Consider the following 144,179-nt stretch of genomic DNA (forward strand, 5'->3'; position numbering starts at 1 on the left):
CTTTTATACGACAGAATTTAAACTGAAAATACTGTCCATATCTTTATTATTACATTAATGGCTAAAAATGAAACAGTCCGGTTTAATCACAAAACTGGTAGTTTGCTATTTTACCAAAAAAGGCATTTTAAAGAACCATCCCCACACCGAGCGTCTCCTGCCAGAGACTAAATGGACCTTGCATAAAGTATAGTTATATGTTAAGCAACAAAGAACTTTCTAAAAAAAAAAATCTTCAATTTCTATAAAAACAGCCTATCAGTACCTGTTCTTTGTGTCACGTAACAATTAAGCATTTCCTGTAAAATTATAAATATGGCAAAATGTGTGAAGATTAAATAATTATTTATGGGTTTGGAAATTCAGTAGCACTAGGAATTGTGTTTCTAATCAAACGTGATTTCAATTCTAAAAGTAACATGGGATGTTGTTTTCTTTATTTATCTCGCTAATCTAACTCTGCACTATATGGGCCCCGGTCACCTAAATGAGGATGGCTCTTCCTAATACATAGTAACGTTAGTTAGCAGACTCCAACTTTTGTGAATAAACTTCAAAGAATTGTCTGCATGAGCTTGGAAACAGAACAATGTTGATGCAAGACAGATATGAAAGCATTCACGCCTTTATATTAACACCTTGGTGGAATAATTTAATGTCATTCATCATGCGCTTAAAAAACAAAGCCATTTAATAACATGCAAGTGGTTAAAAAAATAATAAAAAAATATAAGGTGCCTTGAGATGCTGGCAGTATTAAGTTTTAAGCATACAGTCTTTACATAATTTTACAGCATGTCTTTTCAATTGTACTTTGATAGGTTTTCGAATGTATCAAAATATACAGTACGTTTGCATATTAGATATCCATTTTGCCCCTGAGTCAAGTAAAGTGGATTTTCATTACAAAGAGGAAAACAGCCATTAAAAGCACTTACATTTTATTTGACGTGAAAATATAAAATTAACCCTTTTAGGATTATTTCCCAGGAAGACCAGGATCAGACTCATGCCTGTGGAGGCCCACATTTCCTATGCTGTTTGTGGAAGAGTCGGGCAAAGACGTGTGTCTAACTGGATGGAGGTTAGACGAACACTGTCCAGGAGGACCTTCAAGCGGACCTTGTTGACGTCGGTCTAACAATGTGGGCAGGCTGTTGTCGGAAGCTGCGTTTAAATGGATTCCGCTTGACGTGGGTTCTTTGGATTTCAGTCTTGACTTCTCAAGTTCTGCACACTTTGGGCTCTGTGAATTGGTTGAATAATACATAAAAAAAATAATTTATTCATGTGAACTATCTACATGCTGATCAGGCATTTTTTCAATTGAATCAGAGGACCGGGGAGGGGGGGGGGGCATCACCGGAAGCACCTCCATAATGCCCTGAGTTAAACTTAGGGCAAAATGACATAGTTTACGGTGATGTCATCTGCCCACATTGGAAAATCAGGGAGAGGACGTTATCACTGCAAGCGCCGCTATTTTGGCGGAAAAAAGAGGAAAAAAATTTTTTCCCGTGGGACTTAAATTCATTTAATTTGTGTAAAGTAATGTGTATTTCCATGGCACACTAACCTGTGATTGACAGAAAGTTCTGTCAGTTTTGATGGACCCTTCAGAATGCGATGGTCTCACATCAGACTCTTGATTGTCCACGTTGGCTGTCACCATGCTGTATGCTGGAGGAACAACAGACGTCTGTTTTTGCAGGAGCTGAAGAATTGCTTGAATATCTGTTGTCATTTGTGATTCTAACCTGCACATAAAAATAATATGATGGTATACAGTGAGTTTGTTAATCTTCAAATCGAATGAAACCAACTCATCTTGGAGGGTTATTCACTAAAGTGGGAGTCATAGTTTTCTCTGTCCACTTCACAATTTATCATAAAGGGCCAACCTTTCCAAGAAGGGCTAAGCTAGCTCTGTATAATGCAAAAGTTCAATACTCTTTATGCAAGGAACTGGCTTCAGGAAATAATAATAATAATAATAATAATAATGAATAATGAAGAGAGAGTCACAGAATAAGAGAAGCGTTTCTGCACATCTCGTTCTCCGCGAATCTGTCTGCATTTGTCTGGACTCTCGTAGTACTTTCACAAAAAAGGCAAGGCCACATGGAGTCTCTCTCCGGTTCCTCCAATCAAGGAAAAGGTATGCCCGGAGGCTCCGCCATTTTGCGGAAGTGCTCCATGAGTTCTGGTTTATAGAGAAACGTACGAAGGAAAAAAGATGGAAGAACAAGAAGAGGCAAGAGAAGAAGCAGAGCTGCAGGAAAGGACACAGGTACAAGGACGCCGTGTACCTGTGTCCTTTCGCCGAGAAGGTAGGGAGACATTGAGAGGGAAGGAATTTCCAGGAGACTTGGGGCCTCTGGCACCCCCCTGATGAATGTCACCCGGGGCAGACTTGCCGATGTTGTCACCCGGGGCGGACTTGCCGATGTTGTCATGTTAAATGCACTCCATTGGTAAAAGTAGAATTCTAAATATTTTTAAAATTAATTTTTTGTAATTATTTTATCATTAATCTAATTGTATCAATAGGCACCTGTGTTTTAAGTATTTAAGCACTATCTATAAGTATATAGTATATAATATAAATTAAAATGGGCAAATTGTGACATTTTTGCATTTCTGTACAGAAAAGGACAGTATCCAGAATAGCCACTAGAGGGGGGGCATGCACTGCAGTTTGTTTTATTAAGGTTTATTACTAGTGATTAAACATAGGGCATGTTTTCACATTTTTCCACTTAACTTAAGAAACTTGGACGAAAAATAGGTATTTCGAAAAATAAGAGAAATAATAAAAAAAATATATTATGTTCTATATTTAAGTTTACAATATACAATACAGTGTTTTTTGAAGATGCCGTAAATGTACCAATTTTCAAAAGGAAAACCATTCCTCAAAAATAAATCATGTCTGAGTTCTAGAATATTCTACAAAATGTAAATGGAATATTTCATAATAGCATCCCTGTGTATTTGTTTTGATTAGAGGTAATACATGTATTTCTGGGAAAGAACATCCCAAAATTCCAATGATAAATGTATGAACATATATCCATTACATTAAATTCCAGTTTCATACACATTTAGACATGTCCACCTGCTAATGACCTATTTTAATGGTCTTCTCGAGTTCCTGAAAACATCAACGAATAACAAAACTCTGGAGCTGAGGTCTTTATACATAAATATGTAAATCAGATGATCATAAAACACTTTAAATATCATTCATTATTAATTTGAGATTATTCTGTAGCAACTAACTAAAGGTGGGTTATCAAAACAATTGCTTGTCCGAAAGGTAAAGCTATTGTTAAGTCATCCGTATTCAAGTAACAGAGACACACCAGTAAGTATATTACCAGTTGGCCCCTCCATTACAATAAGAGCAGCTTCAGACTGTGTGACCCTGTGTCAATCAAAAACTTTTTTTTTAACTCAACACCATTAAGAATTGGACCAGGTTGCTGCCCGGATTGGCCCACCACAAGCAGATACAAGTTCTCTAGAAGTGGAACCATTTACGTTAGAAGCTTTATTCCATCTCAACAATGGACAGGATGACTAGATTCCTTTTTGCCTTTGCATTAGAAGGTTGGAACGGTGTTAAACCCACTGCTGCCTTAAAAAATTAAAAAAGTGATTGAGCTAGCTACAAAATACAATGGATAAAATCCCTGGAGCCCAGAAGGTTTCAGAGATAATGTTTAAATCAGACATACGTAGCTCAATATGCACATGTAGGCTGGATATGTTGATATATTAGCTTCCTGATAAATGTTGTTACTGACAATGAGGTTTATTCACCAACGACATAGTTGGCAGGAGAGTTTTCTGGAGTTTTCTCATTTACCTTTCATTATGAAGCAAAAAGGGCTATGGTGGCCCTATATAATACTTAATTTAGTGGATGAGGAGAGTTTCAATAGAACTCACTGTTTCAACTATGCATTATACAGGGCCAGCCAAGCTCTTACTGCAGAAGAAGCTTACTGGGTTGGACCTTCATAAAGTATAGTGATGTCACAATTCTCCTGTAAACTCCCGCTTTAGTGAATAAACCCCAGTGGGTCAAACAAAATTACCTGTTCATTTGCTCCTGTATTAAATCGAGCCGGCGCTCCACTTCTGCGTATGTAAATTCATTGTCAGCTTCACTTTCTCTCCACGCGACATGATTTAATGCTATGTGTTTTGTTATATTATCGCTGGGCACCGTATCCACTCTTTCCCAGCTTCTCATCGTGGCTATGTCTAAAAAATGGTAAGAAAATACCATAATTACATTCTTAAGTATATTAAGCAAATAAACCTTAGCAGATCTCAGGAAAAAAATAATACAGAAACTTTTTAGAGATTTTTTTAGTTTCTATGGCAACAACCTGTCAGCGGTTGCCTTGATGGCACACGACAATTACGTTTCCTTGGCAAGAATTATAAACGAGCCAAATTTTACATGATTATGGAATTATTTAGGCAATTCAGCAGGACTAAGACTGATGTTACTAATCCTGGATTTAGCTCTACAGTAAAAGTGTTCAATGAAGAAGAGTAGGTGGAACCGCACGCTCTATCGAATACCCAGAACCGAAATCTTCATCTCAATTATCAGGTCATTTCAATTGTTGGTAATAATAATAATCTCATTTTTCAATGCCTAGGAAAACCTCTTATATCTTCCATAGCATGACTCATCTTGATGACGTTCTACCATTCATAAACCAGACCACAAGGGACAAGAAGAATGCATGTAACAGATAATTCTCTTAGCATAATCTTTATTACACCAAGAAACAGCGGACTTAGAAAGCACTATTGATCACGGTGCAGGTGAATATGATCAGAGAGTAGCGTTGGTTTGGTAACAACTTGATGCTGATTTAAGCCAAAAGCTGATTGACGTGTGCGCCTATCTCACTAATTGAAGAAACATCCACCCAGCTGAGTTTTCCAGCATGTTTTTTTTCTTTGCAAACTATAACCATCTCGAGGTGAAATAATGAGGTTTTGTTTGAATGTTAAAGAATGTAAGTCATTAACGGCAAATGTTTTACCCAGCAAAATCTGTAAATAGGAGCGGAAAAGAAAAAAAAAAAGCAACACACGTCGTATATAGGTGTAAAGGTTAGGAATATTAATAGTCTGTAATGTGACAATCCTGCTTTCAATGTGCCATTTCACCCAGAATAAACAATTAATCAAAAACAGGGTTTGAGCAAATAAGATTAGGAAAGGTTCCACAATATACAAAACAAAAAAGGTTTCAGGTTTTTAACTGCAAGAAATAATGGACAGGCTAGATGGGCTGAATGGATCTTATCTACTGTCATAGAAACATAACATTAAAACACAGAATTTGATGCCAGAAAGGTCAATTGTACAACATATCATATATAACGTCTCTTATTGGAATGTTATATAGGGACCGACTTCATCTCCTCTGGAAAATGGGATGAGGCAAGATTTTTAAATTCTTGTACGCGCTACAATTTCTAAAAACCTAACTTGATTACGTAATATGTCAATACTATACAGAGGCATTACCAGTGGTGTATTGTAGCCTTGGGTGGCAGTTCCGCAGCCCCTCTGCTGCATAACTGGGTGCCTGATTGCCCTATTCCTCCCCGCACACAACTTATGCTTTGGCCAGTTGGGGAGATCCAAAACCACCCTTGTATTTTTTACAAAATCGTCTTGAATCTGTTTTCTATCGTACAATGGTTTTGTGCATTTATTTCATTATTTAAAATATATATTTTTATAAATGTACATATTTCATAGTGCCAATTTCAAGTTTATAGAAAAATCTCAGAAAGCTTTTCTAATTTAATTCTAATAAAAGGATTATAGAATTTTTAAATAATATTCCAAAACAAAAGACACATTTGGATCATGCATAAGCTTTGGGAAAAACGCACACCTTTTTCTCAGACTTGCTAAATTTAGCTCAGTCTAAAATGTGCAGTGGGTTGCCTTGGTGAGGGTTGCTATGGCTGCAGGCATACAATATTTCAGCCTAAATAAATCCATCGGAAGATGCTTTCAGTTAGAAAAGTCCGCAATCGCAAGTTTTGGAACTAGATGCTTGTGGCTTATTGTCAGAAATAATAATAGCAATACTGAAAAACCTAAAATACATCACGCCTCATTAATAAAAAAAAAAGAATTTTCTGCCATTCCTGAAAAAGTTCATTCAGTCACACGTTGATAAATGACCGCTGAATATACGTAAAGAAACATCTTTATTATCCACAGCATTGAGTGGCTTGCGTGCACAAACACGACTTCGTGTATTGCAATCATTCCCGTGAAAATTAGATTCGGCTGAATCAACTGACGTCAATTTTCTGATGCTGCAAATCCTTTTTTTTTGAGAAATTTTTGTACCAAGAAATATGAAAAGCTTATCACGCATGCCAACTTCAAACCAGTACACGGAGGAGTGATAAATACAATGTATTTGACATTATGACATAGGTGACAAGTTCTAGTTTGTGATATGCGCTTATTATCTTGTTTCCGTCTTGTCAAATAGTTTTTTAAACCTTACGCTTTGGTTCGTTTATATTACACATTCCTGATTATTAGCTCTGTCTTTTGGCAAAAATCCTACAGGGGATGGAGCTGTGCCAAGTGTAGCCATTGTGTCATAGAACTACATTGGGCCATCAGCCCTGTTGCCTGTCCCCATCAATTGGGCAGTCTCAATCCAGGATTCTGTAGAGTTCTATCACAGACTAAGGAGTTTATTCACTAAAGGTGTCAGGGGAATTTGCAGGAGAGTTGTGGTTCTACTCTTCAAGGGCCAACAGTGGCAAATAGTTTCAGCAACAATGGCTGAGCTGGCCTAAACGTGTGAAAAGCCATTGGCTAAATCTCACTAATTTAACTAATTTAACTATACATTACACAGCAGCAGAAGCTCACCAGGGTTGGCCCTTCACCATGCATAATGAAGCCGAAGAGTTACAATGTCAACTCTTCTGGAAATTCTCCTGCCAATTCTCCCTTTGGTGAATAGACCCCAATGACTCTATTACAGTCTATTTGCCGCACGTGCACCTAGTGAGAAGAGCACTCCCTGGTGGCAGGGATGGAACAGGGGTGTGATTCTGTTTTAGATACCTAAGATAGAACAAAGAGATAAAAAGTATCTAATGTACTAGTGTAACAGTGCTTGTGATTTAGTACGGCTTATACTTTACCTTTGTAAGACAAGCTTCTTTTGCCAGCGTTTATCTTATCAGGACATACTGCTTCTTCAAACTGAAGTGCTGTAGCTTTTGTGAAAATTGACGAATAACCACCAACTTCAGCAAATAATGGTTTTTGTTCATTAATGGAGGACACCAAAGAAGATGACCCACTTTTTTTCTTATCGGGATTCTTTTTTGTAGCGTGTCTAGCGTTATCCACTGTATTTTCCGAGCCATCCAAACTGTTGTCTTCGCTGCAATCTAGAAGAACACAAAACATGGCAATTTCATTGATGGGACAGATGTACAGTTTTAAGATTGAACTAACATTTAATATACATTTGCCTTCCAAATAATATTACAGCAATAAACAACCCTGAGTAATGTTTTCAAATATGGGATATTATAAAAGTGACAAGATTCCACATTAACCATCCAGTAAATACAAAAAAAAAAGATCAATAACCTTTTCAATGTGTGCTTCAACTGAAGGGCACCAAAAACCTTAAAGGTACACTTAAGAGATTCTATCCACTTTAATGGATATGATAGCTGAGTATTCTCTTTAAGTGATCGGTTTTTATTTCCCCTTTGCAAATGCACCCAGATGCCTGCTAACCAAGGAGCCGAGAGGGGTCATGTAGCACATATAATGGGACCTCATGGTAGTAGGGAGGCAGCAGCGTGGCAGCTAGTATGGAGAAGCACCCTGTGGGGTAAGAGGGAGGAGGAGAAGGGGAGAGCTGAAAAGCCCCACTGGTGATGAGAGTGGGAGAGTGTGTGTATATGTGTATGTATTATGAGGTTAGAGTGAATGTGTATGTGCAAAATCATAAAAGTATGTAAGGTATTAAAGTGAAGGAGAGTGTGTTAGTGCATGTGCATTTCCCTCTTTTACCATCCCCAGCTCATAGGTTTGCTGCAGAAGTGTTTTGCGCAGAAAGTACTACCATTAATTTTAAAATGAACCCTTTCTTGCCACTGATGTGTTGCTTAAACATTAGCATGGAGGCGGCAATGCGCGTCAGCTTCTCCTAACGCTAAGTACTTTCATTTTTTTCAACAGGTTATAGATACATAGTAAAGTACATTATATTCTTCCTTGGTGAGTCCATATATGACACTAGAATCAAATGTCCACTCTCTGCCAGTTATTTTAGATTATACCTGGTGGGGTATTTGTTAATGAACCTGATTTTTAATCCAATCCCAGGGACATTGGGTACTGAGATTACCTGTGATAAAGTTCATTTCAGTTGTAGTTGATACGGGTTCTGGCACCCACAATAATGGATAATTTGAGCTGAAAACCAGTGATAAACTTTACCTGAGATCACACTATCTCTCCCTCTGGCTGAAATTGCGGATTCTCATTGCCACACAGTTTACAGATGACTCATTCATGATCTACGGCTTTTCTTGATATCAGAGCCTCCCACTTAGTGTTTTTGTGTGTTTTTACAAGAAAGTGGAACTTAAATTTAGATATGGGTGAAAGTTTAGATTTGTTATTCCCATACATGTGTCTTCAGAAACAGCTCTCAGTTTAGAGACATATTTTCTTAATGCTACAATATTGTATTTACTTTACTACGTCCTTAAAGACTTTAAGGGCCTTCACTAACCAAAGCAAAATAGCAGGGATAATCTCTGCTCTTTCCAACTGTCCTATTTAGAGCTGGGGCATGTCAAGAGTGGCAATCACCCAAGAGTAACCTAAATGCTGCATCTGGAGCTGCCACCCTAAGCCACTGATTAAGGGTCATGTTTAACCACTACTTAGAGTTACATTTTAGAATGGGCTCCACTTGATTTCAACCACCCAGATCCTGCTTCCAGCAATGATAGTTGCCTACTTTGCCTCGTATCGGAAGATATAACCCATCATTTTACTATTACCATATTCACTACATAAGCCAAAATCTAAAGATAGCCTGGTATTTTTGATAACATCTCATCCAAATATGATTCACGCAAAAATATGATATTCACTCATGCATATGACACTATCAAGAACAAGAAAAATGATCTAAAAGAACGTTTGGAGAAGCATTTTCCAAGAGCATAATACCATATGCTGCAACAAAGCCAACGTGTCTGATGCTGGATATACATCAAATATCACATCTAGATTTGTGTGAAAGCCACAATTTCTAAGACCAAATACCCCATTCCTGCATATAGAATGTAAGAAAACGGATGCTGGCTTGGAAATATTGCAATATCTTAGTTTTTTCAGGTACACATTTTCAGAATTTTTTCTAAAGCTGTTTTTCTAAATTCTTAAAACATTTCTGGAAAGTGGAATTTGGTTATCTCTTACCCTATGATAGCGGTTTTGCTTTTTGTTAACCCTTTTCAGAAGTGTATTCTGCTGAAAAACTCTTGATCACCCTCTGGAGCTACTTTCTTGAGCCATCTTTGATCTACTACCTGGAGGACTTAAGGGTGGAAGTGGGGCGATGTATCATTTTTTTTCTTTTCATGTTTTTTTATTTTTAACTCACTATCCCCTGTATCCTGTATAGTTTGGGTATTTTATTTTTTATTTTTTATCCAATAGGCAAGAGGTGTGCAACAGCTTGACATAGATCACCTCCAAGGTGGTCACTGGCCTTCATTGGCATACCACGTTTTAGTCTTCCCTAACTGAAACACTTGACAAAACTGGTCGTCCGAGGGGTGTTCCGCTACAGCTGAGTAGCAGTAACATTAGTCATTTTCATTGTGGTTTAAGAAGAGTAAAATTTTACATTAACAAGCAGCTTGGGACGTTCGTAATGCTTCAACCCAAGGACCTTTAATTCCTTATTTATCAATGTCATGAGCCGTGTTTTTTGTAACTTGTGCCCATTTACAATGTACAGAGAGAACATGCAGCTGTAGCAGATCATGACTGTATTTAACCATATAAGTGAGTATAATGTAATACCATTTTACCACATGCTCTGCCACCTGCATTGGGCCCCCACGGGCCGCTGGACCTGTTGAGTTGCATCTGCTGAACAACTGGTAGATCTGCCTCCAATTTAAATACAACAGCTAATTATCTGCAGGTGTCTGATATTTCAACTTAGAATCTATTTCTGACTTTTGCTAGCACGCTTAAAAACCCACGGGCTACACAACCTGGAATATCTCGAATTCATATCGTTAGCTTTGCCAAGAATAACAAAAAGCAACTAAGCCATAAAACCTGCTAATTAAGCACTTTGCCAGTCCTGAATGGTTTATGGAAAGTGACAATGTTCACGATACGCTTCATGCTTTAAACAAATCATTTCACTCATCAACTATATAGTGCAAAAGATAGGAAGAGAAGCACTAAGTAACAAGCCGAGAAGTCCATGGGTCAGTGTTACTGATTCAGTGCACTCTACTAGTAGTGAGGGTTAATAAGTGCCAAATAAACTAAATTAAGGTCGTAACAAAACATCTCATACCTCCCAAAATCTCAAGTAGCTGAAAAGGGATACTATTCTCTTAGAGGGTGCAGTTAGAGGTTCATAACTGAACCTTTTTACTTGTATGTGATGTTTTGAGAGCTATATATGCCATTATGAGAATAATGTATTTTATTTGTACAATTTAAACACATTTTCCGCTCTTTTATTGCACACAGTTTGGCCTTCTTTCTTTTTAAATGGCTTTACTCCAAAGCTTAACCCACACAAGGCCTAGTAGCTTTATGAAAACCACAAGGAGGGTCTGTATGTGAGAAATGCATCATGCATGAACTTTGAGGGTCCTGCCATGGACCACACGAAGCAGTATGAAACCACATGTGCTAAACTGTGAGATAATGTGAAGCTAAGCAAGAATGAGTGGGCACTTTGGTACCCTATGGCACTTTCAACTCTTATTTGAGTTCTAGGTAGTTCAATGTATTCTGATATTTTAGGCCTCCCCACTATGGCCCCTATACCCTTACCAAAAGTAAAATAGTAAAAGAAAATTCTCAACAAGGAAATGAAAAAAACATAATTTCATTTAACACAGGCTTATACTACGCTTCGGTTCTTCTTTATACTGCATCTGCATAATAAAATAGAAAACTCCTTATTATTTCTGAATAATCGAAAGAAAATATGGAAAAAACATAATTGCACAGTGTGTAAAAACAACACATAATAGAGAGCTACATAAATAAATCTTAAAAACATCTAAATAAGAAACTAAAAATAAACACATTACCTTCATCTGATTTCCCTTTAAATGATAATTTTCTTCTGCGGAGTTTACAGCTCTCTTCGACAAAATCATCCACTGGATGTGATCGTATGAGCCCAGCCTTGTTTAATGAAACACACACAGATTATAATCCATTAATATGGTCACCTTGTCTAAAAATACCATGTTAATATAGTAGCAAAACCATGGTATATTGGTTAACTACACTATGTTTAGATATGAACATTGACACATTGACCATTGCCAGACTGATAGCTCAATGGGCTAGTACAAAAGCTCTCACTTTGTACCTATAAATTACTTATTTTATTAGAGCCTTTCTAGTATGGTCATTACCTTCTAAGAGTGAATAAGGAAGCGCCATGTAATGTCATAGCACAACGTTGCAATAACAACTGCACATTGGAAACTGTGATGTCATGCTTCCACAAATAGCTTGGGAATTGTAATTTATAAAGCTGGAAGACTACCCTGGCCTAGTGTTCTTGATGAAGTCTTACTGCATCATATGTTGTTTCTCCTCAATGTTTTACAGATCTGTTTTATGGAAAATCTAAATATTAATAATATGGACAACAATAACACCAACCTTTGTACTTTCATCTCTCAGGTTAAAAGTCAGCTCCAGGTTTGTTAGAAACTGATCAGAAAACTCTGGATACATATCCAAAACTTCTAATAAATCTTCCCGTTGGATCTTGTGTAGATCGCAGTAAGTAAGGGCCCGGACATCAGCATTAGATTTCCCAGGTTTGGCATAAAGATGGACCATTTCTCCAAAAATGTCATTTTTACCTAAAAAAAATGAATATATGTATTTAACACCTACACCTTGCGTTGTCATTGTACATTTTTGTGTAATGAAATTAAATAAAGATGTAAAATAAAAATTGAAAGAATTTGATGGCTGATAAGAACCATTCGGCCCTTCTAGTCTGCCCATATCTCCCACGTTCTCTGTAAAGTAAAACATTTCTCATCCTTTGAAATAAACTATCCTCCTGTAATTTGTTAAATCCCTTGATGCATTAAAATGTTTCTTTCACATATCTCTTTATTCCTTCGATCTATACATATTAAGCTCCCTTAGTCTTTTCTGATATTTTTTATCTTGCAAACCTTTCATCATTTTGGCTTGAACTCTCTCCAAAATGTCTCTTCTGGAAATTGGGTCTCCAGAACTGTACACAATACTCTAGGTGAGGTCTGATCAGAGATCTACTTCTGTTGTCACTGACGATGTTATATTCTACCTTGGGATATTTACGTTCCAAGTGCATTATTTTACACTTATCAACATTAAACTGCAGCTGCCACACTAGACCATTCTTCTAATTTACTTAAATCACTTGCCATTTGGCTTGTTCCACTAGGAATGCCTACCCTGTTGCAGACCTTTGTATCATCTGCAAAAAAAATACCTTATCATTATAATCTTTTTGTAAAATCGCTAATAAAAATATTAAAAAGCACAGTTCCCAATACAGATCCTAGCACTAGCACCCCGCTAGTAACAGGTCCTTCCTCTGAATATACATCATTAACTACACCTTTCTGTCTCCTGTCACTCAACCATTGCCTTAGCCATTCATTTTAACACCCAATCCCAAACAATGCAATTTATCAAGTCTTCTATGGGGGTCAGCGTCAAATACCTTACTGAAATTTAGTGCTAGAATGCTATAGCTACTGCTTCTCCCTGATCTATTATTATCCAGTCAAAAAATAGATTAATTAAAGTAAAACAAGTAAAAAGAAAGAAAATAAATAGCATATAATGTTAACATGAATTTATTTAGAAGCCATGGTATAACTGTGACTAAAATTCTATAAATGATAATTAATACCTCACTGATGCAGTTTAGGGGGATTCGTTTTATGTAACAGAATTTGGATTTGCTTTTTTGTCTTCTTTATTCACTATATAGTATATATTGAATTTATACACCATTAAAGTTTCTTGAAATGTTTGCCTAAGTGCATTAACAATCAAATGTTATCTAAGTTGACTTCAGCCAAGATCTGTCTGCCAAACTGCAGAATGACTTCACCAGACGTGCGAAGGAACTAATTAAACTGTGAGAATGCAACTGGGCTTCTCAAAATAGCAAACGTCTTCTAGATTCGTGATACCTGGGTCCTCTAATGCCTGTATGTCTAATGTGTTATGAGAGAGCTCTATGGATAAATGAAATGAAAAACCATAGGAAATATTGGCACATTAGCAGTATTTTGCAGCCCTCTGCAACATACCTAATAATAAATAAAATTTTACAGAACTGAAAATGTCAATGTAAATCCTCTTTGGCAACCATTGGCATCATTGACTCTGTTATTTAAGGGTGTGAGTCTCCTAACTCTCTCTTCATGGACTTTAGTAGAAGACTGGCAAAGCCACCAACTGTTGAAGACATCATAACTAGGGTGTTTCATGCTTCCCATGAATTTGAAAGAATTACATAATTAGTGTAACATTGGAAATATAAATGCATGGTTGTAACAAGTTTCTAAACTATCGATATTAATGCAATGGTGGCATTGATGGAAAGTTCCAGGAACATTTTTCTTGAAATGCTTTAAATAGGACGTTTAAAAGAAGAACCTAGTGAGACCTGTTGACTTTGTAGATCAATTCAATCAACTCTATGTAAACAATAGTCAGTTATAAGATATACTTACCTAAAATAGCTACAACAATATCATCCTTAAGGATCTCAATGGAACCCCTTGACAGAAAATAGAGAGCAGTGAGAATATCTCCCGAATGAACAAGGGTATCACCCGGAGGCGCATGGGTCGTTTTAAACTTCATAGCTAAGGCTCTCAGGCATCCTTTACTTGCCCCTTGAAAGGCTTTGCAATTCTGTAGCAAAGTCTGGTTGAGGTGCAGACAGATATCAGCTTGTAGGCATTCTGGAAAACCCTTTAAGACCTGGAAATAAATACAAACATACAGTAATAGCCTCAAACAAAGCATTTATTTAGGTTAAATAACATCTAAAAGACAAACACGCCCATAGTATGAGAATCTATACCAATAAAAGTCTATTAAAAAATCTATAAAAAATTATATCACTGTCAAATATTAATGTAGAATGTTATACATAGTCTATTTGGGTTTTTTATATTCGATTTAGCAAAATTAAATGCACATATGCTATACAGGATCCCGTCTTTGCATAAGTAAGCTACTTTATACATAGCTATGCATAAGATATCAGGTACATGCAAATGAGGGAGTCCATGTAACAGCGGGTAATGAATAGAAAAGTAATGTAACTTTTTTTCTGCTTATCTCCACCTACAATTCTTAAAATTAATTTTGAATAATGAGCAGGATTACTTCTATACATGTCCATATATGCATGTGATTTTGCTAAATAGTACATGAAACCACTGCTGGAACCTAGTTCTCATGCAATAAGCATACCTGGGAATTCTATGGGTCTGGGTAGCCTACCATGTATGGATCTAAAGCAAATGTATCGTGTTAATACACATATAGATCTCAACCTTCTGGCTAAGATCATTTGCGTACTTGTGAGAGAGGGAAGACTGGTCCTCTGGCCTTAAGGCTAACCAGGTTAAAGAAGCCGGGGGTACATTCAGAGCCTTCTAGTTCGTTCTGCCAGACCAATTGTGATGTGATTGTCTAGGGAAACCATTTCACATAATTGATTGGGTTGATAGGTGCACCAAATGCATCTGCACCCTTCTACCTGCACCTTTCATTTTGTTTCCCTCCCCTAAATGTGCTCTATCCCATGGCTGGTGGGTGGAGGGGTACATTTTAGTAATTTTTGTGCACAAGTGTTTTTGACGGAATTACTGATAAGGTTTTTTTCACGGAAAACTGAGTTTTTTTGCTGGGGGAGAGTGGTCTGTGAAGACTTCAGTGGGTCACCTCTTCGGAAGAGGAAGGACCTAGACGATCCAGAGCTCCCTTAGTCTCTCCCTATCACGAGTGCAGCCTCAGAAGCTTCTACTGTGGCCTTACAACTTTAGAGCACAAGTTTTTCATTTGTTAAGGGAAGTACAAGACACCTTGGGCTTCAGGGAGAAAACAATATACAAATCTATATACGTGTAATATCTAGACTGTTAGAACATGATCTTATGAGATTTTTATTCTTGAACTTTTACTCCGATACAATTGGGTGCCTTGAGGTATGAATTTATATTAAAGGGAAATTAATGAGTTTGAATTTTGAAAACATATCTTTAAATTTGCAGAAATGGGATGTGCTTCAGGGAGCGTTTAAATGGCATATTTATTCCTTAAATGTATAAGGTGTAATCAGTCAAGAAAGGGTAAATGGTACCCGCAGTTCTAGAGCTGTAGTATCTTGAGAAGGTTAGTATTCTTTTTTTCTTCGCTAATAAAAATGCATATTAATGTACTTACTTAGTGCCGTAATATGCATTCATCATTGGTGAGGCTGCTTGGGCTAGTAGACTGGCCTTCAAGATTTTGTTTTAAAATAAACTTTTTGTTGATTTTTCCATGTGAGCATTAAAGCAGATATTTTTTTATTTTTTTTTTATTATTGTAGCACTCAACATATTTTAGATTTGCATAAACTGTGCAGCATTAAAAACAAGTTACCAAAAAATGAATATGTTAAAAAACATATGTTAAAAATGTAGAACTTTTGACAGATGACCACACATTGTTGTATGTGTAATTATTATTGTGGATAAAGATCCCTTAACCCCTTAAGGACAATGGGCGGTCCCTTAACCCATTGAAAATAATGCATTTTGAGCCTGTACATGTACAGGCTTTGTCATTAAGAGGTTAAAATAGCAGATGTACAATTATATTTAAAAATCCATTATTTTTTTCTTTGTTTTAACCCAACTTGTTCAGAACACATAATAAATAATCTTTTTTCCCTCAAGAGATTATACAGCTTGTTAGTTTCAGCTGTCTACGTAAAAATTTGACCAGTTAACGAACCAAAAGCTTTAGCTAGTGTAGTACATATAGATCAATGAGAGTGTTTTTACCATTAGTCACAATGGTCACCCAGTAAACAGGGCTACTTAAAAATATCATAATTAAAACAATAGAATAGAATAGAAATGTGCAGTCCCTACCTATGGAGCATTTCTGGTGAAAGCAGTCGACAATTTATGCCTGGGGGATATATTGGATGCCCTATATACTGTATTACTTGTTTTGGGTAATATAATGATGAGATGGGTTAGACCTCAATGAAGTGCAAATGATCCCACAAGGGATTAGACTTTTCCAAAGATCTCTCAAGCTCATTCCCCATTAGGTTCTGTAAGAACTCGTCTCAGAGGCTCAACTTGGTGGAAACTTGCACTCAGATCAATCTTTCTAGGCTAGATAATCTAACCAGTCAAAAATAATTAAATAAAACCATCTGAGTAATGAGTAGGATAGGATAATGAAATGGGAGAAGAACAAACTGCACAAAGAAACACTTTTATCTTAACTGAGGATGTTTAAGAAAAAAAGTTAGGATGTAATTTGGTATTCATATGACGGACAATCAATAAGGGTAATAGATTATGCATTTATGATCTATCTATATGTCTTCCTATCTATATGCGTAGTTCTATTTAGACGTGCTGATCATACATTAAAAAGACACTGCTCCAGTAGTTCATTTACTAGGCTCCACTACTAATATTTTTAATATACGTGATGCAAATGTCTTTGACATACTAGATGTTTTATCCAGCCTAGGCTTCCCAGTCTGATTTCAATAGAAAAAATAAGGTGAACTGACAGATTCAAGTTCAACATAATGCATTTGAATAACCTATGAAGCCCTAGTATGTCTTCATATTGGCTCACATGCCATGTCCTACATTTCACTCTGAATATAAGGTTCCCCACATTGAAATTATTAAAAACAGATCCTTATGCCTCGGGAGAAAATCCTTGCCAACAAATAATAATGGTACTATTCCAAAAATGTAGAAGGGGATTAAAGGATTTTTTTTGTCACTCCTACCTTCTTATCAGTATCAGCTAGGCAGCAACTACTACTACTACTACTGTTAGACTAAAGCTCCCATTACTCCCATAGTTTGGTTAAAATCAAGTGAATACATGTGAGAAAGGAAAAGCTCCAAAACGCCGAGGGGGATCAAGAACCGAGTCAGAACTTGAGCAAGCCGATGATTAGTCTGCAATAGTCTTGGACAGTGACATGTTTCCTACTCAGTATCCGGCGGTTCCTAGCAAACCACAAAGCATCCTTTAAACAACACATTAAGTGCCAAGATTCTTCAATGACACCATTCATGTGAGTTCCTGGAAAGAGTCCATACAAAACTGAACGATAGGAGAAATACTTCCTTTCCACAGAGTCTTTGAGCTATTTTTCAGGAATCTCAAGAACGCCTGTGCAAAAGGACACTGCCAGAACAAATGAAGTGAAGTCTCTCTTGCTGTGATGCACTCTGGGCAGTGTCTGTATCTGCACAGCCCCCTAACATGCATAAATGTCCTTAGGGCCTCCTTTAAAAGCTATCCATGTCATGCTCCTATGTCTATTGGTTAGCCTGCTCGATATCGCATTAGTTTGAATATTTTCTGCTGTGGCATTGAGAAGCCCTGGAATCTGTTTCATAATGGCCTTGGCTCTGATCACGCGAGAGTGCCGCAAGTCTGGCTTAACTCCCTCCAGTTGTTGTTCCCTCACAAACCTGCTAACATCCAGGTAAAACCAGGGTGTATGCCAGTTGTAATAGATGGAGCTTTCCCATTTGTAGCTCCTTCAGAGGTGGAGTAACTAAAAGCGAGACACAGAGTTCAGGTCTCTCTGAGTCCTACACATACAGGTGTGCACAAAGGATGCACTCAGCAATGTGTATTGGCCACTCCTTTGCTACCCTTGGAAGGGTTGTTGTACACAACTGTGTGCTCTATTTTGGAGCCCCAGATGAAGGCTATCCTTATGATTTATTGACTCAATGTGGTTAAGGCGGCCAACGTCTGAGCCACATACTGCAGCAGAGGAAGAATTTAATTGCACAGAACTTCCCCCTCGATAAGGTCCCTGAGGCTCTGCATTCCAATCATCTGCTTGCCTTGTTCAATTGACCTTCCTAGCTTTTCAAGGCTGTGCCCCCTCATCCAAAACAGACTCCCAGGATCTTGATGAAGTCTGTAGCTCTGCCAGTTGGTTGGAACACCGTTCCCAGTGTCCGAAGAGCATGAACTCTTACTTCTCTCTATTGACTTTTGTTCTTAAAACTTTGCTATCATCATTTTGTGACTGGGCAAGACCCTCATCAGTGCTAAGCCATAAACCAGCCAGCGTGGTAGGGTTAGAGAAAGCTCTTTGCAGTTTTTGATGCAAATATGAAACCAGCTCAACTGCATTGAAAGACGAACTTTCAACTTTTGCATCCTCTTTGGGTAAATGTTAATGAAGATTTGTGCTTAACCATAAGGCAAGGTCATACATATTTCCTGCTCTTCAATAAGTTTATTTCAGACACATCTGATTTTTTTTTTTTGAAAACTCTAAAATTAATAAGGTAATCTAGACATGGTCCACATGGATCTGAACCATTTCTTGTGGGTTATGTCATGGTCACCCACACCAAGCTTATGATCATGTCTCAATAAACATATTCACTCAGTCACTGTGCCTGAGATGAGCATTGGACATGTATTACATTTTCTCTTGTTTTAATCTTCACCCAGGGCCAAAAGATTATTTTTATAATGGCAGCCAAATGGGTGGGTTGAAATTTGTGACACCAGCCAAGGCCTAGGGCCTACATATCCCCACACTGCATTTCTGGAGATCATTGGGATCTGGTTCATACAGTGGCCTTACCTCTATTGGATTACGGACATCTTTTTTTTTTTTACACAGTGGCAAAAAAAAATTATTAACTCACAATTCCAAAAACAGCAAGGACATTTCTGTAACTAAGGATACCAATCTGGTAATGATATTTAAACGTACGTTAGCCTTGCTACTTTGACTATTTCACTTGTTACCATGGTAACTGGATAAAAACAAAACAGTATCCTAAGTATATCAAATTTGCATCTTGACTGCCATCTTGATCTCAACAAACGTTTATGATCAGATGAGGACATACTTTTAAAGAGGATATAAAACATGTTTGTTATATCTCTTATACCATCCTTTCAGTTTATTTTCTGGCATCTCTGGGTCTTGCACCATTTGCATACTCCAATGTCCAGGGTTTAGGACTGAACCCAGTGAGTAACCATCCATCCTAATGACATGCTGGCCATAGGACCAGACTGGGCATGACTAGGGGGCCCTAGCACTTTAAAGCTACCACCCCCCCCAATGACGTACTTGTGGCCGCACGTATCTAGCCTACCTTTAGACCAGATCAGCTACTGGAGCTGCTGTATGTGGCCCTACATGAGGCATGTGCTTGCTGTGCCAGGTGGCCAGTCCAGGCCTGGCCTGCTAGACAGGTTAACATGCAAAATAGTTTTTAAATATTTTCCTAAAGCATGAAGGGTTGAAGGCGTGCATTTAAAATAAAGCATTAGACCTGAAAAGATGTTACTGTTCATTGATCTATGAGAACCCATTGAGGAATTTCTTTGTGAATAAAAACATTAAAAGTAAAGAAAATAGGGCACTAATATTTTAATACTAATACTAATACTAATTCATAGATGTATGCCTAGAGAGATTAAAATGGGGGCTATTACACTCCAGATTGTTTGCAATCCTTAATATTCCACCTTTACACAGTAAGCAACAGGAATATTTAGATGGAAAATTCCACCAACTGGAGCATTCGGGTGCTCAGTATTTGGCAGTGATAAGTAGGAGAAGCGCCCATGTGTAGCACCTGCCAATGAAGGTTGTGTTAATTGTATGATTCATAATCAGGTATAGGAACTGCAAGCCATCATACATTGTTATGTACCAAAAGAATTGATAACTTTTATTGTTTCTTTATTGATTATTATGTTTAGTGTAATTTAGTGTATTGATATTTATGTGTTTGCTTCTATGCTTTTGACCATGGACATTGTTGGTCATGGAAATTGACCATCTTAGCCCACCATATATCTGGGGTTGTTAATTCTTTAGCACAGATTACTGAATATTTTAAAATGCCTTCTTTCCTAGAGTTCTTAAATTATGCTGGCAATTAGCACACTCTCTTATTACATGTATTTAAACAATAAAAACAGCCTTTCAGAACTAAAAGATTAATGTAGACTACCAATTAACTACAATAAAAAAGAATAATGTCTCAAGATGCTTCTATTTATGTGTTGCTATGCATGGATAAATAATTACGTATGTAACATTAACATTGTAGTTATTTTATTCAGGATGCAATTTGTCTTTATGACACTTACGTAAACCTCATTAAGAAAAAGAAAATGTCACCTTAATTTACTGAATTTCATCAAAGCAAGTTCGCTGTGCCATTCCTTGCAACATCTGAAATGGTCGGAGGGACACTCTTGTTTTGGAAGTGGCCTGGGGACAGGGCTTTACTGAAACTTTTCAGGTCAGTAGTATATTTTATTTAAAAAGTGTAGTTGATCAACATTATTTCTGCTCTTTATATGCACTTTATAGGGTCCTACACCCACTCAACATACTGAACTTTTCAGAAAAAAAGGTCCTAAGGGGTAAATAGGATCAGGAGAAAAAAAGTAGACTGTCTCTCGGAAAAAGTATGAAAAGTATGTGTTTTGGATTTCTCAATGAATGTAAGTGGTGAGGGAGCACCGACTGAAGAGAGTTAAACTGAGGCAGTGGACTCCCTGTATTATACACAAGCTCAGATCCAAGGACACTATTGATATTATTTCAGAGCTCCATGCTACCAAAGCAATAAAAGTCTTTAGAAATGTGGCATTAAGCAGGGTGACCAACAGACACAATGACATTGCATGAATAGCCATTCAGGGAGAGCTCTCCTAAGAACATCTTGGCATATGAAGGAGGCCCTGCAGATATAAGTACTTCTCACAGTGTCTAATGGCAGAGGAGACATCCTTTCACTTGTTGTGAAAGTGATCTTTTGCACGAGATTTGCTGGGATCTCTGAAAGCACCTGTCTTATCATTTGGTACTTGATAGACTTTTCCAAGGAACAAGCACTCTTTGTACCCAATGTACAGGGTAAAGGGCATTTTGTGGTTTGCCAGAAACCACCTGGCCTTCAGAAAGGAGAAGGCTGCTTTCCACCACAGACTTACCTACAACCTGTTCATGGATTATTTTATTATGCACAGTCTTTAGGAGGAGGACTAGTTCAACACCCCTCCTGGCCCACATACCTCTTCAATATCTTCATGCACCCCACCTCATCACCATTCCATGTCTCCGACTCTCATCTTTATTTTACTGTTCCATGGTCATCAATTAAAAATGTGTGTTTGCATGCAGAAGGTCTAGATCAACATGCATTTTTTTTGTACAATCCGAAGCCTCATTCTCACTGAGCTTTATCAATTCTGTCGTCGTAGAAGGATTTTTCCTGGTAATTTGTACAGCGTTACAATAACAATGCATTCCGAACAATAGCTAATTATATAAGGATTCCACAATATCTACAATTTCAATGGCTTTACAAAATGCTGAATATAATGTGCTCCAATGTTTAGTAAAATATGACATTCATAATTACATTTTCTTTTGTGTAGCCAAAAATATGCTTTTTACACTGGATTTAATTTCTGTGTCTTTGGTTTTATCTGTATTTGTAATGAAGTGGCATAACCACATAGACGGCAAGGCATGGGGGTGTCATGTTATCCATAGTGACATTTGGCCTGCCCCTGCTATACATTGCTATCAGTTCACCAGTTTGGCCTATATCACATGATATGTGGTGGCGTGGTACAAAACACAGCTTGGGTGCAACTCAATGAAACCACACCAAGCCAGGACACAGCTTAGTTGTTCAGTAGAAGTAAAATGTTGCTATAATTCTACACTTCAGTGGTATCAAAATCTACATGTAAAAAACATTTGCGCATGTGACCGCAGCCCACCCAGCAGCCATGTTTTGTATTTTTCATCTCTATGCTGGTTTATTAGGGTTATTTTAGATTATATTCAACTTCACTCATACATTTCCTAGCCAATTGGCTACCACAATGTACGGGTGAAAAGTTACCCCCTACAAAGTGAAACCTTGTCAATCTTGTTATAATATCAAATACTGGACAGAAAGTAATCTAAAACTGTACATCTTAATATAAATATGTTTCTAGTTAGGCAGTTACGTATGAATAAAAAAAAAAAAACAAGTTTGGATTTGTATTAGATGTTAATCTGGTGCAAAGTTTGAAAGTATTCTTATCACCACAGAAAACAACGGAATAATCCCACCACCAGGTTGCTATGGTGATTGGGCTACTTTTCAAACACTGCACCATTATTTTTAAATGAATAGCCCCCAGTTTTTTTAGGAACAGTCTACACCGCAATGTGTCGACACCACGTGGCAGTAATTTTATTTTCTGAATATTTTTGGAGGATACTATCTCTGTTAGTGCTAACCAAAAGACCCTGATAATCAAACCTTGTAAAAATAAGTATTTCCATGTTCCATGTAGCTAAATATGGTATTTCATGCATAGGGAAATATTGAAAGTTGCATGCAAATCACTGTTTAATGCACGATGGTTGGAATGCTGTTATATAGACATGCACTACATGATTTCACCAAAAATCATTGATTAAAAGGAATAATATTTTATATAATAATATATGACTTCTACACAATGTATGAAAGTATAATTATCATCCGTACTGTGGTGCATAGGCAAAGAATAAATGAAAAGTAAAATATTTTGGGGGTTGAAAATTCTTTGAATTGTAGGGTTTCCAATAAAGAGCATGTCTTCTTTTAAAATGTCGGCAACATTCCTTAGACAGGTATATACTAAAATGCTCCTTTATATGTATAAAATATTTTATATATATATATATATATATATATATATATATATATATATATATATATATATATATATTCTAGGCAATATTGTTTGAAAACAAGAAAGAAACCGACACATCCAAATTGTCAGATAAATACAAAATTAAAATGATTGATGGCAGATGACATTAATTTATTTTTCTGGGCTTTATAAATATAACCTGTACTCATGTAACTCTAGACTGAACCAATGTGTTGAATGGAAATCATAAAATATATTAAAAGCATCTCTGTAATTCTTGTGTTAAAACTATTGAAATAAGGGTAAATTGCCTGAAAGTTTGACTTTTTATTTTTTAATAAGCTAGAGCTCTTTCCAAATATTTTGGTGGACACACATTAGCAAAAGTATTCTCTACATATCTGCACCGCATTTATTTACTAAATCAATCACAAAATATTTTATCTAAATTTCAGATTTTCAATGAAATCATGCAATGAGAGAATCTGAAAAGCCTAGTATTAAAAAAAAAACAAAAAACTATTTTTAATATAGCATAAGGAAAAATTTGTTTAAAATACCTCCTGTTCTTACCCGCGGGTGTGGAGATTCCATGAATTAAGGTTTGAGGCAGGCACAAAAGAGATAAATTTGTCATAAGTACATTATAAAATCATATAATTAATAACAAAATAATCACACGTATCTACAGTGTATTAGCAAATGTAACATGCATGCTGGCCAATTAAATAAATAAAAAAAAAATATATATAATCTATATACCAATATATATATATATATATATATATATATATATATATATATATTTATATATATATATGTATGTAATTAAAGTTCTGTTTTGAAGGCAAAGGGGGATCACATCAAATATTTATTTGATTTACATTTTTGTTCTGTTTACTCACTTTTCGTTTTGTTAAATGAAAAAAATAAACTATTAACATTTTTGATTAACATACTGTTTTTGAAAGCATTCATACTTGACAGCATTTTCTTTCATACCTGCCTAAACTTTTACACAGTGCTGTATATATATACAGTATATTCATATATACTATATGACCAAATGTGGACACCCCTCCCAAATATTCAGTTTAGGTGTATAATATCAAGCCCATAGGCAGCCATCTCCATAGACAATCATTGGCAGTGTACAAAAGAGCTCAGTCTGTTCGTGAAATCTCTGCCCTGCTAAATCAACACAAGCACTGTGTGTCGGGAGCTTCATAAAATGGGTTTCCATGGCTGAGCAGCTGCACATACTATTCACTAAGATCACTATTCACAGGAGTGTAAAGCACACCTCCACAAGCCTCTGGAGCAGTGGAAACATGTTCTCTGGAGTGATGAATCCAGCTTCACTATCTAGAAGTCTGATGGGCGAATCTGTGTTTGGCAGATGTTTGGAGACATTTAGTGGAGAATAGATAAGAGTCTGGGGTTATTTTTCTGGGTTTGGACCCCTTTGTTCCAGTAAAGGGTAATGTTAATGCTACAGCATAAAAAGACATTTTGGACAAAGCTATGCTTCCAATTTTTTGGGAACAGTTTGGGGAAAGCCCTTTTATATTCCAGCGTACAAAGCAAGGACTTGTCTAGCTCGCAAAATAGCAAGGCTAACGTACGTTTAAATATCATTACCAGATTGGTATCCTTAGTTACAGAAATGTCCTTGCTGTTTTTGGAATTGTGAGTTAATCATTTTTTTTTGCCACTGTGTAAAAAAAAAAAGATGTCCGTAATCCAATAGAGGTAAGGCCACTGTGTGAACCAGATCCCAATGATCTCCAGATATGCAGTGTGGGGATATGTAGGCCCTAGGCCTTTGCTGGTGTCTCAACCCCATCGAACACCTTTGGGTTCAACTGGAATGGAGATTGCAAGCCAGGCCTTCTTGTCCAACATCAGTGCCTGACCTAACAAATGCTTTACTGGATAAATGTCCCACCAAAACTCTCCAAAATCTTGTGGAAAGCCTTCCCTGAAGAGTGGAAGTTGTTATATCTCCAAGGGGAGGGCAAATCCATATTAATGCCCATGGTTTTGGAATGGGATGTCCAACAGGTTCATATAGGTGTGATGGTCAGGTGTTCATATATTTTTGGTCATATAGTATACAGTTATTTAAATATATATATATATATATATATATATATATATATATATATATATATATATGATTTTTATATATAATCATCTGATTAGGTGGTTTTTTTTTTAAGACAATGACATGATGACATGTACAGGGTAGCACATTGTCCTAGATCTGCAAAGAATACAGCAGCGGAATGGTATTATAACCATCAAAGCTGAACTTTTATTGTGCTGTTGCTTCTACTGATTCAAAGCTCATGAGATTTATGACTTCAAAAAACAAGGTTGCTGCCCTTTGAAATAGTAGCAAGGAAAGATGATGTCCTGTTTCTGATGATTATATTATCGCTACAGTATCTATCTAGATTCCAGTTTGATGTATGACTTATCCAGACTCATGTATTATTTGGTACATTCTTTTCAATGACACTTCAAGGTTAAATCAGTATGAGAGAAAAAAAACAAAACAGAGAATGCATTTTAGCACATTGCAAGTTCCCAGTATATCTAAGGTTACCAGCACACAAAAACATATTGGCATCTACATATAAGGTTTGTGTAGCAAATTACCGTATTTCCCCATGTATAAGACACCCCTTTTTTAGAAAAATTTGGGGTCTAAAAATCGGGTGCGTCTTATACAGTGGTGGCATGATAGGAGTGCGATTGCTAACAGTTGCTAGCAGCTAACATCAATCACACTCATATCATGCCCAGGCAGCCAGTACAATAACTTTATGTAAAATATATATATATTTTTTTTTATTTCGGCCCCCCAAAATAGGGGTCTTATACAAGGGATTGTCTTATACTTGGGGAAATACGGTATATCCGTGTTCCATATTATTATTTATTATTACAATGTATTGATTTATAAAGAGCCACCATATACCACAGCACTAAAAAATTATTTAAAAGTTATTTTTCATATTTCTCTCACGTGCACATATGTTGTATGCTATTCTACCCTACTGTGTTTACACAAGACCCAATACTGTTGACTGTATGCATTAAAAAGTAGGTGTCATACCATATTCATGTCAATTCCGTTGGTGTAAGTCCACGCGTGTTGAAAATACTCTTCTAACCTCTGACGTAAAGGATTAGGAATTTGATGGAATCTTATGAATTCTTTCACTCTAAGCATTTGCATGTGGTACCGTGCAGTTCCTGAATATAATCTTTGGATTATTGCAGATACATTTCCAAAAATACTTGCATACATTAATGCTGGATTAAAAAAGAAAATAAAAAAAAAACACAGTAATCAATAGTTAACATTTTACGATTTTCATAAATGCATTTATTTGTCTAGATTAAACCAGTTTATGTCATGTAAAAAAAAATACAATCCTATCAGGTTATATCTGGGATTTATCGTTATTATATGACATTTTTTTTTCTAATTAATAGTATTTTTTTGTGATGCATATATGACACTCCCCTGATAGATCATACAAATGATCCCTCCGCTATGGTTTATCAATCATTGCGAGATGCTGCCGCTGACACCCAGACCTTGTAAGGCTCCCTGACCTAATTAGCACTTGGTTTAGAGGACTCGGTGGAGGAAATTATAGATCAACGTCTTTAGCTTAATATACAATTATCAAGGCTGGATACCATGGGAAGCACATGAAATACAACCAGAGACGAAGTATACAATACAAATTGTTTTCAGATCAACCATTTTTTAGGATGAACTAAAGAATTAACTGTGTTTATAATAATGACTAAGGTAACCGTTCAATTTGCTTCTAGAAGGTAATTCATCAAACGTTATTCATTGATTTAAAGGTAAATTAAGTCGAACATCGGGGAAAAATAATCGTTTATGAGCTTGCAAAGGAAGAGAAATCATTCAGTGACTAACTTCTGAATAACTTAGTAAGGCTGAGAAAAGATGAAGTGAAACCTTTTTTTAAAGATATTCCATATCCCAAGGATATCATCTCACCGTTGTAATAACGCATTCTCTAGCTCAGCCCGTCCTGCAGGAGAACCTACTAGAGTTGGCCTTTATTATTAAATAGTGAAATTAGGGAGTTGAAATGTTCAGCTTTCATAAAAAAAACCCTTAGATTATTGAATAAACCATCATTTCGGCAATCCATCTGTAATCTATAACTTAATTTAATGGACACTATGGAGCTAGGACTGTACTGATGGAAAAGGACTTTGGGTCATCACAATCACGTTCCTATCCAGTTGATCCAGAAACAAGTTTTCTCATAATGAACAAGTTATTAGTGTCGCGAAAAAGATTGAATGTATTAATTCATCTGCATAAAGAGCACATAAAACATAGAATGGCGATGATCTACTTACAGCCAATCAACATGACACAAATGGAGAAGATTTTTTCGGAGTTGGTGTTGGGGGATACATTTCCAAAACCAACGCTTGTGAGGCTGCTGAAGGTGAAGTAAAGTGCCGTGACATATTTGTCCTTGATGGAAGGTCCAGAACTGGGGTCACTGTAATTGTAAGGTTTCTTTATCTGATCTCCCAAGGCATCCAACCAGCTAATCTTATGAATTAAGTAAGGCCGTTCTACATTGCCAATCGCGTACCAAATGCAAGCGAGCCAGTGAGCGATTAGTGCGAAGATGCACATTAGCAGCATAAGAACAGCAGCACCATATTCTGAATATCGGTCCAACTTCCTTGCGACTCTTACAAGCCGTAGTAACCTTGCGGTCTTTAGGAGTCCAATAAGCGTGGTAGTCTGTAAAATAAATACATACAGTTATTACTGTATAACAGAAAAAGGAATTCTGCCCCTCCCCCCATTGTGGCAAGATTATGTATTTCTCATTTCACGGCAAATAAACCAGTATTTATTCATCATAAGACTCAACATTTTAAACATCTCCATAGAACTAAAAGGAATTGCAGGAAAAAATAAAAGAATGACAAAAATTTAACAGATGTCAATATTGAACCATTACTAGAAAAACACAAATATTAAATATTTGACATCCAACAAATACCCTTTTCTTTATTTTTTTGGTTACAAATGTTGCCTAATAAATCCACTATTTTTTTTTTTACACTCTTAGTCCCCCGAAGAACCTGTGTTAAATTATTCTTCACAGCTATAAAAAGCAAAACTGATGTTTTTAATCGACCAATTTCTAGGCAGAACAAAAAAAAGGATTTCCATTTTTTAATGATAGGGTAAACGCCGTAGTGTGCATATTTAGCACTAACATTTAGCTGACATTCTAGAACTCCTGCTGCTTTTGCATGTCCTAATTCACATCATGCTAGAGAATGAGGAAAGAGGGTAAGGGTCATGCGTGTATATTTTGTTCAAGCACTGGTTAAGGAGAAAAATGGGAAACAATGCAATTTACAAAAGCTGCAAGCGCAAGAAAGCAATTAATGGAACATTAACCTTTCAGGCATAAATTCAAGATGAGTTTTGAAAGTGAAGAACATATGTATCTATATGCTGTACACAGCAGTTTGTAAGGTTTTGGGCGACGATCGTTATAGAAGGCGGACTCGGCCTTTCCGGCCAAATAATAATGTTGGGAGCGGCCCTTCACAATTGGCTGGGTTATATTTCTTTCACCTCATTGCTACTCAGCTAGTCCAATAAGCATACTTTTGAATAACAGAACTTACAGCTTACATATCCTAAGAAGGATGAATTGTTTTGTTTTAACCATTCGTATAAGAGGTAATATAGATTTAATTAATAAGTTAATCTAAAGACTAAAAAATTTAATTTAAAAGTGAAAGTTTTTTTATTATTCATACATGTTGCATCCAAGGTGCCCATGCATGAACCTCCCCGGAATTAAATGGCAGAGTTTTCTGTCGGACTCCCAGCAGGGAAGAAGATGGCCGTTCCTAATCAAGACAGCAAATGTCATCCCAATTAGCCTTCTGATTAAATTGTTTTCCACCAGGAATAATCCCTGCTAATTTTACCTCCACACATCGATCTTTAACATGTTTCACAATTATATCAGTTCCCCAGCATCTACAATTATTCACTAATATCTAAACAGCTTCACCTTACAACATGACACAGGCTAATATTAAAATACAAGGTCGTTTCTATAGAAAGTACAACACCTTGTAAGAGACTACAAAACATGTAGACAGAGGGAAAGAAATTGTAACACAATGGACTCCATGATTTCCATGACCTTTTATTGCGCCATCGAATACAGACATTTTAGACTATCTTTGTCAACCTTGACAAGAAACAAGGACCCACAAGATGGAAGCATTTTTTGCTTATGTCAGGTTATTCACTAGAAGCATTTTGTTCATGTTGTGAAGATTGTCCCCGTGTCTACATTTTAGTTACTAGAATATTTCAGTTCTAACGATGAAGGAAGAGCCAATCTCACGGGAGTTGGCATCGAAGATACGAAGGAACAGTAATAACATTGTTGGATTCTTGTTCTGTTAGCTGTTTTTGGTAATCATAATATCTCATTAAAACGCCAGAAACAAGAATGCTATATAAATTATTGTATACCCTTTAAACAGATTTACGGCATACATCTCATCAGCATTCTACCACAGTGTTTCTATAATAACTATGGTGAAAATTCTGAATATTGTTGTAGTTAAAGATAGAACCACAGGGTTATTACATTAACCTTCACTTTACAGACCATCTCCTTACCATGACAGCTTGCTACTTGAGCGTAGCCATATACCCCACGGCCGCGCCACACCTGGTCTTGAGGCGGACACATAGTTGTAGACTAGTTCACTATTAAGAGGTCCTGCCTTATTGGTCACAGAAATATTTTATTTGGATCTACTCATTGGGTCGATGTTAGTCTCATTATTAGGCTATGCATTCTATTTATGTTCTAGTACAGCTTCACTGCTTACCTATTCTACTTTAGCGACCCCGCACAAACCCTTCCTTATTGGCTACAAATGTTTCTCATTCGCAACTGGGTCAATTTCATCTAGTTGAGACGGGCCCAATCTTGCCCCTCTTTCATCTTTAATCCCATTGACCCCCCCCCCATTACCCTCTTTCCTTCTCCATGCTCTAACTTTGTTTTTCCCTTCGTCTCTCCCTATGAAAGGAGACCCTGTTGGAAATTTAGATTATAGACCCAAAATCTTGTTATTCATTTTTGGACTGTTTGATGGTGAACCCAAGATGCCCTAATGTAAAATGTTATTTTAATGGTATATTTGTGTGATGTCATTAAGTATGTTTAAGATCTTAACTATGAAAATGTTCCAGGCAGGAAATATGGAAATCCCTTCAGCATTTTCCATAGGCAGAAAACATTATTATTATTTTTTAAAATTAAAATGGTTATTTTTCTATTGAATTTGCGTATTATTTCAAATTCTGAATGTTAAGCACAGCAGCTACAAAGTAAATCAAATACAAATTTGTCCTATAATTATACCCTGCCATACAGCCAGAAATCAACCCTCGAGACATATTCATTTCATGATTTACAACCAACCTTAAAATAATTATCGCTTTGCATAATCAGTTATAAGAACAGTTGCCTTTGGTCCAGCCTCAGGTTTCTTTAATCATTTTAGGAAACAGATCTACACATAATATTAATTTAGTTTCCATTAATAAACAGATATCCATTTTTTTTTTATTAACAGAGCTTCGGGAATTACATCTTTTTTTTTCTAGTAGCTTGCTCTATTGGCATTTTGTGATGCTTCATTCAGCAAAACGGTTACGATCCAGCAAACAGTGTAATTTGTATCGTTAACATAAATTCTTCACCAGTTAAGCATTGTACAATTTGAGAACATGAGATGATCTCAGAGTGCAAATTGTAGAAGAATCTGAGGTTTGTGGAGCCTGCTTGGAAATAGTTTGACTACAGTAGCTTTTCACACCTGGTACTATCAGTTCACCTTCACCACTCTGACCCAGATAACTGTTAAGCAACAGTATTCATGCCGTCAGAAAACAAAGCCCATCTTTTTTACAGAAATGACTTCGATTCTGTATTTTTTTCTTTACAATCTACATAAAGTGCAACCCAGTAGAATGCAGGGATCATAAACTGACAAACGTAAGTCAATTGCTTAATCAAGATGCTTAGTACATGATGCTTACTGTTATAAGTTTATTAACAGATCCTCTTCTATGAGTTTATACAGCCAGGTAACGCCTGTAACGGAGTCATTTTTAACACTAACAATTCCGCCTCCAAAATAAAATCATTTATTACATCTGTTATCCATTATCCTTGGCTGATGATAAAGGAACATGAAAAATTATATTTATAACGGCAGAACTTGGTCCATTCTGTAGCAATGTTAGTAAATGTAAAGCTACACACATCTTATTAAAAAAAAACAATATAGCTCTTTGGACCAGAACTTTAATATTGTATTTTCTTGTGTATAAATTAATAAATTAATATTCTTTTACAAGCAAATAAAAGTGGGAACTGGTATCAACTTAATGATAATAACGTTTTGATAAAAGACACAAAATTAAATATGGAATCCTACAAGGAACTGGAAAAATAAAATGTAAAAATAATAAATAATACCTGGAAAAGCACCCACCTCGTCTGAGCCAGATCCAAAAATAAGAAGATCAAAGGGTATTGCTGCGACCATGTCAATCAGGAACCAGCCTTTAAAGTAGTGAATTGCGATCCTCGCAGGATCGCTGACGACTTCTTCATTCTGATTTACGTAAGTGGTTCGGAAGTTTATGAGAATATCGATAAGAAACATAATATCTACAATTAAGTCAACAACATTCAGGGGGTTGCAGGAATATCCACATTCGCGTCTTTTCTCTTCTTCTCTGTCATTGAGTAAAAAGGCAGCTGAGTAAGGGGTGAAGATGGCCGTATAAATAACAAGTAACAAAATTAACCAGTCCCATACTGCTTTAAAAGGGCTATAGTGCAATATAGTAAACTTGTTGATACGAGGTGCCTGGAGTTTGTATTCTGGTAAGACATCAGCTCCCAGGGACAGAACCTGTGAATAGATAACAGACGCTAGTTATGAGAAGCAAAACCAATACAATATGCCTTATTGGAACAAGTAAGGGGTGAGGGAACAGGCAGAGCTATCTTTTACAGCTAAAATTTCCACCCAACCCACACCAAACAAGGCCTAATTCATCCACCATATATGCTTCTATATCTCAACCAATCAAAAGAACTCGAATGGAGCTTTAAAGATAACCAAGTGAGACAGACATTTGACATCAAAATGATTAAAAGTTTCAGTACCAAAGACACTGGACGAAATATTGGATTCCCTTCACATTAAAAAACTTTACAGAAGATTTTCTACATTTGATTCAAGTTCACCCTTGTAACTAGACAAATTTAACCCATAACTAAATATTTTGTTGTTCTATGCTCATGTGCAATTATTTTATTTAATATGCCATTAATCTATTGCCCTCTCATTCATTCTCCACGATCTTCTCCCAGTGACCTAATTAATTTCCAACTAACCCAGATTTTTTTCCTCCACAAAGACTCATCTACGTAGGTTTTCTGTATTGCTTTTGATATAATAAAAGTTGACACCATTGAAAGTTGTCCCTAAAAACTAAATGCTAGTCGAGAAACGGTATGGCCACAAACCACACTGGAATACCACTGGACTAACAAAGTTCTTAACAATTTACCGTTGTGACTTTTTTAACTGGTTTGACTGGTTGAGGTGTTGATTTATGAGACAGGACATAAGGTAATATTTTCATTAATTAGCTTGTTTAATTATTCTTTACTGTGTGAAAAGTTATCATTATATTGAGCTTTCCATTAATGGCTGGCCTTTCCCTTGTGGTTCCAATATCATTTAATGCATACGTTCTTTGAATTTTTATTAAAACTATCTCAAATATATATACAATGGGGCGTGTGGATGTAGAAAGGCTAGGACCCTAATGATCTTTTTTCTTGATATCAGCACCTACAGGGGATTGCTGAGTTTATTGGTCAATGCAGCTACAAACCCAACCATAGTTATTTATGTTATTACATAAAGTAATGGCATATTTTATATACATAACACAACCTGATGGAAGTCGGAACTGGCCGAATACTGCTTTTGATTGAAAAGTTGGCTCTTGGCAGGCTGGTTTCTTTAAGATGTAATAGTATTGTTTTGTGAAGGCTCATTATATAGTCTTTTCAGACTATAAAAGTCAAATATTTGTATTTTTTTTTAGCACAATAAACTTTTAAAAAGTTCTAGATATTGATAAGTGAACAAACCTCTAATTAACCAAATCTTGCATCCCATTCGAACATGAAGGTATCTTGCAAAAATATATATTTGATGTTATATATAGAACATTTAAGAATATCAAGAGTAACATTACACTAAAGGTTCTACTAAGCAAATCGCCGTCTTCTAGGAAATTTAGTACAAAAATCTTTCATTGAAATGTGTCAGCTGCTAGTGACAATATGCTAATTAGAATCCATATTTAATTCATTAACATGACAACTTTAATGAGAACTTTCTACATTTGTTGAATTAATTGTCGTGTTTAAAGAACTGTCACATTCGGAGCCCAGAAGAAAATGAAAGAGCATGTTTGCATGGAACTGTGAAATTCATTTGAGACACAATTCAGCCGCACATCCACAGTCTTCCATCAATCATATTTGCCCTGGATGGAAGGAAAAGTTATTCTCTGATACGTGTCTCTGGTTTTAGGAATTAGCATCGAAAGACTCAGTATAATAAGTCATTTCATTAGTCACTCAGGTGTATTGTTATTCACAAACCGCACTACACTTTGTCCACCGAGCAGATGTCATTTTTAATGATTTGGGACACTGTGTGACAGACGTTAGCTCACTAAAACTCACAGAAGTGCTTAGTGCATAAAGCTGTCAGTCACCGTCATGTTTCACTCTGTGAATGTTGGCAATACGAGAGCATTTGAAGAACTTTGATTGACAATGCTGATTTCCAAGATGATTCACGTCAACCGAGGTTTCTACATTTCTGTGCTGGTCAGACCATGAGAAATCATGGGTTTTCCCATTTTTTATTATGTAATGTGAGTATTATTTGTACAGATAGTATAATACAGGGATATCTAACTAAAACCTAACAATTTAAACATGTATGGGGAAAGACCAAAGACTGATTAAGGTCTGAATCTCTACATCAGGAAAACTGGGTAGACCAGATGGACCAAATGGTTCCATTCACCAAAGGGTACATTCTATCCCCTTATGCCAAATCTGGTCCTCTTATGCCAAATCTGGTCCTCTTATGCTAAATCTGGTCCTAGGTCTACCAGCTAGTGCTAACTACTCAAAAAATGTTTTTTTTCATTAAATTTCTTATCAGTTTTTTCTTAAATAAGACAATTTCGTAAATGAGCAAAAAGTTTGAAAATAAAATATAAATATTGTAATTCATGAAAATGGCAATGGGCCACATTAATGTACAAAGATATATGGATAATGTATTTTCTAAAAAGTAATTTTCAGAATTTAAAGAAAGTATTCATTGTGGGTGAATGGAATTGCTCTACATTCTATTTCTAGAAAATGATTACATTGCTTTCCCATGGCTGCCTCAATCTTAATTGTTATTTTATGCTGATATACGTTAATGTCGTAGGATGTTACATACAGTAAAGACTGCCACCTAGCACTAGAATTGATATTCTGTGTCTATATTAACTATAGAGTTTAATACTTGTAGTGACATAAACCAATTCAGCCACTGAAATAAAGTTTAAGGTTTGCCCAAGAGTAACAAAATTCAGAGCTTTCTCCTTCATTTGTTCCTTGTTTTTGGACATTCGTGTGAACTAACGAAATTGACAAATGTGCCTAATAATCCGAATGCACAAGTCTAATAGAAAATATGTTGCTATATATAAACACTTTTACTGGTTTTAATGAACGTTTACTAGTTAAATATATACATATACAACTTACTACTAAATGGCAGATCTTAGAGGTGACTATACCCATAAGGTTATAATTAAAAGATAATTGTACCTATTACAATTATACTCATCCATATGTAGCTTAATGATGGAAGAATGAGAACACCCTTTCTGTTTGGTACAATATTTCAGCACGATTGTATCTACTGTCTCACACGCTGCTATCGCTTCTTCCTACTGAGCTCTTACTGACCTTGAGTATCCCTGTTTTTGGGCAGGAAAGATCATCAACTACAACTCAAGCTGAGTTTGTATGTCAGATTCAGAATAATTACACACAAGGGGTTTACGCTTTGTTTTATCACACATTGCCTTCTGCAAAACCGCCTTGTCTCGTTAACATTCATCCCTCGCTACTTTATACTTCCTACAATGGATTACATCCTTAAATATGTTTGTAGTTTACAATGTACTACTCGTTTCCACTTATCTGGAACATGGGTGTGTTGGCTAAGTTGTCTCTCGTGTGTATTTTATATAAGTTATGTATCCAATTTCTGGACAGGGTCTGCAGAAGTAGGTGCACTGCTCAAGGTGACCCTGACCGGTTTATCAGGGAATGCATCTGCATCTTGTCCGAATGTAAGGGAAGCCCTGGCATCACATGTTTGCCCTTCGGATGAACTGAAGGATTTGCCCTCAGTCAGTTAAGAAACGGTTCTCTTGGATCTCACTGTCTGTTTTTGGATGAGCACTTTGGACATTTTTATATGAGTTTTTTTGAGATACAAAAGGTAATATTCATATTTCCCATCAAGAGGTTATTTTATCATTTCTACATCAGAGAATTTATATATAAAAGAATTGTGAACTTTGCATTTGAAGTATTGGGCAATATGACTGGTGACAGAAACAATATATGTTTGCTGACGGAAACAAATTTTATTTATCACAAACCAAGTAATTAAGGTCAAACACACATTTCATGTGCATCTGTGAGAAGCGGTTGCCTTTCTTATAATCGGCAATGTATCCACAACACAACCAAAGTATATTACTACAAGACTAAAAAAAGAACCAATATTTTGATTTAAAAAAATACACAAAAAGTGATGTAGATATAAGATATGTAATAAAAACACCCCAAGGTAATGCAGTCATCTTGCCACCCACTTATATTAGATTTGGTACAAGAACTTAGTCCTCGCTTCCAATAATAATGCCAAATGTTTTCCAACCTCCCAAGGGCCCTCTGATCAGGCTTACCTGTGTAACTTTTTCTGTAACGTTGTGGGTTCTTTCCTTAACTTTGGGTGCTATAATGGTTTTCTCGGAAGATGGTGGGGATGAGGCCTTTTTTTCATTTTTTATGTCTGTAAAGTTTAAGGTAAGTTGGGGGATTTTGTTGATGGTGCTGTATTTGTTCAGGTTTGAATCAGATGTTGAGCCGAGCAGGCTGGATTTGATATGATTAAAAGGGCCTGAAAGCAGTTAAAGAAATATGTGATTAATGCAGGAAAGAGAAAAAAATAGTAAGATTATAAACACTGAATGAGAATGGTAACGTAAACAGCTGTCGGCCATGACAGCTCCCATTGCCTCCAGCCAGCCTCTGGATGGGTGATAACAATAGTGCCGGATGTGCCACATGGTTGGGAAAAATGACACAAAGAACACACACTTCTGGATAAATAAACATTCTACAACTAGGGTTTGTCAAATGTAAATTATGGTTAAAGCATTTATCAACATGTATGTTATCATGGGTGGCCCAAGAGTTCACAGGAAAAAAGGGGACGGCTATAGGGATGAAATGCTTCTACCATAGTGAAATATCTTCATGAGGAGTCATACTTGTCACCTCCACCAACTGAGGTGGGCCTTTACACCAATGGGAGCCCTAATCAACTAATTATTCTTTTCAAATAACTTGCAACTTCTGTATAATTAACATATATGTCGTAGGGCATCCTACAATCCAATGGGGTGCCAGACCCAAGGACATTACTACTGCTTACCAGGTCAACACCGGAAGGGGGAAATGTGCCTATGCACTTCTATGGTTAATCCGTGGTGTGCCAGCTCATTGAATGCGTTATGTGAAGGGCCGTGTTCAGATATTAAGCACAGGTTGTACTGAACAGCAAGTGTGGGATGCAATCAATAACTGTCTGCGGCGAGATGTGCTTCGCAATTTCAGAGTGAAACAACGCTTTGTTCTTCTAAGGAAGACTAAACTCAACATCTTAAAACTAATCTCTCATCGATGGAACGTGCTGCTTTTAGAACATACTTAGTATATTAAACAGATATGGTTAAACGTCATCGAACCCGGACCCTCTGCACCTACCACTCTCTATATCCTTTCAGGAATTAAGGGGCCATTTTGTTGCGTTGTGATTCAGCTGAGGGCAATCCTAATGTTTATAGGATGCATTCGACCTGTCCTTATAGGAATTCGACGGGAGCAGCTATTTTCACTTCCCTTTCCCATGAGCTGCATGAATTTTACTCCCCATTTAGTTATTCCTCCCTTTTTTGTAAAGCTACTGCTCCACTTTGTTGGTGACTGCTCCTTTGCTTCTAAATACCTTCAAAATATCATTATTTGAAAGAGAAGAGAAGCCACAAGCTAGCAACTAGTAATTTAATCAAATAACTTGAATATGCTAAACATTGTCAATGTGCCATTTCACTTTGTGGGTTTAAATATATTTAAGAAATGAAACCATTAAAAATAAGTAATTAATTTATTTTGTTAATTTTATTTTTTGGTCAAGGTTTCTTTGTTTTCCAAGTTTTAAATTATAACATAGCAATGGAAAATGTGTGTGATGTTATGGTGGATGCTGGTAATGTGCCTTATAAGAGGCCCTAAAAGATTAACCCCACTGGTGTAGGGCTATTTTAACCGAGGACATCCCACAAGGCAATGATGTTTTATATTGTTTGCTACAAAACATTATTTGTTTAAGATGAGTCCCAAGTGAAATGGGAAATAGGGACATTGGAAGTTGGATGGGATTACTATCCAGTGACTTCATCTTTTTGGGTGTATTTATTCATTCTTAAGTAAATCTTTTTAAGTAAGAAAAGTGGCTGTGTTTTGAACACCTGCATTGTACAGGTGTTTAAACACTTCATTAGAATTTGTCCTCTTAAGGCAAATATTACCTTCCTCTGGTTTATGCAAATTGTTGATCTGTTTTGCATAACATTCAAGGCTGTAAATGAATGAATGTGAAATCTCTGGGAGGATTATTTGTAAAAAAAAAATGAAATTTGGAACAAGGTTTCACTTTCTTATTTGCATATCACAAAAAAACATTGTGTCCAGTTGGTTTTGGTAGACCATCAGAGGTTTGAGTGCATATATTACCATAACATATTACCTAGCAAACATTTTAGTTTGGATAGAAATGTAGATATCTTATTATTAAGCGATCGATAACTAGGGTATTTCCAATTAAATCCGGAAATTAATTAAATACGTCTCGCATAACACTGAAAGGTGCTCTTTCAGCTTGGGTGTCTCATAAAACATCACCAGATCAGTGCCGCATCATGTAAAGAGACGTAAAATAAATATATCTGCCTTATTTCTTATTCTCAATGCCCCTTGTCGCTTACAAACTAAATTAAAAAGTTTCTTGATGTACTAGAGATGCTTAGAAACAGAGTGTCTCCATTCTTCCGAAGTCATCTCCTCTGTATTACATCACAGCAGTCTGACCTCCTACAGCCGCTCTCATTTAGAGCAGAGCAGTGCAGAGGGAACAAATTAAGGTTGTGAACAAGAAATTATTATTAAACAGGAATCCGTTTAGCACATATACAACGGTGTTGGGAAAAATGTCTAGGTGGAATAGCACCTTTAAATTATTAAAGTATGGAGGGCAACATCACTTCTTATATATATATATATATATATATATATATATATATATATATATATATATGGGTTTTCTCAGTAATTTCTTGTTTGTATGAAAGAAAAAAACCGAGGGTAAATATGATATAAAAAGGTCCATTTTTAGATCAAGGATTAACATATAATCACTGCCATCTTGTTCAATCAGTAATATTATTGTTTCAGAAATATAAAGCTTTTAGCTAAATTAATAAAAGTTCTTTCTTCCTTTGAATCGACATTACGATTGTAAAATGTGACTAAAAATAATAGTAGCAATGATAAGGGTAAGCAAACATGAAATGTGTAAAATAGAAATAAGAAAACCATGTGAATTAAAGAGCCTCAAACTATCTATAAAGTATACGGTTTACAGTGTTAGCCGTTTAAAGTAAAGGAGCAAAGCTGGTAAAGATGATTATTAATAGAATTATAATAGATTGCAAGCTTTTCAGACTGCTGTCTGAAGAAGAGACCTAGATAGTCTTGAAAGCTTGCAATTTACTATACCCCTGTTAGCCAGTAAAGGCATCATTTTACCAAACTATGTATAAGAAAGCCTAGATGACCATGTCCCCTTTACGTCAATGATGTATGTTTTTGTTGGGTTGGTATATGTGAGCTGATATCATTTTAACCCCTTGAGGACAATGGACGGTCCCAAAACCCATTGAAAACAATGCATTTTGAGCCCGTACATGTACAGGCTTTGTCATTAAGGGGTTAAATGACTTCACAGCCAATATTTAGTCAGCCCACCTTTATTTAGTAATAATTAATCAGTGTTCCCCAAACCAAACAGGTATGTAAGCATTGTGGGATTTGTGGTTCTCTTAAGCGTCTGTATTTGCTCCCATTTATTGAAGAATATGCTGAGGAGTGTAAAAGGCAATAAATCCACAGCCGCTATGTATAGCGTCTGTAAATTATTATTTTGGACCATAGATTTAGCGATGCATTAAACTTAATGTATAATGTTCCCTACCCATTATATACAAAATGAAATTATTTGTTTTTTTCTGTATCATTATATATTGGAGATGTATGGGGCTCTACAAAACTTAAGCTGCTTTTAAAAGTATATTTGTTTGGAAAAAAATAACAAAAATAAAATAACGCTGAAATGTAGCTTGAAATGTTTTCTGTGGATAATAACAGCCTTTGATATCACGGAAGTTAAAGGGATGATTGACATCATAAAACATTCAACTAGGAGATTAGTAACTTCATGAGAACAGGAAACAAATACCCACAATGGTTAGTAAGCATACAATGTATCACTGCATTATAATCATACACAGCATGCACACCAGCAATTTCACAAAGAAACGCCACTGAGAAGCTTTTGCCACAGGCTCTAATTCACAACAGCACTGTAAAAAAATCTAATTCTTGTAAAGGAACTTTATTTTAGTAACAGTTTAAAAAAGAGATTAGTAAATAAAGTGAGATTTCGCAATTTGATGTCGATTGGGTTTCAATAATTAGATCAATTCACATTTATGATCTATTTAACCCCAATGCTTCTGATATGTTCCAATTGTGCAATGTGTCAAAATAAAACCTGGTGGTCACTGCCCGACATCGCTCCATATGAACCACTCTAGCGGCCGATCAGGCGCTGTAACGTTCAGCAACCAGCTGGATATGCCTGGCCGTATACTATGTGAGCATAAAGGTGTCATATCCAGCCCATGCTTACATCATTAGGTGACCGACGTCCTTCAAGTGCCATTGCTGCCCTTTTTTATCCCCAGTTTGGCCATGGTGGGGTATACGCACCAATTCTCCAGATTAGTAGACACTAAACTGTTTTGGCAACCCTAAATTCTTTGTTCCCCAATTATTTTAAAGGTGATTGAACTCTTAAGTTCAGCTCTTGTATAATGTAACTCAAAAATAGAAATAGTTAATGCTTTTCAATTAGACTCAGTCTAGTGAGGGTCCCATCACCTTCCCCTTGCAAGAAGGACAAATCTCCTCTTACTTCTAGGAGACTACAGGTCACGGGGTTTCAGAGCTGTTATCCAAAGCTTCAAATAAACTATTTATTTTTTGTGATAACATAAAGAACATCAATAATCACTCTATTTTATAGATCGTCTCATAATCCCATCTTTGTTAAACGTCCCAAACATCCGTAGATGGTCCCAAATTTAGATCCATCATCCCGTAAATCTGCTGTTTTATTTTGTGTTTTAAAAAGGCTTAGCTGGCAAAGAGTAACAGATAATTCTCCAAAAAAGACATATATCATTTTCTTCCAAAATTTAAAGTAGTATTTTTTGCCTGATACTTTATTTTCTGGAACATAAGACAAAAAAATTTGGAAACATTTCTTTTTTCTGCTATTTTACATTGAAAACTTGGCATATGGCAAACGATTTCAGTGGGAATTGTGATACAGAATAGGCATGCAGGCATATCTTAATGCTAATGTAAGAAAGCATACCCCCTGACATCCAGGAATGAGAAACTATTTTTAAGGAGACAAAAGAGGAGTAAATAAAGAAAGGTGCCAATTTAGTTATTTCAATTTATGTCTTTGGTACCAGAGGGGCTAGAAGTGTATTACAAAGTGATACTTTGGCAGCAAAAGAATATCTTACTACCTGCAAGCCTGTAATGAATAAAAAAGTCAGTTTGTACATCTAATTTACTTCAATTCACTTTCAGAATAACAGTTTTCTGCATTTTCACCAACAGCTTTGCAGACGAAGCACATTAAAGCTCTGGTATATTAGACAACAGAATTTTGGATGGGTGGCGAGGATTTGCCACGCATCCAAAAAAAGACAAATACTGGCTCGTTAATGCACCAAGTTATCATAGGGTCAGCATAAGCAACACGTTCTTTATGTCATGCAACAGGCAAATTTGCATGCCAAGCGTTATGGCATCTGAAAATCTTTGTCAATCATACGTTACCTTTTATATCTCGACCATTGTCTGATATTAAGAAACACAACAAAAAAAAATACAAGAGAGAAGAACATATACAAAAATCAAAAAAGCTAATATTACATACAAAAGGAAACAATTAAGGTATTAACTTGATATGTGCTTTGTACCTAATCCCATTGGGCGTTTACACTAATACACAAAATGAACATTATGATATATATATATATATATCATGTACACATGGGGGCTGCCATCTTAACCTTGTGTTCTTATGATTTTTGAACCTTTTTTGGGGAAGACACAGGATAAGTGGGCAAGAGGTTTTGGTAGACTGATGTATTTTTGTGACTTGTTTATCCACATATAACAACCAGAGTATTTAGAATAACAAGCATTCCATATAATGGATCCTTTTTTTCTAAATTTATATAATCTCCTTTGGTAAATTGGTTTTGGACAGTGCACACTATTTGTCTGCTGTTTTTATATGGGACAATTTGGCCGGAAGCAACCCTTCTGCTCCTAGATGAAAGTTGTTTTTGTATAGGGTTATATAGTTTTAAAATAGTAAGAAAGTACTGAAACTGTAAAATATGTTAACATTTTAGAAATGCTGATTAAATTTGAAAAGGCCAGCAAAATGTATCCTTTAATGTTAACATTTCATTTGAACTCTAGATTTTAATTTAATTGCTTAACAGCTAGCGTGTAAATGTTAAAACAATATAAAAAATAAAATTCATACAGAATATAACATTTTTATTTTTTTTAAAAAAATCAATATCTAAAAATATCTTCTTTGCTATTTACTTGTTGGTAATTTTCCATACTTAAAATATGAAACTACTTTTTTTTAACCAAGGTTATTTTGACTCCTCATGCTCTACATATTTAGCCTCTTCCAAATGTATTCACTTATGAAGTTTAGTTTAGTCAGAGTCTTTTAACTTTTTTAACTCTGTAAATAATTAATTATATTCTACATGCCTATGCTACACAGGTGTGCTAACATCCTTAACAGTGTAACACAGTAACAAACATTTGTGGGTCTATTCACCCAGCTGAGCGGTTAGTTGAGTTAAAGGTTAGTTTGACTGGTCAGACTCGACTCCAGTCACATTCCATTACATGCTAAAACCTGTACATTTACAAATCCAGGAGTTGTTTGTAAAATCATGAAATGTTACATTTTGCACGTTTCAGGTGAGGGCATGTAGGTATGCCTTTCCTCCATTGAATTAAAATAACCACTGTGCTGGAATCTGGCAATTTTAGCCAATTTACAAGCACTCACACCTGTCTGTGTTTACTTTCAGAGAATCACCCGTGCATGTGAAGTTAAGTATATTGTTCTATCCTTCTCTTATTGATTTTTTTCCATAATGTAGAGTAAGACCGGTGGCTATGGGTCAGGTGTGATTAAGTAAATATTTTTAGGTCTTATATATAACCACATGCCACTATAAACTCACTTTACCTATTTAGTTGTTGAACATAGCAGAGCAGGTATCCCAGTTCATTTAAAGAAGGAAATTATTGTTTGAAAATATACATTGTGCATTTATCTCCTGTATTCCATTTTCTTCAGGTGTCATATTTGGTCACGTGCTAATAAGAGCTCTCGTAATCTAATAATGGAACTCTTAGCTTTGGATCTCTGTGGCTGGACCAAGAAACATGAAAATGGCCCATGCCTTTAGTGTCTGTGGTATCATGTCAGAGGTCATTCCCTGCGCCAATCTGACTTATCGCTTGATATCACCAAAATTATTTGAAATTCTATAGATCATGTTTATAGAGTTGCTAAACCACAGAGCCAGACGGGATGTTAGAGATTTTCCAAAGATCACCCAGAGTGTTGTATTACCAATACATCTGCCATGAGAAAATCTGTCCTTTTAATTTGAAAAGCAAATCAGCATTGTCTACAATGAAATAGTATTAAAATGTAAGGAAATAGTTCTTGATATTTTGTACTGAATTAGGTGAGACCTTACCTTCACTTGCATGACGATCTCTAAATACGCTCTTGGGGTGGATGCTAAATCCTTCGATATCGTGGACCGATGATGCTCTTCTCATGCTACAAACACTTTCCTTTGACCTTGCATGAGATAAGTGTGTGCTTGCATGCAACATGTCTGGAAAGAGTTGGTCCCATTGCCTTTTGGGTGAAGAGTGGTCTAGAGGTCCTGTTATATTAACTAAAGGTGAACATTTATTAGAGTCAATTAGCGCCTTTGTGTCATCGGCTTCAGAAGGACTGCAGCTTTCTTTTGTTGGTGACTTAAAGTGCTTCATGGCCATAGAGTCATCACTGTGCTTTGATGAATCAACCACAATGGCATCAGGGTCCTCCTGTGGCAATGACTGCTTTCTATAGCTCAAAAGTCTCAGGGATGGTAAACGGAACCCAAACAATTTTCCTGCAAGCATAAACAGGACAAAAGAAAACACTGAAATGTGTTCGTCATAGACATCAGGAATATGTGTGGCACATAGTCCTCAAAGAAAGAATAGTCACCTTTACAGATGATATTACCAAAGAGACTAAATTGTAAAGTTAGATCCAAAGATTTAATCTTATTTTATGGCCGATAATATACACAATGTACCATTTTTGACAAGTAACTTAATTGTGATTATTTTACATATCCCATTAACATTATTGGATTGAAATATTTTTGAACACATTGTTCTCATTCATTTCTCACACCTTAAGAGAAAAGAGCCAGCAGGCAAACAATTAAATCAATTTAGCCAAGGTCAAGCTAAAGGATGCATAATTTCTTCTGAAACCCAATGTAAAATGTTAGACATATTCTAATTATCTCTCTTACCAGTGTAATAGAGTATATGTGCAATTATTGGGTAATGTATAGACTACAGTGTGGGTGTTAAGTAGTGAAAGTGGAGGAATTAGCAGAGGTATTCCAATGTTTGCATGCCAACTGTACCACGTTTACAGTTTACACGATAACCACTTGGCATACACTGTGTATTTATTTTCGCAGACCACACATAAGACTAGCTCGATAATATATTTGGTTTAAAATGAAGTTGTTTGGAACATGAAACTCTCCCTTTCCAAGAACATCAATTTTTGGATGGCTTATAGGCTAGTCTGTTATGGTCTGATCAAAGGTGATGGGTGGAATGATTTGGACATAATATGTGTTCCTAACACTATAATTTAAAACACTTTTGTCTTTATAGTTTATTTTTTTAATCATTCTCAGCCATTTTTTTTCTTTTATCCAAGGCAAGGCAAATTCTCTGGGTCTTTTCATTTTCAGGGCTTCAAAGGGAAGACATTGTTGCTTTGGTTGTAGCGAAACATATTAGTTGTGTTTAACTACACTGTATGGAATACCAAAATACAGCTGCCTAGCAAAAATAATTTTTACATTACTTAATAAATATAAATATTTATATTTAATTTTAAATCATGGATGTTGAGATTATTTTTGCTGGGGACACTTAACTGTCATATGACCAAAAAAAATAGACAGCAATAGGCTGTTGCCATAAAAACTGAAAACGCTTCTTAAAAGTCTTAAAAGGTGTTTCGATGTGATAAAAACCTAAAAGGAATGAATGAAGTGATTGGTATGCTAAGGTGTAAATACAAATGCTTAGCATACTAGAGAGTGTAATTAATGTGAAACAGCACTTTTAGTACCTTAATAATTCAATAAAATAAAAAAGTTTAAACAATTCATTATACCCTTCACTTTATTCTCAGATATTCTGTATAGATTTGCATGTCTTCAGGAAGTACATGCATAATTAAGGCCTTCTGAATTTTATTAAGTAATTAATAATGCCCTTCTCTTTAGCCTCGCTTTTTCAGCATAAATATGCCGCCTTGGTGAAGTTCAACTATAATTAAGACCCCATGAGCATTTTATTAAGCTTTGAGTGAAGGCAAAGGGATTATAGAAGGTTCCTGAAGATCCTCCTACACTGATCAGCCATAACATTATGACCACCTGCCTAATATTGCGTAGGTTTCCCTTTTGCCGTCAAAACAGCCCTGACCCATCGAGGCATAGACTCTACTAGACCTCTGAAGGTATGCTGTGGTATTTGCCACCAAGATGTTCGAAGCAGATCCTTTAAGTCCTGTAAGTTGCGAGGTGGGGCCTCCATGGTTGCATCATGGTGCCATGTGTTCTCCAGGTAAGCGACGCACCCAGCCATCCACGTGATGTAATAGAAAATGTTATTTATTAAACCAGGCCACTTTCTCCCATTGCTCCATGGTCCAGTTTTTATGCTCACGTGCCTATTGTAGGCGCTTTCGTCAAGGGCCCACTCCCAGCTTAATCAGTTTACTCAGCATTGACTAAATCTGTACAAATTCTTTTGAAGATACATGCTATCTATTTAATGCCCTGAGAAATGTCTCAGACCGTATCCCCAAGTGCAGGAAGTATATGTGATCCGAAATGTTACTGTGGAAGAACTGATCTTGATGGACCATACTTTTTCTAGATACCGGTTCAACACGAGGACTCAGTATGGACTCATCTCACAAGCATAGCTCTGGGAAAACTTGTGAGATTCAGTTTTAAACTAATCATATATATGTGTGATAAGTAACATGCTATGTTAGTACTGTTGAAATGTCCATGGTGTGAACATTTAAATTATAGATCTTTTGTCTAAATACAGTTGGCAAATGCTGGATATGACCAGGGATAGCAGCCAACTCAATATGGCTGTTAAATTACTACAGACATTTTGATTGTAGTGTGTTATTTCCTCGAGGTAATCATTTTATCAAGGAAAATATAAACAGATAATATATATAAAGATATATAAACATAGTTTAATTTTGAGAGGTCCATGGTTCATAACGAAGCAGCAAAATGTCTGATGTTCCTGGAGTGCAATAGCAGACTGGGCATTGTTATACTGTCCTATAAACATTTATGCAGATACGTACAATAAGCTTTTCCAAACTCTCTTCTCTGCAAAGGAGTTAATGTCTGTATGGTATCCATCTATTTGTACATGTCTGTTTAGTTTTGTTTTTTAACAAAAAGGTGTACCTTCAATGAATTATTAGCAAAGGGACCTTGTTGAACTGTCCTTGTCTTCCAAGCTAAAAAAACCTAGCAGTACAGACTTTACATGACCCTACTTCTGTTGATAAACCATAGGAAATTATTCATATTCAATGATATGATTTCGTGAGAGTAAAAAAAGACACTCCAGTGTCCCATACAGTCTCACCAATGAAGGGTACTACTTTGTAAGTCACATGCATTCTTTAACCTGTAGGGAAAAAGTTATAACTTTTAGGAGAAGCTGCAGCACACTGTCACTTTTTTATACCATTTTGGCTGCCTGATGCATTAGACCCTTTCCTTAGACCCCCCTGGACCTTTCATACAAGCCAGTGCTGGAGTTATTCAGCCGAACACATTTCCCGCACACCTAGGAGATGGAAGGCAATATGGGGATATTCTGCGGACTCCCTCTATGCATTTGCAATGGGGAGAAGCCTATAATTTAAAGAGGAAACTCAGCTATCATAGGCATTGAAGTGAATAATATACTGTAGTTGGGCTGCCCCTTGAATACTTGGCATAAAACAGTATTACCAGAGATAATTAGGAGACCTTTTTGCATTATTCTTGATATATTTACACATAAATATATATTTTGTTGGTATTACACCCTCTACTGCCAGTGTAATTCATCTCTATAATATCCATAATATTCTAGATTTCCACAATAAATCATTCTTGTTATCAGTTTCGTGCAGCATATTTGTAAAGATTAAGAATTGATTTTCTACCAAACCGAACTCAACGCATTAATAAAAATCATTGCATACACTGAAGTGAATTATTTTCTGCGGAAGTGCCACTTGACTGGTTTTTCCTCTGATTTACAATAACATGATATTCATGAGAATTAATAGCACCAGTAGAATCATAGACATAAATTATAAATTGATCTAGTTTCTAGTGCATATCCATTTTTTCAATCTATACCAATTTACATAGAAATTACTAGGAATAGTGAATTCTAAGACCTTGTTCAGACCGTCCCTACCTTGCCTGCCTAAAAATAGATAGCACTAGTAACGTGGTGATATTACGATCATAAGTTCTGGTGAGGCCTATTATCCCTAACTCTAGTATTGAACAACTTTACTACAAGCAGAACAAAAAATAACAAACAACACGCATTTCACTGACTACTTGCCGTAGCTGTTTTTTTTTTCCCCTTTTCCCCTTTATCTCTAATTCCTCTTTTTTTGTGTAGTATTAAAAGTCACACTTCATTGTAGTGGTGTACTTATATTTATCTAACAGTGGATTTAATTCAAACTCTTAAGACATTGAGTGTGAGACCTTCTTCTTCTCCTGCACACATACAGCAGCATTTAGCTGCCATATTCTTTCTCTTTCAAGCTGTTCTACTCATAAATTATTTGGAGAGAAGTCATTTGTCGTTCTCCAAGAATCTCCTTTGTATGTCACAGTGGGAAATGCAGAGATGAGAGAATGAATGGAAACAAACTTAAGGAAAACCCGGCAAAATGCCTTGAAAAAACAGCGTTAGAAATATGTTCTAATGTTATGTTGCAGCATTATGCTTTTAATTTAGTTTCTAGATATTAGGTTGAAGTTTACTCCCAACTTTTTAGCACTTCTGCATAGTATTTATACAAAGACCCACAAAAAAAGTGTTTTCACACATAAGTACATGCTCAGTGACCTGATACTCATCATCATTCCCATTACTCTAAAGATGCTAATACCAGCTACATAAAGGAGCCCTATCTAGTGACTAAGAATGAAATGAGTAATTTGTTTCACTCAAACCCATTAAAAAATGGCATGATTGTCCTTTTAAATAAACATTTTTTTAAATACAACATTTAATAAATAGTGTTGCCTGAATGAGAGTCTCACATTTTATATCTGTTTTATTGTAAGAGACTTATTTAATACTACACTATTACTGCACGAAGTAATGTTCACGGTGAGCTTTTGGTCATGGGAGTAGCAGAGCTACCTGTTAGTTACGATATTGATCATCTCAGTGATCAATTCAGTGTTCTACAGTCTATTTACAGAAGCATCTTCGAGCTTTAAAATAGATGTGTGTATGTTGTTAGCTCAGCCTGCACATTGACTATAACAAAATGTGCCAAGAAAATAAATATAACCAATGTTATAAATATAACCAATGTTGTAAGGTGTGCAATCCAGTATGGGAACAACTAAAATGCAAAAGATAATTGTCATAAGGCAACATTTTATTAATATATGGACTACCCACCATAGACAGAATACTGTATACAACTAACCAAATCCTAGGCTATTACAGAGCTGTCTGTGGTGCTGGTACTTTATCAACCATTTTCGCAAGAAAACACCACCAAATCTAAACTCCATTTTCAGTGGCTGGTTGTATTTCAAATACCCATGAGGCTTTACAAATGTTAGTTTATTTAAGGGCTAGATAAAAGTATTTGGGAGCCAGCTTTATTTTTTTTATTTTTTTTTAATAACTAGGCAGGTAAGTTACCATAGAGGTTAATGTAGAATACTGTGTAAATGTAGACACCACTAGTAAAATCTGGCTACCTGGCTCCTTTGTATTCCAGACTACGCAGCTTCTTTTACCATCCCTATAATCTGAATAGACTCAAAGATATTAAATCACCTATTAGTTTTGGGACACTGTGATGCCACTAAGTATCCTCAACCAGGCCGGTAGGTGAAAGAAGAGAGCCCCAGGTTTAATTTATTGACACTTTATCTTGCACATCAAGAGTACATGAATGCACAAAATTTCTAGTGACTAATGTCTATACCTGGGAAGTTTCCAGGTCTGATCCAGAGTCTACGGGTAAAGCCATGCTTTTCCGGGTCTCCAGGTCAGTCTCTTTTTGACCAGCATTTGACCACACACTCCCTGCCCACACTCACTTTCTGACTGCTGCCTTCCCACTTCCCTGGCACTCCGCACCCACTAAAGGTTGGATGAGTCTAGCCCTACACCTACACATATGTAGCCCCAACCCCCCACAAAGTCACTCCTGGAAGCATAACCTGGGAACTTCAGGAACCACCAAGTAAGATACTGAAAATGTATTTTCTATATGCGAAAAGGCATACATAATAAAAAATGTTTAATTGGTAAATGACCAAAACATAACATTCCAGCTCCTTGAAAGTAGCAATGCAAATATTTCTATTATGTTTAAGATATCATATAGATTTTGTATTATTTCATTTCAGGCAGATTTATTTTATTTACAGTCCATTAGCATTCATAATAATATCATCTCTAGATGTTTTTATGCTTCCTAAAGTACTTAGCAAACTGAAATTACAATATAAATGCATTTTAAAGCTCTGGAGCTGAATGAAATCCAAATTCCTATTATTATTTTATTATCGACGGGTAACTGGTTCAAATGGAACTTATACATTACATGAAAATGTTCTTGATCAATAAAAGACCATTAAGCATTATATTATTTATCTTAGAAAGCTTTACCAGGAACAATATGTTGAGATTGCTCTTGTTCTCAAGTACAATATGCATTGCATGTATAAAATGTACTCTTAATTTATAACTAACTTTACATACAGGGCATGTTCTTTTGTACTTGTGAATAACTTGTATCCCCTCCCTAAGTGTCCTAAAAAATGAAAAAAATGTCCTGGAGAACACTTACTATGTGGAGGTGGTTTATTCACTAAACTGTAAAAATTTTAACTCGCTGACTTCACCATACATTGTAAACAGCCAACTTCAGCGGCATACCTCCCATCATTTAAATGACCATAGCTTTTATTTTAGTTGGTGGTCCTTTACTAAGACTTTTCACTCCGAGGTTCTACAAAAGAGGGACATCAAAAATGGAAAGAGGGATTTGGAAAAAGGGACTGTCCCTCCTAAACAGGGACACTTAAGATTTTGTTATTCCTATTTCTTAATCTACTTTTCTTACTTTTAAAAAATTCTATATTTGTGCTTCATTCTTGCACCGATGTCTGCATACAGGTGTTCTGATAAAGTCAGTTGAGTCTTGGACTCATGAAATATCAAACTATGAATATATTCAATGTAAAATATATTATCTTATGATGAAGAGATATCCAATCTATGCTTCCTTGATGATTGAGAAAAATATTACTCGTTAGTCGCTGAGAGTGTGGTAATAGGTTTGGTGAGTCGGTGGGGCATTACAGAGCCTTCTTATGTGACCATGAACTATTTATGATTTCCTCAGAGGTTTCCTCCAAAATTGGGTTTTTCCTCTCCTGAGTGCTGGAGAATGTTTTTTGTCCAGAGGTAGCCCCTCCTCGACCATAATGGTCTTTCCTAAATAGGGCGACCTTGGAGTTAAATGATTAATGTTAATGTCACGAATGGGGTCTATACAGACGACTGTAATGACCAAGAGTGCCCAATGATGGAATTCAGGAGTTATTGTGCAATAGTGGAGTTGGACAAGGCCTGGTTCCGGGCCTGTACAGGGGAACTGTAGCGAGACAGGGGAAACGTGTATACTAATTGTAAGACCTATGAATGGTTAAATGAAGGCTAGTAATTCAATGAAGTGGTATGTATATGTCTTTGCTAATAACAGATAATTTTGCTACCCATTAGCTACTGGAAAAAAAGATCTTATAGAAGGTACTACTTATTACTTACGATTTTCCTCCTTGACAGGAAGGATTTGGCTTAGTTTCTCCAGAGAACCAGGACTTTCTTCTTTGTTTACATATTCAAAGTTCATTATAAACATCATGGCTACGCCTTCTTGGTTTTTCACCGGTATTACATGAGTCCTGCAAAGGAAGGTGGATCCTGAAATATAAAAAGAATTTTCAACAAAAGTTAAAGGCACAGTAATACTTGATATCAACATAGTCTTTACAAAATAGTTATACATTGTCGAGTATGTACTTAAGATATGCACAAAAAAAAACTTAATTTTTTAATAGTAAATTAATAATTAAAAATTATTTGGTACAATTTGGTATCGGCAAAAAAACTCAACAAAGTATATATATATATATATATATATATATATATATATATATATATATATATATATATACACACACACACACACACATGTATATATCCCGTTCTTATTTCTTTACAAAATAAGAATAAATTATTAAAAAGAATTATTCTTTATCAAAAAAAATAATATTTCTTAGAAAATGTAAGTGTCTGTCTACAAATGAACAGTTTGTTAAGACAAAAACTAAAATGTACACCCCAGAAAAATAAATTGCATGAGCGCAATAACAAAAAAGCATTTTTTTACCCCCAGTGAATCATTCGGTACATTTCCTTGATACTTGTGGATTATTACATCAGAATGAGAGCCAGGACAAGGTTTTACCAATGGATAGCAGATACAGACAATGATTAAAATGTTTAACCTTTTCAGGTTATAACAAATATTAAAAACATCATCCTGCGTACATGTGATGGTCTCTGGCAATAATCAGACATTCTGGTGGGATGGAGATGAGGGATTCCGACCATCATTAGCTCACTGTCATATGCCAATTTACCAAATCTCATTCACATGCCATTTATGGCCCATCATTTACAATCATTCATGCATATAAAAAACTAGGGAATGTTAAGCAAAGGGTAAAAAAGACAATCCACTCATTTTATATAATTGTGCTATTTAAGTCTTTTGGTTGTGCCTTGAAGCCATCGCATGGAACGATACCATGACACTTACTGAGGTTCCCATAGAAACAAATAAAATTACTTTAGTAAACAGAAAATAAGCAATTTAGGAGTGTTTCACTACTCCTAAAAATAGTTAGGCTGTAAAATTGTCAGACTGATTAAATAAACACTATAGCTTTCTCAAACTGGATATAGCTGTCTTTAGGCTAATGAATAATGTTTTGTAAAGCAGCCTTGGCAGATAGGGAATGCTATGGCTGAATATACTGTAATGATATTATTCATTTTATGCTCAGCTCAGCATTTTTAATGTTTTTGTTCTTTGTGTGGGTTCACATGGCTTCCAAACATCCTCATAAATAATATACACAATATAACAGCATATTCATATTGGCCAAAAGGAGTGAGAGAAATGTAACATTTTTCACAAGAACATAATGAATGCAAAGCAGTATCACATATATGTAATTTGTAGGTATGTGTGAATGAATGAAAATAGGGGAGTGGCTTTTCCTATCACTTAGCTTCTCCCACCAACCACAGTTAATATTATTGGGGAAAATGCTTATTTGCTTTATGTTTAATCACCCGCTTATCATATTCTTTCTTTTCAGTTTGGTCAAATCCTTGGTTTTACTAGACAGGGAAGTTACCCCACTCAATGGAAGAACAATGGTGCAGATGATTGCTAACCCTTCATTGACTTGCTTGTTAAGCAAGAGTTGGTTTAAAGCCTTTAAAAAAAGAATATATGTCAACAATTTTAATTTTACATACCAATGAAAAATATATACCTCTGATCGTGCGATCAGGAAATTCCATACTGCTAGCAGAAGCACATAATTTGACATAATTTGAAATTTCACCCTTCATGTCTGCCAATTTTTCCTGCTATAAAAGACTAAAACCATATTGCATCCATGTTAGTACAATAGGGGAGGGCAGTAGGTGAGAATTGAAGAGTAACATTAAAAATGGCAATATGCAAAATTTACAAAAAGATGAACATGCGCTAAGGCACACTGGTAAGCTGGGGTAATGAGACAGAGGGTCATGTGGAGAAGTCAATTGCCTGGAGATCTTGAAGCTGGGGGAAACAGATGTTTTCCTTCAGAATGCAGGTTGTGGGTATTAAGAAGATGGATTTTATCTTTCTCTTAACAGGTAAACAGTAATTCGGCTGCAATCATCCTCCCTTAGATGAGCTAATAAGTTTGTATTGCTATCAAATACCTGAACAAAAAAGGAAAGTTGGGACACATCAAACAGGAATTAAAACAAATGTGGAGTTAAGGCATTAAAGAGTTAAGTGTAGAATAAGAAAGTAAGGAGAACTCAAGGATTAAAGAAGTCTAAACACACAGAGGAAACAGATGTCCTAAAGAGTAGGGTTGTGTTGCTGAATAACTAACCAAAAGTCTAAGGAAAAGTCTAAGCTCAAAAAAGTAGACCAAGACTTTACACAGATTGAACAAATTAGAGGAGATAATACTAAAAAATATCAACTGTTGGGGCAAAAGCCTGATGCAAGGATAATGTTAAATTTGTTGTTTTTTTTTCTGCCCCGGAAAAACCCAATCCCCATTTATTTTAATTATGTTTCATATTTATGAAAATATAATGGCTATTAAAATATGTGTAATGGAAAATTCAATCTTGGATAGAAAAAGCAATCCAGCGTAGGTTTAAATAATTGATTCTGGTTATAAAAAATGATTCTTGTACTAAGATAGTTAAAGCACTTTGCTCTATTTCAAGACCCTTGTTCTAAATCTACGTAATCTTGATTTAAATGCCCTTCAATTCTTTGTGAGAAGATGTTTTACCCAATTTAAGTTCTCAGCTTAGCCCAGAAGACAAAACTGCTTAGGTATAAAATAAGAATGTACAATAAATGGATGCATTCGTGGACGTAGAAAAAAGGTATTTCTTGTGAATAAACATCACATTCGAAAGTCAGGATCATTGAAATAAAAGAGCCTACTTGTGATTATGAGTACTATTCTCAAAGTGCAACCATAATTAAAAGATTGTAGATCTAAAATCAATTTAAATGATGTCTCATAATGAAGAACATGAGGAGTGTTAGAGGAAACCTAATTTCTTTAGCATCATTTTGCATAATTGCTTAATGATTGGATAACATTAATTTACAAAAACTAGACGGGTCCTCTTATATCTTGATAGAAACACTTTACCATTGACATGCCTCCTAGCATTTCACATGGCTAAACAGGGGACACTTTGGTTGTATCAGGTATGGTTAGAGATGTGGTTAAAGGTGTGGCTTTACTTAGACTTTTTAAGTGGCTACATCTTTTGCTTTTGATCCGCAGTCGATCATAAGCAAATTACTAACATTTTATTAATTATATATATATAACAGAGAAGCATTAATTCTACTACTATATCTACATATTTGCTATTTATTAATAATAAAACTAATAATGCTATTTATTACACAGTATATGCACTCATGGAAAACAAGGCCATTTTTAGCTGTAACATAATTGCAAAAGGGTTTTCTACCGATCAATTAGCCTTTTGAACTTAAACTTGAACATAACGTGCCATTGGAACACAGTAATACATCTATGAAGATATTAAAAAATAGCTATTTCCAGCTACAATAGTCATTTTCAACATTAACACTTTTCTGATCAATGTCATGTTATTTTAATGGACACAATTTTCCAAAAAACAAGGACATTTCCTTGACAGAACTGTCCTCATCCTCATTAAAGGCAATTGGTTGTATTATTTCTATTATTAACCAATGTCACACGGTATGTCTTGAGTAGTATTTTAGATTAATTTGGCTGTAAAATACAATACTAATATGTTTCCCTTTGTTCTATCACTCACCAAGTTTCTGTACAGAAAAAAATGATTCTCGGTTATATATCTTCTGACCCCTACAGTAACCTTCCCGTTGGTCTAGCAACAATGACATTCGCTACACTGAAGCACTAGCGTAATTTTTAAAGTTCTTTTTTTCAGATCTTTTTTGTCTATGCATTGACAAGAAGTAAAATTATTATTTGAAGGAGGTAACACATTTTGTACATAGTTGTATTTCACAGGGCTTGATGTTTTAAGTTGTACAAAGTGATAATATTATGTGTATCACTTACCAGATCATACACTTTCATTAAAAGAACAGTTTAGAACATCCACATAATTGTGTAAAAAATAAAAATTAATGACATCTCAAAACTAGGAAAAAATGATTATTCTATAAGATGTAGCAAACCAGTTCACAAGCATCCAACATACTAGATTTCTAATAATGTGCGGCAATATCAGTACTTTTTTGTATGGGTTAATGAAAGAATAGACCACCAGCAAAGGTGGTAGGGACAAATACATTAGGAATATTTAACAATGTTTGTCTTTTCTCAGTACGAGATTCAATTAAAACAGTACAAACATTTTCGATTAGAAATGGGAAGAGTTGTGTTTCTGTGTTTAATTAAACATGACAACCAAGACTGCACTGGCAATGTTCCCGTTTCTGCGGTATAAGCATCTTTGTTCTAGAACTTAAAAAATACTAGATGCTCCCTAGGCTACTATCAGGTTGTCGCAGAAATAGTATATTGAGAGTAGCCACATTGGTGACCCTAGATTAATTAAATCAGAAAACCCTTGGGAGTGATAGTGGGCTGCCTAGCTGCCTATCTGATGGCAGCCTCACTAATGCCTACGAACATGCATTGGCAAGCTCAATGGAGACAACATGATAAGCACCTGTCATGGTAATGGAAGCCATCTAAGACAGCCAAAGCCGCTTACCTTGCATTAACATATGTAAATGGTCAACAATCTGATCTATTGTTGTTCTGCTTGACCTTTTACACAAATGAACTTTGCAAAACCATTAAAAAAATATAAGTTGGTGGATTCAGTTAACACATTAAAGCTATCAGGGCTTTGCCTCAGTGGTCTAGCTAGAGTTTAGGTTTTCTTTGATTGGCTTATACTTAATAATTTAAAAGGCTTCTCAAATGGTAGCAGACAACATTCACCTAAAGCTGTGGTCCCATCTTTCAATGGAAACAGGTGCCGCCATCCTCTAGTTTACAATTTATACATTTGTTGGCTGCACTTGATAGGGTAAGCACTTGGATAAAGTAAAATCTAGTTTATGATATATCTAGAAAGCAATGCACCCCACACACACACTCAGCAGATGCCTGGTCCACAAATTTGACAATTGCGAATTGACAAAATTGGCAAATTTTGTTCAAATTGAAATCCGTACACGCCTAAATGGACTAAGTCTAATGACAAGCATGTCTACATTATATAAGCATAGTATACTCTTTTACGGATAGGTAGAATTTGGTCTTTCAAGAGTAGACACTTTAGATGTTTCCAATTACACTTTAAATGACAACTATTAATTGTTATTAAACTAGGCCTGTATATCAACACCTATGAGCAAAATAATTTGTTCAATCTAAATAATGTTACTAAAGTAAACTTGTGAAGGGTTTGAGGTAACATGACCGTGACATTAGGACAGGGCCACAAAAATATACTATACTCAGACCTTGGAATGAGCGAAAAGATAACTTCCAATATGTAAGGTGTGGAAATAAAACACAAACTAAGTATATTACGTTAAATAGATTAAAATGTTCTATTAGATTTTTAGTGCATATCAGGTAAAAACACATGGCAGCAGATCTATTACATCTATACACTGGTTGTCTTTTAGACTTGTGCCAACTTGCCCCAAAAACCCAGAGGAGAAGTGAAGGAGAACGTTCCCAGCTCCAACTGGGGCAGCTGCCAGGTAACTTTCCATTCTCAATGCCAAGAAACCCAACAAGGCACATCGTGAGATAGAAGAAGACCCAGGGGGTATGGATAGTAAACAGTGTTTAGGAAATGCTTGAAATCAGTTTAATAAATATATTAACGATCATTTACCTGTGAGAAGACGGGGGACAGAAATGGGGCAGGAGAACTAGAACCTCCTGGGCTGACCTTACTTGAATTGTTTTTATGTTTATTTGTACATATAAGCAATGGGATGTTATAAAGGACATATAGCAGAATTTATCCCATGAGTGGATTATTTCTACATCTTATGGCACACATCTATATAGATAGATATGTCAGCCAACTCATTTGCTCTTCTTGGCTATGCTTTTTTGCTTCTTTTGTTGCCAGGTCTTTCAACATTTTGCTTGACTATTCTACAGTAATATTACCAATTATCCTCATCACTATATGCACAGCACATATTACATCTAATTTACTTAATCATGTTAAGATATCTGAGCTCTTTTATGTGAATACCAACGCTACACGAGCCCCAGTAGCTACGCTCTACAAAATCATAACACGTTTCTTTTATTTTTGTACACGGACGATGGATATTGCAAGTTTTAGCTTTATGAGAAAATGTAGCAAAGGAATTTCACACTTAAGTTGTTTTACCAAGGGATTTTTTTTTTTGGGGGGGGAGTTATTTCACATTTCATCTACCTACTATGTGACATTTCATTTATTTGAATATTTTCCATGCCTTGTCAGCATTTTCACACCATCTGTTTATAGATTGCTAGATCCGTTTCATAACTCACTGTCAAGGTCTCTCATGTCCGACGGTGTCAGTCTGCGAGCGAATGACCTGTTTAACCTTATAAGTGTGTAGCGAGCCGGAATAAGGAAAACCCATGGTCCTTGTTATTGTGTTTCATTTTCCAGATGCAATAACATCGCAGCGGGTTATAATAGGCATCCGTTCGAATACATACAAATAAGAATACAAAGTATACACTATTGATTTAGCTGTATCTTAAGTGGAAATGCATTTATTATTCTTAGATTGCGCTTTTTTTATGTTTTATTTTCTTTTTTGTTAATTACCATATAGAATAGACTTGTGCAAATTGACCAAAAATGATTCAGACACGAGGCCAGAATAATCAAGACAGATTCATTTTTCTGGCCTCTTGTAGTACTTCCGCAAAAAGGCAGACACACAGGCACAGCGTTTCCCCGTTCCTCCAGTCAGCGGAGAGAGTGGGCCCAGAGGCTCTGCCTTTTTGCGGAAAGTACCCTCGGAGGTCTGGTTCACAAAGAAGCGGACGAAGAAAGAAGACAGAAGAACAAGAAGAGGCAAGGGACGAGAGGCAGGCACACTGAAGTGGTCGCCAGAGAAGGTAGGGAGACATTGAGACAGACTGTAAGAGAGTGTGAGAGAGAGCGTGAGAGAATTTGTGAGAGTTGACATGCAACTAAAAATGAGTTTGCTTCATTGGGGTCCCTCCTCAGTTTCAGACATCTGAATTCTAGTATATAATACTCATTTTATGCATATCTATCCTTAGATCTATTGTGTACTGTCACATACACAGGCTTTGTGTGCACTTCATATGTATGTGCATGTATGTACACACATATACTTTTACTGAGTAGGTGGAGTTAAAAGCCTCTGGTCCAATTGGAGATGAAAGGACTGCCACAGGAGCGTCAGCTGCTATATCTGACACTTTAAGGTACCCAGATTAACATGTATGGAATAAATGTATTTATCTTACAAAGACCTTGTTTTTTTTGGACTGTTTATGTTTATCAAAAACAAACATATTTGGATGCCACGTTATTTTAAATTAGCCAGTATGCAGTTGATGATGACGGCTGAATTTAATGGATTTGAGGAATCACAATATGTGCCATCTGTGCCAGAGTTACAATAAAATGGAGCCAATGGTTTACACATTGCTTTACATTTGGTTTGCTTGTCTTCATTTTGTTTATTTTGCAAAACTAGAATTGTAGCATTGCCAAACGTTGAAATCTAAACACAAATATAGGTGTCATGTGATGAAATTTTTTTTAATTAAATGGCAAAAACAACACTGGTTTGCATTCTCGAGCGTAAGCAATATGTGCATGTCTGTCTACCAATCTATTTATCTATCGCTTTCAAAGGCTTACCCATTGCGATACACAGTATATATATATATATATATATTGTGGTCCTGCACCCACACAGGGTAACAGTCTTTGTGAATTAATTGTAAGCCACTGTTTATTGTATAATCCCAAGTAACAGACGCATAAATCCCCAAATTCCTACAAACAAAATCCTAGCTCATCTGAGCTCTTACTAACATAGATGTCCCTTACCACTCAGGGTCTAAACTAAACAAAACGCAGGCCTCACCAACGTATTAGAAGTCGTTTTGTTACATTGCAATCCTTGCTGCTTCCAGCTATACCTCGGAACGCTCCGGGTATGACCCGGAGATTGCGGGATGAAGCACCGCTTCTCTGGTTCTCTGGGTCAAGACCCGAATCTTTCGGGTCGCGGGAGCGGGGTCTTGACACGCCCTACCCATTTTCCCTTAAAATTAGGGTGTTTCTCACTGCCGTCAGCCAGGAACACCCCCTGATGGCAGGGGACCTCTCACTGACGTCACAGGGCTGCTTGCTGACGTCAGTGGGCAGTACTGGCCGCGTCCCACGAGGGAAGGCACCGGGTAGCCGGAGCCCAGAAGTTCCCAGGTATGCTTCCAGCCCTCAAAAAACTAAACTTCTGTCCATCAGGCAAGGTTTTATTGTAGTCACTGCAGCTAACTACTTGCAGCTGACCAGTGCTTTGGAGTAGGCCTGAACTCCTGGCCTGGTGTATGTAAACTGTGGGGTGGAGCACAACACATACTCCCCCTGGGGCTACAGATTTTGCCCTTCTCTGCAAAACCTAGGGGGGGTGTACACTCCATCAGCGATAACACCCTGCACCTTATCACAATATATATACATATACATGCATATACATGCATGTACATACACAATGCAGTCACTGCCATGAGGCCAGTTGCCAAAAAAAAACGGGTGCCCCTCCACACATGCCTAGTGTAACCAGTAGATAATCCCTCACTTCGGAGTGAGATGACTCATTTAGGAGCTATTCTTATTTATCTATATCCCAAATGGCCAAAACTATACCTCTCCTGCTCCTCATAAGAGGTATGATCTTCCAAAACAAATAATATCCTACGTAGCTTGATGTGTGTCACACAAAAGGGCGGAACTAGGTAGGGATTGGTCAGAACCTACATAGGAAGTGGGCGTGGGGAAATGCCTATTTGTCGGGCTGGGAGTTTAAAAATCTTGATTTGAAAACCTTCCGGTCTCCTCTATTTTCCTGAATCCAGATAGCTTCAAGATATGTCTATAACAAGAGTTTAAGAATAGTTTATTACCAAGTTCATCTGGCTGCTAAATCCACATCAAGTAACAAATTCCTTTACTAAAACTTAAATTAAAGCTTACGGTAGTCTCAGTATTCACTATTGGTGTATATGTTTTATATATATATATATATATATATATATATATATAATATTATTTTTTTCTGTGCATATGAGCTGCAGAAAACAATTAAGACTGTCCAATTTCTCTACACCCTGCATCTTTTTTATTATTAAATAAATGCACATTGCGGATTCATTTTAATTACTACTCAGTTTGAAATTGCTGATGCACAAATTATATTGAAAAAAAACATATGAAAGCAAAAGCATTCCAAGGAAAGAAATGACCAACAGGGTGCAATTCAATTGTTTACAGAGAGTGGCTTATATTACACAATATGATATGACAGCAGTAAGATAGAGTTATCCTAATCTTGGGAAATCGTTACCATATGCAGCCTATAATAAGATCATACATAGAAGTGAAACAAAACCCAATTAAGCGAAGACCTTATCGGCTAACAATCACCAGTAAAATGAAATTAAGCTCCTCAAATATATTTTTGATACCACGGGCAGCTCAAAAAGACAAAAAGTTTAAGGATTTTAAATACACAAAACACTGAAATCTTTAAGAAGTGGTAATTATGATTCTGCTGAAGTTAGAGTAACAATAAATAGATAAGGTGGGACTGCACCTCAAAAGTCCATTATAGCGTCTTAACATTTGGGAACACCTGGTTACCCCTACATCTCTGACATTCTTATTCAGATGTATTATCCCATGTATCCATTGGGACGCAAACAAGTAATATGGTTATTCCACCCATGGTACGTTTCAGTCTGCATGGCACATGCATGGTGGGCCACAGGCAAGATATTAAGAGGACCTGACAATACAGAATTACCAGTCTTCAGCTTATGCTATTTTGATAAATCATCATCACCATCATAAATTTTGACATAAGCAGACCTATAGCTGGAGCATTTCTTGAATATTATCATATATTCTAATATTTATGAACAGGGTTACTAATACAGCATTACAATACAAGGGAATGCAACACATTGGCTCAACGTTTACCTAACCAATAACTTCCTTAAGTGTAATTATGAATTAGAGCATATACTAGGTGCCTCTATATATAACCTACGATAGATTGTCCCATACTTTGACCAGGAAGATCTTGCACACAAATGTAAGAAGAAAGCCTTCTACAAACAGCCCATTGTCAGCCATGTTTACATCCCGAGTTTAGGACAGTTGTAGTGGAAGATACGGTTTTCTGTTTTTGTCTCAAACGAATAATATTAATGTTTGCGTGAACTGAGCTGAGGGCAGCCAGCTATGAACATGTACTTTTGAAATAGACCTTTGGATTGTTCGATTATTAACATTAAGATCTCGGGACTTGGTTACTCATGCAAACTCTTCTCTCTGTCTTTTTTTAACAGTTTTAGCTTCTCAATATGAAGCAGTTAAGCTTTTGGCAATTAGTTTGGGCACAAACAATTAATATGAAACATGGACTATCCCTTTTCATTTAAACAGATAAATAAATATAATTTAAGTTTAAATCTCCAAACAGGATTGTCCGACGTGCAGAACAGAATTTCTAAACGGAAACAGAACTTGAGTACAGACCGGCATTTGGCAAGGAGCGGTATTTTCACATAGGCTATATTGATTGAACTTTCTACTCGGCCCTACGTAAATTGATTTAAAACAGGCCATATAACCTGCAATGTTTTCATAGCACAGGTTGACGGACCAAAAGTTTGAAGGATATTGAACGGGCATCTGTTCAATACACTGACCTTTTAAGTCCTTAGCAAAAATAAAACATGGCACTACGGATATAATACAATTTATCTTTTTACGAACAAAAGTAGTGGTAATTCTTTTAATTATCAATGCTTGTTGAATTATATCTTATGGACAATGATACTAATTAACAGACAAATAATCAATTTCTTTTTGTACATTCCAATTTTAATACTATACATTATACCACCAAATGATGTCATAGTGGTGTCTTGCCAACAATGGCTGCCAAATAGCTTCAGCCTTCTAAACGTAATCGGGAATTTCAACTTTGATATAACATTTACCAATGTGCAAGTTGGAATGCTCAATAGTCAGTAGTGTCTTAATGGTTCAGGATAGGCAACTTTACATAAGCCTTGCCAAAGACTAACGTAAGTCAAATTATTACATGTTCTTTACCACAAGGACACATTTAAAAAGTCCCATGTGACAATGCCTACCTGCTGGCACAGTATGGGTCAGCAGTCATGTCCCTTTTCCCTATTAAGCCCAGGGAAGCTATTTTTCTAAGCATGGACAACAATGTAAGGATGTTTCAGGATATAAAAACAGTTGGATTCAGCAACAATATAATGGTTTCCAATGTCTTTCTGCGCTAATGAGTTTTTTCCAGAGACAGATGCATCCTATTAAGTGGACACGTAGGGCCACAGCGGTGGCTTCCAAGTGACAAATGTCACTGTTTATCCGAAATAGAATCTAACCCTTATTAGGGAAAACATGAACAGATAAAATACAACCATATTTCACCTTAATATAGTATATATAATAAATGTTGTCACATGCATAAAGGATATACGTATGAGAAAACACCGCTGGTAACATGCCATAATAAGCTAATGGGCTGTGGCTGGTTTCTGTAACTGTTAAATGAATTTGCTATACAATGTCTTTGCACAATGCGCTTTCTAAAGCAATTCTAGAACAAAGAAAGAAATGACTACATCTGCTTTATTTCACATGTACTTCACATAATTCTTTATTACAGAAGCAACTTAATCTGATGATGTTTTAAAGACAGCTAGGATGTCCATGTTGGGGGAGTTTTGTCTAGTTCTGCCTACTCCCTGTTCTGTCCTAAATCCTCAAGGTAGCCACGATCCTCAAGGTAGCGAGCCCTGCCCTCTTCATCCCATGTCCCATATGGAGAGTGACGGCCTTCAAGACACCATATCTTGCAAGTGTGATTGTATAAGCTATATACGGTAATTATCTAAGAGTGCCAAGACTCACGTATACTGTCACACTGTGACATAGTAATAATTTAATGCAAGTTCTGGAGAATTCAATGAAACACATTGTCTATAATCTTGTTCCATTTCACTGCCAGAAATAATCATCTCATGTATTTGCTTGCTCTGGTATTCTTAAGAAGCTCAAACAATTGCTATTATCATATATTATTCTGTAAATGTTATGGATAGTACAATGGATTGGATAATTGCATACTCTGTTGACATTTAACAATATAATTCTTATAATATTTATTTTACAAGGAAATCAAAAGCCTGATAAAATTCCCCATAACCCAAACCACTTTAAATGTAAATGCATCATATTTTGTCTGTGAATGATTTACCACAATGTATCTTAGTTTGGGTTTATGGAGATATTCTCTATAGTTTATAAAAGTTAGTTGGTGTGTTCCCCAACAGTGATGAGAAAAACATAGAGGAGTATTTTAAAAGAGCTGTACTGTTGCAAATTGGTATCAATCGAATGGTTCTGATTACTGGAACACACCATTGGTACTAGATATTTCAACTGTTACACTGTTGCTGTAAAAAAGAAGGTAGCAAAGAAAAAAACACAAGTAAAGCTGTACGATAGAGTTCCATCACATTGGGAAAAAAAACGCGTCAACGTATTAGTCCAATCCTGTCTAAGGGTGGTCCAGAGCTGAAATAGAAGTCAAATTTCCTCAAAAGTAACCATAATCCCCAGGTTTACATTTCAACACTCATGGGCCTTATCAGCAAGAAGGTCTACGTCTAGAGTCACTTTACACTTGAGGTGATCCCAATATTGCATACAAAGAGGTGTGAAATCAACTCAAACAGAAACGGCTAAAATTTAGATGCTCCCAAGTGGGTATGCACCACAAGGCAGGCTGTTAGTTCGCAATTGAGTTGTTCTCTTTCCTCTTTGTATGCAGTATCTCCCTCATGCACGTCTACAGGCACACCAACCATTATCTCACTGATGTGGCCTATGTAGGCCCAAATGTATAGCTAGGTTTGCCGATTACTTCATGCCCTGAAATTTTGGTTCTGGAGTGCTGTTGGAGGGTAGGCTCAGACTGATGTCCTGATGGTGATATTGCTGAAGTACTGGTGGAATGAGCTACAACTTGAGATGCTCCTAAGCAGGGAGACCCTGTAGGGTGGCTTATTAATTTGTTGTCCATTCTTGGTTGAGTCTTCTCATGCCACTTTGCATATAACAAAGAAAGTGAGGAAGTTTAAATGAAAGGAAGGATGTTTTAGCTGTGGTCGTGTTGTTCTATGCATGTCATTGTGTAAACAATAGTTTAATGTTTATAGAAGTGGGACAAACTTATACAGATATATATGGACTTGATAACCACAATAAATAAAATGCTAAAACTCGCTGTAAATCTGTCAAGCCGAGGCATGTTTGTTAAACAAATTTATCGCTGCACCTGAAATGCTCTTGGTTTCCAGCAGATTTTTTTTTACCGTCTTCTGGGTCCAGCTTTGTCGGCTAGCCTGGGTAATTTATCTTTGCTTGTTCCACTTACACCATGCTCAGTAATCTCAAAAGCTCATCGTTTAAACTGCCACATTGTTTCCCTACTGCCTATCTTTGTAAAAAGTATTTAAAACTGCAAATAACTTATACGTGGCAGATCGTGGCAACCTTTAATGTCTCATATTTTAGATATGTCTCAATACACAGCATTTGTTTAATCTATCTGCTGGTTTTTAACCCTCCTTCTGCTTCTGAATAGAAAAGTCCTCATCCCTAGAATGTTCTTGATATTGACTTGGATACATATGGTACAGCGGAGCATTTCTAGCAGTATTCACACCTTCTCTTTTCTTCTTCTGCTGCATAATTACAAATACACCATACTGCAACCAGACCTTTAATGATATTACCTATAAAACAGTCAACGAAATAACTTTCTTCCTTATCCCATTTTTATTTTTGTTTGTATTTGTAGTAGCCTAGGACACAGAAGGACAAAGAACATCGGGTAATAATCATATACAATGAACAGATATACAGCAGATTACACAAGGTCACATTACTATCCATTTATGTGAAGATCGTAGCTATGGAAAACATAATTATGTTGGTACAAAACACAATATGGGTAAAATAATTAGTAGAATCAATATGTTCCATGCATATCCCTGAATACACTACATGTAGAAGCAGGTTTAAGACATAGGCAGGTGTGTTTACATACATAGCTTTCAAATGTGGCTTTGGCTTTTTGATGGTCATAATGTAGGTACAGATGATGCACCTTTGGTGCTTGTTATCATCACATTATACTGCATTTTAGAGATCTAAGAGCAGTAAATGTTCCATTTCAGGTTATACTGCCTTAAAAGCCAAAAGCATCAGAATGTTTGTGATTGCGAATTTCATTTGGCTCCTGGTCTGGCTGCTAAATGATTACTAATATATGTTTTTCAGTAACTATATTGTGTCTGCATTATGGGCTGCCACAAATCAGAAATTCAGACAAAAAGAGACCCAAAAAAGTCACATTTGGGACACTTCATAGCTCAGAGAGAAATACTGCATGTATTCATAACTGTCATCTTTCCTTGTAGTATGGAGAGTTGTTGGTCACTTTTGGAGATCTTGCTTTCCTATTGACCTCAACAGATAGATCCGTAAAGAAACCTTAGGGATGCAGAATTAAAGGAAAAAAGGATTAAAGAGAAAAGGAGCCAAGATACTTCTTTCTTAACGGTCAGGAGGTGTTTGTTAGTCTACCTTGGATATCAAGATCTTCAGCTCTTTACATTGAATCAATATCCATTCTGCAAAATACGTTCTGATTTATTTCATTTTGATTACTTTTTAAAATGTGTAGTTGGACACGTTTGATTATTCTGCCTACTTAGTAGCCTTTTTCATACATTTATGATCAAAGTGCTCAACAACTAGAAGACTTCCATCTTCATACACCTCAGTATGGATATCATTGGATTTTAAAAGGAAAACACAAATTATTAAATGTTGCCGTCAATGCAGGAACATATTTTTCTATTCCTAGATATTTTTGTTTTTAAAGCATATTTTATGCTGCTTCCAAAAAGTATAAAAGTATATAGAAATTTTTTTTCCCCACCTACAAATTGTATCTTAATTGGATTTACACAGGGTTTGCTTGACTAGCTCAGAGAAATACCTGCGTTCATGTAACTGGTATCATACCCTATCATTTGGAATAAGATGTTATTCTATGCTCCGTTTTGTTCTGGTAGTGTATTTGCTTGAAGACTTCTAGAGGGAGCCTTTAGTTTTTACTCAAAGCATAGCCCTTTGAAATGTAAAGTTAAGCTATTAATAACACGGCTCAGTGTTGCGTTGATGACTTTCAAAGTCCTCTAAAAGGCAGCTTAACGGATGATGATGATAGGGTTCCTTCAACGCTTTAAATTTTTAAAGCATCCAGATAGAAATTCAATATGACCTTATTATAATGCATTTCATTATTCACATATAAAATGTTAGAGTGTAGGATCCTTACCGTCAATTTAAATTTATGAAGGCTTCATGAGTTCAGTTATCATAATTTTAATCTCTAATTAGTACATTACAAGTAGCAGTAGTCGCAGTTTGGTTCGGGCTGGTCAACCCTCCGTGGGGCGATTATTTTGCAAGTTATTGTGACTTTTATGAATTGGGTCGTTTTTTCCATTTAAAAGGTCAATGGAGCAGAGCCTGTGGATGCTGTCAAAACCTGTGGGACCCAAAAGAGCCAATATCTATTCTGCTTTGTTATTCCATACAGCGGTGCATTACAAGACTAGTCGAGAGTATAGAATATAGAAGTGAATAGTGGGAAAGTGGAAAGTATAAAAACATAGATACGTAAAAATATGCAGTGGTGTCCAGAGAAGGCTTTATATGCTTGAGGGTCTTCTTGGGTGGAAAGTGCAATACAGTTCCACTGATTTAGCTCCTTGGTAAGCAATATAGCCATAAAAAATTAGATGGGTCTTGCCAAACTAGGAGTACCTAGTACTTGACGTAGTGGTAATATATGGCCATATAGTGTGACGGAATCCCCAATATTTATGCCGGCTGGATACGTATGGGTGACTATTACAGCTTTCTACTCATGCAGCTTGAGTACGCTGCCGGACCGATCTGCTACTGGAGCAATTGAGTATTGCTGAATTGGAAATTACTGCCCCAAGTGCCACCTGGGTCTCATGGATCCACCCTGGGAAGTGTCCCCTTTGCCCATTTATTAATGAGGCCCGGGATATATAGAGGTAAATGCTTTGTATATCTATAGCTTCCTTCAAAATTATGATCAGTTGATGTTTTTAAACACTGGGAAAGCATGTTACCACATGCAGGTTTGCCCAAAATATGTTGCCCCAGACTCCAGCCACATTGCATCGGCAACATTGTGATGTCATGGGCAAGTCATGGTTCCTTATAAACAGGACGTCTGTTAGACAGTTAACAGCCAGACATTAGACTTGTTGTTGACACTGCTCTGCTAAAATCCGGTGAATTGACAGTACCAGGCCCCTGACATGTTCCCACCACAATCTACTGTCCATGCCACCGGCAAACGAACCTGCTAGACAGACTAATGTTCCATATCACGGAAGGGGAGAGGGCGATGGGGGGTGATGTCACTGGTGACATCCTGATATATATATATTACTTATTTATATAACGGAGAAAAGCATTTAGGAGAATAGTAATATAGTTTATATCATTTTGGTATAGAAAATGTACTGTATTTAGTTTATTTAATAGTTAATTTTTCCTGCATCTATACACTTTTATGGATGCAGAAAGTTTTAATACTATCAAATTAGTTATTTATATTAATGTTTTCACTCAATTTTCTGCTTGTAATTTTAAGAACTACTTTAAGTTTGTTGTATATTTGTAATTTGTTACGGATGGTGTCTTATTTTACGCCACTGAGTCCTTTCTTGTTAATTACAGAATGTAGTACAGTGGTATGGCTGAAGCGGGTGCTGTTGAGCCCCATTAACAGTCTAGGAACACAGATCTATTTTTCATAATTCCTTGCATTCTGCTTTTGTTGTCAACAGCCAGCTTTGTCCGCTAGACTCCAGGGACCACCTTGGACATTGCCTTCTTCCCTACATGGTTTACACATTTAATTTATCTTTAGTAACTGTTAACAAACAATACTTCACAGCATTTTAAGATAAATATAATTTTGTCATCTTACTGCAAAACCACTACAAATAACCATTTGGCGCATTCGCCATGCCTACTATATTTTAGGTGTTGTAATACGTTGGGAACAAATTGAGTCATATTCTTATTCCGAACAAACAAGATGAATGGGGTATTGCTGAAAAATTTATGGACGGTTTTAATGTCATAAATTTGCGTGCCAGTGTGTTCTGCATTATAGTAACTCAGGTCAACAGCACAATGGCAAGGTATAACAGAGGCTTTCAATTCTAAATTCAAATAAAATGGGAAATATAAAAGATACATTTTGTAGATTTTTTGGTGTGAGATATCAAACATTAATTGCTAAGTCTCAATATTAATAAAATAATACAGACGATTGATAGGAGGATTATGTTTTTCATTTGTTCATATGGGTTAATGGCTTTAGTTATCTCATTTCTGTAGTACAATTAGATTTTTTATATTCATGAAGATTACTACAGAATATAAAAAAAAAATGATCGTCCGAGAACTACAAAACCCGACGTGCATTAATCACTAGTTAGGGAGATGTTTTCATTATTTAGCAGAATGTCAGAGGATTTACTGTAGACTCAAAAGGGTGATTGAAAGCAGTAACACACAACACTTTAACACCTTTACAAGTGTAGAATCATAACCATTTAAAATTGTATTTGAAACTAGCCCTGTTCTATGTTAAGCAGGCAAAGTGATTAATTGACATAGAACTTTACCCAACATTTTCAACATTCAGGGTATACAGTATCTCACAAAAGTGAGTACACCCCTCACATTTTTGTAAATATTTTATTATATCTTTTCATGTCACAACACTGAAGAAATGACTCTGCTACAAAGTAGTGAGTGTACAGCCTGTATAACAGTGTAAATTTACTGCCCCCTCAAAATAACTCAACACACAGCCATTAATGTCTAAACCGTGGCAACAAAAGTGAGTAAACCCCTAAGTGGAAATGTCCAAATTGGGCCCAAAGTGTCAATATTTTGTGTGGCCACCATTATTTTCCACCACTGCCTTTTTTTCAGATCCTCAGAAAGTTGTTTGCCATGAGGCGCCATGTTGGACTTCCAGTGACCAGTATGATAGAGTCTAAGAGCGATAACACCAAATGTAACACACCTGCTCCACATTCACAGGGGAGGGGAAATGGCTGATTGGGCCACGGTTTAGACATTAATGGCTGTGTGTTGAGTTATTTTGAGGGGGCAGTAAATTTACACTGCTATACAGGCTGTACACTCACTACTTTACATTGTAGCAGAGTCATTTCAGTGTTGTCACATGAAAAGATATAATAAAATATTTACAAAAATGTGAGGGTGTACTCACTTTTGATGCTTGCTTTAATTGTATAGTAAGAAGGTAGTATACAGAATGTGTTAACTATCATAATGCAATTGTAAGGCTCCAGGCTATCGCTACATGTTACAGTAATAACAAGAATAATGTTAATACCAAGAATAATCTCTGTACATTATAGTAATAATAAGGATTTAAGATGATCTGTACATATTTTCTGCATAATAATACATTTTTCTTTGATCTCCAACTCCCACTGATTTGATCTGATCCGTATGATGGGCTTTGGTTTTAGGTTTGAAATCAAATGAATTTACTTTACTGAGAGGCTGGTACATACGTGGAACAGCCTCCCAGCATTAGTAGTAATTAATACAATGTAAAAATGCATGGGATGGGCAATATGACACCTGGATTTATAACAAGACCCAAAGGGGTCAAAAATGGGCAGACTAGATGGGACGGTGGGTCTTACCTGTTGTCAAATTCTATGTTTGTTTGAATCAGGGGAAGCTAGGCAGTGATAAACCCATGGGGCTTTGTGTACATCCAAGCGGCTTATGCTTACTATTAAGTCTGGTTTAAGCATGCAATCTGCAATTTCTAGAAATGTCCAGTTTCTAGTCGGGTGATTGATTAAAACCTTTGGTTTACTATTAAAAAGAAAAAAAAGGTGATTTAATAAACCAAATAGGCCCTAGACCTTATAATGTAAGAAGATAGGACGCTGGAAGTATATATCAGGGGGTATGGCATTTAAAAAAATATATCCGTATATTTTTACTTTATGTGCCCTGTTAATTATCCGTTTTCCAATTATAATTCTCTCAACTAACATTTTATACCATAGTCTTTTATATAACATTGTGTTGCATCGGTTCTTCGGTATGTATCTGATTATGATATGCTATGCTTGAATCATCGCCATGGAAACAAAGGCTGGTGACGAATTCTGTGGATCTGGGTCACATGCTTATGTGGCAATGAAGCGACATTACTCAGCACTCGGTTCTTTCTTCATCGATATTCCCCTGCTACAAATTCCGAAGTAACCCAATTAAAGCAATCACGGTTTCATAATATTTAGTAAATGTTTCCATACAGAAAGGATAACATTCTATCATAAAAAGAAGTCCTGTAAATACAGTATATCTGTCATAAAAAGGCATAAGACTCAAACCGTACACCTAGCAAACTCATTAACATATTTTCCTTACTTTGAACTAATTAGCCATTTCATTAATTACTAACGTGACTGTCTTTAAAGCCTGCGAAGTTACTTACAAAAGAAAATAGACAGTTATGATTAAAAAAAAAAGATTTTAAAAAAAACTGCCCAAAATTTAAATAGCTTAAAATTATCTTTTAAGAAACATGTCAGGAAGAACAGAAATCATTTGTCAGTGTTACTAATTTATACTGAATGCAATTCTTCAATTTGTGAATTGTTTCTTAGCTATAAATCAATATTTATTATTATTTATTATTTGTTTATTATTTATTGGCAAAAGTGTAAAGGATATTTTTTAAGAAACCTTTCTCTGTATGCTGTATATCCAGCAAAAATTTTTAGAACATAGACAGTCTTGTTATGTTTTTTTTTTTTACTATTTTTAAATTATTAGCCCATTGGCATCTTGTACCTTCTTTGTTATCAGCGGGAAATCATTAATCATCGTTACGAGATTACATTGGTCGGAGATAGTATTAAGTTAATTATTATTGCACCATGTAGAGTACAAAGAACTTTTCTAAGTACAAGGTTTTTGCCACAGTACAGCTTAAATTGACATCTTAACATTTATCAGACATCTATAATTAGTGAAGTCTTTGGTGAAAGTTTATACATTTTATTGGACCAAGATAATAGAAGAACTAAAGTCTCCGTTTTCCCTATGTTGAGCCAATAAAACTTACATGGATTTATCCATCTTTTTATATTGATGTAATAGACAACCAGCAGGTCTCTGGAAAACCCAGTAGAAAAATAACACAAGGTATGTCTCTCCCTGTGTGAACCATTTTACCAAGGACTTTACCAATTGTTTCATGGCCCTCTTGGAATTCTCTAGTCACTAGTCAATAATTAATGGGTTTTCAGGTGCTATACATACAATTTAAGAAACTATCGACAATAAATGTCCATCATCTCAACACCCTCAAAAGATTAAATAAAACCCCAAATAATTGGAGAGCATAATAATAATAATAATAATAATAATGCATTAAATAATAAAAAAATAATAAATAATAGAAAATAAGGGAATACCAAAATAGTGCACACTGTAGGGTTAATGAAACTCTATTTTTCAATTTATTTTTTTGACACCCAGGTGTTTTTTTAAATTATTATCTATTTTTATTTTATTATATTTACACATATACTATACATAAACACTTTTTGGTTTTAGATAATATATTACTATTACCATTGGTAAAACCTGATGTTCTGGATTAAATGACCAGGATTTTGCTAGCAGTCTGACTAATTAACACAATCTTCATAGCACAAGACTAATATTGATGTATTATTGCTTTTTTTTATTTACTAAATGACTTCTGGGATTTAAGCCAAGGTATATATGTAAAAGATCCATATGTGTTTACCGCTTCATTAATAACTACATTACAGACTACTGGAAGCTGGAACGATTAAGGTCATTTTTTTCTGCTGAGCAAAACAGAGAAGCACTAAAGATGACTAATATTTCAGAGATAAAACATGCTTATCCTTATTATATTTTTGCATGAAAATAGTAAGAAAACAGTGATCATATAGATATTTAGGGCATGAATATTGCGCAATCTTCCCTACAGTATATTTACTCATGTTTTAACCTTTTTCATTGATTTTCTTTCAGTCTTAACCAGAAGAATGTGCATAACGTTAGGGAAAGATCTCTGGTGTCTTGGCTTGTCTTGGATCGTCCATCGTGTTTTAGGAACGCAGCACGGGACATGTGGCTGTGTCTAAATGTTAAAATGTTCCATGAACAAACTTGCGTTGCTCAGTTTTAGTGACAATACATGTCTTGCTTATGTTTTATATACAGCATCTTAAATAGATTGGTTTACCGATCACTTGTAGTTGTAGATGAATGAGATGAAACAGTCCCCTAAATGACCTTTACTATGCATAGTGAAGGACTAGATGTGATGGGTTTTACCTGCTATTATGGACTAGATTGTCTTTCATTGCCAATAATTGATTTGGGCAAAGTACCTAAGAATCCCATTCTCATATTTAACTGTACATGCCAACCTGTGTCTTCTTAAAGGAGAAAGCCATGGGAGCTGACTCTTCATAGTGTTTGTGAATTAAAGCGTTTATATTATATCCAAAATTATTTTAAGGAACATTTTTATGTTTCCTATATTTTTAATTTATAAATATTGAAATTGTTTGTATTGGAAAGGAAACCCATAAGAACTTTCCACAAACTAAATATTTTATGAGTCTCTTAAACAGAGAACCTATTTATTTAGACAGATATTTCTTAATGAATGCCTTCTGATTTTTTACCTTTTTTACTTTCTTTACAGGTTGTTTTAAAGCTACAAAAAAAACAGCACTGACACATGAAGGTCTAGACTCCAATATGTACTATAAGACATGGCATTATTTTGTGCTAACTAATAATAATACTAAATAATTAGTATTTAGATTTATAATATGCTACTTGTGGTCTTCATCATACTCGAAACATTAATTTTGGGACAAAAAAATTCATTAAGGAATATGTTATTTTAAATATATTATACAAAGGAATGTGAGTAAAAAAGCATAGAACGGTCTTCTTAAGATTTCTATTATTGACCATTACTTTGATGTTTCATTCAAAAGTGGCACATTTTTGGCCTGTGATTATATATATTACATTTTATAGGTTTTTTTTAAATATTCAATCATTATCCTACATTGACCTTTACTGAATATAGTTTCTGTGTTAAATATAATACAATCCCAAATCATTTTTGGCACTAAATAATGCAGCAGACGTTCAAACTGAATTATTAGCAAAGTAAAAATATGACTTTTACATCAAGCTGCATCAATGCGGTTTTGCATTTTTGGACTGTTTTTATCCCCCAATGTTAGCGCTGCTTCAGGGCCCAGCTATAGTTACTACGAGATGGTTGATTTGGTACTTATTTGTCTATCCTACAATATAAACAACAATGACATAATTTCTTAATCCAAACCCAAGACAGCTGGGACATAATGTTAATAGGTAACACCATTTCATGCAAGTAACAGATAAAAATAGAAAACAAAAAAGGAATTTTGTCATATAACAAGGTCAATAAGAATGTCAACACTAGGCCCAGACTGACCATTGGGGACAGCAGGAAATAATATTATTATTTTATTTAGAAAGCGCTAGAAGTTTTCATAGCGCTCTTACAAAAGTGAAATAAAAACTAACAACATTAAAAAGGACATTTTACAAATTGACATTGGACAATAACATTAACACGTCAAGACATACTGGTACAGGCAGAGTACTGGGCTCTGCTCTTGTAAACAATTTATTCATTTTACACGGCGGGCCAGTGCACCAAAACCTCTTATATCTACATGGTAAGGTAATAAATGTAATAATGTAGGATACGGTGGTTTGCTGGATACCCCCAGCCACAGGTTAGAATTCTGTATCTAGGTTGATGTAAAATGTACCGATTGCCTGTGATCTTTGGGCAGCTGCCCACAAGTGCCACGGCCCATTATACCTCCGAGTTTGGCCATGACTTTAACACTTGCATAAAATACCTCTCGTGGTCCAATATGATGGCTGGACTAAGAATCTAACTGCAGTTCATTAAAAAAACATTAATAATGTTCCACAAATTCATTTAACGCTTATAGGAAAGCATACATCAAAAGGTACCTATTGATTGCTTGAAAGATAAAGGCAATAAAGCATTTGATAAACATAATAGACAATAACGTTTCTGATTAAACTCGTAGCCTCTAAAAGCCGATTTATTATTCAGAAGGCCATAACTAATGGATTAAAGTATCAATTATAGAATTGTGCAAGAAAACATTTAAGTTTTAAATATGTTGCCATTAATAATTCATATAACACCTTTGACATACCCATCTCTAGCTAGAAAAAGAGAATTATCGCTTAATTTAATTCTAAAAATGTGTTCACCTCCATGTCACCCGCTTGTCAATTTATACTTCTATTTATTCATCATCCAGATATTTTTGTTGTTTGTTTTTTTCCCTGCAGTAACACGCAGGTATTTATTTTGGTAGTCGTTTGATGTTCCTCATTATCGATCAGCAGGCTAGGAACACATCTTTCTTGTGATATCCTTGCTCAACACTTTAAGTTCCTCATTGATTGTTTTTCACTTCAGTGAACCTTTGGGAAAATATTAGAGGGCATTTCTCATAATAAAAGTTTAGTATTTCAAGAACAATTGTTATTGTGTTTTTCTTTTTGTTCTCTTATTTTTATAACTGATTTATTTTCGGTTATTACACCTTTCCAACTCCATCATTCAAAAGAAGGGTGTAAGGAAAAGAGAATGTATCTTCAGAAAAGGCACACATTTAAAAACAAAATTATAAACAAAACAACATGGACAAAGCAACTAAACTTTTATTTTAAGCTAGGTACTAGATTAAAATGCCATGGTAAAGAGCTCCCCTAGTGGTGGAGCTTTTAACTGCAAAATACTTGCAAAATAATATTAAATTCACAAGAGAGATGAAAGCTCTTTCAAATTTCACAATAACATAAATTGTCCCATTTTTAATATTCCAAACAGCGAGTGAACTCGTTATTTTAATTAATAAATCAGTTTCAGAACATCTTTCTTAAAACAGAGAAATGTGTGGGGTCAGACACGCAGCACAGCACTAAGCAAATTATTGATCTTTTGCTGCCCTTGTGTTTGAGGGGAAAAAAAGCTTTTGGATTCCAAAAGGAATAACAACAGATTCTTAACTAGCAAAACCATTCCCTTTCCATCTGCTGGGAAATTAGGTTTATTTTGGAACTCAGTGCATCCCAGCGGGTATTGTAGCTTCAGATATTACTGCAGCTTCAGCAAAGTACTTTTAAATGGCATCAACCAATCAGAAACTGCATTTTCAAAAGATTCATATTAACCAAAAAAAAGGGAAAACTTCTTAATATTCATTACGTTACACTAGAGTACCATTAATTGTTTTAATTTGAATTACATTTTTTTTAATGATAACGTCCTTTATGGAATTGAGTAGGCAAAACGCAATGCAGATCTGCTGGGCCGTTCAATTCCCTAATAGCTCTATCCAGAATGACTGAAGAGATTCTAAAAATACAGTAGATTACACATTATGTGGTTAAGTGACACTAACATTATAAATATATCCATCCCTAGTAAGTATGGAAGAAGGAACTGATAGGCCCTCGGAGACAAATATTAAAAGGAAGCCCCTATTTTTTATTTGTACGCACATATTCCACCGGGAGGTTATTTTTTTTTTTTTTTTTTACAAATAAGGCTTTTTTTGGAATATGTGGGGGTTGCACACATTCTGAAATCTAAAAGCCCTCAAGATTAACTAAACTAAAATTTGGCAGATGTTGAGTCTTAAATTAAATGAAAAAGAAGAAAAATTAAAATTTCATTTCATTTTGTTCTCTTTTAATGGAATTGGATTATTCCCTGATCACTGACCAATTGAATGCAAAATCAGACAGATGCATTTGGCTCTCTAATTTTCCAGACAGAGAAAATGGAATTCCCAAGGAATTTGAAAAATATGATGCCAATTAAAATCAAAATATAATTTTAACTATGCAAGTTTTTCTCAAGCTTACTTTTCTTTTTTTTTACACGGTTTTGTTAAAATCGACAGCATGTTTACCAAATAAATTGTTCTTTTTTAGTGAATTGGGCTAGTTTAAAATTAGTGAATTGGGCTAGTTTAAAATTAACTATTTATGTGACACAATTCCCTAGCAACCAATTTGAATGCGCTTAACGCAACCAATTGTCAGCAGAATTCGTTTTAGCGAATGCCCTCTTCCATATCCTAACTCTCCAGAGTAAGCAAATACGAAGCATTACAACAAAGAAGCATGTAAATGAGAACAGGGATCATCAGGAAGCAGAGACGGGCCAAAACAGGTACAGATAATGAAGGATAGATAATAGCCGAGTATTCCCATAATGTCACTATATGAAACAGAAAGTACACCCTCTTTGAATTCTGTGGTTTTACCTAGAACCTAATGCCAAGATGTAAAAATTGCATTTAAGAAAACATAATAAACCTTATGTTGACAACCTGTGTTCAGATCTAACTTAAACTATGAATCAATATTGTTAAGAAACTCTGATATAAATATAAATATATTAATGCATATAGATTGTTCAAATTAAAAGCAAACAAACTGGACCTGGAGCTAAGACTAGGTTTAACTAATCCCGAGTACAGGTTATACTTGTATGCTTATGCTAGAAAAGGGAGGCTAAAACTGCTATTCATAGCCCAATGGGGTCTATTATATGTATTAAATGCCAAGTCTTGAGACAAATAACTTTTAGATTGCCGACTATTGCAATAAATGGGATCAAGACCAAACTCCTAAACTATAAGCAGTTGTCGAGAGATTTTGGTCCCCATGGTCCACTTCGGCTATAATGCTTGAAGGACATTCCCAATTGAGCTTCACGAACAGCCATAACACATACGAGAGATCTCCTTAGAATCTTGGATGCCCTCTATTTCAAATGATTATATTCAATAATGTCTGTGAAAGCTTCTTTTAGCTCGTATTGGTCCTTGTAAGCAAGTGGATCACATTTCTATGCGGTTTTAGTGTTTCTAAAAAAAAACACACAGCTAGATGTACTTTGCTTTAATCTAAAATCCCACACTGAATCACATAGCTATGAATCAGTTTTTTTTGCAGCTGAAGACCATACATCACCTTGACATACATAAAAAATAATATTAAATATTATGACACCACAAATAAAAGATAGAAGATTGAGTCAGTTAAGTGGTTTTCTAAACAACGGTATAAAACCTCATTTCTTACACTGGTGTTCAGCCTTCAAACGAATAATGTATTGAAATGCAAGTGATATTAGAAAACATATGCAAGTATATATATATATATATATATATATATATATATATATTTTAGCACGTAATGTAATGAACAAAACCTGTTATAATCTGTCTAGAACCTTGCATGTAAGTTGTCATATACAGTAATTCTATATTTGACTGCAAATTCATTGTCAAGGTCAAATAAGGCAATAGGCACACTTTTTGAAGGCCCTGAAATTATCAATGTTCCTTGTTTAGTTTTATAGGAGACAAGGATTTTAAGCTCCAACCATTATAGAGAGGGGATTCATTTAAATATCCCCCTCTGTCCTTGTGTCATTCTTCCAGACAAGAGGGGACCACTTTTTGCCAAGGTAGACGAGGTGGCTCGTACATTGTCTTCCCAAACCAAATAGGGGGGCAGCTTGTCTCAACCTACTCAAACAACTGTGCCACAGGATAATGTAAATAAAACACCAAGAAAATCCATTCCTCCACATATCTAACTATACGAGAAAGTAAAAAAAAACATTCAGAAAAAAAATGGGAGCCCAGGAGTTCAACATGATATATTTTATGGTTCATACGCTTCTTTCAAAGCAGAGCACTTTATATGACTGCTGTATATAAGAGGTCAGAAATGCTAAAAAGTCATGGCATGCTCATTGGTGAATCCGTATAGATATATAAGTAATGAAGTATATGGTTTTGTTTTTGGGCATGATTACATGTTGCCTGTACAGTAGTTATATCATGGTCTTGATAGAATCGCCCCAAACGCATACAACAAAAGTCAAATCCAAACTGCTGCCTATTAATACATACATCATGTCAAATCAGTGATTAAAAATATAATGTATTTTTAGATTATTTCACATTTCACCATTACGTATTTTAAGAACTCCCTGCAATGTAAAATCTATAATTTGCATTTATCACGAACCGAAAAAGTGGCACAAATCTAAATATAGCTAAATTAAATTACATTAAAATTATATTAATTATTCTATAGGAAGGGATTACCGTTGACTTCTTTTCCTTCTTTCCAAAAAAAACCCAACATAACAGATATTTAAAAGAGAGAGCTGCTTCTTTCTCGGACGGAGTAGAAAATGTTTGTTAATGCACTAGAAAATCAGAATTATTTGTTCGTGAAATATTGGAAATAATGTGTTTTCTTTTTTTAGATACACCCAGAGCCTTCTTTCATAAGGGATGATGGATCAAGGAATCAATACACACAATGGTTGTTAACCATCCTTAGGTCTATACCATCAATACAGTGAGGAAGAATATGATTTTCACTATAATTATACCTATTTTCTGTCTACCTTTGTGTGCCAATTAAGTAAAAAGCAATATTAAAGTCATGTGAAGCCATTTGCTGCAGCATAGTACACTGTAATCATTTTCCTGGATTATATAACGAAAGAAGATAAAAAGTATGTTTATTAGACTTGTGCAATTTTAACATAATTTACATATTTTGGCAATTTTGTACACAAAATAAGGAGGGACCCGCAACGAAAAAACTAAAATGAAGCAGAGCTTTGAACTTTCTTTTGATTTTGTTGTTGCTTTTATTATCACTCATTCACTCACTTCCTTATTTACATTCTGTTACACTCTCCTTCACTCTCTCTCATTCTATCTTGGAATGTCTCCCAACCTTCTCTGCCGACCACTTTTGTGTCCCTGTCTCTTTTTTGTCTTCTTCTGCTGCTCCAAAAAGTCTTAATTTTTTGTCCGCTTCTCTGGGCCCACCTTCTCCTCGATCCTCCAATCAGGGGTTAGGATGTGCCCAGAGGCTCTGCTCTTTAGCCTGAACTAATCTCCTGTGAATTTCCGCTTCCCTCATTTTGTGGATGTTCACTGGAGGTCATGTTTCTGTCCCTTTGTCCACGGAGAAGCAAATGAAAAAGATAGGAGACAGAATAACAAAAATATGCAAGATAAGAAGCGGAGCTGTGCAGCACAGAGACAGGTACACAGAAGGGGAGAAGGTAGGGAGACATTCTGAGAGTGCATGAGAGTGAATGAGAGTGTAAAAGAGCAGGAATAGGAATGTGACAGAGTGTGAAAGATGATGAGAGATGAGTGAATGAGAGATGAGTGAATAAGGGTGAATGACAATTGATTTTCATCCTATACGAATGGGCAGGAAACAGAGTTCATTGTCCGAAAACAAATGGACCAAAAATGAAAGAAAAAATCAATCTGCATTGTATTTGCACAAGTCTATTACATATATACATTTGCTTAGGCGGGACGTAATTTGGAAAAAATATGTATAACATTGCATGGTTGCATGATTTGTCTATCTGAGACATGTTACCTGGAGCACATGTTTGTCGGTGAGCATGTGAGGTGAGATCAGGGGAAAGCTGGCAGAAAGCAGGCATGGCCACTCACTGGAGAAAGAAGAAACTAACCTGGAGACCCTGAGAACCAGGGCTTCACCCAGACACTCCATGTCAGACACAGAGCGTTCCCAGGCGTAGCTATACAATCAAGATGCGCTACTTGTCCCTGTCAGAGAGTTCCCAGGTATGGTGATACACAATAAAGTAAGATGAAGAGCTACTTGGCCCTGCATGCAAATAATAAAGATGGGTCACAGCTATGTTAAATCCTTAAACCAGACAATACAGTCACATCTAGTGAAAAACAATATTGTCTCCTATACTAAATGATGCTGATGAACTTACAATTACGACGAGCTGTATGAAGCAAAAACCAGGGAATTTGTTAATGCAGTTATATACTACATAACTGGAAAAATATTATCTTGTCCATGTCAAATAATTGTGCTTGATGCTCTTCCTATGTTACTTAATGTATGCACATACCTCCGAGACTTCTCAGAAGTATGCACATCAATGGGTACGTATAGATAATATAATTATGTATATATTATTTATGGGAAATATTTAATTACGTAAAACACATATCAATGGGCATCTATACTTAAATATGCATTTTTGTAAAATGTAGCATTATGTATATATTATTTATGAGAGATATTCAATTTAAAGAAATTAGTGGGGGTTATTTTTATAATTATGTTGTACATGATATATATATTTTATGGATTTTAAAGGAAATATATTTTTTATTTATTCTTAAAGGAGATTAAGAGAGATTTGTGAGGACTGCCTACTGAAAGCGTAGACCCTAGCATGTTCTCCTTATACATTTAAAATTGTCATTTATATATTTTTCTTGGTGAAAACAAATGTATCTGGATCTACCTGGCTTTTGCATGCTGTATCATTCAAGCAGACATTTGGCATGTGCATAAAGAAGAAAGTCTCAATAAATCAGATTGAACACTTAGAATTGTCACATGCAATTTAAATATCAATCCATAACATTATCCCTGGTATCCTAATGCATTGTATACATCTTATTTATGTGTCATTTCTTGTGCATGTTTTGCAAAGTGGTACATTTATCTACTTATTTATTGCTTAGGAGAGATGTATGGACATTGTTTTGTCAGTTTTCAGAATGTAAGCATTTTTCAGTGCCTTGATGTAAGTTAGAAGTGTGTTTAACCCACGCACCAGTGTAAAAATGTTAAATTAATTTATTCAAGGGACAAAACAAGATTTATATAAACATTTATTTTCAAGATGAATTAATGAACATGATGCATCTACAGAAGGGAGATTCTCTACAGATATAACTACAGGCTTAACCATTAGTGTTCCTTGTAGTGTGGAATGAGGTGGCTTTCAGGAGAAAGGACATACCTCGCAGGTAATCTGTCCCACCGCTGCAGACCTGAAGATTTCCTTTATACCTGAGAACTTCCCAGGAAAGGTTATACAGCGTAAAAGAGTTAAAGGGGGTATATACTTGAGTCTAGACTTGTGCAAATTTCCTGTTTAGTTTTTGGCCTATTCGGTCTGACCCTTGGTGTAGACTTTGTCATTGAAGCTTGTATGCCCTATTGTACACTGATTGATTTGGATCTCCTGGACTTTGAAGTGTTGGCATGGACTTTGGCTCCTATTTCAGATTATCCTTTTTCCCCAGTCTGCTTGTGCTACAGACCCCCTTGCCACCTGATCGTTCTACAGACTCCATTTTACAGACCCCATTGCCATTAACCTGTTCCTAATCTCCCAGTTCCCCAGTTGTATCTACAGATGTGCCAAAGAGAAAGTCATCTGCATCGCAACACCTGTCTGCCTCCAGACGAGTTCAAAGCAAGATCCTGCCCCAGCACAGGGACTCCAAGCTGACCCAGGCCCTGTGCCCTTGACAGTACCCGATAAAAGGCTATGTTTTCCCTAAAAAGGTGTTTGTGTTGTTTTCCAAGTTGACACCATACAATATTACCATAGGTTCACACAATGCTAATACCATACACTAACACTGATGCCATACAAAAAACACACACTCAGCAACACCATAGGCTAACACACCCTCTAACACCACACACACACACTCTTGCGCACTCACTTCCTCTCCCATCTTCAATGCAGCTCGCCCCTTCCTTTTCCCACTTCCTCTCACTCTGCGTGAGTTGGAGCTACTACACTGGGGTCATGTAACATGTATTAGCGCTGAGTCAGATATAAAAAATGGAAACGGAATGGGACACATGTTCTTGTTTTTATAAACATTTCTTATGGCAACATGTAGAAATGGTAACTTTCAGTATAATCTCAGTGGATTGCCAAATATGTACTATTAAAGGGCAGTATTCGGGAGATCCAAAGCTTTGCAAAGTGATTAGTCATTTAGAATTACTTCAGTGCCATTTATAGGGCCTCCCGCGAATGAGTCAGTGAGTTCTGAGATACTGACGGCTCCTGGTAGCTTCATCCTTTGCATTTGCTACAAGCGTCTCTGACTTTTTCACGTAAGTCGTACTTAACAATTTTCTTCTGCTTATTAAAAAATTTGGGAATTTCGGTCCAACCGGATTCTTTTTCTGATAGTCCAGATATGTTTGTAAATACTACCATTTTTTTAAAAAAAAACCTGACAATAAAATGGAGATGAATTTACAGAAATAACAACTAACCAGTATCTATCTATTCATCTAAGATTTTGACTATAGAAATGTAATATTCTCAAGTGTGAGAACTGCAAACCATTTTAAATGTTTTTCAAAAAAATTCAAACCCATGACTAGTATCACAACAAAGGCAAAAAATAGTATCCTATCTGCATACTGAGTCAGCGGCTGAAAATAATACTGGGATTGATTCAGTACATCTATGCAAAACATGTTCCACAGTGGTTTAGAAAACTTGACAAGCTATGTTACAATATGGTGTTAAAGCAACCCTGGTTTTAAAACTATAAACTACTTAACAAATTGTTTGTTAACAAAACGTGGTCACACGCTGAATTCACCCACTCCCTCAACTACAGGGGTCGCAGGAGGTGAACTTGCTGGTTTCAACTGGAGTCTCCGGAACAACTTCAACAAGGGTTTTCAATCTCCAGCCAGACGAACACTGGCTAGTTCCTACCTGCTTTTCACCCCCTATAAAGGTTGAGTAGCTCCACCTCTACATGTAACTAGCCCCACCTACATGTGACTAGCCCCACCTACATGTGACTAGCCCCACCCACAGGTTAAAGCCACACATCCTTTTTTATGTATGGCTTGAACAGAAAAGAGAAGTCATTTGTGGTAAAGGCAGCAAAGTCTCTGCATATCACAAGACCACCACCATTCAGGCGTGTCGCTAGGGGTAGGAAAACTGACTGAAGCTTATATGAAATGAGTGAGTATGTGAGTGTATATATGTGTTAGTATATTGTGTTAGAGTATGTGTTAGTGTGTGAGTGTATAGTGTTAGAGTGTGTGTTACTGTATGGCACTAATGGCACTGTTAGTGTGTCTCCATGTTAATGTATGGTGTTGGAGTGTGTCTGTTAGTATATGGTATAACAGTGAGTGTGAGTCAGCATATGTGTTATAGTGTATGTATAAGTGTATGGTGTTAGCATGAGTGGATGTGTTAGTTTTTGGTGTTGGTATCTGTATGTCAGCATATGGTGTCAGCGTGTCAGGGATGAATCTAGTGTTAATGGCACTTGGGAGAGAGAGTGTGTAAGTGAGTGTATGGTGTTAGAGTGAGTGGAAATGAACCCAGCCAAGACTGACCATATAGTGGAACTAGGGACGATATGTAGAAGGGGGACATATTTTACGGCCCCCACTTCCAGCTGCACAGACAGGGACCGATCTTTTTGGAAACAATGTCCCTTCCAACAACCTATTTATGTTACTAAAAGCATGCTTGAAGAGTGATTTCTTTGCAACGTAGCACCACTTGCAGTGAATAAATCTAGGTTACTATCATTCAGTGACATTTAATAAGATCCTTACTGTGTCAAAACCAGGATGCATTGTAGACAATTTGTGATGAGGCAGCAATAAACTGCTTGTTGTCCCATGTCACCCAGCGCAAGCTAATTAATCAAGATCGGTACACCTTATGGCAACTGCAAAACAATAACCTTAAAATGATATTTTCAAATTAGGTCTCTAGGCTTTGTCGAAAAAGCGAATATTACTAGTAATACAAATAATTTCCTATACCTATGCATGCACGTAATGTTATCTTCCATATTGTAATGCAATGGCGGGCATGATTATGTGATAATAAGGTGAATGCATTTCTGAAATACATGTCTATCAGTTGGAATGAGCTGTTAATAGCTTTGAACAAACACACACACATGTTTGGAGTCAAATGAATTGCCTCCAATATTTCAGGTCAGGTAAAGTTTTACCAAATACCTACCCCGTGGCCAGTAACTAAACCCACTATGAAAAGTGTCTGTCTATGACCATTTGAAATGTTGGGAGTAAGTGGTATTACCTCCCAGCTGAGATGGTACACATTAGAAATGGATGTATATAATGTATGAAATAGGCAAAGCCTAGTAAACCAGAAGGCCCAAGTAGTGTTTCTGTTGTGAAATGATTAATAAAGAATGCTGATGGGCCTGCTCCATCCCAAATTGGCATCTGCATATGTTGTCCTCAAAAGTACCCAATTATTGCATGAAAATGTACCAGTTTACCTTCACTTTGCTACGAAACTTCTAATAACAAGAAGAGCAGAAATAATCCTCTCCGTAACAGACCCTTCTGTCTCTACAAACTGCACCGGAGAAGCCATCAGTGACCATAGGGGGTATTCAGTAAACCCATCATATCCACTGGAGTTTGTCATCATAGTGTATGCAAAGGGTTAAGATGTCTCCCCTTATGTTGCAAACAAAGAGAACGTTATAAATCATGTTATCTGATGGGACTGTAAAGCTTACAAGTAGATCCATATCACGCACTGTCAATAACATGTTGGTTTACAGAGTAAGACAGCAGGTTTATTTTTTGCTGCGAGATATCAGCAGTTGGAAATAACAGATTGTCTAGTTTCTCTGTATTTTTAGCAATGCCACGAAAACAAAAGCATCAAACATAAGGTACTGCGGAAGAAGCCTTGGTAAACTACAAGTCTCCTGTTTTGAGATAGCTGGTACGGATATCATATCAGACCGAACACAGAAACACTAAATTAAAGCAATAGCAGCACTTTTTTAATGTTAAAAAATAACACTAACCCTGCCCTTATTTTATTGATGCTGCTATATGGCAGACCTCCTTCTTGAGTGAGTGGTCTTTCCCATTTGTTTTTGTGACTACTAAGGTTCCAGTGGTGGAAAATACCAAGTCTGATACATTTCTACAAAATGTTTTGCCTTAGGTTTCTAAGGGGTTACTGAGACAAATATGTGTTGTTCACATTATTGACAGAGGATGACCGTCTACAGTATTTTAGCCATTGGACAAAACCCAAGCATATGGCCCAGGAATACGGTGGATCAAAATATTTGGCAGACAATAACATGCTTGGCGTGGGGCAGTCCCTCTTTTTGGGACAGAGGCAGAGCATGGCAGGACAGTGGGATTCGAGACCGCAATAAAATGGTCCCAATTTCATTCCCCTGGTGTATCAGACGCACAGTAGGGCTACCTCCCAAGCTCCAATTAGCTAAGGGTACAAGTTGGGATGCATGCAATACTGGCCAATGATCACCACTTAGATTAAAACATTCACCAAGAAGGTCTACAGAGAACACACACACCAGTGTCCCAGCCAGCCCCAGCATACAAAAGTAAGATGGCAGATACCTGGGGGTGGGAAATGGGGCATATTATGGATTCTGCACTTGCAAAGGGGATAACACACTTATCTAACGCAAGAAAGGGTCACAAAAAATACCTATCCATGGTGCAAAAATCAAGAAGTCTGTGTTACTCTAAACAACCTGATAGCTATATGTGGAGTAAACAGAAGATACTAGAGGAGCCCAGGTGTAATTGCCCAGCTGCCCTGCCAGTCTTTCCATGACTATGGATTTACAGTATTAAGACAATCCGCTATAAAAGTCCCCTCTGCACTTGCATGCCCGTTTATATATTAGCACTTCTAAATGTCAACTTGCCACCTCAGCTGTTCAAACACGGTTCTGTTGCAAGAAAAGCTAGTGTAGCCAGACACGTAATTGATTTTGTACCAATTAAAATGTAACATGAAACTATATCTTTTCCGATAAACCTTGCCTCGATTGAGAGAGCACTCCTACAATACAAAATGTTCCTCCTGCAACTATTTAGGGCATCAAACGATTTCCACGACATACACACACATTTACCGGCCTAACGCCTAATATTTATTCAATGTTTGCTTCTAGTACCGAATATCTTTCTAGTGTTCTGACCTGGAAAAAAAACCTGTATGTGAAGATGGCATCTTGTGACATTAGATCTTCTAAACTGTCCAGGGTTTAACTTAGGAAATATCACTAAATGTATGAGCACAAGTATATATATATATATATATATGTAATGGTAGGCAAATGCACATCTTTAGGGCAATGTCATCCAAGACACAGGTCTACTGTTGCATGTAATCTCTTTTAGGGGCCGTGGCTCGGTCGGCGACCACACAGGATGTACAGACCAAAGGTCTTGAGACTACCACCTATGGAATGAGTAGGGGATTCCTATGCAAATATGAGACAATACTACACTATTGTAATGTGTTTGATTTAGCCCAAATAAAAATTGTGTACTTGTATATTGTTCTTATGTATTACATTAAATACTAGAATATTTTTTTTGTGGGTTTAGGTACATAAATCTTTCAATAGTTTTACGCCATGTGAATATTTTATACACTCAAAGTCTCATAATTGTTACTCTTTACTCATTAATATTCCATGGGCGAAAAAAGCGAAACTAAATGTATTCCTCATTTAGAGCATGTTTTGTGAACTTATAAACATTGCAGATTGAAAACAAGGTATTTAATGCAGCTAGGATAATTAGCATAAGTTAAATGGAAAGAGTAAAAAACAAAGCTCAAAACAGCAATGAAAACACAGTTTGTCACAGTAGGGATACTTTAACTACCCAAAAACAACATTTAAATTAGCATAATTCTTTTACAAGAAAATATGGTTCCACAGCTTTTCACAGAACTGATTAGAACCGAGCGTACCGGGAGCTGCTACAACCACAGAAACTTACACTATACGCTTTATTTATAAAAACTGGAACAAGTTGTTTGCAAAGTGCCAAATTTAGGGTATTCCACGGAAATAAATGGATCTGGAATCGTTGCATCTCAACTATTGCATTATTTAAATGAATAGGTTTCCCTTGGGTACTTGTCCCATGGGATTTAGTAAATGATACCAGGTCATTGTAGGAGGTCACTTTTCCAATACAGTACTGGGTCTGCTACCCAGTACTTTCCTATTTCTTTTTTTGTGGTGGACACAATTAGATTCAGTGGAACGTTGCACGCCTATGACTGATTAGGAGCCTGTAAATTGTAGGGGCCAACATAGAAAGGTATGTAGAATGTAATAAGCCTTGATGACCTCAGTGGACCAGATATAAAGAAGAGGTTTCTGAGGTTCCAAATACTTATGGAACACTAAATCTTTCTTCCTTTGTCAAATAAGATGTATCACCCTCTTGATTAAAAATGTCTTCTTCTCTTGAATCAACATGTTCCTCCTGAAAAATGCATGACACTAAAACAAGCATCTAATTAAGCTACCGTGAATGTCAAGATACAAAAAATCCATAATCTGAAGAGATACACATGGCTGGCTGAGCTCACCGGGACGGAGAGCAAACTAAACCACCTCTGGTCTTTAGGTCTTCATCATTGTTCTAGATGACTTGCGAGGATCATCATACCCAAAAGGCTAGTCCAGCTTGCTTCTTGGCCAGCCGTCTCTATGAGATACCTAGGTTTCGCAAGTGGTTAGGTAACCAAAATTACAACTTGCTGGTTGAATATGGATAAAGGTTACACAACTATAAACCAATCAATATAAATATATAACTCTAAAAAGAAGAACATTACCCTTTCCCTTCATTTATGAACCATAAGTTTAAAGTCTGCAGTCTAAACAGAAGTTTCCCCTTCAATTAAATTATAAAATTTGGAAGGTGCCTCGGGAAACAGCACATGAGCTTTAAATACCCTTTTGAGTATTCAAATTAGAATTAGCATGCTAAACTCCTTAAACAATAAAGAAGAGATTGTGTATACAAGAACAAACACATATTCTTACGGAATTTTACTTAGTGCCCAGCTTGGTTACTGTTGGTGCACAGGCATAAATCTCTGGCGAGGGTGGTCTATGCAAGCACACCAGTGCCCGCGGCATTTACTAACATTCCTGTCACACAATCCTGTCGGAAAGACAGCGGCATCCTTCAACTGCAACATTTGGCAGGTTATCTCTAAAAGGAACAAAGATGTCAATCCTTATCTGACCCCGCTGAAAATCGGCACTGTGGGGCACCGCGGGTGCTGTAAGGCGACAAAAGATAAAACCCGTGCTTTTATAGCAAGTATTATAAGACAGAAACAGACAATCATTCGGCGTTTTATGGGTTTATTTCTAATGTGGGCTTGAAACTCCAGTTATTCTTAACAGAACTTATCATTTCTTGCTGGGAGGCTGGTGGGGATATTAAAACCATTGCTAAAACCATTAAATAGTAACAAAAAGTAAACGCAATATGTACACACAGACGAAAAGGTATGATGGACAAATATTTAAAATGGGGTAAGACATTTATGGGAAAAGTTAATTTGAAAACATCTAAGAATCCCTTTTAGACTTAAATGATCAATTATTAATCCCATGATCAAAAATATGAGACACACTATATATATATATATATATATATATATATATATATATATATATATATATCAGCATAACGGACTACATTATTTATATAAAATATACATTGTGGATTTACAGGCATTTCTGCTCTGGAAATGAAATGAAACAGCAAAGTTATAATGAGATTCTCAATTCCTGTTGAATTCTGTTACCTTGTTTGAACCCCTACAAACGTTCTACACCTAATATTTTCTGCCTTTATATTGTATCACATTACAAAGCAAAATGATTTTCCTTTACATGAAATGATAGCTAATATAGCTATTTATTTTTTGTGTGGCCGCCATTGGATCCGCTTGGAGAGTTTCTGCAGAATCCATTTAGCCCTTTCCCTACACCCGGCTATTTACTGTCCAAACACAGCTTGTATCCTCACAATGTAATCACCACCAGTCAGCTCCAGTTTTGGCCCTGGAGGGTCTTATAAGACGAAGCACTACCACTTATTGGCTGCTTCAAGGAGCTCTTGATCTTGGTGACGCTGCATGGGACACCGGAGTATCCCTTTAATAGGCAGTAAAGAGGAGCTTATATGATGACGAGCCATGAAATGTTACATACCCATGTGCCGCATAACTTTTTTTGTATTTAATAACTACCCTCTTCAACCCTCCAGACATATATAGGGGGCTCTCAGACATTCATCCCTTAAAAAAATGTAAATAACTGTTATCTGTTATAGATGCACACACTCTATTATGACGGTTTCTAGACCATATAACATTGTTATCTTTATTAAATGCAATTAACCTTCATTAAAATGAAGAAAAAAATTGAATGTGTTTGCATTATGTATTATGGAGGGCTAACCTCAATGCTTTCTCCAGTAAAGAGAGGAGAAGCCAAATCAGTACATGGTTTAATTGATGGTTATTTAACCATGCATTGTGCTTTGGAAAGAGAACAGGGTTGGCCCTTCATGATGTACACTAAAGCCAACGCTCACCTTCCAACTCAAATCTTGGTTTGTTTCAGTAGACCACCAGAGCCTGTGGCTAAGACATCCATGCAAACATTTGGTTCTCTTACTGGTGCCATTTTTTTCTAGCACATTTAAATAATTGAACTAAACAAATGTGATGGCCAACAATTCCAACCATATATGACTAATCAACACGGTGCTTAAGACTGATCATTAAAAATGTACATGGCTTATGCAATTAATGTTAATAATTTACATGTTTTAATGCCTGTTGCTGTCATAAAATCCCACTTACACGTTAACGGTACTTTATCTCTCCACAATTAGATTTTATCCAACTTGGCAACTTCCAGTATAAGTAAAGCCACATTTCTTTCCAACCCGTGATGAGATATCTAAACAAAATGAAGTCTGCTTTCTGTCAATAGGTTCCTTCTTGGTGGAAACACTCAACCCTGGCAAGCTATTTGTCAAAATGATTACACTTCTTCTGAGGGTCACTCAACTTCTGTAGAACATCTAATAAAATTCAACAAGTTTACCGAAGTTATGTTTGTGATTTCAGTCTCAACTGAAATCATTTTCTTAATATATTTCCTAATCTCTCTGTTAATTTTAATGTAGAAACACCATAACTTACTATATATATATATATATGTCTCAGAATGAACATTTTTAGCCAACATGGAGTTTTCTCTGCTGGAGCCAAGCGCTCACTACAGAGCCTATCTGATTTTAATGAAGGGGGTTTTGACAGACAAACAACACACATACATGTGTTAGCAGACACGTCTACCAGCCTTCATTAATAAATAACTAGGAGATCTTTGCCAGGTTTTGTTTTTAACATAGTATCACATGCATAATTCCTGCGCTGTGTATAGCATTTCAGAAATGCATCATGTGCGACCGAGCCAACGTATGGCCTTTTCAAATGTCACGCGTATTTAGATTGGTCCTTAGAAGTCCTCCGAAAGGGGACACGAACGATTGTGGATCTAAAATAAACGGAATGTAACATACAGGTTATACCGAAATAACAGAGATAACCCCGGATGAAGTCACCCGCGTTCCTTCGGAGTGTTATAAAAGGTTCTGGGCCACACAAACGCTTCTGATTAAAGCCCCACGGATATGTTTTGATGTAATTGTGCCTTTTACATTTAGAAGAAGAGTTGAACTTGCTCTTTAATGAATGTTTAATGGTTTGTGGTATAATCCACAACTTCTTCGTCCTCGTTCCTGTAGCTTCCTGTTTCTGATAATCTTACATTCAGACATCGGAAGACAGATTTTAACTGGAATCTGGATTTTTTTAATAGGAAATCTATGTTTTTAAGTGAAACCATATCTTCCCACAAAAATGATCCTGAAAGGAGTCAAGATTATATATAACAAGTTATTTAGATGCAATCAAGGACCATTCCATTGGTTGCTATGGCAAAAAGACAAATTCTCAAATTTTGCACCAGAAATTCATTTTCTGCTTTAAATTTCAATATATATATATGCAAAGATATTCCTTTACCTTTTCACGTTCCTGATCGCTTCTGAAAAATGCATCTAACGCATCTCCCCATTACTTTTAGCAACATGATTCCACAATACCAAATAAATTATTAATTCAGGCGACCACACGTTGCATGACAGGCTCCTCGCTAAGTCTATCACAATAGTGTTTTCATTTAGAGCATGTATCATTCATCTAAAGGCACGCGTTGCAAGTCGTTAAACTGGAAACGGATTTATTTTTAATAAACGAGAAGCTTGACTTTTTAAAACAATGGGGAAAAGAACACTGCTACCTGCATACTGTATAATCGAATGTTGGCCCTGTATAATGCATAGTCAAACCAGTAAGATTTCTCCAGACCAATGGAACGATGTATCTGTCTGAAATGTAGTTGTTCCTAAGACATTAACCCCTTAATGACAAAGCATGTACATGTACGGGCTCAAAATGCATTGTTTTCAATGGGTTTTGGGACCGCCGATTGTCTTTAAGGGGTTAAGATATGCGTACGTTATTGTATTTTTTAGAATGGATAGATGACAATTTTTCAGAAGGGATCTACGTTACAAAAAGGACGCTATACAACGTAGAGCAGGACTGGCCAAAAAGCAACACTTTGTGTGACCATTGTGTGACTATTGTGTTCACACATGCGCAATGACTTATGTCTGGTGATGAGGTTGATCGAAGACACAACTAGCTGGTGCCAGGTCTGGATATAATGTAAGAATGTTATCCACTTGCTGACCTGAAATCTCTCCTATTTTCCTTGGGAAGTCCTAGAATCGGATAATGCAATTCTGTAGATTTATGAACGTGCATATCCCAATATATTTCCCAAGATATTAATAAACAAAAAAAAAATGTAATAAACTGTTTTTTATTATTCTCTGCTACACATATTCCTAATTCCATTTTCAATAATTTTCTTCTTGCACGATGTGCTGAGGAAGAAACAATAGCTTAGCTGCTGACAAACAGACAATAATAGCTCTAGCGTTCCCGGGAAGCATATTCGAGAACAGATGCCATTGAAGCAGAACAGGAAACTACGGGGATTTCTCTGAGGAATCATTTGGGCATCCCATGGCTCGATTCACTAGGGAGCACCACCTGAAATCCAGTGCAGCGCATGCACAGTGTCCAAAGAAAATCACACACACAAACATTTCGAAAACAGGATTAGTGCTTGACAGAGGCGACCGCGGTCTGCAGATTAATCTTATTGGCCCAGATTTTAGGCTGTCGAGAGACCACACATTTTCACTCTAACCACTCATCCGACACTAGTGGCAAATTAAGCCTGCAGCAAAATTAAACAAAGGAAGAAAATCAAGCCCTTGGGGAGCGTTGCTCTCTGTCCTACATTAAATTGTGCCCCATTCATAAAACAGGATGGTTAATTCATAACTACGATTCTCAGAAAGCCACAGGATAGTCTGAATTAGAACTGATGGTAGATACAGTCATTCGAGCGCAATGGGGGAAATGAATGGACTACAACATATTAGGGAAACCAGTTTGGAATTATGTTGTTCTTTGGTGGGTTCCTTGGTCTCCAGTCCTTCAACAAGGCTTTGGCTAATCCATTCTTCTTCCTGCCATTAAATCAACTGCACAGCCTCACCCCGAAAAGGGGGTCACCTTCAAACCTATGGTAACGCCAGTGGCAAGAAGTACCCTCCTTTGGCCAGCTGAGATATTTTAAGGTCTGCTTTAAAGAATTGGATTCACCCTTCACATTTTCTGCAGTGTTTTAAGAAGACTTAAAGAAATCGGAGTTATGTATAAAAATGTATGTATTATTTTGATGGAATCAAGGACCATTCCATTGGTTCCTAGGCAGAGAGACAATTGTTCAAATTGTGCGCCAGTAATGTATTTTCTTCATAGATGCAAAGATATTCCTTTACCTTTTCAATTTCCCGATCGTTCCTGGAAAACACATCTGCCCATTACTTTAAGTAACACGATTCCATATTACCAATTAAATTATTAATTTAGGCGACCACAACTTCTACTCCTATGCCCATGCATGTTCTTATACAGTTGCTAGCGCATGTGCAGAAGACCTAGCCATGTTGTTGCAGGAGGCTTTTTGTCCTTTAATGCCTGTTTATGAGCAAGTGAAACAAGAAATACCATTCAATCATGGCATAGTATTCTAGAACAGAACTGGTTATTGTGCTTCCCTTCTACTATTGCCAGTAGTAGTACTATTGCTATTGCTATTGCTATTTAAGTGAGCGTTCCTAGTAAGGAAGATTTCTGTAAATCCATTTTTATTAGCTCTATTAAAAAAAATTCAAATTGACTTACAATATATTGAATTTAATATTTATTTTAAATAAACAAATAGATTTATTGAGATTCTTGAACCGTGCAGATTCTAACTCTACTACTGCATTTCCAATGGCTTTTCAGCTCAGTGTTTCACCTCTAGAGAACTGTAAAAAGAAACTGCAATTTGTGGAAGCCATATGATATTTCAACAAAGTGCATGGTTTTTAATCTGGGTGATTGATACTATTTGGAACTAATTTGAAATTAAGTATCTGTTTCATCACAAGTGTCGCATTTTCAATTCAATACCATGTTACCGCGAATTCCCTTTTCAATAAAGGGTTTTATTTCCTACCCATGGGGTTCGCAGAGGGATGTGAAAGTTTGCCAATGGAACCATTGTTTTTTAAACAGTTAACCATTAAAAAGTGTTTAACGTTATGGCTGGATTGGGAATTTTATTAATGATCCTTCTTCAAATTCATAGTTTCTAGATCCGTCTGATAATAAGGGTACAGGTTTTTAAATTGCATATAATTTGAAAAAAAAAAATGTATAGTGAAAATTTGAATCAATATAGACATTATGTTAGCCTTAGAAATGACGGAGTGACAGGGTCTGTTTGATAAAAGCTGGAACCAAATACAGAAATAGGGGTCAGCCAAGGATAAGCTTAGAAGAAACATTTTTTAGCATAGTATCCCCTGTAACAGAAGGAATAACTAATGTGAAACTAGTCCATAACAGAATTTTTGTGCATCTACTCATCTCACCTTCCTAAAACAGCTACTGTCACATAGTCGGGACCCGTGGCCAGCAGACGTGGAGGTCCCAAGCGACATGTACTCACTCAGATCCGGCTGGCTGTACGTTCAAAGCTGTCGACACCGCCCCGCCAGCTGGAAATGCTGGCAGACGCACTGGTGATGCGCATCAGGAGGCTCCCCGGTGACGCGCGGCTGGAGGAAGGGCATGCTGGGTGTCGGATTTAATATACTGCTTAGCACAGGTACCCTGTTGTCCTGCTGTTCTGTGTTTGGAAATTGGAATTCAAGTTTGATGGTATTGGCCCTTGGTTTGCCTCACAACTTTTCTGCCTAGTGATTCTGTCCCTGTATTGCCCGACCTGTGTACTGTACCTGACTTGTATGACCTGTGTGTATGACTTCCTGGTGTGCCGGTTTAGTGTCATGGCGGCCATGTTGGAGCTGCACAGAGTTCAATCAACTTTACAGCTCTCTGGGCCAGTCTGGGGAGATAAGAAGATCTCCCTAATCTGACCTTGATCCCCAATGCCCACAAAAGCAGGATTGTAGTATAGACAGGACAGGGACATGTTCTCTAATTGCAAAAAGTTTAACGTTTCCAACATGGCCAGATTTACACTCATAAACAATTCCTAACGTACATAATACTCGACAACAGTTTGGAAGCCGAAGTTAGTTTCAGTACTTTACTAGACGCTAATTAACAATACAAAATGTGGGATTGTCATCCCCCAGAAACGGCTTATCTCTTCCAGTTATTGCGTGTCTCGGTGCTGACATGCTTTCTGTGGCAGGGAAAGTGCTGCTTGCTCTTCAGTTCAAGTGCCAGGATAATTTTGTGTCACTAAACTCACTAATTACAAGTTAGCATCTGGGTAATGTAAGTGGTGTTTCTTACAAAGCTCTGCAAGGTGATGATTAGATTAACTTACTATGGCACTACATTGGCACTGCTTTTGTTTATCAAGAAACAGGGATTACACGCTGATTCAGGGCCAGCAGTAAGCCATATGCAAAAGAAAAAATAATTTGTCTCCCAGTAGCTAATGAGAAATTTTAATAGATGGCTGCAGGGCCAGCTTTAGGTCTATGCGATCGCACAGGACACCACCAGGAGGATGCATTGCATCGTTCCTATGTCCAGTGCAGAGGGAGCCGAGCCATTGACTTCATTGCAGATCTTACTTCATTTACTCGATAAAACTAACTTCTATTCTACTTTACTACTTGTGCCAGTGGGATAACTCAGCTGGTTGAATGCCCCAAACAGTAGAGCTTAGAGGGTAGCAGGTTCAGATCTCAAAGGGGTTTCCGAAGGTTCCTCCTTCTGAGGTCTATAAATGAGTAGCACCCATTGGGTGATAATAACTACTTTTTTTCCTCCTTTTTGATAAGGGAATATTTTTATAAGCAAAGTTACCCCATTTCATTTTGAAGATGGACTGTGCTTCCTATTTGTGTCCTTTAAAACCTCGCACTACTTCCTTGACTAAATAGAGGTTATGCTCAAGTGGAGCATTTTGACTGATAGAGCATTATATTCTTTTTGAAAGTTATCCACTAAACAAACCATATTGCACCTCCTGCTCAGCAAAATGATTCTCTACTTCATCATCTGAAGAGATATTTGCATTATTTGATATGGCCAAATTGAGTGAAATCTCATATCTTCTGTGAGCTTCGGAGACTGGAGACAACAATAAAGTTCCCTTTAACAACGCACAGATGCCTGTTTCATTTCATAGTTCAATCCATCATGTCAGTTTCTACGATATTAAAATATTTTCACGGCAATCTGAAAAAAGGGTCTCCACGACCAAATGAACACAACTTGCAGTGATATGTGGCTCCAGCAAATTTATTTTAATGATATAAACAATTACTGGGTAAAGTTTCCAACCATTTAACTTCCTTTTCGACTCCACCAGTAAAATATCACTAATTGAAATTACACAAAGACTAAAAAAAACGCTGCTCTGCGGATACTGAAACACAACAGTCAAATATCTGATAAAGTCTTCTACTTTTTATTTTATGAATTTTTATCTATAATTTTCCAACATTTTAAATTTCGATCATTTTTTTTTCCCAACATTTTGAGCACCTAGTTCTTTATTTATTTCAAATATATGTAGGAGTGTGTGTGTTTTATGTAGAGCAGGTCATTTGTATCCTAGCATAGCAACTCCATTCAACTAACTACCTGCATTTCAATCCGAACACCTGCCATGTGCTCCAGGAAACCCATAACCTCCCCCCGTGCATCTGGGGAATATTATCCATGTAGCTTTCCCGTGCTATGACTATCTTGCTGTGTATTTCTAAATGGTTATTGTGTTACCACACAAATAGTTGTTTCTTGGAGACTTTTCAGATTTGTTGGCCCCCCCCAAATGCTTCAGATTATTCTAAAAAACAATACTTTTTTTTATCAACTACTTATTTTATAATTGAAGTCATTATTCCTGTTTTAGCAGGAAAGTCCATCCAGTTATCCTAGCAATAAGGCATCCCAAATGTCACTCATAATACACATGTTAAATGTGACTGCATATAAAAACTGTAAAATAAGGTAAGAAAGAAAGAAAGAAAGAAAGAAAGAAAGAAAGAAAGAAAGAAAGAAAGAAAGAAAAAAGCTTGTAAAATAAGCTTAGAAATATACATTTCCAAATTCATTTTTAAATCCTAGTTTAATGCTAAACCCTAGTGTCTGTGGAATTACAAGTACATATATATATATATATATATATATATATATATATATATATATATATATATACATACACATATATATATACATATATATATATATATATATATATATATATACAACCAAATATTTATTTATGTTAAGTATATATATATATTTATCTCACTACTATGAAGAAGGACACTGGTACATTGGATTTTCTATTAAAAAATGCATATGTTCACTGATATATCAAAGCAGTAGGGCTGCAAAGCCGCCATTCACCTTAAATAATAAAGAAGGCATTGAGTGATACGGTGTCGGAAACCTCATCAGTGATGCCACCTTTAAAGAAATCCATGCCTGACCCACAAAATCAATCATATCATATTTGGGGGTGTTTCAAGTAAACCAATTGGAAATTTATTTTTTTTGTATTCTTTACATCCGGATCATTGTTGAATATGTTAATCACACATTCATTGGTCAATGCAAAATGCAGATCTCTCATCTTAGGTAAAGTCTATGTATCTCTGTATCATGAAACAATATTTATAGGCAGATTTGCCATAAGGGACCACCTTAATGCTCTGTTTGTAAAAGGCTGTTGGGTTTATTATTATTATGTCCCTTTAAATCATTCACACTGAAACGCATACAGAAGGCTCACATGAATATAGAATATAGAGTAATCAAATTCTTTTACTGTTACATACAAGCACTTTGGCAAGTGTCCATTACCGTAGCTTCGAGTAGAATTTTCCATATATCATTTTCTAGGCATATACAGTTATTAGAGGGGCTTTATTTAAATTTTCATGAGCTTGCATGCTCCAGTTATTCTGCGAAGAGGTGAAAGTGTTTAGCAATGTCAATAATAAAAAAAACAGGTAGCGAATTTTCCTTCCGGCATTCAACCACATCTAGAAGAGAAGCAAATTGTGCAGTATGCCAGGGGTCATTGAGCTAAAATAGGGAAATTATTAGCAGTCTCGGCTTGTAGCATTAAAGACACTTACCTAGGTAATTCCAAATCATTACAATTCTATTCCATATGAATTCCAAATTTTGTGGGTGACTGGGCATTACTTTGTGATAAACCACAGTCTTACTGGAATGGGGTAATTTAATGGGATGTAAATATGGTGAAAAATATCAGAGGCTTATGTTTTCTGGAAAAAGTATATGAATGATACTAAATGAGAGAATTATAAAAAATACATATTAAAGTGGGTGGCTACTACAATTCATCTCTTTTTTTTTGATGTTGTGCATATTTGCAGGTTTGGACCTCTGGCCACGCAGGTGCCTCATTAACGGTGTCCAGAGAAGGCTTTTTGTCTTTTGGGTTAAAAAAGCAAAGCAGACCCATTGATTCAGCTCCTTGGTAAGTAATATAGCCATGAAAAAAAAAAGATAGGACACCCCAAACTTGGGGTACTTTGATGTATGGCAGGGTAAGCCATACAGTAAATGTCCATATAATGTGTTGGAATCCCCAATATGTGTGCCTTAATTAGGTGTTTTTTTGAATAGTATTTACTGGGTATGCACTGAATTATTGTTTTGTTTTACATATTAAAGTGGATTTTTGTTGTTAGTACAGTTAATCTGTACCTAATTACATGCAGTTCATAACCACATACAACAATCTATTTTATTAAAGCGACAGTCTATCAATAAAATAAATCAATAAATCAATAAAAAAAAAAAAACAAGACAACCACATGCACACACATACACACATTCACACCTACAGGCTCTCAGTAAAGTGCTCCCATTGAAATGACTACGAGTGCTAAACGTGCATCCCCACTGGGGATTTCATTAGACCCCCCCCTGGAAATCTTGAACAACAATATCTATATTAATATTATATCAATAGTAAAAATTAGGGCCGGATTGGCGATGGCGAATCAGCGCTGCCATTTTCCTGGTGTGCCAGGTGGCCAGTCTGGGCATGGTAGTACTGATGCAAACGGTATTGTTGTTTTTCCTTTGCATATTTGCAATAATGCATCAATATTTTACTTTATAGTTCAGTTGACTCATTTTGCACAAGTTACCTAGTTCTCCCTCCCAGTTTTGGTTATTTTTCTGTCCCTATGCCTTCCCTCACCCCTTTTACTTTCTCTGTCCTAACGTCTCTTTCACTTTCAGATTTATCCGCTCAATTCTATTTTTAGGTTGCGTAACAGTAAAGGGGGGGGTTGCTGGGATGGCAAAGCGGCCTGACTTGTGTTTTGTGACCCCGTCGTCACCTTTTCCAGAGTATGTTGGCCTGAGAAGTCTGCCTGTCTGGGACGCTTCATGTGAGTGCCTCTTGCCAGGACCACATATCTACAAATGGAGATAACGTTCCCCAAAATTGATTAAATCCCAATAGCTCATTAGCTGAGTAGGTTTTATTGTTTCTTTTATCTCTGCACCTTAGAGAAGGATAAACAGGGCATCGAGTACAGAGGAGCTTAGTGCAGTCGGGCAGCTTCTGGTTCGACCGCCGTTCACATCTTCATATTTTATAAATCAGGGCAAAGGCAGCTAGGGACATGAAAATGGGAATCACATCCACTTTTCAAACTCAGTAGCTGTCGGCCATATGAGTAATTGCCAGCCACCCGTACGTTCCCGTAGCACCAAACTGATGCATAGCCTTGGCAATGAAGCAAGGGCAGCAGATTTAAAACATGCACTTGACACACTATTACTCTGTATTAGCCATAGTCCACATGTAAATATTAGGGTTTTCAATTTTGAAATGCAATAAAATATTCGCTGCCAATCTGAAAATATTTAATTGGTAGAACAGAGATGCTGTGGCAGGCATCGCATTTGTCTACGCGAGTGCAACCCACATCATCGGCACGCAACATCCATGGGGGAACCTGATCACTCCTACCATGATCTTATGGCTCTTAATGGAAGAAAAATCTTCCTGCCATGGAAAAGTAAATTTAGAGAGTGTGGCTGCTTCCATTATGAAAGATATACAATATTCAATAAATGCCTATATATCATGTTTTGGTGCTCTTTAGATACGTGGCGCCTTATTAAACATTGTAACTGTATAATAGAAGAGAAACAATGTGAATTCCACTAACTTCTTGGCAAGACTCCTGGTTTTTACAGCTAAAATCAATAGAATCATCAAAACAGTCATTTGGTCATAGGGTTTTATTATTTTGTTTTGCGAGTGCTTGATAAGATGAAATAAGCTAAATTCACAAACATTTGTCCAGATTATGAAAGTGGGGGAAAAAAGGAATAGAAATGTATATTCTTTTGTAGAGTTTGAACAACAGGGAGAATGTAGAGAGTCATTGAATCAGTTTTGAATTTGGTGAATGGGCCCATCAGTCGGGAGATGTGCGTAGTGAAGTGTCAGGTGTGTCTGAGAAGAATGTTCTTTTTAGAAATGTGTCCACAAGGAATGTGTTTAAGAAATCTCCCAGTGAAAGACTGAATGAAACAGATGGTACTGTCAAAGATAACACTCAGGCAACGAGTCTCACGTGTTAACAAGAGTGTCATGCTATTGACAACAACGGAGGACTGGCCTACTTCAGCCCTGGGGAGAAGCCCAGCTAATTGGCCTAGTGATATATAATAGCCTGAAACACACTTGGAAGACAGTTCAACCCAAAAAGGGCTTTTTCACATGAATTTTATTTGACCATTTGTTTCGTCTTCCCCTAGGTAGGGGGCATCACATTTCCCATCTATTAAAAGAATAGTATTTAATTTGCAGCTATGACTTCACAAATTCCAAGATGGCTTTCCTCGGCGCATCCCATTAAGTCATCAAATGGTAACTAAAATAAAATAATAAATAAAACCCTTTAGATCATACTATTCCAATCACATTACTCATCCGGGCTTATTTTAATAGCACACCTCGTTCAACAAATATTCAGTAGCTCGAAAGAGCTAGGAAATTACTAAACAGTGTCATGGAGAAGGATCTACAAATGAAAGCAACTGATATAAAAGAAAATAAGAAGTACATATAATTTGCCACAGTAGAACTACATCCTGAATTAAGTTGTTATCAATACATGTGTCTGTGTAGTATACAGCTTCTCTTTAATTACATGACCACGAGAAGTTGCAAAGAGCAAGAATGAATGCAGTATATGCGCTGACCTGTTACTGACGTTGATTAATTACTCATTCTTTAATTCTACAAACAGTGGTGTTTGCCTCACTTGAAAATACTAGTAGTTTTACAGATCAGTGAAGAACATGATGTCGGACGTTGCATCTATCAGAGACGATCTCTGTGTTCTCGGCTCAGATGAAATTTAAAGAAAAATATTGGAAGAGATGTGCGGGTGTCTGAAAGCATGACTGCTGGCTCGCAATGTAAGTGGGTATAAATAAACTGCACATTCATGTAAATTAAATATGTTTGATAAATCATTTTAGATGAGAGAAAGAAATCGGCATACGACTCACTGATATGTTTTCTATGCCACATGTGATAACTTGGTAAATAATCATCCATCTGTTCTTAAACACTCACATATTGGATAGCGAAACATCATGAACACATTTTGTCGGCCACAGAGTATAAATGCAGGCAATATTTTTTTAAGGATCCTTATGCAAAAATAACTAAAAAGAAACCTCTCAGATACTGTAACCAGAGTTCCTCCACCTTCTTCTCCATATGGGTGAATAGATGGTTTGGAGCTAGGTCAAGCGTAGCCATGCAAGCTGGAAATCATCCATATGAAATGGATGGTGATTGGACAGAACTAGGTTGGTGGGCGGAGATAAATAAAACTTAATTTAAGTTTCCATTGTAACTCCAATGTTCTCAGTTCCAAGATAAAAAAAACGCATGAACAGAAGGAGGTATTCTTCAAAAATGAGAGATAAATCTGGATGCTTGGGTACAGCACACCTCCAAATATCTCAAATGGTCAAATGTTTGTTCTAGGTCTATGGGCCGCAGAAAAATAGTTGCCAAAAAGTCTTAAGATCTTTGAAAAGAGGGACATTGCAGGAACAAAAAGAAGAATAGTTTGGGGTTGTCTCTACTAAAGAGGAAGACTTGGGAGGTATAGTAAAAGAGCATAGTTGCTAGTGGTCTTGTGTGCCAAATCATCATGTGTCCTCCAGGCCACGGCAGAAACTTACACTGAAGGTTTCTCCAGCCGAGCAAAATATAACTACATTGTGACAAACAGAGAAAACGCCACAAAAAGAAGCAAGTTTAATAATACAACAGCACATACTGGTATAAGTAGTAACTTAACCCATTAACTGCTCTAGTACCATTAACTTAATCTAACAGATCTAAACCTCTACAACATAAAACAGAAAAAATGAAAATGCTATGTAACAAATTACCTTATTTATGCAAAACATTCATTCTAATAACCAAAATGAGTACCCATACTAAATGGGAATTAACGTAAGCATATACATAATTAGGTTTAATTGGGGAATTGTTTTCACCATTGTTACCCTATATTATTGAGGATCCATAATAATAATAATAAAAACTCATCAACATACAGTCATGTACTGATTGTTCAGTACAATGATGGTATAATATAGAGTAAACACAGGAAGACCTTGACGTAATTGGTTACCACACCTGGCCTGCGTGCAAATACCTGGGATCTAAACACTAAACTCCTCTCTTCACAAATCCTTCATTTTACAGTTCAAATAAACATGTGGTGCTTGGAGATGAAAATAATATTTACATATACAAAAAATGACATTTGACCCACCCTTGATACTAGTCGTGGCCCTACACAAAGCCACTCACCGAGAAGTGGGATAGCTCTGGGTAGCCTACTGTGAGGATTTGCCAGGTACGGCAATGGCATCCCTAAATAATGATAAACTGATAATACTACAGACTTCATTGAGTTCCTTAAATAAAATAAGTAACAAAACTGACACTGCTAGAGTTTTTATGAATTCATCCAGAGTAGCCTTCATAGCATCATCTGAGCTTTTGCAATATAATTCAACAGATTAAGCTTTATTATAAAATCCTGAAATACAATCTCGTCGATAATCTCTTGCCAAAAAACTCCTAATTAGATCTACTGCTTGTTGCTCAAACATCACACTTCTGAACAATTCTTCAATATTCTATAAAATTGGCTCAGTGGTACACATCGTATGGTGTGTCTGGGATGACAACTAGTGCATGCAACACAGTGTTCCTGGAAATTGGTTTACGGTATAATGAACTGGAAATCCAGGTGCTTTATTAAGTTCCAGAAATCTATCATGAGACTCAGCCGTGACTTTCATATTCAGATTACTAGTATTGATCAATCATTTCTAACAACCCGTCTGAACCACCGTCCAAAATCAAAGGTAGTTCATCAATATGACAACCATATCAAATAATGTGTTGATGAAGGGGGGTAAAAACCACGTCCCTCATTACAAGAGCACCGCACAACTGTCTGAGATCGGATCCCTGTGTACAAGCGAACAGTGGTGATCTCCCTGATGATGCAGCTTGCAATGTATAAAATATAAGCTGATTTCTAGTGTATTTTTGGCTCATATCACACAATAATAATTATTCTTAACTTATTCCACCCCTTTGCCGAGAGCTGATATATCAGTATAACCTCCCTTGAGAAGGAAGGTGACCTTAAGACACATGGGTTAATCATTCTACGCAGTTACCTCAGAAGGCACCAGGTACAAGGAGATTCACTCATAAATTAAAATAGGTGCCAAACAATAACATTCATATTTTAAACAATTGTTCAATGACAAACCACAGCTGATAACATATAACCATAACATCTCTATAATAAGATAGACTTGGGTAACTAAGTGAGTAATGCAGTATTCCACAAGGACAATTTCCAATACGTTTAAAGTTTTGCAGTGAGCAGAAGCAAAATTGAAGTAAATTTGTATGTCACTTTTTCTAGAGCTACAGTCAAGGTGAAAATTCTTCATACTCTCACTCAGGGTCGCTCGGTACCCTTAAGTAAAACAGTTTATACAAAGAGATTTTTGATACGTATGAATTATCATCCTGTCCATTGTGTCCGCGGTACCGCAGCCTTTATTACCTAGTTGAACATATGACAGGCCAAATTTGAACATTTTTTGTCATTTGTCCATGCTCCGTGTTATTTTTTATATATTAAAACTTGATTTGTTTGTGTGAATAAGTGTTTTACATAACTTTAGTATCCATTTAATGAGTTGTCCTTTCCAATATATAAATGAAATAAGTGGAACAGCCTTCCAGCATAAGCAGTAGAGGCTATTACGGTGAGGGAATGTAAACATGCATTGGATATGAATATGGATGTCCTCAATCCAAGATGAGACCAAGGACTGATTGAGGCTTGTGTCTTTACTTTAGGAACATAGACAAACTAGATGGGCCTAATGGTTCAAACTGTCAGATTCTATGTTCTATGTTTGTATTCACCAATCAGCTTGCTTGTATATAAGTATTCTTTCAGTTGGAAAAAAATAAACGTGACACCTAAAATTAGTATTCACGTTATAATTTACTAGTAATGTAGCTAATATACTGTAGTATCCAAATATACATTTTTTAGAGTATGACTATCATTATCCCTGGCAGGTCAGCTTTAAGGATGCATGGTACATGGGTATTAGACCCCCGTCTGCGTTCTGTACTGTTAGACATGCCTCAAATGTTTAAAAGCCATTAAATATAAAACCATCATCAAATTGTTAAAAAAAAAATGGGAAATATTTCATGCATTTATTTTGACAACAAAATTTACACTGTAGAAAAATCAGTGTATTTTTGAGTTTAAAAATGAGAAAACTGGAATACTTTATGTAGACACAGCATTATGAAAAGGGGGAAAACATAGTCCATTGTGTCAAATGCTGTTAAGTGATTAGTCAGCAAAGTTAGAATACCAGTGAGAACTCTTGCAGAAAGATTGCTCGAGGCTACCAGTTCAGCTTAAGACATGCACATTAAGAGCGCATTGTTAAAAACAGCCATCTTGTACGTACACAAACCAGAGGTGATTATTTTCAATAATTTGATACCAAAATAATAAAATAAAATGTCTACAGCTTGTGAAACGTTACACATACTGGAATAATCTTATTTTAATATAATTTGATTTATCATTCTGAAATAAGTGTGAATTTATATAAATAACCAGCGTATTTCAGAATTATGATTTTTTTTTTAAGAATTTTCTTTGAATCGATTGACGCTAAGTGCAAATTGAAGTTATGCGTGGCAGTAATAAAAAGAGGACATGTCTATGTCACATTTGGCTGGTTTCCCCACAACACGCAACATTCAATCTATATCAGCCAAGTGTCATCCTCTTTGTCACTGATAATGACAATATTCAGCAAATAACCATGGGAAGGGTAAATATTTTTGGCACCTCACACTCAGTCATCACCTTGCCTTAGATAAGAATTTAAGATAATACATGAGACAATAACACGCAATTCAACAAGTTCTGTTGGTGGAGATCCTTTCGCAAATCCCATAGAATAATACAACTTGCCAAGTGTGCATTATATACCAGCAGAATACAACGTTTATAAGAATTTCAGCAGGGCTGTCCAGTTGTGGTTTTAAGTTCCTAACCTATCATAAGTAAGTGGCACTGGCACTTTAAGACCAGCAGCCGGCCTATGCTGTATGTGTGGCCACTGGTTAGATATGACTGGATGCACATTGCATTATTATTCTCTTGCAGTCACTGGAATGGCAGTATAGGTAAGAATGTGGCCCTATCAGCCACTGGCCCATAGGGCATTTACCTGATGTTCCAGATGGCCATTCCAGACCTGCTGCGGCTGCCGCAGGCAACAACTGAATAATGTAAAGAAAACCCTTGGAATGTGTGTAAATGTAATAGAAAGCACATAGACCGCCTGTTCAATACACAAGCATAACTATAACATATCTGACAAACAGTACAACCAAAGTAAGCAGCATCCTAAATCCATTAGATATTTTTCATTTGTGATATGCAAATAAACCTGTATTAAAATCACTAATTGTTTGCCTACGTCTCATACAACACACAAACCATAATAGACGAAAAATAGATTATGGTTCCTGATATACCATACATAGTCGTCATTGATTTACGCAAATTAAAACTGGTAACTTGGCCTTACCGTCTTTATGATAATAAGTGAGCTCAACTTTTCTTTCCTCCGAGCCCAGAAGCGCTTGCGCGATCTGAGCAATGTCATGTCTCTTTGTTTCCGGACCATGTAGGAAGTCGCACGTGCATGGCTTCTGCATGACATCCGGCCTTGAAAATCCCGTCATTTCACAGAAGCCATCATTGCAGTAAATAATAGCGCAATTCTGAACTCTGGCATTGGCAATGATGAATTTCTTGTCTGAAAGAGGAAAGAAGATGGAATTTTAGAACCTAAACCACCCTTGGCAAGCACTAAATGCAGTCTATTATTTTTCTCTTTTATATATATATATATATATACATTCTGTAGGGTGACTCCCGAATTCTAGGGTACATTATTAAATATACCTTTGCAAATAACTTCTCAGACTAATTAGGTTTTCTGCATTCATTTTGCATTGTCTATTACTTCCTTGACATAAACCCTGCTGTTGTTAAATTGTTATAGCTTTCCCACCGGTAAACAATTTCACAAAACAAAGATAAATCCAGAAGAAAATCCGTGCTAAACAATTGACACGTGAGCAACCAAAACTACCCCATCTAAGGTAGGTTTTCAGCATCCTTCTGCAGGATATCCAATCAACATCTAGATATAAATGGCATGAAAATACATTTTTAAATGAAGGGGTAATTTCCAATTTGAAGACACATTACATGATGGGCCTTCATCAACGCAAAAAGGAGTAAGCCTGTCCGGGCCAGATTCCCAAACAACTAGAAACATAATTGTTTAGCAAATTAATATTTTTTTTTTTAATAAATTTAAAATCTCATTGGATAGGAGCATTTTTACCATTAATATCATGTTTTATATCCTCAGTTACAAAATTATTGTTTAATCCATATTGTGTCAACATTTATTGATGCATGTGGATAGTTTGGATACTACTGTTACACGCGTAAGTTAATACTATGCTAATGCTATGTCCCGTATCCAGGGGAGGGCTGGCAGCCTAAGGCCTGGGGGGCAAGTCAAGTGAAGTGGCTCCGCCCCCTCGCACTCACCTTTCACCCCTCACGCTGCTCCCATCACTATGCGGCCATCAGACTGCTGGAAAACTGATCTAACCGGCCGCTGGGTGCTGATGCCACCGGCCGGAGCTACTTTAATCCTTTTTTTATTTATTTAATACGCCGGATCAGCTTGCCATATTAAAAATTAATAAATAAAGTATTAAAGTAGCGCCGGCCGGCAGCATCTGCACCCAGCGGCCGTTTAGATTCGATGTCCAACAATCTGATGGCTGCATAGTGATGGGAGCAGCGTGAGGGGTGAAAGGTGAGGGGGCGGAGCTTTCACCCCTCACGCTGCTCCCATCACTTGGCGGCCATCAGACTGCTGGAAAACTGATCTAAACGGCCGCTGGGTGCTGATGCCACCGGCCGGAGCTACTTTAATCCTTTTTTTTTTCATTTAATAGCCGATCCGGCTTGCCATATTAAATTTAAAAAAATGTATTAAAGTAGAGCCGGCCGGCGGCATCAGCACCCAGCGGCCGGTTAGATTAGATTTCAGGTATCAAAGGCTTCTTAGGTTACTAATATCACCATTTAGCCTTTTTAAAAACCAGTTGGGTCACCAATGCTCATTTCTCTTGATGAACATGTAAATATCTGTCTCAAATATTCACATAGAGTTTAAAAACCCAGGAGAGCTTCATTTGAGAAAACGCATATTGAGTATGGGGGAGCGGAGTATTCTTCAGCATAAATAATGATATTGGTGATATCATTTGGGGTGCTCTAGCTTTTTAATTATTTAAAATTAAATAATTATTCTTGGGTAGTAAATCAAGATTATTTTAGAATTTTTAGAGAATTTAAAAACCCCCCACAAAGCATAGTTATTTTGATATCCAAGGATGTCCCACCGCCAGAATCTGGCCTGGTGGTCCTGTTTCGGGATGCAGTCATCCTTCTACTACTATGAAAGTTCGTAAATGCAGTTTCTTCAAAGGAAATCTACTATTTATATATATTTTTTTTAAAGCTTAGTTATCCCTTTAAGCCATATTTTCTATTGATATAAGATCGGGATTTTTAAGTTAAAATTCTATTATAGAATTATTCCTGTCCAAAAAGTATATATTTTAGTAAAACTCACAAATGTTCATATTTTTATTATAAAGCACTTAGCTCTTACAGTGCGTGAGTTATTAGAAAGCCTTTTTTTTTTGGAGAAGTGTTTCCATGTGTGATTGTACACGCTGTACTTTAATACATTGGTATAATGATATCACTTTAACCCCTTAAGGACAATGGGCGCTCCCTAAACCCATTGAAAACAATGCATTTTGAGCCTGTACATGTACGGGCTTTGTCACTAAGGGGTTAAAATGCTTTTTTTTTTCTTCTTCCAAAAAAGAAATAATATCATTTTAATTGCTTAATAATAGATCTTGATTCAAGTTTCCTTAGGGACCATTATGACTTAAAAAATAGTTGCATTGCAGTGATGGCCATCTAAGTGCGGACGCGGTAATAAAATCTCTGTATTCTTTCAGCTGAGGAGTCATGACTAAGTGTTTCCCTCACACTCTTATCATGTGTCACCAGAACAGCTTTATCTTAGTTGATTTTACATGTGAATACTTATCTTGTATCCATGGTTCGTTTCCCCTTAACAAGTCTATCAGAAATGTTAAATTTATGACAAAATGATTTGAAACCTTGGCTGAATAGATATTCTTCGTGATGTTCAGTAATAAAAGCTAATTGTGCCGCTCGGTTTATGTAGCTGGTCGCAAAAGTTATGTTATTTTTTTTAAGATTGTAAGCTCCTTTGAGCAGTGCTAGATCGTTACGTGACGGAGTTTACCTGTACAGCACTGCGGCGTATAATGGTGCTATATACATCAATAAGTAACCGCCACTGATCTAGAACCCCAATTGCTACCAATGTAGACAGCAGCAACAAGCACACGTACAATGTAGAACACCGTTACAATGAAATTGACATCAAGTAATAAACATAACAGGGTTAAGGTTTCACCTATTGGACGATTGCACTTGCCCAATTATAACGAATGTTTGGACCAGGATGTACCCTGTCTGCCAGATGTGTGGCAACTTCATTTGTGGTTAAGGGACAACAACACATACAGGTGTTGTGTATATCTGATCGGTCCTCTCTAAGTAGAACTTAAATGACCTTTATGAGCTTAATAACTAATGGTGCTCCCTCCCTTAGCATAAACAGTCTTTACTCTAAAGACAGCCTTCCCAGCTCCACCATCCATTGGGAAATTTAGCGGATTGTTTCCTTCCACACCTGTGCTCCTGTAGCAAACTCTCAAAGGTAATGTGGCTTTACTCACAATTTCCGAGCAGAAGACAGTCCAAGAAACAATAAATCCCAAGGTATAGATATTCCTATGGTAGCACTGTATAGCCAGTCGATAAAGGGCCACATAACATATCATCTTTCCTTCCAGCTTTATTTCTTTATAGCGTTGCACTTAGAAGGGGTACAACACTGTGCCCCATTTGACTCATGTCTGTACCGTCCACTTGCCCAGCTATAAAGCCTCTGGGCATAAATCCAGAATCTTCTAAGGCTTAATAGGTTGTATTGAAGAACATTTTCTCAAACTGAAAGATGGTCATCCCGGTGCCAGGTGAGGTTAAGTCACTAACCCACGAGTCTACAGGTAGATTAAACATTTCAAATCACCAGCTTCACTATGAATTACAAAGAGCTACCACCTTTTGAGTTTCTCCTGGACCAAGAGCTGCTCTGGCCCCTGTATAATAAATAGCTGGTAATGGCAGATTTCTTGAGTTTAATTATTTTACACGGCCGGCTAAGACCTTCATGATGGTGAAGCTCACTGGGTAAAGTCCATAATACATAGTGATGACAGTGAAGTGAAATATTCGAATCAGCCGCAGACTCCCTTTTAGTGAATACATTCCTCAGTATATTTCTTTTAGCTTATATGGTACCGTCACCGTACTGATTTTGTAAACCGCACAACGTTGCCATAAATCATAAAAATAGTTCTTAAATGGACTTATCACAACTTAATTAAATTAAAATGTATATAGGCAGCGCAGTATCAACAAGATGGTTAACAATTCGAAAGCCCAGCCATATCCGTCACATGCGGAGCTCCCAGTTCATCTCTAAAGCAGGTAAGACTGAATATAAAAATGTATTGAGTATCTCACAGTTAGCAATCAGCTAAAGCAATAAAATATTCAAATAAATGCAGAAAAACTTAATCTTGTTTTTTTTTTTCTTTTCTTCAAATAATGACAATTATGATCAGGAAATATTCTTACTAATTTGCTGAATCAGCTAAAAATTGTACCGTATACAAGATCATGTCATGTTACTCAGCCCTTCTATGACTACTCTTTCCAACAATTGTGTCTTTACTTTATATCTCATTATACTATAGCTTAGCTTCAGCTTTTGCCATGAATTGCACACTACAGCCGTACGTCCACCTGTGCATGATATATATATATATATATATATATATATATATATATATATATATATATACATTGGGTTAGTTTAAATGTTTCAGTATTAATAAAGAATATTGAAGTTTCATAACACTAGAACTAGTTGTTAAGGACTTTCTAATTAGCTGCTGCTTCTATGCACTTGGCGTGTTTGGCAATAGGCACCATCGCTTATCTTGCATATTCCATTTGCATAAACAGCATAAAAAAGATGGAAATATTTGCTGTTTGCTGTCTGGATCACCTGCAGATTGCAATGCAAAACCGTTCATATTCCAGCAATGACAGGGAATATCAACACATCACACACACAGTTCATTATATCAACAAAGGCTTCTCACTTATTCTCTATGTATTTAATATCATCAAAGCATTCAATAGTCATCACACGGCGACTGATAATTTGTTATACGATTATACTTATTACCAGCAATAATATGATCAGATGGCTTTGTGTTAAAAGTAGAATCACAAAAGCTTGATTAGTAATAGAGATAAGAGCGGAAAAAAAAAGGAATGACACCTATATTTTTAGACTCTGTCTGTCCAAGGCTGTAGCTTTCGGTCTTACTAATGCACTATTACATAACCCATCTTCAAAACGCAGAACAGGATTTAAAACATGGTGCTTAGAAGCACACCTTGCCTCTATCAAAAAATCAAGATCTCTTATATCTGTATAAAAAGCCAAATTGTATTCCTTCTTCGAAATACCTGGTGCCAACTCATCAGCACAGAGCAGGCAATCCTACTTGTTTCTCCTCTACAAAAGTATTAGGATAAAGCAGGTACCTAGAATGCCACCTGCAGAACAGTAGCTGGAAGTCTGCTATGGGGTCTACATACAAACACACAAACACACACACACACACACACACACATATATATATATATGAATGGCTTAAAAAGAAACTAAAAATAGATTTTCAGTACTGCATTTAGAATAAGCAATCATATGCACAAATATTTTAAGAGGGTGGCAAAAGAGGACAATAAAAAATTCCAAAATATAGGAAAAGAATGTTTTCTTTCGCAATAATGAAAATGTAAACATGTTAACATAAACAAGCTGCCCATGTACAGTGTGTGTGCAGATAGAACTAAAACAGAAATGTCCTCAGAGGTTATAAGATGCCCATAAACAGAGGAGTAAGGATACATTGTATCTATTTGTGTGATGTATCTCAATGGATTCAAACAATGCATGACCTGCCCTGGAGCCCATAGAACGCACAGTGCTGTATTGTTACATACTTACTTTGCCCTTCGAATTTCCTGATGATGGTTCCAAGAAATGTATTCTGTGGTGCCACATGACCTCTTCTCACAGGCATGTTGGAACTGAGTGTCTTCACACAATGCTTTCTCCAGGATCCTGTGCTGAGACAGTCACAGAGGGAAGGGCTGCTGATCACAGATCATCCTCCTCTGAACAATGGAGCCCAGACATACAGGGGCTGTGGGTTCTGCAGCACCCCTAAATCATGCAGGTGCTGCCGAGCACTGTAGGGGTTTGGTGTCCTCCTCACCTCCGGAGCCTCAGGCACAGCTTGTGATGTTATGAGGAGGAGGAGGAGGGGTGGCAGGCGAAGGGAGGCACTTACAGCACAACCTCTATAGGAGGCTCCATGGCAGTGGGAAGAACATGTCTCCATTGATGCTTTAAATACTCTTAAAGAGGCAGGATCTTGTGCTCTGTGTCAGGAGATCCACTCCCCAGATCTCAGGGTGGTCAGCTGGCAGACACCATTATTAACAGAGATTGCTGTCAGCAGTTGGAGAAATAGTATGCAGACTTCTGTACACACACTTTGGGGCCAGCAGCTGCAATGACCAGAGTTCATTCTTCATTTAGTTGTGACTACTACATAAACAGATTAGGGGGACTATTAATAAACTGCCCCCCCCCTTAGTGAGGACAGGGGGGGGCTTTCATCATTTTAGCAATAAAATATGTATTGCGCTCCTCTAATCATACATATCACATAGATGGAGTATTTCAATCTAATATATATATATATATATTGATGTAGCTAGATAGCTTGGGACCCCTAAAGCTCCTGAAACTATATAGAGGGGAGACACTGAAAGAGAATGGGGGTCCTGCCACTTTACAGATGCTGGTCACACCTTAGAGCTGGAGTTTTGTGTACAGACCTGGAGACCCCAATCTCCAGAAGGATAATGATATATTGGAAAGAGTACACAAGAGCTCTAAAAAATGGTTTGATGGAAGTCAAATATCAGGAAAAGAATGGAGGAAAGAAGAGAAATTAGTGAATAGAAGAATAGAAGAGATGTGATAAAAACATTTAAATATGTAAAGGATTGAACAAAATACAGGAGGGAAGTGTATTTAAAAGGAGGATAAGTGTCACAACAAGAGGTCATAATCTAAAACTGGAAGGTCGGAGGTTTAGCTGTAATGTAAAGAAGTTTACCAACAGGGTAGTAGATAAATAGAAAAGCCTCCCATCAGAAGTGGTAGAGGCTCATAAATACCTCCCAACTTGTACCCCTGGCGAATCGCTTTCATTATGCACATTAAGTTAAACATTCATAAATTCTATGTAAAATAAATAATACGAGGCAACCCTGTTTTGTATGTAGGTCAGCCTGCGTTGGCTAATGTTCCACACGTGCTCGCTGATGCCCCATATGCACTAAAGCATCACGTGCAAAGCGCTAACTGATTTAAAGGGTAAACAGTCGTACGATACACTTGCAAATGTAGGCAGAATAAAGGAAGATGATGTCGGCTTGATTAGACCCTGCCGGAAATCACCAAAGCTGTAGGCATTAACCTATATTTGATTAACCACTTTCATATTTTTAACAATCGGCTTCCCAACAAGTTCTGACATCATATAACTAACACATTTTGGTGACACACTCATTTAAGGACCATGTTTATTAAATGGTAGCTTTTTTTGGCAATCGGTAGAAATCCACAATTCATTTCCATGGCTATTGTTTAGGCCTGGACTGGCCATCTGGCAAACAGGGCAAACGCAACACACTCACCCGATCTTCCGCTTTTCCTTGAATTCTCTTGTTAACTTATTTAGTCTTCCATTTGCCAATCCATATACAATATTTGTGTGCCCCCTTTTAGTTACTACTAATACTCCCTTCAACAAAAAACTATACTGGACAGAATGTCTCATGTAGGACAAGAGCCGTCTTTTCTGAAGCATATCTGATTTTGGAACTGAAGCAGATCAACGTCTCTTTGTAATGGACAATCTGTCTAGATAAGAGTATGTTAACGTTGAAATTATATCCTTATCCCGAGTTATGCAAATGAATGTAGCTTGCTAAGAAACTCATGGTGACATGTTCCTGATAAGCAAGTGATGGCTACACTTAAGATCGTGGTCAAGACATCACTACTTAAGCAAAATGTATTATGTTTTTAATAATGGATGGGGATGAAATACTGTGTTCTTCATCTAATGGAGAAACTTAAAAACCACAATGTAAAGTTTGTTCAATTGTTATGATCCCGATAAGAGTTTATCACTATCAGTACTCTGGTTGGTTTTCTGTTTCTCTCCAAATGAAACAGTTCTTTAATCATTACATGTCTGATACAGATTCTGATTTATCTGCCTGTACTCATCTGAGGTGGCCCTCAAAATAAGCCCCATTGGTGGTAGCCGACGGCCAGCAAAGGGAAACATTAATTGAACTCTGTAGGATGCTGAGCAAAAAAAAATTAATTGATCTATTATTTTATTCTTTCCTCTGGAGGTTTAATCACTGAAAAGAATAACTTTTAAGAAGCATTTTGAGTTTATATGGCAACAGCCTATCAGTGCCAAATGACAAATAAGCGTTCCCAGCAAAAGTTATAAATACGGCTTAACACTATTGTTAAAATAATAAGAATTATTTTTCTAATGCTGTGGTTAGTTACATTTTTCTGAGTAGGTGGAACAGCACCTTTAATACCTTTACAAGCCCAAAACAATTGCCCCCTGCTCCTCTTGCCCTCCCGGTAGAAAATTCTATTAGATTTTTCCCCACGATATATATGTATCCATATGAATGTTTATCTCTTGTCTGGAAAATGTGATCTAGAAAAGCATTGAATGTCTTTCCATAAACAGATATGACTCGCATTGTGTCTTCCGAAATTAGGAATCATACGTTATATGTTTTTGAAATGATTTTCTAAATCTTTACTTTAAAACTTTTTACGTTTTTACCTTTTACCTTTACCATGAAAGCTGGGATACAATTTCAGGAACTCAACAGTAAAGTTAAAACTGGAAGACTAGCACCATGGAGAGCTCCACTCTCGGCTTCTCCTGGTTACTATAAAATAAATTCACATCATACACAAAAAGAAAATAATAATGACATGTATATTATTATTATTATTTATTATTTTATATAGCACCATCATATTCTGTAGTGCTGTACAATATATATATATATATATATATATATATACGTATATATATATATATATATATATATATATATATATATATATATATATATATATACTCAGTTAACCCTATCCTATCTGTTTCCTTTTTGTGAATTTGATGGGAGAAAGAAATAGTTTATAGTAATGCATCTAGGGGAGCAAAAAACTACGGAAGTGGAGGACAAAGAATATGAGACCAGAGATCCGAGTGAAACGTTCCTTCTTTGTCAAACACAAAGGCGTGCTCTGTGTATGCTAATTATCCGGGGCTCAGACACTCTGTTGTATGGGATCCCATGGTGTAGGGGGTGTGATGGTGAAATCCTATCCCTGTGCTCCCGCCGGCTGATTGTAGAGGAGAGGTTCATTGGCAGCTGCTGCCTGCTTTCTTTACGCCTGAACAGCCAGTGCTCCTCGCCGGAGAAAGCCTGATTAGGGCGTTCCTTCCCTTGGCTGATGAGCATCATCCTCGTTGCCAGCTGCAGCCACCGCCACACTGTCAAAGCCCACACGCTTATATAGTTTAAAGTCCACAGTTAGATATAGCAGGTCTATTAACCCCTTTGCCCTTGCATTGAGCTACACAGACGGTTGCTTAGCAGGGTCGTTTTATTTACAACCGTAAACAAAAAATAATCATATTGCATAAAGATGCTTCCTGTGTGATGTCAGGAGTTTATATTTAGCGTGGAAGGATGACATGGTGTCATAGGGCAAAAAGGTAGCAAGGGTGGGTTTTTCAAGAACTTTTAACTTTACTGGAGGGCTGTGGATAAGTGGAACAACCTCTCAGCAGAAGTGGCAGGGGGTAATACAGTGAGGGAATTCAAACGTGCATGGGGTAGGCATACGGCTTTAAGCTTTAAGCTTTGAGCCTTTACAGCCGGAAAGCTTACAGACTAGATGTCATCAAATTCTATGTTTCTATGATGTGTAATTAGTTAATAAACACCCTTCAGTAAACAAGAGGCGGCTGCGGCAAAATATCGGCGATGGCATGCAGAACCTGCAGAAACATCTGGTTACTTCTTGGCTCTAATGACCATGATGCATTGGGGTTTGTTGGAGGGCTGTGGTTTCTATCTGATTTTTAAGGATTTACCTTAATAAATGATTGCAATTGGATTACACAATAACAATGGATTCTAAAAAAAAAGGGTTCTCTCATTTTAAATACCATATCTAGAATGTTAACCCTTTAATAGCCCACCATGAAGATTATAGTATGTAGTGGCTTGCCAAATTACTCTAATACCTGTCTTCATGGAAGCCTTGACTTTTCATGAATTAAAGATACGCTTAATTTAGTCACCTGCATTCAAGCAGGGATATCATCTATAACATACTGATATATGATCACAGCGGAGTAGAAGAGGATGAAGCTGCATGCGATGCTTGCTCTGTTAGCTATGGGAATAAAATTACGTCATAAACGGGTTCTTTTAATCGTTTGTTTTCCGTTAAATGTAACATTGCTCTGCAAATTACCAGATATTAAATGAGTAGCTTGTCATAATATTGCCGTTTATTTATAATAAATCAACAGGACATAAGTATAGATCGATCCAGATCATGTTCTGCACACCTAATTCTAAATGTATTCGGGGGAAAAATATCAACATTACCATAAGTTTTGTAATTGCAGGCTAGTTATTATTATTTTGTATTTATCCGTTTGGAGGAAAAGCGATGCTTTTCGATTCAATGGTATTTTCCTCTTTAAGGATTTTGTTTGAAGGCATGTTCAAGCATGGCTCATGAGATTCTGGGGCCCCTGCTGGCACCCTGGCAAGCTTATCCTGTGCTATGGCTTTCATGTAATCTTGCGGGTTTAATAAGACACATGGGGCTTCTAATCAAGCACGCCGTTCTAGCAGCAATGTTATGAATACGGGTCATACAGGACCCATTAGACATGATTCTGAAATGAGCTTGCAAATATACTCGGAAACGTGGCCACCAGCTATATACATATGACTGAATTCTACTTCATCTGCATAACATAATCAAACAAATATCTCTGCTTATTTGCATTTGTTTGCTTTATTCTCCTTTTACTGTTTGTACTGCCAAACTAGAACTTCATAAATTATGCTGAATATAATGGAGAAACATATAGTAGAAAATCAACATATAGGAAACGCAGCTCAAGAAACAGTCACCAAGTAGATAGCCAGGACGGCTCTGCATCAGAAATGTCTAAAGGGTTAAAATGTGGTTGAGCATAAAGATCAGGCCAACTCATCATGATAACTCTGCTGTAAACTGGTATAAGGGGCAAGGATCATTCTAGAATGTGACTGTCACTCTTTAATTAATCAGGCAAACTAGGTAGGTGCATCACAAGCAATTCCCATCATCCACAGTCAGTTTTAATGCAGCTAAGAAGGGTTTGACATGTAATCTAACAACAATAGGCGAATGCCTAAAATTCCTTTTGTCCTTTTGTCCTTTTTGTGGACAATGTTGATACAAAAAAGAATATAATTTGTGTTATTCACTAAATACTGATTAGTAGGTGAGTTGCTCAAAATTCACTTTGTATTAGAAAAGGGAAAATGTGCACCTTTTTGCAGGGGGGTATTTATTGGGGCTGTTTAGTTACATGAACCTTTGTGCCTTTCCACTCCATACTCCACATTTAGCATTTTACAACCCAAACAAGCCCAGACTGGTCACACCAGGCAAATGCCAGTGGAAGGTTGGATGTTGAATATCCGGCCATCGTCTGCACGCTACATGAGCATAAAAACATAAAGTGCAGCCAGTCATATCGAGCCATTGGGCGCACATACGCCATTAGACAGCCTTTGGCCACCTCAGTATCCTCACTCCAGCCCTGAACTGAACCATACATTACATACAGCTACAGGATCGAAAACTTGCGCAGAACTCCCTGGAGTTCAACAGAAGTAGAAGACAGACCCGTGTATCTAATAGAAAACAAATAAAGCCCAAATAGGCATTTGAAAATACAACCGTGCATGCCAAATAAACAATAACTCCCACTCAACATATCTGTGTTTGGCTTCTATTGGTTCTTGGATTATCGTTACTATTTTTTTTACATGAATACTGTTAAAGAATCGATGTTCTTATGCTTAGGAGCTCTATAGATGTTAACATCATCATAAGTTGCATTAAAGCTGAACTAAAGAAGCTGTCCATCTTTACTCCACTTCACTGTGACCCCAACAGTGTCAAATTATACATTAGGCACACTAGGCATGTCCCCAAGGGACCCCAATATCATACCCTGAAAATGGCCACAGGGGAGCCGGATCCCATGAAGATTTGGTTTCTGGTGGGAGAAGTGTGTTGCCTTTTTTGGCTTCTGCATCTCCTTGAAGACTCCATTGGGACTCTCTCTTTAGGGAAATAAGAGTGTGCCCTTTCTAGATGCCTTCTGCCTGGGGAGGGAAAGGGAGGGGTATATAGGGGTTCATGCCTTTGGAAGGTATGGCCACAGAAGATAACGAATTATGGGTATGGTGAGCCACTGCGAACCTTATTGGGCCACTTTTGGCACTGATCACCTTTTTATCACTTATTAAAACACTGCACACCAGGCCTCGATAAAAAAAGGGACCCCAACCACTTAGGGTTCCCAGTAGCCTTAATGCATAATCTCTAATAGGGAGTAATTGGGACAGGGAGGCAAGCGAGCCGGAAGACCTGGTATGTACGTGTGTAGGTGTGCGTATACGTGAGCATGTGCCTCGGGAGTGCCAGAGGGTCTTCATCTGGACTGGCACTGTCCCCGTAGATGCTTGCTATCCTCCCAGAAAAAAAGGCTCAATAACTGCTGGAGTGAAAGTCAGATTAGAGTTATTATTATAATTGTTTTTGTGTAGCAATATTCTTCTGCGTTGTAAAAAGTCCACCAGAGGTCACTTGCAATTATATTTCTGCGAGAGCAGCTATCGAAAAACTATTTCCTAATTTAATTTTCGGTTAAACAGTAACAACTTGTACCCTATGTTTTCTTTGGTGTTTTTATCTGCCTGGTACAAGAAGTCTTCTGGGGCCCTTATGTATTGTCTGCAAAGCACAGAACTGGCATCCCGCATTCTCTGCCGCAACACGAGGTCAAAACAGGGCAAAGCGAGAAGAATACATCGATGCCCAGTTGGGTGATCAGGTGATTTTACACAGACATTGCGTACCTTATTACGTGCCTTTTCTTTTGATTTTTTCCCCAATATTATTTATTATCATTCCTATTTACCCTGTTTTAGTCCACAGCGTAGCATAGAATGATGGAGCTCTTACTCTTCCTGAGTGAATAATATAAACTGAGATAACACTTTGTCTATGCATTGTTTTCATTGTTAAGAGGCTATTTGAAAAGAAGGATAATGGATATAATGTTAATGAACGAAGAGAAACATGTAAATACTTAAAGAGATGTAACAAAGTACCGGAGTTTATTTCATAGCAGGAGAAAACTAGACGATCATAGGTTTAGATGTAATTTTTACTTTACAGAAAGGGTGGTAGATAAATGGAAAGTCTGAAGAAGACATCTGTGTGTTACCAAAAACTTGTGACTCTACATATTTTTTTTTATGTTGGCCCAATAAAAGGTATCAACTACACCTAAAAAACTCAATATCAGAAATAAGCCCTCTAATCTGCCCAGTTTTGCTAGCTGTTGTATGTCCTCAAACCTTACTTGGTCCTCGCCATTGTTCAGGATTGCCTTAGATCTGCCCTGCGCATGCGTAAATCGAATTCCCACCACTCTATGAACCTCTACCACGTCTGCTAGAAGGCCGTTTCACGTATCCACTACCCTCTTCGTAAAGAATTACTTTCTTGCAGTACATAAACCCCTGACTCCCTAGTTTTAGACGATGGCCTCTTGTCCTAGTATTTCTGCTCGTCTGAAATATGTTGTAGATATTATATTTAAATAGATATAAATACATGTAAGCATCTGTATATTTTCACGGAAACTGTGGCAAAAATATACATGGCTCGACTAATTAAGAGGATAGTAAATTGCCCCATTGTTAAACATACTTTATAGCAGAACATCGAAAACACTCAAATATTAAAAGGTCAGGGCAATAGAAACCTTGCTTGCTACTTTTAGCTTAACGTGCGACAAACTTTCTACTGTCTAGTTAGAGACACGATACAGTTTAGATTTCCAATTATGCTAACAGCGATCTAAAGCCGCACAGAGAGCATTTATCAAGCGGAAAAACTTAAGGCACTTGATGACACGCGTGCGGTGATGTCAAAGAAGGGTTGCATAGCAATATGTACAAAGCACTTGGTGTTACTTCCATCCACGGGCTTAGTCTTAATCTATATGTTATTGGGAAGAATTTTCACAATAAAAGAGACCTAGAAATGATTCTGAGCATTTTTTTACCTTTTTGAATAAAAAAAAAATGATTTACACTTTACAAGAATTTTGAAAAATGTTTAAAATACTAAATTAGACTCAAGTGCCACCCTGACACAACAAATAATTAACAATTGGCAAGAGTGTCACTGTGAGAGTCCTGTGTACTTTGTAACTGGATGCAAACTCTAATGCAGAGGCATTTTATATTTTAGTTCTGTTTTTTAGTTGTGATAAGCAACATCAACACCAGCTCTGTGCGTCGGAAGATTCATGAAATGGGTTTCCATGGCCAAGCACACAAGCCGAAGATCACTATTCACAGGAGTGTAGAGAAACACCTTCTCTGGAGTGATCACTCATGTTTCTAGAAGTCTGATGGACCAATCTGGGTTTGGCGGATGTTTGGAGAACGCTACCCACCAGAATGCATTGTGCGTACTGTGAAGTTGGTGGTGGATGAGGGATAATGGTCTGGGGGTGTTTTTTTTTGTGTTTTGGACCCCTTAGTTCCAGTAAAGGGTAATGTTAATGCTTCAGCATACAAATACATTTTGGACAATGCTATACTTCAAACTGTGTGGGAACTGTTTGGGAAAGAATGTTCCAGCATGACTGTGCCCCGGTGCACAAAGCAAGGTCCATGGTTGGATGTGTTTAGTGTGGAGGAACTTGGCGTGGCCACACAAAGCTCTGACTTCAACCGCACTAAACACCTTTGGGATAAATTAGAATGCTGATTGTGAGCCCGGGCTACTCCTCTAACATTAGTGCTGACTTCACAAATGGTCTTGTTGGCCAAATGGACCCAAATTCCCACAGACACACTCCCGGTCGTGTAATGGTATGTCCAAGAAACTCACATAGGTGTGATGGTCATAGAGTGTATTATCTTCTCAAATATATAAAAAAGAGAAATCGTTGACAGTGGTTTTATAAGCTCCCTTTCTCTCTTATTTTATTATTTGATTATTGTAGAGTGTGTGAGTTCTGTAATTTGCATTTTAAAACAGTTGCCTCAGCCTTATTGTCCTCCAGGGTGACAAACCCAGAATTACTGTTGTAGGACAATCCTACTCCGTAACCCGCTGTGATAATTTTAGAAAGCAATATTCTGCATTGAACTAGTTACTGCGGTCCATGCTCCCTACTAGCATAATATCGTTATTAAAGCTGAACATTTCGATGCACCTCTTAATATTCGCACCACAATGCAGGCGTAGGGGTCTTCTGAATGATGCAGTTGTATACAAGATTAAAAAAAGGAAAATAAATCTCTGATGGTATTCTCCATTTCTGTTGTCATATTTTATAAATAACCTTCACATTTTACACTGGATATGCTGATGTTGCAAACACTCTGTTTCCCTAAAGAAAGACACTCACATTTTTCATTCTGTGAAAGAAAAAAAAAAAATAAGAACGAGCACAAAAACAACCCCGGTTCTCATGTTAAGCACTTCTCATTTTCGGTTTAATCTATTGGGAGAACAGGACAAGTGCAGAGAATTTGCACAGAGCAATCACTCACTCAGTAACAAAACGATGATCTGACGGAAAGCTTTGTGAAACATATCTGGGGGGTTTTTAATGGGAAAACGTAGTGCCCTACTTTTGGTGAAACTACGGAAAATATCGGTCTACGACCGACATGAAAAACATAAATAAAAATGAATTAGGAAATTATTCATTAAAAGATTCAGAAACTCATTTGCATTAATCAATATAGCTTTAAAAATCCATATTTCTTTAAAATGATCTAGATGTGTTTAAGTGGTTACTATGGGAACAGGAAAGTTACTTACAGGAGCATTTGTTTGTCTACTTGTCGACATTATTGAGACAAAATGACGTCATCAGGATATCAGACTAATCTCACCTACAAGAAAAACGATGAGGTAATGTGCTCCCATTTCTAGAAAAACAAAAGTCTATTTGTGACTCGTGCAGTTATGAGCCACAGCGGGCTGAGCCCCAGTCTCCTTCCCTGCCCAACTCCAGCCAAAAGGCCTGTGAGAAAGGCAGAATGGCAGGAGGAACATATTTCCACCCCTCCCCCCGACCAGAAAGCTAGTCTCCCATGATCTCTGGTGCTTTACTGGAGCTTCGGTAGGATGGGACAGGTTGTGAACCATTGGGGAGTGGTGGTTGCCAAAACGTCCAAGTCAACCACTCCTGGGACCACCGTGACATTACCGGTGTCACCAGTGTCAGAAGCCAGCATGAAACGCAAAAGAAAAACAGATTAGGCCCTGAAGCTGGCATGTTAAAAATTCTTCTTGATGTCAGCCAAAAGGTCAGGCCAAAAGAGTGGGGTGTCAGAACCCAGGCACATCCCACAAGCGCTGTGGCTGCGCAAACCCCCCAGCAGGTGATGTGCGGATCTAGGAAGGTTTTTTTCTACTCATTTGGACTATTACGGAGAACAAAAAAAAAAACATTCTAACAGCATCACATTGATCTAACCAGCGAGGGTAATTCATATTTATTTGAGGCTAATTTCTTGCACCTAAGGGAGTAAACAACCTAATCTTCATATTTCTGCTCTCACAAGTCTCATTAGTAAGGTGCAATGGAGGTGCAATTCACTATGCACATCAACCAAATGTGTGTATGTGTATATATATGTATATATTGATATATATATATATATATATATATCTATATATATATATATATATATATATATATATATATATATAGATATATATATATATAGATATACATAACCTTTGACGCGTGTGACCCCATAAGAAGAAGATTGCTGACCTGGCGTTCCCCTGTGGCACTACAATGGCACAAAGACATCTTCACCGATGTGATAAAAGCGCGACACCTTTGACTTTTAACATAAATCACATCTCTCTATAAATAGAAATAGTGTATATCCAACAAACAAGTCCTCTCACGGGTCTTTTATTGTTTAAAAAAATCGTAAAAAAATCAAATGCTGATTGAATTTATTAATCCTTAAATAAAAAGCTTTGGTTTTTTAAACGATAAAAGACCCGTTAGTGCGCTCGTTTGTTGGATTGCTATAGAAGCGCCCTGGCATTTACATTTATATTGGTGCAGGAGTATTGATATATATATATATATATATATATATATATATACAGTAGATATATACAAACACATATGTTAGTTCTAATGGAGCATCAATATCACTAACAAGATAATAGCATATCTTCATATGTGTGTTAAATGTGCAAACATATTAATATGATTTTCCATTTTATTTAAATATCAATTTTAAAACTAAACTATTTCATCCTCTTATTATAGAGCCAACAAAAAAAAGAACAGAAAGAGAGGTGAAGTTGGCCTGGCCAACACTTCACATTCAAATGTAACCGAGGTGTTTAAAAATTAGCCAATAAATTACGGACGTTGTATTGGTTTATTTGAAATTACAAAAATTACATATTGGCATCTTTGTTTGCCGAAGAGCAGCGGAGAAGAAAATAACTCAATACCCCCCACCGATGATAAATTAGCAGTTACAAGTGTATCCATTTCCATAGCAACCTCACCTGAGCCCCAAATCCCACTAGATTAAAAAATCTCACGAGCAAGCCGCATGTCCTTGTTTCATTGTAGTATTCAGTTCCTACATCCGTGTTATTCTGCAAATTAGACTATATTCACTATTCACTGATTAATAGCAATAATAATACTCTAGTTTTCCAGAACCAAGTATAGAGGTGGTAATCCGAATACCAGTTTTAATTTTATATAGTCATACGCTTGAAACATTAGATATTTTAAGGTTAAACCCCCGAGACTCCTCCAATAGCTGTTCTAATAAACATTGTATTACATTGTTACGAAAAGTCCTGTTTCTTTAAAAAATACCAAATTACGGCAAAGTTAGCAAATATTATCCTTAATGTGTTTTTGTACATTAGAGACTTGTAATTAATTAGTGTCAGAACTGATAGAGGAGTAATTCTCTTCACACACATGGATGAGGGATCACGCAGTAAGCGTGATCCAAAATTACTATACGCATAGGGAACATACACAAAAATAGGTTTTAACTCCATAAAATATGTCCGTGGTGAGCAACAGTGATATATAGCCAGGGTTCTGTGATCAAAGCAGCCCTGAAATGTTAATTAGGTACTCGTTAGGCGAAAACACAGCCTATAGGTTGTATTGAAATATACGTGGAACCCGGACAATTTTTTTTAGAAGGAGATTTAATGAATGTTTACAGAGTGACTGTACACCAAATGAAAAGAAATGTATAGGTCAAAAATAAATGAAAAGAAATGTATAGATCAAAAATAGGATTAAAAGCCCTACAATGTGGACTGATTCATTAGCCTATGCAAAGCCGGACTAGCAATGAGGTGCCCTGAGCCTCTGATACCACAAGATGTGAAAAACAATAAAAATACATTAAATACAATTTTTCTAACTTCTTTTAACTTTGAAATCTTCTCGTTTGAGGGGATAATCAATTATAATGATTTCTTGTTTTTTTGAGGACTGGGAATTCCTTTTTGAGAGTTGTCATGTATGCAGGGTATACAAAAAACAACATTTTAATGTTCTCATGAGAAGCATATTAAATAACATTGGTTCATCTTATGTGATTGCTACATGTTTGGCAGAAATACCTATTAACTAATTGTATTACAGTATCAGTGGGGGTATCCATGATAAATTATCATGCAATGTTAATTGTGTTTCATGTAAAATTACCACCATCTGATTAAACATTTTATAACATAATCACTATCTGATTAAATTATGATCATAGTATCATGTTTGTTCCTATAAAGAAATCACGCAATTTTATAATTTTCAGGGGCTATAAGTGCAGACCCAATCCAGCCCATAGGCATGAATTATTCCATGCCATGATTACAGAAGACAAAAACATGAAATAAGGCAATATTTCAGACATACTATATTTTACTGGATGGACAGTCTATCCCTATTGGTGGAAAATACATTTATAAAGCCATAAGTCATATAGTAAACGTTTTTTTGCAATCAATGCCAGAGGGGTTAGCACAGATCACCTCGTCCATATAGTAAAAAATGTAGGCTGTACCTTGCGTTGCGTTGCATTGTGTTGCATTGTTTTTTCCCATAAATTCATAATTCACTGCGACAATGCCGACTATAGACTTTAAAAACAAAATGTATCATTTTTGAAGTGTTTACCTAATTACATGAAATACAAAAGAAATGTGTTTTAGAGTCTGAGCTGGTGAAAATGTGTGTATGCCCAATGAGGACACGAAAAGTTTCTATAGAAACGCAAGAAATATGAATGTTTAAAATTAGTACTTAATAATTAAATTGTGTTTTTTATGTGTGTCCTACTTCTGGAATGTACTTTTTATTAGATGCAAAGTTGATTTTTTTTCCCTACTGTTTCTTACTAGAAATGTCTTTGTTAATCTAAGGTTGGGTGAGGCTTCTCTGCAGCCAATGGCCATTTTGGTAGCTGTCTATATTTACCACATTAGGGAATATGTTTGTGTTGATTGTATTCAATGGTGCAAACCTCACCCCAGGCACTCAAAGGGTTAAGCCAAGTATCCCGCAGACAAATACAGTGTGCGACTCACAAAACAATGATGATGATTTTGAAAAAATTATGCTAAAAGCTGTGTTTCTTTATATTACACTTTATTTTTACACATTTTTTTACACATATTGTAAATATCATACTACTATGTTTAGAATAGCAGCAAAAATACATCCTGAACATGACAGCTTTATTTAAAATAGCCAAAACAACAAATGGTTAACAGTGATTCAAATGTGAGAAATACCATTCTTTTCCTGTAGTTCAATCCATGAGCTTGCCCCTCATAATTATCTGCATGACACCAGTGATATGAAACCTATTATCTTGTCAATTTCACGGAAAAAGTTATATATTGACACATAAGTTTTTTTATGCATATCTCTGTCACTTAATTATATCATGCAGTCATATAACTAGTAATGTCTTGCAGAGCTAAACGCATGGCGACATTACCGATTCAGACCCCATAACAAGGTTTGACATCTTTTAATAATAGGCTTTTGTAATTCCTCCTTGTGTAAATTAAAATATCATTTTTTTTTAGATGGCGTTATAAGAGTGTTATGTAGCCAGATTCCTGCAACACAAAATCATGAAAATTTGGAGCTAAATATGTATAGAAATTGTTAGAGAAAAAATATGTTATAGTAGGTAATAGTATGTAATAATAGGAGTGCCCTATTATTTATATGATGTCATGTGATGTCATATAAAACCTGAGAATTCTGTTCTCTCAGCCATGTTGGAAATCTATTGAAAAGCGTATGCTTTTTTAAGCTTTTTCTAATAAAGAAATTAGTTCATTCAGGCCTATGTTTTCTTCTTTGACTATTCTGTTTTTGGTCATCTATGTAGTTTGTAGCAGGAAAAACACTTTGTTGTCAACACATACAACCATATATCAAGAGTGAAAAGACAGTCACCAAAACTATAAGATGTAACCCAAAGAAAGCATTATATATATTAAGAGCACAAAATATATGAGTCCATCTCTATAGAAATAAGGGCCGAAGAATGGCTCATCTGGACATAAAAAAAACTAAACTTTTAAGCAATTGGAGAGATAAGCCAAAGTATCTCTAGTGAATCTATTTATATGCAAATAGGATTATGAAAGATGACAGGCCTATAATTTGTTAGGCCACACAAAGTCTGGAATTATTATTGGCTCATGTCACGAATTGCAATAAGTTTAAATCAAAGTAGCTGATAAATAGAGCCTACTATGAATTTACTAACATTTACACTCAGAACTCATATTGGGAGGAACTTAAAACGCTGAAATGGTAATCTGAATGCGATACATCACATTTCTTATTTTAGTAAACAACTAACTTTTTCCTATGGTTTGGCTCCATTTTTTTTTTAAATATAAAGATGTGCCCTTTAAGGTTGTTTTTCTAGAATTTTTTACTTTGATCCGAGTTTTAACAAGGGTTTAATCCCGGCATGTGTGTGTTTAATTTTTTTTGTTGTACAGACTGGAGTAACAAATGGCATTTTATGTTTTTTCTTGTAAAATAAAAAGCTCTCCTGGTAGATAATGAAAAACTGAAATCTGCATATAGTTGTGAAGTTAGTACGAGCACCGTACTGATACCTTTAGTTTCGTCCCATTGTTCCTAGATGAATGGAATGTCACTGTCCAATAATGCTTTTCTTCTCAGTCTATTTCTGTCTAACACTTGTGGGAAAACGTTATGAGATGTCAGCGTGTGAGAGTAGAGATAATATTGCTTGTCATGTGCAGATAGGACATGTGGTATGAACGGATGGGTTCGTTCTTCATCGCTCTTACAGTTTTGCTTAACTTGTTGTTTTCCTGTGTTTCATCATAAAAAGAAAATATATTATCAGCTGACACCCCTAGATGCTTGTCTCTTCGTATCTATAAAAATTGGAGAAATGGATTGGATTGCGAAATGCTGATTCAATGATAGAGAGATAGATAGATAGATAGATAGATAGATAACATGGATCCTAGTAGTTATTTTTTCCCCTCTTAACATAGAAATATAGAATTTGACAGCAGATAAGAACTGTTTGGCCCATCTAGTTTGCCCGTTTTTCCTGCCCTGGAAGCCTATGGCAGGACCTTATTTAGGCTTTGGTCTAGCCTTAGACTCTAGACAGCTATACGCCTATCCAATGTCTGTTTAAATTCTCTTTATGTATTATTTAAAGCCCCTTATATTATTTAATGGTAACACCAGATAGGTGGTAAGCATTTCATTTTAGAAGCAGCTCTGTACATTTCATTCATTAACAGAAAATGCACATAAGCTGCAATAAAAGTGTAGAACGGAAATCGACATTATAGATTCAAAAAACTTTTTAGAACTAGTAATCCACTAGCAATGTTTTCAGTAGAAGTCTATTGTATTGTCTAATAAAAGCATTTATGCCTATGGAATTATAGGGTCCCTGGTTTAAGTCACAATTTTATGTTTGGTCCAGCTCAGCATTGTAAGAATACCCTCTATTCCTTGATGCTTCTGTGCATCATATGACTCAAAGCCCATTAAATAGACTGTGAATCAAGTGACATAAACATCATATATCGTATATCATAATGGGTATGGTTGGTGGTGGGGAAATAGATGAGTGAATAATATAGGGTGCATGTAAGTGTATGGTGTAAGAGTGAGTGAGCTTCAGTTAGTGTATGGTGTTCGAGTCTGTGGGGGTTAGAGTGTGCGTGTGTGTTAGGTATGGGGGAGAGAGAAGAAATACTGCACTACGGTGCCTCTAACCCAAGGCTCATCCCTGGGAATGGTGAGCAGTGCTTGGTCACGCTCCCACCCCACCCAGGTTTCCCCCACTTCCTACCTCCAACTGAGGCTAGTTAAAGTAAGTGAGTTAAATATAAAACTTAAAACACACGCATGCATCAATAATACCATTTAAAGAAAATTTTATTGGTATGATGCTCACTCCCCCTTTAAGACTTATAATGACTGATAACTATATTTATCATCTTTTCCACCTTTGTTTCCACCGGAAGAAGAGACCTCTGAGGTCCTGAGAGCTTTACATCTATTTTGGTTTTGGTCCTATAATAGATATGAATTTTTTATCACAGCAAGCTAGTAATGACAAATTGGCAAATACGTTCAAACTTTAAAAAATAGATTCTTCTCTAAAACAAGATTTTAAAATGTGAAATCAGAAGTAAAACGTGTTTCCTATTTTCAAGTAATTTTAACGCGAGCTGTAAATCAAATGTCACTTTGATCGCTATAACATTCTTTTATTGTGGAGTTATATAATAATACATAATGATCTGTAATCTGTCAACATGTCAGTCTGACTCATTTTATAAATTCAATAACAATGCAACACAATCCGGTAGGCCAATATGATCACCTGTTCCCACCCGCATGATTTGTACTTGTCTACAATTGTTTAATGTAATTTAATAGTTGTAATTAAATGTGTCGTGTATGAAAATCTTATTACATGGCTATTAGAAATTATGGCATTAGAGGGATGTTACAACCAAGAAAAAAAAAAAAACCTGATAGGTGTTCGATTAAAAATATCTCATCCTAATAATAACATAGAAAAAAGGAATGTTTTAGATGAATATTTATACATCTTCTAGTTGTTATCTTAGCCCACACAGCTTCCTCATAGCACAGCCTTTTCGTAAGGAATAGCTCGGTCTCAATCACCCAAGGGGCCCTTTGACAAATGAAACGCTACAGAGAAAAGTAACTTATTATAAGAACAGGACTTCCTTAGCATTGCCATACGGAATCAGTTCAGTGTTATGGTGGAGCCAGGAAAGGCACCTAAAATCATATGAGATTGCCAACCAAGGGGTTTACAGATAAAGGAGGATTATTGTAACAAAATGAAATACATCCCAATTTTGTTGTACATTATTGTATACATTATCTGCACAAAGCATCTATTTTTCCATGAGACTTACTGTTGATTTTCTTACCTTGTCAGTATAATAGTGACTTGAATTCAGGTGAAGGGACCTTCTGGTCAGAGAGACATCCAAGTGGCCCTTCAACACAGCAGACAAGAGATATTTGGAATACAACATAATGCCCCCAAAAGGGTCTTATTATAGAAGCACAGACATTATTCAGGCATGGTGTAAATGCTTGTTAACCTAGACAATATTCTGTTGAACTACAAGTAAAGGCTTCTAGTAGTGGCCCAAAATGGTCAAATCCGAGCAGCCCAAGGGTACTTGTCCCCTGCCCCCCTTGCCACCCCTTCTCTGCCTGAATTACTATTACATTTTAGTTTTGTTCTTATTGTCATATCATTTTTGGAAAGAATACTTACAATAATATAGAGAAGGGATCAATTATTTAATGTTTGTAAACCCATGGTATTAGTATGTCTTACGGTGCGTCTTCAAATTGCCTTTTTAATGGTAATACACCCCCTGAGCAAACATTTGGCATATGAAGCGACACAGACTGTTCTTCAAAGGCATGGAAATCAAGCCAAAGTTTTCTGTTTGCCACAAAACAATTGCCAATTATAGCTCATAGCCTATGAAAACAAATGCTGAACGTTGAATTTTGTCTATCGCCAATTATTTATGTCTCTTTATTGTTTCACATTACATTAACTATCAATGTCATTTTTTATTGTCTTTTTTTAAATAGACTACTTATTGGCATTAACCATACTTTTCTGGAAAATTATTATACCAGCTTGTAACCTTGGAGCAAGCTCACGCATTTCTCGTTATGGATCTTTTTCTTAAATATATTAAGATTAGATCCCCAATGCATCTAAATATATCACAATGCAACTTAAGCTTATTATAGTACCTTTCCAATATATACAATTATATTTACTCTATACTTTTAATGCATGCAGACAGGAAAAGGCTAGCAAGTGGGCCCACGGGGGCAATTACTCTCCGGCTGTAGTAAATTGAACAATTTGAGCCGCATACATACAGTAGGGTCCAAAAGTCTGAGTCCACCAACTGAATTTATGTGATCATTTATTATATATAATTATAAATATAAAGTATAATATTCAGTTGTTACTTATTTTTTGGCAATATATTATTTACCACTGAGACAAATTTTGTTAAATCTTTATGTGAAATTGTTATTTATATGAATAGCCATCTGCTTATACATTTTCAAAACTGTTGTGAGACTACGCATTTCATTGAAGTGGTAACATCCTAGCACACGTGAGTATTTTTGTCTATTAATAATTAACACCTGATATTAATTCTATTAGTATAGTCCTGATTGTGCTTCTGTTGGTGCTTCTGCAAGTGCTCCTGTAAGGGCTTTTCAAGGACATCAGTTGAAATACCTTTTGTAATATTCAGTAGTCTAATACTTTACATTAAGTCTGTGGGTTTTATATTAGGATCCTTGTAGTATAGGTGCAGTAACTGTTTTATTATTGGTTGGCTTTGTCCTTATGTTCAAAGTAATCATCCTTCTCCTGGCTGCCTTAGTACTTCCAGATTCAACAGTAGGGTCTCTGAAGAATGGGGGCCATTCATACACATATGTAAATCTAGTTACATAATGAGATGGGTGTATATGCAAATTGCTAATATAACATAATATACAGTTTGATTTATTACTGACTAATGTTATGTGTTGTAATTTCTGTACACAGTTGATTTTTTTATTACATAATTGAAAGAACATCCATCAATAACATTTTAATTAAACTATATTTATGCAATTTAGAGTAAAAAAGGAGGTCTTCTTAATAAAAACATATACATTATACAAAAAACCATTTACCATTAATGACATACCCCAATAAGAACAGTATCTCTTAGAGAGACCACTAAAAATAAATATGTTTTTTTTAATAGAACACCTTTTTATAGTTATGATTTTTACACTTCCCAGAAGCTGTGTGTTATAATATAGATTGAGCTACTATATAAATGTGCCTTTTTTGTGTGTGTAATTGTTTTGTTTTGTGGTTTTAGGACTTGTTACTTCTTCTAGCTCAAAAACAAATGACACCTGACTTGAAGGTAGGCAACACTTTTGTCCTAAAGAGACGTCATCCTGGCTCTCTAGAATTCTTATACCCTGATATTCTGGTAGATTTTTTGTGCAGTCTCTTTTAGTGATGCTCGTGCATTTTGAGGTTAGGCGCACTGAAGTCAGTAGAAGGATGTCCTTCAACTGTTGTTCCTGCAAATCTGTTCCTGTGGGGACATTTGACTGGAATGACCTTGTAGATCAGCCTGCTGTTTGTTGCTTTTAAGAACAATCTAAAATTGAGGCTACATCTCTGCAGAACTAAGCACGGTCTTAAAGCCCATCTGCCGATGCACAATTAATATAGTGAGATACTAAAGGGCACTTTAAAAGACATATCACAGACAATAGTTTACAACTGTAAAGCAGCTGGGACCCTGATGAACCCCAGTACCCTGTGCTTATGCCATGTGATGTGGTCATATTTTGGACAGAATGACCCCTTGGCTTGGGAAATGCACAGGTCTGAATCAGGATGTTGACTTGTGGTCAAATCACTATATATATATACAGGGGCGTACCTAGAGTATTTGGCACCCGGGGCGGATCCTGTAAGTGGCACCCCCCCCCCCAAATGTAAAGACATCTACAAAATTATGTTGGCAAGAATATTTATTGCACCAATTTGTAAACTGTATGTCAACTGTAAACAACAAGAAATCTGAAAAAATAAATTAATAACTTATAAGTAAAATAAATACGTTTAAATAACATTTACTGAACATATAATAGTGCTTTCTTTAATAACCCTCCAAAAAAACGGCGTCCACATTGCCCACATAGACCCTGACCAGCACCCAAATTACACACACATAGGACGTGCCATCTTTGCCCCCAAACAGCCCAGCATGAGTCAGCATTGTTCCCAAACAGCCGAGTGTACGCCACCTTTGTCCCATAAACACGCTACCTGTGCCATCTTTGTCCCATAAACACCCTGCCTGTGCCATTTTTGTCCAATAAACACCTTGCTTATACCATCTTTGCCTTTTTGACAAATCAACTATACACCTATGATTAACACAAACACTTTTACAGTCACTCACTAATTCACTTTCATTCACACAATTCATTCACACAATCATTTATTCTTTTACACAGATTATTTACACATATTCATTGATGCATTCTCACAAATTCATTAATTCTCTCACTCATTCACACAATTCATCCACACATTAATCCATTCATTTTTGCTCTCTCATTCTGACTCTTTATTTCAATATTCTTGCTACCCTCCTTTCTCCCTATCTAACCATTCTCAACCCCATTCTGACTCCCTTCTCCCTATCTACCCCCTATCCCCCTGTCTCACTCCTTTCTCCCTATCTCCCCCTCCTAACTATCTACCCTCTCCCCCCTCTGAAGTTCACTTACCTTTCAGGAGTCCTGCGGTGGGGGTGCAAGGCCTCTGTCTCCCAGCTCTGCCACTGTATGGAACAGTATAGAGTGATGGGAGTTATGATGTACTTTAGAGCATAATGAAAAAGACATTGGAAATGGTACAGCATAACACCCATCACTCTCACACACTTACCAATCCACAGATTCCACACATACCAATCCACAGATTCCACACATACCAATCCACACATTCCACATTTACCAATCCACAGATTCCACACATACCAATCCACAGATTCCACACATACCAATCCACACATTCCACATTTACCAATCCACAGATTCCACACATACCAATCCACAGATTCCACACATACCAATCCACACATTCCACATTTACCAATCCACAGATTCCACACATACCAATCTACAGATTCCACACATACCAATCCACACTTACCAATCCACACATACCAATCCACATATTCCACACATACCAATCCACATATTCCACACATACCAATCCACAGATTCCACACATACCAATCCACACATACCAATCCACAGATTCCACACATACCAATCCACACATACCAATCCACAGATTCCACACATACCAATCCACACTTACCAATCCACAGATTCCACACATACCAATCCACAGATTCCACACATACCAATCCACAGATTCCACACATACCAATCCACTCTCACTCTCACTGAATGATTTCCTACCTTTCCTCTTTTCTTCTAACAGCAGTCAGCTCCTTTTCTTCCTCTTCGCTCCTCTTCTTCTGTCTTCTTCCGGTTCAGAGGGCACGGACGGCGGTGGGCGCGGCTTCAGTGCTGTGCGCCGGGATCTAACAACAAAGCCCGGCTCACAGCAGCAGTTGCCGCGCAGATCGCGAGGGAGCGGTATCGGAGGTCTTTAACAGACCTCCGGCTCCCTTCAGTGATTTTAAGCCGGTTCCCAGCTTAAAATCACTGAAGGGAGCCGGAGGTCTGTTAAAGACCTCCGATACCGCTCCCTTGCGAGCCTTCTCCTACAGCGGCGGACATTACTGTCCGTCTCTGGAGGGGTGCCGGGTGCCGCAAGTTGGCACCCCCCTGATGAGCGGCACCCGGTGCGGACCACCCCCCCCGCCCCACGCTAGGTACGCTACTGTATATATATATATATATATATATATATATATATACCACTATATTTAGTCATAAGCATAACTAGGGACTCTCAGTGTTTGACCCAGAGTCTCAGGATGTTTGCCCCAATCTGGGTCTCTGGGGGAAAGGCATAGAGTTTCAGGCTCTTAAACTGACTACTTCCTATTCTACACTGCTGTGATCATACCTAAGACTCCCAACTGGTGATGTTGCTACTAGTTTGCTATGGTTGATATCCCTGCTTGAATGCAGGTGACTAAATTAAGTGCATTTTAAATAAAGACAAGTCAAGATTTCCAACTATTAGGGCTATTTGGTTAACAAGCCACTACTTACAGTATAATCTACACGATGGCCTATTACAGGGTTAATATTAGAAGAGTCTCAGAGTCACATAGTATAGTTTTGATTTGTTTTGTATATATAGAGTTTTTATGCTTATGAGAATGTATGTGAAATCAAAAAATACTATTTTTATTTTAGAAAATACAAATTTGAATATAACTGGATAATAAAATGGGTTTCAAACAAAACCCCCTATAGCATGGATGTTACAAGAGACAAAAACTGACACTGATCTTGCTCTTAAAATATGCAAATTATATATAATAAAAAATATACTTTATTTAAATTTGTTTTCACTATGATAATAAATAACATGTGGATGGAAGAACCAGAATATACTGTGTAGTGAAAGTCATGCATTTTGTATAACTTTTTTTGAGACAATAAATGATGGCATAGGGCATTTTTGGAAAATCTTAATCATCCGCTAAGAACTGCTGCTTGGACGGGTCTTAATAACTAGTTTCTAAGGCCCGGAGAATTTAATCCATCACTTTTTGACACGCAGTCAGATACAGAGACATAAAAATGCTTTTTGCGGTATCAACTGCAGTACATGTAAATTTCATTATCTATTTCTATAAACCACTGTAATGCAGCGACAAACAGAAATTAAAGGTTGAGTCGTCAACTTGTCAAGGATGTGTGATCTAGGGTAGCTAAAAAACTCAACCATCCTGACAAGCTCATGACTTCACTTCTGGATATTCGCTGACTGGTGGAATTTAGGTATTCTCACTGGAATTTCTGCTGTTTTTTTTTCTCATGTTTCACATGTATATTCCCAAGTATATTATGTGGATAGACACTGACCCCAACCACCACCTTTGAGATCTTGACACCCAACGGCCATTATCCTTCTGTCTCATTCCCCTTAACTGCCAAATAGATTAAAATATTGCAAGCGCAAGAACCTCTTCTCCTTGTGTATGTCTTATGTTATTTTTCAATTCTATATAGTTAATTTTAACTTAATTGTTAGTATTGCAATCTCGCATTGTGATAGGCCTACAGAATCTGCCGGCACATTTTATAATACATAACAATCAGTCATTTCGCAACTTCCCTGTGATTACAATTCACCATCTTCTGTATAACACATTATTAAATAGAGTCTGGTACGTTCAGCTTGTCAGAGAGACTTTCAGGGTCTGCTCTGTGTCTGTTTGCTATGTAGTTGTTGATGTGCACATCCTGATTCTTTCTTTGTTTTGTTCTTTCTTTTTTTATTTGATATTCTATAGTGTCTACTGTGGTTGTATTTGGCCTGTCGCTCCCCACCTTACTGTTTGCTCAGTTGGTGCTTTGTCTGTAGATGTTAAGCTCCTAGCTTCTTGATTCTTGTTGATACAGCTCGGATATAGCTAAATATGCTTTGTTTTGTTTAGTGTATAACCCGGTGCTAGTCTTTGTTTTATCCGTGTCCCATTATTTGATCTGTATGTCTTTTATGCTCTTGTCTTTAGAATATGTATCTAGTACAGGTCCGATGAGGTATCCTGCCCGGTGCCTAAAAAAGTGGTATCACAAACTTGGCTGCTGAACTCCTTTTAGGCCCACGTCTCCCTGCTGGACTCCGTAAAAAAAATCAGGGCCTTTGTGACCCCCCAAAAAAGATTAAAAGGTATATACGTATGACCTTATAGAATGTGTCCCTTACTACAGATGCTGTTCCTCCGGGGTTTTTATGCACGAAGCAGGTAATATCCCTCTGCTACTGCTTCCACCTAATTGAACATAGAGCTATTTGCTAGGTCTACCCGCTGGTCAGTCTTCTCCTGTACAAAAACAGGTAACGCTTGTTGATTTTGTCTATTCACACTTTTGAAATTGAAAATTCACCGTCTAAACTGCACAGCACGTCATCAATCCGTGATGTCTCATTAACCCTGACCAGCGTTGGAAATAAAAAGAAATGAAAGTCAGAAAGAACCCACTGCTTCTAATATTCAGTGTTTCATTTTTATTTTTATTTTTTTTAAAGACGGAATAATGGTATTTGTAGCTTCCTGGACGTCGTTCAAAAACCCCATTAACAAGTTTACAAAAAAACCACAAATACTTACCTTACTCTATAAAGCAATTAGAAGAGAGACACAAGCTTCTGGCAAGGATGACCGGTTCTGACCTCAAAAGACGACGTCTCCTTGATAAATAACAACATGAATGCAGATAAAAGGTATAATGTAACCTTGACGTTTCTGTAATGTCATGGCTGAAAACCCTAACTTGTGAGTAGCAACAATTCAGAATTGGGGTTAAAAGACCAACATTGATTGTTGCCTTAATTCATTGTGGTGAGTTTTCTAATGTGGAGATATGCAAAGGTTCTTGTTATTACGCTACCTATGCAAATCCTGATGAGTCTCAAATGCTTCTTTGTAGTCCTCTACTTTGGGAAATTATTTCTTATTATTTGCTTCGCTACTAGCAGCTGTGGTAGGTCCAAGTGCAACCGGCGACAAAGGATGACAAGAAATAACAGTAGCATCTTTCTGGAAGGAGAGGAAGATTTTCTTTGTCCGCTGAATAACCAAACATTTAAGACCTTTAAGGAATTCTCTTCTTTTAGGCAAGTAGGAAAAATGGTTTTATCTACAGGATAGATTAGGAAATGCAATACACAATACCTAGGGGCCTATGATGAGGCATATGACACTCACCTGTCAATAGACATGCATTTATTAATGTACGTTATTCATACCATAATCAAAAGAGCACATCTTAGAGTTCTGTCTACGGAAGGAAGTATATCATTAGTTTCTTCTAAATAGTCTGGGGTAATTTATAAAATGTTTTCATTAGTCTCACCTAGGTCTTGAACCACCCCCAGAAGTCTACCCATGGCTCCATTGTTGTTGCTATTTGGAAATATAAAAATCAATGAGACCTTGACTAAAATGGTTCATATTATTCAGTCGTGCATCAAGCAGGATGTTTACTTTGGTTAATGTGGCATTATGAACTCTAATCAATATTATGTTACCTTTATCCACATGTTAACTAAGGTTAATGTGATGTTAAATAAGTTAATTGATTTATGTCACTAGTTATTTTCAGGTGTGTTGGGAAGAAGCGCACAAAAACACTCCAAATATGGATCCCGATCCACATACACTTAATTCAATTAAACTTACATACCATTGCGGAGGTTATTCAGCTTCCAGTTAGAGGCATTGTGCAGACGAAGCTCAGGACCGGCACATGTAGTAACATTATTTCAAATTATGTGAATTTGGATACATATTATGTACGTCAACAATAAATGGTTTTTTTTTGGTCTGTTTATCTTTGCGGCATCCAAGTTCAGCTCCTTGTGAGCAGGGGCAGGCAACGTGTCTGTAACCCAGACACCAGTGTCTGTGACAAGGCTTGTGGAAGTAATTGTTGCTTATGGGGCATTTAGTTAAATGCACTTTACAAAGAATGTTGCTGCCTATCCCAGTTTGTTGAGTAGTCCGAGTCCGACTATTATCTCCCAGTGAAGCTCAATGAATATCCAACAACGTGCTACTGACTTATAAGACACGCAGCAATTTAACGGGAACCGTTACATTCCAGAATATTATCAATATTAAACATTAATCATGTTTTCATTTTCAAAATGTACTTATTTCCTGTTGCTCTGTGTGCGAGAGCTTTCATCTGGCTGCTTTTTATGTAGATTTATACTGAAGGTAAAAATATATTTATGTATAAAAAGCACTTGAAAAAGCTCTTCTGAAACAAAGATTTTATATGTTTCAGCTGAGCCTCATTTCTTTATCGTATTAAGGTAAGTGAATGATAACTTTGGTCTAAAGATAAAATAGCAACCCAGAGTGCCTTAAGCACAATGAAGGTGCTCGACTGACATCGCTATGTATGCCGGTTATTAGATACCATAAAAACCAGGTCTGAAATTAACTCACCAAAGATAAAAAGCCACTCAATCATCATATAGTACATCCTTGCTTAGGAGCATCTCACATTTCAGATGTCTTGTGCCATTGCAGAGAAAAAAATATTTTATCAACATATAAACCTAGTCCCCCCACAAGAGTCCGCACATGGGAACCAATAACCAATAAGTGAAAGCCTTCATACGTCTTGTCGGGAAGTTCCACAATTCCTCACTTAGGTTCTGACCGGAAGAAGCATGTGAGGGCCTAGCTGCACATCCCTCATCAATTTAGTTTGGTTGGGATATGTTGTGCTTTCTATTAATTTGGGGATATGGAATGTGAGGGCCTTTTCTTAGCTTGTCTAACCCACTCCATTTTCTCTTTTTTATCAGTGTTGTCATGGCAGCGTTTGTTGTACCATCGGCAGAAATTGAGAAGTCCTGATAGGCCTGACAGGCTTTAGACATTAGGGGATACCACTTGTCTATGGATGAAGTTGATGGCTGGCACTTTTTATTAAAGTTATGGCAACATCACTTTCAGCTGGTTCTACTGTATCGTTATTTCAGGAGTTGTGTGGTTATATATCTGAGGGATCAAACTGGCATGTATTTGGGTTCATCAGTTAAGCCCTATTTTTAAAAACATATATCTCTAAAATATCTCTAATTAATAAATAATTAATAAAGAAGACACATACACTAATAAACGTAATCTAGTTACCCCATAAGATTTTTGATAATAGTTAAAAGGGGGCCCTTGTGAAAAGAGTTGGTTGCTTGCTTTGGTTTCAATGGCTTAGCTTTATGGTGTAACTAAAACTAATTCAAGTAACTGGCGCTAGATAGTCCAATAGCAAATAGCTCCACGTGGTGAATGAAAGACTTGTTATGCTCAGTAACATCGATGTAGTGTTGACAAATGTCTTGTAATGAGATAATGGTGGCCTGCTTCACATGCTCTTCTATTATCAGGAAACAATAAAGTGATGTATTATAAATAACATGGTGATAAAGAATTATAAAGGAGGAATGAAACACCCGATAAGGGTAGGAAAGTATTTTCATTTAAACCGCAGTGTAATTTATCTACTGACATGATAAACTATGTGTTTGAATGAACTTACATCGGTGTGTAAAGGGATTACAAACGAGAAAGGGAAACGTGAATCCGTACGTTAATAATCTGGAATCAATGGCTATTAATACTTTGTGGACAACTGTTATGTTTTTTTTAAAAATGAGTGTTCTGATGAAATGAGGGAAATGTAGAGGAGAAAAAAAAGCTAGGGATATCCATTTTTCTTGCTTAAAAAAGGCAAAAACTAGTTATTTTTTGGAAGAAAAATGTAAACAAATGTATGAAGTCGATAAATCACACTATGCTTTGTTCTCCCTTTATATTAACCCCTTCAGTCCCCTATGGACATACTGGTACATGTTGAAAAGGCAAGATGCCCTTATGGACGTACCGGTACCAGTGTGGTCATGTGATTGCTATGATGACCAATGCACATGTTCTACCTCTCTACTCCATCTTTGTGATCTGGAAAGAGAAAGAGCAATTTATTCAAGGTATACCCGGTGATATCCATTTTTACATACCATCCATTTAACCCTTCCTTCGCCCACTCCCCATAAATCTTGTATTAAATATATATATATATATATATATATATATATAATATATATTATTAGATTAATTTATATAATACAAGTATACATTTATTTTACTGTTAGGTTAGTTTGGTGGGTGGTTAGAGAAAATTGGGGACATCATAGAGGGTTTTAGGTTTTAGGAAGGGAGAAAAAAAATCTATATATATTTTAGTGTATTAGTGTTAGGTTACAAAACAAATATACGGTTTACATGGGTGCACTATTCACAGGAAAAGGGAATAATGGTTGAACTGACATATACTAAAAATGGCTTATTTGAAGTACCAAACTCTTCTGGTACTCAAGGGGTTAAAAGGAGCCATCATTTGAAAATTTGCATGCAGAATACCATTTTCTAGCCTGATTTGCTGGAAAGCATTATGTCACGTAAATGCAAAAACTTACTTTGCTCAGGTCATGTAAGGGTCATGCTAATAATTTCATTTTAATAAGAAGAGGCAGATGTAAGCCGCATAATATCCCTGTTGTGCTTTTTTTGTTTGCCATCAATGCCAAATCTCCCTTTCCGTAGCAATGGGATAATTTAAAGTCACAAACAATAACAAACTGGTACAAAAGGAGAGGAGGGCCCTGTTCTTGAGAGCTTACAATCTAGTCGGTGGTTGAGGGGGAAGTGAAACAATAGGAGAGGGCGGCTTGGATGGGGATGAGTGACAGGGTCCGGATGATCTGTTGAATTTGTTGATCATTCAGATGGCTTGATTATGATGGCTGAGAGTATTAGGAAGAAAGGTTGTACGCTTCTGGAAAAAGGTGGGTATTCGGAGATGGCTTACAGGAAGAGAACAGAAATATGAATACATAAATGTACCACGGCGACCCAGCAAGGACTGTTTGGTCCATAAACACAGATATGGACTTTGCATAGATTTGTATCAATGGAGCACCAAAGGTAGATCAGATCCTTTGAAGTGTAGCTGCTGGCTGGATACACATGGTTGTGCACTGCAAGAACAGTGTAGATGTATTTAGTGATCACTGGCCTTAAAAGTGCCAGAACTGCTTTTCTTTCCCAGACCTACCCTGCTATCTACTTCTCAATTATTTCTAGTTTTAGGAGTTGGTTGTGGTAAATTAAGTTTAAAGGACCTTGTCCCACGAGCATTTAGAAGGGTCCCTTGCTGCCTAAGATATCAAAATGTATTCTATTTTTTTTCTCAAGTTACAGAAATCACAGGGATCTGGTGGAAATCCTATTGTAGCAAATCAGTCAAAGTTGTGGTCAATTTCTCTCTTGTCTATATTATCAGCTCAGTTGAGCAGGGTCCCCCACACCAATTTGTTGGCGTATGCAAATGCAGTTCCTGGAGAAAGTGGAAATTCACCCGGAGACCCGGAGAAGCAGCAATTCACCTGGAGACTCCGGGTCAAACTCAGATAATTCTCAGGTATTCACAGCCTCATAGAATGTTACAGAGTGGAATTATTGTGAAGTAACATTCAACTTTGTATTCTCTGTAGGTTTAAAAACCACATAGTAGCCTTAGTTTTCTTTCAACTAAAATTATGCATTTTAATGGATTTTCTCTCCGCTCTAAAGAGAAAGGTGGATTGGATGAAAAATTCATTGATGAAAGAGAATTATTTAAACTGGTTGGCAACAACAATTTTTAACCTTTGATATCATTTACATGTTTTTTGGCAGGCAATGCACAGGGCCAGTTATTTTATGGGAAACTTGTTTTATTTAAGTTTTGTATTCATCATCAACACTTCCAAAACTTTTGCAAAATGAAGTAAATTAATGTAATTTGGGACCCTGAGCGTAAGCAATGCTCTTAATTTTTATATAAGCCAAACACAAGTAGATTGACATGGGAGAACTTAATTTTAGCTGCTCTGAATGGAGAATTTCAGCAATGAGTTCCTTCTTGCTTTTCTGCAGACAGGTACAGACTGGCCATAAGCACACCTGGGACCTCTCCGGGTTTGACCCAGAGAACTCTTCTCCAGTTCTCCAGTTCTTTGGGTTAACACCCGAATCCTCTGGGTCGAGGGAGCAGGGTCTTGACACACTCCGCTACCTGCCCATTTCTCCTTTAAATCGGGGCGTTTCCCGCTATGTCAGCAGGAACGCCCACTGACTTCAGGGGGATCGCCCCCGCCATCATCGAGAACGCCCCTGATGTCAGCGGACCGCCCACTGACCCCAGTGGGACCCAGCTACGTGGGCATAAAAATGTAGCGTGTGGCTGATCATATCCAGCCTTCGGCCATACTTACATCATCAAGCGCCACCTGGATTAAGAAGCAGACATACATCACGCAAATGTTCTGAATTCTTAATGGATATTTACTTTGTTGCCATTATAGGCAGTGAATTTTCGGTCGGGGTTTGGTGTGGGCAGGATTTTGCAGAAAGAGTTTTTTCTATAATTAACACTCAGCCTGTCCTTGACACGCACCTTCAAGCAAGCCTGGACTCGCTATAAGGCACACAGGGAAAATGCCTGTTTAGCTGCAGTTTTCAATTCCAGAAAGCATCAAATCATTTACCCTGTTGGCAGGCCTGGACTGGCCATCTGGCCGCGTCAGATTGGGCCCTGCAGTGTGCTCTAAGAGTCCAAAAGCCTAACATGCGTGTAATCAGCTGATGGCGCCACGTACTTCATTTATGACCAGAGGCACTTAGTCATCCCCAGTCCAGCCAGGGCTGGCAAGGGGAGAAAAGAGGCATCTATAAAAAGATGCATA

General features: G+C 36.7%; 1 protein-coding gene across 1 annotated transcript; it reads right to left on the reverse strand.

Moving 5' to 3' along the window:
- Positions 1-268: 268 nt before the first annotated feature.
- On the reverse strand, positions 269-113,243 carry KCNH7 (potassium voltage-gated channel subfamily H member 7). The gene is made up of 16 exons (XM_053470469.1): positions 112,978-113,243; positions 107,212-107,442; positions 51,798-51,953; positions 44,099-44,527; positions 41,650-41,673; positions 36,554-36,768; positions 31,963-32,388; positions 27,748-28,147; positions 26,450-26,649; positions 14,085-14,337; positions 11,995-12,200; positions 11,409-11,505; positions 7,224-7,475; positions 4,104-4,272; positions 1,577-1,757; positions 269-1,246 (listed from the first exon to the last, which is right to left on the reverse strand). Exons 1-16 carry the CDS (start codon positions 113,051-113,053, stop codon positions 980-982), a joined length of 3,582 nt encoding a protein of 1,193 aa, XP_053326444.1. The 5' UTR covers positions 113,054-113,243; the 3' UTR covers positions 269-979.
- Between the last annotated feature and the right edge of the window lie 30,936 nt (positions 113,244-144,179).

This window comes from Spea bombifrons, chromosome 7 (genome assembly GCF_027358695.1).
Source record: "Spea bombifrons isolate aSpeBom1 chromosome 7, aSpeBom1.2.pri, whole genome shotgun sequence".
Lineage (NCBI taxonomy): Eukaryota > Metazoa > Chordata > Amphibia > Anura > Pelobatidae > Spea > Spea bombifrons.

Excerpts from the sequence above, each read along its gene's own strand:
- KCNH7 (XM_053470469.1), bottom strand. The coding sequence starts at position 113,053 with ATGCCTGTGAGAAGAGGTCATGTGGCACCACAGAATACATTTCTTGGA. Across the intron at positions 44,528-51,797 it reads TCCTGTCAAGGAGGAAAATC|GAAAATTGTTTGGGTTCCGT; the intron begins GTAAGTAATAAG and ends TTATGCTTGCAG. Across the intron at positions 12,201-14,084 it reads TATTGTTGTAGCTATTTTAG|GTAAAAATGACATTTTTGGA; the intron begins GTAAGTATATCT and ends CATTTTTTTTAG.